The sequence below is a fragment of the Falco biarmicus genome, chromosome Z, assembly GCF_023638135.1.
Source record: "Falco biarmicus isolate bFalBia1 chromosome Z, bFalBia1.pri, whole genome shotgun sequence".
Taxonomy (NCBI): Eukaryota; Metazoa; Chordata; class Aves; order Falconiformes; family Falconidae; genus Falco; species Falco biarmicus.
In genome coordinates, this window is record NC_079311.1 from 30,758,138 (window position 1) to 30,863,948 (window position 105,811).

General features: G+C 41.3%; 1 protein-coding gene across 11 annotated transcripts; it reads right to left on the reverse strand.

The window, feature by feature from the left end:
• Positions 1–17,397: 17,397 nt before the first annotated feature.
• Positions 17,398–78,182, reverse strand: PCGF3 (polycomb group ring finger 3). 11 transcript variants are annotated; one of them, XM_056324462.1, is made up of 12 exons: positions 77,841–77,978; positions 72,711–72,765; positions 64,446–64,604; positions 44,336–44,378; positions 36,814–36,931; positions 30,681–30,777; positions 28,365–28,420; positions 27,292–27,402; positions 26,746–26,834; positions 25,352–25,489; positions 24,541–24,621; positions 17,398–22,781 (listed from the first exon to the last, which is right to left on the reverse strand). In XM_056324462.1, exons 5-12 carry the CDS (start codon positions 36,920–36,922, stop codon positions 22,734–22,736), a joined length of 729 nt encoding a protein of 242 aa, XP_056180437.1. In that variant the 5' UTR covers positions 36,923–36,931; positions 44,336–44,378; positions 64,446–64,604; positions 72,711–72,765; positions 77,841–77,978; the 3' UTR covers positions 17,398–22,733. The 11 variants fall into 11 exon arrangements, with proteins under 11 accessions (XP_056180437.1, XP_056180436.1, XP_056180438.1 ...); XM_056324461.1 differs by lacking the exon at positions 64,446–64,604; XM_056324463.1 differs by lacking the exon at positions 72,711–72,765 and having other exon boundaries at positions 77,841–77,947.
• Between the last annotated feature and the right edge of the window lie 27,629 nt (positions 78,183–105,811).

The following is a 105,811-nucleotide window of genomic DNA, read 5'->3' on the forward strand; positions in this document are numbered from 1 at the left end:
TGGTTACTTAAAAAAAGTGCTGCTGCAAGTGGCCTCAGAGTTACTAAGAAACATAGCAGATGACTCCAGAGTTCAAAAGCTGTATTATGAGCAACCTGCTGGTGCCTTCCCTCTAGCAGACACGTGTTAGCTGTTTACCATCAAGCTACAGGGAGAGATCAAACAGGCAGAGATGACCACAGAGATGCCTGTTTGGTGTTTGATTGGTTTGGGGAATACTAAAGCTTATCTCAGTGGCCCACAAAAGAAGAAGCTGTGAAATAAATGAGCCCTGGGTCTGAAGCAAAATTTCTTCCCTCTCTCAGACAGAATCTAAGTCAGTGTCTGATGTCTTGCAGATTTTGCAGTGCTTTGTTGCATCTCCCATGTAATAGTACTGGACAGTACCACCAGATCGCCATGAAAACCCTAAAATATATCTTTGATTTCGCAGGTGTCAGTACCTCATGAGCATTCCTGACAGTTCTGAAGACGGTTTTTGCAGAGAAGATGAGAAGGCTGTCCAGAAGCTGAGGCCTTAGAACAAAAACCTAGGATGTTCACATGCCATCTCTGTGTTGTAGCTTCTGAAACAGGAAAAGCTGTTCGAAGGTACTGCAGGAAGGGTTCTGAAAGATATGTGCTCTGGGAGAGGTTCTGGGGGGTAGGGAGTAGAAGAAACCAGTGATTCTTTCTGCCATTACATGTCCTTTGCTAAAGCTTGAACAGAAGTGACACCACCCGACCATTCTGGTTCAGAGTTCACTACACTAAAGGTAACAGCCTTGGTGATTAGAGCATATGCTCTATCCCACTGTCCTGTCAGATTATCTGTCTGTTTGTGTATTTATCTTACTGCAGAGCAGACCTGACGTCTCATTGCTTTCAGACAGTGCCACTTCCCGGTTCAATTGAATCACTGCACTTCTTCAACCACTGATTTGTAAGAAAAGCTAGAATGTGGACGAGACATTTTGTTCCAGGCAGGAATCAGTTCAGGAACCTGGCTTGCACTACTCTAATGAGCTAAAGCCCTAGGTCTGCAAGTGAGGGTGCTTGAACCAGGAGAACTCTCACAATCTGTTCATATCCTGAGGGAAGTTTCACTAACTGTTTTGGGAGCACCCCAGCCAGTTCTAAATCCTCCATTTGCCCTTCCTGACTAAAGCAGCTTAACAGCCACTAAGCTACAGCATGCTTCAAATGTCCCCAGCTAGCGCACCAGGACAGATGGGAGAGCCTCTACTCATTACAAAGCTAATGTATTACTAGATGAGCCTCCTAAATTTTACATCCTTCTACTATGTCCTCATCATTTGAGATGTTCCTCCAGAAAGTTAAATAAAATTCACAACAATAAAATTCCCAGAAATTGCTGCTGGCTTTCATAGCTGAGTGCATTGCATACATCTAAACTGAATGTTTCCTAGGGCCAAGAGTTAATTTACTTCAGGTATTAGCTGTGAAATCTCACAGAATCCTGCAGTCCTTCGATGTCTTTCTAAAGCAGGCAATGATCAGCTGCAGGTTTAAAAAATAAATATTTGAATGTGAAGGGACACCATGAACGTTTAATCACTTGCATGCGTTCTTGTTAGGGTACTACAGATATTTGGAGAACAATAATCTCTGTCTTTCTCCAAGTGTAAGATAGATGGTGGTAATGAAACTGCAGTGGGTGGGTATTAAAAATAACCTCCCTGCAGAGATTTTTAGAATGGTTTATGTGACTTTCACACAGCTTTCTCTAGTACTCTTTATAACCAGCCCAGCCACCTGAGGTGCCCTTGAAATATCTCATTATGTCAGCACGTAGCATTCTGCATTCACTGCTGGTGTCCTCAGGCACGAAGCAGTTAAAAGACATCTTCCTGCAAAGAGTAGTACTTTTGGCTTTAGGTTATGTTCCAGAAAGCCCAGGAAAGCCTGGAAGAGCTCCAAAATGATCCAAAGCTCCAGGACTAACCTGAGTTACACCCACAATCAGTTTCTGTGGCAGTTGGAAAAGCTCAGCTTCACTTAACTATGTCCAAGCTTACTGCCAAGCAGCAGATCATGAGAGCTCTGCTTGTTCTGTCCTCAGCCCCATTAATTCTGTCCAATACTGTAATCAGTGAGCCAAGCCCATTGAAATACCTTCATGCCCACAGACTGCACAAAAAAAACCATGGCTGGATGAAGGAAGTTTTACAAAATGTCAGGAATAATGCAAGGCTGACCAGGCTGAAGGGAAAACATCAAAATTCACATTAAACTGAGCTCAGCTTTTGTTGCACTACCTGGACTAGGATGCATTCCACTGAACCCACAGTTAGCTTAAGAAAATTGGCTTTTGAGGGTATGAGTAGAGACAGCCCCAGAGTGAAAATCCAGAGGAGGTATAGCATAAAAACAGCCATTAGTTTGAGTGCTCTATAAATGACAATCCTCCCTTCTGCCACACAACACAAACAATCCACCCCTGACTGTGACCTCACTTCCAGACCTCTAAAAAGCCTGGTGCTTTGAAAAGCCATCAGGTAGCTGCCAGGCTGCTGTTAGCGCACTCAAAGCCTGTGGGCAGCACAGCGTGTGCTTCCTTTCCCAGCTATAAGGAAAGCTTTCCATTATTCTTGCCCTGGAGAAATAGATTCCATCCCCAGCAAAGCTGAACACATGAGGAGAAGAATCTGTGCAAAGCAGTTATCAGACCTCAGGATGATCACCTATAGAGGCTTTCCAGAAAGTACTGCTCCTCATGCAGAAGTGAGCAGCACCACCACCACGTTTTAGAGAATTCAACCAGCATGGTATATGATGTCAGCACACCTGTGTCACCCTACTTCATCATATATCCTCCTGCAAGGTACTTGCCACCACCCCAGCAGCATTCAAGCTCTCTTCTTTTTCCCAGGAATCAAGGCACAGTCTTTTGTTTCTGTTTTGAGGAACACTCCTGTTGCTGGAGACCTGCAAGGTGTGGAGCTGAGGAGCACAGAAACCCTGAGCTCAGATACTTACAAGTGAGGAGGAAGGTGTCAGAAAGCTAAGGAACTTTCAGACAGCATCGCTTGGGGTTCGGTGATATGAGCAGATATCTAAAGTAATTTGATAGAAAAGCTGTGTGGGACAAACACAGCCAAAAGGCCAGTTGGCCCACCCAAGCCTATAGCTCTGCTTGAGACATTCATCTTAGATTGTGCCAGATTGTGCCCAATTTCTGAGCTCTCCATTGGAGTGTAAGACCTTAGACATATGAAAGACACCTCTGGCAGCAAGCCAACAAGCTTCAAATCATCTTGATTGGTATGCAACATTTAGATTTAGCTCCTCGGGAATTTGTAATTAAGTTTATTTCCACCTATGACAGACTAGTCAATGTTAAAGATTCTTTCCCTCAAACAAGTGATTGTTGTAATTAAAAGGTTTCCAAATAGCTGTGTAATGAGGCAAACAATGCTAGTTTGCCCAAAGACATTGAAAAACTTTTTTGTTGTTGGTGTTGTGTTGTGTTTTTTTGAAAGATAGTCATGGGATGAGTCAGAAAGCTCTTACAATGTGTTTCACTCCATCTCACCGATGGGACAGTTGTTGAAGCTGAAAACAAACACATGCAGTAAATACCACTTTCACTGCCCGTGCTGTGAACTCCACCTAGTGCCATCTACATCCCTACAGGATCCTGGGTATCACAGTCTGAAAAGATGAAACACTGATGGCCAGAGCTAGAAGAATGTAGATGACTTTACTGGCAGGGGATGGGGGCAGGGTGGGTTCTGAATGTAAAGTTTTTATGATCTGAATGAAAACCTGGTGGGGAAGCCAGTCTGGAAAACACTCTCCTGCAGTCAGTCTGGGTGTCTAAGGTGATCTTCACTTCACTTATCATGGAGATTACCTCTTCAGCAGAGGAATAAGTGAAAAAACAGCCAGCAGGAATGACATGTATGCCTTTATTCATGAGGGTTTAACACAGCTCCAGTGAACTGGAGAGATTATTACAGCAGAAGCAACAGTAAAGGTTGTAAAAAGCATCAAGAAAGTTCACATATATGTAATCTGGATTAAACCTGCTAAAAGACAGCTCACATCCAGAGGTCTTGGCCAAACCACTGCTATTTTTTCATGTGGTACAGCCCAGTAAAAGGATCTTTTCCTCATACCTTTCTCTCCTGTGTTGCCTTTTCAGTGTTAATGTAATAGAATATTGGAACTTGACCAGTAAAATATTGCTCTAGAGAGACCTGTGAACTGTAAATCCAAGAATCCTAGGTGTCAACCGCCCATATTCCCCTGCTCTCCTAGAGCTGTTGCCTCAAGCACTTTAAATACTACGTTGTATGCAATAGCATACAAAAACCCTCAGAACCTTCCTGTCTTTGTAAATCTCTGACTCATTACACATGAAACACGAAAGTTGAAATAGCAAAGGAACTGAAACAGAGATTTACAATATGATGCCAATAGCCATTTGACCCTCAAACTCAAGTGATTAACAGTGGCTATGCCCTCTGCATGACAGGCAAGCTAAGCTCTGGTGTGACACCAATACGTCTGCTTAAAAACATACTCTGGGAGCCCTTCAGCCAGCAACATGTCAAAGTATTGCTCCAGATAGTTGGTCTGGGCATCTGTGCTAAAGAGCAAGAACTCATGTCCCTCACAAAACACCTTCTTACCTAATGGTGGAGCAGCGTTACCCCCACCAATCTGCAGTGACAGCCTGGACCCCGTCGTCCTCAGCCGGCAGCATCAGCACCGTACTGTTGCGCTGCACCGCAGAGCGTTGCCCCAGTGCGTGACACCCATGTAAAAGAGCACAACAGGTCCTGTATTTATGTTTTCCAGTGTGTGCTGAGGATGACTCTGGTTACGACACATATGAAATACTACTCCAAGGACAGTTTCTTTGCACAGTAAAATGACACAGCATCCGAAAATTGCCCCAGCTGAGCTGAGGGAGAGCCCAGAACTCGGCAGTGGGCCAGGCAATGGGCCACTGTATGGCAGGCATGTCCAGGAAAGTTTTAAAAGTAAATTGCTTTCCCCTCCCTACAAAGTAGGTGGGGGCTTTAAAAAGTTTGTTCAAAATGCCTTGGAAATTTTGTAATGTAATTTAAAAAAAAAACAACAAACCCACACAAAATAACCCCCCCACACAAAAAAACCAAACAAACCAAACACCACCAAAACAAAAGACCACAACCTACCTGTTTTACGGATTAGTGATAAAAAACAATACTAAGGCTGAGGGAATTTGGTGGTGCTTGAGCCATAAGACAAAATATGCATCCCCATAGGGCTAGCAGCATGTTTGTGATGCAGCATCAGCCTGCCCATCCCTCGCTTCTCTGCATATTTCGTAAGCTTCAGGGTTACAGGTGCAAAAAAGAGACAGTAACTTACTCAAAATGGCATCAGGCAGCAAGAAAACCAGGTGGTGGTGTGTTACTAGCCCTATGAACGGTCACAGTAAGGTACTTGGGCCATCTAATGAAGGAAATGGGCTCCATCCCTGGTCTGGCACTTTCTTTCTGCCGTTACCTGGTTGATTCTCCCCAGATAAAAGCCAGGCAAGTGCTTTGTTCACAAAACACAAAAAGTGTGTGACAGATGGTTAATCCCCTGTTGGCAACCATCACCTCTGCAGCAGAATGACAGTCTGACTGCCATGCATGCAGCTGAGCTGAGAATGTGTTTCGTCATCCATGCAAGGATGACTTGCAGCAGTGAGAATCCTGTCCAGTCTTTCCAAACGAGATGTGGGAAAGGCCTGCAACCAACTATCCTCTGCTACCTCTCCCACTATTCTGCACATCCACAGCAGAAAAACTCATTTTTGCACCAGGAGGATTTTTTTTCATCTCTAATTCTGAACTGAGGCAAGTATACCACTGGAGGATATTTATTTGCGCTTCATGTCCATTTCTAAGGATGCTTGAGGGCAAAGGAACTTACTAGTAGCCATGTTATTTGCATTACTGAGTCTTAAAATAAATAGGCTGGTGGATGGCAGCAGGGGCAAAGGGGTAGGAGTGCAGAATTTATTTTGTACTGTAATTAAACGTTATAATTTAGCATTTGACACCATCACTTGACCATATCGCAGCTGTCCCAGGAAGCCTTGAGCAAGATAGCATCCTCTGAGCTAGGTCTAGTGGGACAAACAAGCAATCTGAGGGGCCAGAGGATCTCATGCAACTTTGCCATGTTTGTACATCACCTGTGAGACCTGTTGTTACAGCCCCCATCATACTCCAAAAGTGTTCTGCTCTGTCAGGAAGATGCCTCTCCTGTCAGATGCACGTACCCCAAGATGGGCATGACCCTGACACTGCCACATGGGTTGGACCTCATGTCTCAGTCTTTCCATGTCACTTCGCCTAATGCATAGTTGTTAGGTTATGTGCTCATCACTTCAGCTTATCTGCACACCTACAACAAAGCACAGAAAGGCAGAGGCAGAAGGCAAACAGTACCCTGCTGGGCTGCTCCCAGCCCCACCATAGGAGCCGCCAGCCCACAAAAGGCCATGTCACAAGCCCAGAGGAGCACAGGGGCACAATGGCAGGCAAGTTAAGGACTCCAGAGAAGCCTGGTCTGGCCCCTCCCGGGGCTGTCCCAGCAGAACCATCAGCCCAATGGCCAGATGTGTAACAACCATGATGAGTCATCAAAGCAGCTATCCAGATGAGGTATCTGAGGGGGCTTGCTGTTGTCCTGGTTTAACCCCAGCTGGTAATTAAGTACCACTGCCTAGGGCTGTAAGACATACTATGGGATTCAGGGGCAAAGCAGTTCTGGATTGCACAGGACTTATATGTGATGTTTAGGAGAAGAACCAAAGGCAGGAAAAAGTAGGAGTTTAGGTGGTTTGGGGAGGAAAAAACATGGGAAAAAATGAAGGGAAGGGGATTGAAATGGCCAGTTTTGCATAAATGTAGTCAGATGGCCCAGTATTAGATGAGATACATGCATATATGTGGTTAATAAAGGATGAATCTGTTATTTACCTTGAAGTTTAGACAAAATATGTAAATATCTATAATGAAAAACAAGAAGGAATTTGAAAAACGGAGGATGTTCCAAACAGTTAACAAAGCATGGCCTTGGGAGGAGGAATAGACTCCATAAATATGTCAAGCTGGGGCATAACAGGATAAGCTCTGGGAGGACCAAATGGTTAACAAGACCAAACAGAAAATTACTGGAACTATGTGTGAACCATCCCAACCAGCATACTAAAAGACTCCTCCAGTAATGAAAGGTCCCTGCTAACAAAGCCCCGTCCCCACAGAATGTGTGTGGTGAAGGAAAAAGAATGCTGTATCTTTAAATGGAGCCAAGGCTCTCAAGAACCAGTGGGAATTAATTTGTAAACAATTGTTCAAAGTGTATAAAATGTTTCACTTGGTGTTAAGAGGGGCCTAGCTTTGTGGATTACCACCTACTACCCATCTCTGAGCAGCCCTGCAGTAGATAACCTCTGGGCTCTGTGTGAGATTGGCTCTGCCTGCACTGGGTAACAACGGCATCTGTGAGACCACATAAACAGCTGCTGGTCAGTACCACCCGTAACCATGCCCTGGGCCGGATCAGCACCTGTCTTATCTCCACCGTGAATTCTATGTCCTTCCTGGGGGAGCGGCTCTGTTCTGTGTGTCTGGGGGTGCTGGGTGCCAGCCGCTCTGCGGGTGCAGAGTCAAGGCAGGTGAGACAGTGAATAGGTGAAGTGGCCTGTGAACAAGGCGTCAGGAGGGCATGCAAGGGCTCCAGATGTGAGAGTGCCTGTGCATCCAGGGGTGAGAGCACAAGGGGGGTATGTGTCGGGGAGCAGGGGAGTCCTGGCCAGCTGTGCGTGTGTCTGTACCAGCAGCTAGAGGGGACCAGTGGCCTTGAAGGCATGCATGCCCAAGTGACAGAACTGGGGAGACTACAATCCAGGGGCCAGCTGCTGGGCAGGCTGAGGGTCTGAGTCCAGCTGCTTGGAGGGTTCACCTTGTACCAGTTAAGTTTTCCCTGTGAATGACTACGTGTGAAGCTCAGGAGCCCCAGCACACACAGGCATACCGAAGCACACACAATCTGCATGTTTTGTTACTGGTGCCAGTTCTGAGCTTCTGTTTCATCTTTGACTTCCAAATAGAAGAGCCTGTGTTTCTCAGAACTTTGCTTTTCCGTAGATCCCTAAGGACCAATACCATCAATCTGTTCTTTGATTAACAATATCAACTAAAATCTGTAGTTCCCTCCATTTTCTGCTCTGTCAAGCACATACCTTACCTGGTGCTGTCAGAGCACAACCTTTTCCACATGGAACTGAGCTCCAGGAACTAAGCACAGCTTTGTATGCTGGGCTGCACTGATCAATTTATGGGCAGATTAAGAAAGATGAGGATAAACTGTGACTAACCCCAGCATCAGGACCATGTAAGGAAGTTAAAGAACAGCAGCTAAAGAGAGCTTTTCTCCAGTATTGACAGAGGAACCTAATGTATCCAACAAGCTTCACTGAGCCTGAAATGTGGCTGTGCTACATGGAAGCAACATTGGAAACAAAACAGCAGAGTGCTGTTCAGCATCTGGTTCTTCTGCTACATAGCCATCTTTTGCTGTTCTAAAGCAGGCTGCGAATGGATCACCAGCTGGTGATGAACACAATTTTGGAATAGAAACCCTTTGCACAGTAAGACAAAAACAGATGCACGCGCCTTAAGGAAATCCAGTAGCTCATACAGCTCAGCTCTCATGCCTGCTAAGCAAGAAGCCAGGCTTAAGCATGGTGGAGGACAAAACCAAGAGGCTTCCTGCATTACAATTCTTAGGGTGAAAAAGATGTATTAGCATACATCCCCGTGTACCTGTAACAAAATTAACTGTCACTAGTGTGCATCAGATTACCTGCAGCCACCACCTACCCCATCCACTTCTCTGCAGATGTATAGACCCTGTAGTTGTAATGAAATTCCTAACTGCTGCTGTGTTGCAGTTCAGAGTACAGATCCACTTTGCCTTCACCCAGCTGCTTGCTCTCATGGTGAATTTTTTTGTCAGCTGAGCAGTCCAACACTGTCCTGTTAGCATTAATAACACTTGAATAAACAAGACAAAAAAAAAAAAATAACCTTGGGAAGGAGCTGCTATTGTGTTAAACAAGATTCCTTAAAGGGAAACAAGATAAAAGGGAAAGCCAACCCGTGTTCTTTGATACTTAGAAAGAAAAATTGCAGCTAAGAAAGAAAAATGGCAGCTAAGACAAGAACATCTAGTTCTAAAATAAGCAGAACCATTTCTGCAGTCCAGGACTAGGACAACATAAAAAAAGCTGGGACAAGCAAGGAGCCTGAACATGCTATGAAACTATGAGCACTTTGAATGCAGGAGCTGAGCCTGCTTTCATGTTGAAATCTGGCAGCCCTGTGCTCCCAAGACTCCGTGAGTCCCTGCCAGAAGATGGGTGGGATCTAGCTGACAGTGGCTCTGGGTCAGTGCCAAGTTTAAAATAGTTGCATGCATCTCTGACAAAACGGATCTGTCTGGATAGATGGACCATTAACTTCTCAGTTAATGACTGCACCCTCGCTGTCACTTTTCTGGTGTGGCACACCCATTCTCTGAAAGATACAGCTTCTCTGCCCTGATGCTGCCTGGCCAGTGGCTATGTGTTGTCCCCATCTTTGGATGCCCTTCTTGTTACTTCCAGGGCTTGCCTCCCCCATTGGTTGTTTCATCACTGCAGAGGTGTTCCAACAACCCTGGGATACCCCAGGACATAGCTTCTTCCCCACCAGTTGTGACTGCCAACCTCAGAGTTTCTTAACGAGGATCAGACTCCCTTACAGCCACTCAGTACTGGACTTCTTGCATTACCTTCTGCATTGGGGCTGTTGGGTCACCAGGACATTTGCAGTGATGCATGCTCAGCAACCAGCAACATGCAGGGGAAAATTAAGAGGTATTCAACTCAAAATTCAAAGCGTTGTTATGTACTGCAGTAGGCATTTCCCTACTAGTCTCTCTTCCATTGTGCCCTTTTCCAATCAGCTAATAACTTCACACTCATACATAGATTTGTGAGTCATCCCAAGTACTCCCTGTGAAGTCTGTGCTCTTTATGTTGTCCAAGCATGGCCTTCAATGTTTCCAAGTCAGCTCACTCCTCCTGACAGCCTTCAAGATCTTCTGCAGAATTTCATTTTTTCTTTGACCATTAATAAACAGCCTTCAAATTCAGCCTATCATTAGTTACGTAACTGTGGCTGTACTTTCAAATCCACAGGCACAATAATTACATCTTTTATTTTCCAGGCATTTAGCGTGTTAGTCTACACACAGTTCCTACCTTTTTCCATGAATTGTATCTAGTAGTTCATTAGTGATAAAACCAGCCTCTTCTCCCAGTTCCAATCACAAAACCAGACAACTGTATGCAATTTGTACTATCATCAATACCTATGTATGCGTTTTGTACAAAAAAAACGGATCACGACTACCTTTCCTGCGCTTCACTGCCTCTTCTACCCTAACACCCCATCACTTATAATGGGCCATTGCACGGGCCATGCTCTGTCCCACAGCTACTTGGAACCCCTCAGGACATTTTAATGCAGCATTTGTTTTGCAGTGAGATGCTTATTCTGCACTGCCCTTGGGGAAATTGAGTGGGGCTGCTGTTTGGCTGCAAAAGCCTGAAGGTTGCACTCCAGTGTGTTGAGGGAGTTGTTTGATTTGAAGCTAGGCAGTGACTGAAGCAGACACACATTTCGATGCCTGACTCTGCTCTAACCAGGCATTGCATGACAGTGGCACCTATGCTAGGAAGGTCTCTGGTTTCTCTGGGACAGCCATAGCAGCAGATTAAACTGTACCCCTGGCACTTAAAATCTACAGGAACATGCCAGTGCTGCTCTGGCCAGTGAGGATCGATGCATCTCAGAGACCAGCCATGCACCGGGTGATCTCTGCACTGTACCAGAAACATAGGGCTGTGCTTAAGGTGCCTCTGCGTCTCACACCCACTCTGCAGGGCTGTGTTTCCCTGTCACAGCAGGGCACTAGCCCTTACTGTGCCACCAGGCACTGCGCCAAGCACCTCTGGCTCCTATTGCAAAGCACAAAGCTGAATTGTCATCTGCACCACTTGGCCATGCTTCATGGAGAAGTTCTCTATTTGCCTCTTTTTCTTTCAAAGCATGCTTACACAGCTCTGGCTTAACTCAGCCAAGGCACTGTTAAGCACTGAGCAGTCAAACTCTCCAGCAGCTGCCATTGATTCCTTGGCTTTGCCATTTTGCCTAGTATGACAACATTTAAAAGAGCCTGCCCTGCTCCTAGTTAATGCTCCGGTATGTCCTCAAGTTCAATGGTAAGCCAGGAACACACAGCAGCTTTGCTAATATTTGCAATGTGTTTTCCTGGGCACAGAAACACTTTGTTTACAGCTGTGCCTGTCTTCAGCCCATGCCAGTTCTAGGGCAGAGCACAGCTCTTATCGCTCCAAAGATAAAACAGAAAGCATACCAGCCAGAGATGTCCAGGTACGGAGTCACCAACTGTAAGAAAGATCAAGCCCATGTGCAAAACATGCTGTAGGACCTGTGTTCACCTGCTCTGTTACCCTCATTAGTAATTTCAGCTTAATTCATTCAACTGGATAACTAGCTCTTTTTCCTCTCACCCTGTCTCCTCCCTTCCCCTTTTCTTATTTCATGGTAGTATAATCATGATAGATGTCTGGCCAGGGCTGCTTTGCAGCCACCTCTCACATGCTCTCTCCCCAGTGCCATCCTGTGAATCGTAACCATCAAGGGGGCAGATCTGTATTTGCAAAACTGCATCACCACACCCAGTCCAGGGAGCACTGGACTAGCAATTTGTACAGCTTTCTTCACCCCAAAGCAGCATCAAAAGCTCAGGTACACATTTGGTTTGGTCTGGCAAGAAGAGCTTGCTGCTTTCAACCTCTAACCCTACCATTCTTTTGACAAAGAGGAGGGCAAATTCAGGTATGGTTAGCATCTTCCCTCCTTCCAAGCCTCACCAGGATGCACATGTCAGGTGCTCACACAAACAGCTTGTGAGATGCTTTGTCTTGTCCCAGGAGCAGAAAGCTGCTTTGTGGAGCAGATAGCATAAGAAAAATTTCCATTCCTCTTCCTCCAGGTAAAGTCAGAAAAGCATCAGGGAAGTTTGGCACAGGACCACTTAACAGTTCACTAGAGCTTCCTGCACAAGAAAGCCTCGAAGGCAAGTGCCCAGTCACAGGGAAGACCCTGCAGAAGCAGGAAGTGGGTCATACTTTTCCATCTCCCTGGCTGCAGCTTGCAACCAGGACACTGCCAAGGTGATGAGCTGAAGCTCAGCAGCTGCCTCAGCTGGCAGCAGGAGGTGGAGGGGCCGGTGGAACCAGCACAGAAAGAGGTTTCCCTACAGCTGTAGTGGATTTTTCACACCTCAGAGTCTGAACAAGCAGCTGCCTGAGGAAAAGAGCAGAGGGGCACATTGCTGTCACATTTCACAATAAGGGAGAAAGACTCTAGTTCCAAGATCGCCAACCCAAACTGGCTGCTTATGAGAGTTTCTCATGTGCTGCAACATTCAAGAAGCCTGAAAAAGACAGAGTGATTCACTTGGCAGTGTGCAGGAGAAACGCTAGTCACTCTGTCACCAGAGCAAGAACAGCTCTACCACAAGTGCCCCTTCTAACAAATGTGCTTGAGCTGAGACTACAGTATCAAATAGACCATGTACCAGGGTAAGTGAACAAGGAGAGATGACAGAAGTTGATGAAGCCTTCTCATCCAGCAAGAAGAGCTCCCTAACCACAGAGACAAAGCCAGTCAACACATCAAAGCCAAGGAAGCAAGAAGATGAGGCCCAAAGCAGTTGAAAGCATGCTTGGCTAAGGAGGACACCCAGAGATCAGATGAATGATACTGAGATGCCAGTCAGCTATGGAAAGTGCTGAAGAAGGGAGCCATCTAGTATCTCAGAACTGTGAGGTTTCTGCAACGCAATGTGAGGTATTACAACTGCCCATCACAGAACACAAACTCCCCTGCCAGCAACCCTTCGCATGTGTTTAGCCTCCAGCTATTCTGACTAAACTTTCTGCAAGACTTTGTGAACCAGAGTAGAGCAACATAAGCCTTGTCTGAATACAAGAATCCTGTAATCTCAAAAGTTCTTGAAGAGAGCAGTAGTGAAGCAGTCCTTGTCATATCAAAATACATGCAGAATTGAGACTGTTTTTGAGGGAGAGGAAAGAGGAGGCTCTTTTGCCTGAATAAGAAGCCAGTTGAGTCTCAAGTCAAGACACTCAAGATCTGTTGAGGTACTGTCCTACTTTCAGCTGGGATAGAGTTAATTTTCTTCTTAGTAGCTGGTGCAGTGCCTGCTGTAGGGGCTGGAGTAGCTGCAGCACCAATGGTAGAGGGTCCAGAAAGAATTACTCATTCTCTTTGTTTCAAACCAGCACTATCACCATTTTCAAGTAATTTCCACTGCTGCAGTAAAATTCAGAGTTAGCCCCAAAGCTGAGCAGAGGAAACAGTTGAAATCACCAGGTCTCAGGTGTTGCAGCTGTAGACCATAAGGCTGAAATGAAGCAGAGAAAGAAAACTTTTCAGGGGGATGTGAAAGCCACTCCAGAAGATACATTCTACTTGACATGCAGGTTCACCAGTATACTATCAGCCTCTTTCCAGTCACCCTCACAAATCAGCAGAACACATTTAAAACAATAATCCAAGAAATGCTGTCACAAGCCATTGTGATACAAGAATTATTTATTTTAAAGAAGAAAAACTAAATATGTGAATAGCTGTAATGAAAAACAAGAAGGAAAGTGAAAAACAAGAAGGAAAGTGAAAAACAGATAATGTCAGTTAATCATTGCAAATAGTTAACAAGACATGGCCTTGGGAGGAGGAATAGAAACCATAAACATGTAAAGCTGGGGCATAACAGGATAAGCTCAAAGAGAAACCAAGTGGTTAATGAGACCAAACAGAAAATTACTGGAACTATGTGTGAACCATCCCAACCAGCATACTAAAAGACTCCTCCAGTAATGAAAGGTCCCTGCTAACAAAGCCCCGTCCCCACAGAATGCGTGTGGTGAAGGAAAAAGAACGCTGTACCTTTAAATGGAGCCAAGGCTCTCAAGAACCAGTGGGAATTAATTTGTAAACAATTGTTCAAAGTGTATAAAATGTTTCACTACGTGTGGATTACCACCCAGCACCCATCTCTGAGCAGCCCTGCAATAAACACCTGTCCCAGCTCTGTGCGTGTATCAGCTCTTGCCCAGGGGGTGAAGAACCCAGATTGGGGGTAAGAATTGCAGCTGGTTACCAAGGCACTGCTTAAGTGGGAAAACAAAAGCATTTAGTGAATATATTGCATTATGAAATATACCAAAGCAGAAATTTTGCTCTGCAGCCTGTTGAGAACTAGCAGTACAGCCCAGAAGCAGCCATTATTTGCTGCATCAGCATTTTTCACAACAGCAATAGAGACTATCATGTGATGTGCCCTTAGAGCATCCAGGATCAAAGGCTTTGCTTTGTTTTGAATGAAGGAGTCAGAAATCAGGCAAGGAACAGTGATCTTCGCATCAAAGGAGAAATTAAATAAATAAATAGCCTTAAAGACTTTAATGAAAATCAATCTTCCCTCAGGTGTGCGAAGGAACAATGACATGCTACAGGCAGGGGCAGAAAACAAGAGGCAAGGCTGTAACGGCAGCATCCCCTCATGCAAACCACCCCATCAGTCTTTCTATTGAAGCCAGTTGCTTGGATTTTTGCTCTGTTTATTTTCACAGATATGGTGTATGTTTGGATACATCAACATAAAATCATTACACACAATACAGGAAGCACAGACTTGTCTAAATCACACCTATCAAGACAATATCTCTAGACAGTGACAGTACAAGGTCCAAGAATATCGTCATGTGAAAGACTAGACACGTTTGGATAGATGTGGCCCACATCTTACTCTTAGGGGGAATCTGTCTGAGTTGTCTTGTAAACTTTTTTCTCCACAAAGGCCAGGCCACTGCCTGAATTTCTCACAGAAAAGCTAAGCAGAAGGAAGCTTGGGGGGTTGAAGGGGGTGGGGAGGCAATCAAGAAAAGAAAAAGCTAAATGAATCCCATGTTAGAGGTTGAAGACATGCAGGGACTTTCTACATAAAGGTGCACAGAGAGTTGCATTGCATTGTAACTCCATTCAGACACTTACTCAAATGTTGTACTGGAGAAAGCTTAACTGAGCCGAGATCAATTTAATTCTGACTAAGTCTATACCTGGGTTTAAACGGCTGAATTTATCGATCTTAAGTTCACATATTCAATTGATATGGATTTTTTCTGACTGCACCAATCTCGAGGAAATCCCAAGGAAGCAATTTCATAAAAAGAGATATTCCACTTATAAGTATTGATTTTTATCGCAGAATACTCAATCAATGGAATATCAGTTACATATAAAATAAGAAATACCAGTTTTGTCATGTTGAATTACCCTCTGGGGAAAAAAATGCAGTTGGCTGCCATTAGCTGCAGGGCAGGTTTATGCTTTCAGGGCTAGCTAATGAGTATTAGTACAATTTCTAGTTGTGGGGCTTGGGAAATTCAGTCAAACTGGAATTGTTTTTACTCTTATTTATTACATTAGCACCATGTTCAGTGCTAATGAGGAGTTTGGATCCATCACGTATTTCTGTGGCTTAGGTTTTCCACAATGTTTTGCAGTCTAGTTTTAAATGACTCGAACACAAAGTAATGACAACAAGAGATAAAACTTTGAAGAAGTTATTTTTTCCTGTCCAAATCAAAGCCAGAGAACAGAACAGTCTGGATTTCTGGAAGTATATTTTACATGGGACAATACAAAGCACTGACTTACAAAACAATTTTTTGCCACAACTATTTCAAAGGTCACACTCATAACAGATGCTGATAGTGGTGCTTTAATCATTCCCCAAGTGAGGTATACATGTTGTTCCTCCTGCACATCTAAGCCATTTCTCCACAATAAATGTGCCAGAGAAATCACAACTTGTGTACAGCAAGAAGTGACTATGTACTTCTACTTGCATAGAGGAAAGCTTATGCCATCTCTTAACTACTTCAGCATTTACAGAGGTCAGAAAATCCATAATCACACTCCCACGAAACAGAACACCTCCGTTTGCAAACATCTTCTCTAGATTCTTGTAATAGCTCCTGAAAATGCAGGAAGGAGAGAAGCAGACTGAGCCAGGCCCACACTGCTTAGATCACAGGTGGAGGCAACCAGTAGTACCAAAGTTCAGGGAAGTGTTAGAACTACTAATAGAGAGCACCGAAGGGTTACAAAATGTAATGCTTGTTCAATTAGTGCTAACATGCACTCACTTTTAAGTGAGTATACATAGGCAAAGAGACCTTTCTGCATTAAGTCTCTCAGGCTGGTATTTAAATTAAGCCAGTAAGTGGCAAATGTCCAATTTCCTCAGGACAATTATACATCAGTACTATTACTGCAAGAAATATGTGTATGAATATAGCCCTGAATTCAAGCCATTCCACAGCTGTTGGAAAGTTCCTAACAAGCCAATAGCAGGAACAAAAGCCCTTCCTGCCCTTTGTATGTATAGAGCAGTTCACAAGCGCTAAGTATGCATTACTGCATGTAGATACTGCAAGAAATTCAACTACTGTAGCATCTGATTTGCAGCTTTACTCTATTGTCTTGACTAGGCATTTTCAATTAATTTTACCAAAAAATTCCCCCATGCCTTTGATCTGTTCAGGTATTGAAACTCACAGGTCTTGAAGCTAAAAAGATCTTAAGTTATAAACAGGGCAAGCACCAACATCTGCCAAATACCACAATAGGCCATTTTTTTCCAAAGGCAAAACATTTTCAGTTCATTAATCAAAGCTCCCTGTAAAAGAACTCTTTTTTTTTTTCCCTACCAGCACACTGAAGCAAAATAAAATACAACCAAAATGTGTGTGGATATGCTTTTTCATTTGGCGTTTGTCTAAGTGAATGTCTGTGTTCCAGAATACTGCAGTCTGCCCCTGAGCATCTCCACCAGGTAAGGGCAAGATCGAATGTAACACGTACAGGTCAGGTAACCTTCTATCCACATCCACAGATACATAAGGACATCAGGGAACCTGTGCTCTTCCTCTTCGTAGCTGAAGCAGTTTTGTTTCCTAACTGGCATGTGCTTACTCGCCACACACTTGCCACAGCCATACTGCCGTTCTGTGCAGTGCAGTAATACTGTGGCCATGGTTGCGTTTTGAGTAGAGTCAATCATGACAGTGGAATGCCACACCACCATTTTTGTCACACCGTGTTTGTTCGGAGCTATGATGATGGCTAGTTCCTTATGTTCTTGGGGGAAAATGGGGCAATAACTTTCAGCCTGACAGTATTTCAGTTAGTTTCTCTGCTTTTATTAACAAGCATATAATATTAATTGGCAAAACACTGGATACAAGCTTCACTATCATAAAATCAAAACATTAAGCAATAATCCCAAAAGGCTTATTCAGACAAAACTAGCCACCAATAGTACAAAAATTACACAGCAACACAAAGCATAAAAAATTGTAAACTTTCAAATGAAGCTAAGCCAAAAATATGGTTTTACACTGTGACAGTTCCAGAATCTTTATTATGCCACATATGAGGATAAAGGCTTAGTGGTTGCACTGGCTTATTGTCCCTTAACAATCAAATAATCTTGTTGCAGAAGGAAAGAACAAACTCTCCTTTTGTCCAGACAAGTCACTTGAATTCAAGATTCTGTTAAACCAATGCTTTGAGTTTCAAATAAAAATACTAAAAAAACATACTGGAACATCAGTATTCAAAAACCAGGGCTCCTTCCTTCAGCCACACCTAACCGTTTGCAAGAATGATCACACTGGCTTCTTCTAATAATCTGGATGGTTCCACAAAGTTACCAACATCAGTGTTCATAGAATTGGACATTTAGTTCCTACCTTACCACTAGGATCTGTACAGGTCATTGTGGCTTTGAAAAATTTCCAAGAATCCTGAAGGATGACCAAACATGGATCAAACAGCAGGACAACAGCTTTAATTTGTATATAAATAAACCATAACTCCCCAGTAAAACATTACTGTTGACTTGCCACAAGACACAAATTCCCAGAAAATGTTTGTACTGATTGCAAGTTTTGATTAAAGCAGAGATTGAAGTATTGTTCCATGTTGCCTAATGTTTTTCTTTCTGGAACTTTTTACTTCAGCAACAGATGTCAAGACCTTAGTTACAGTTAACTATATCTTACGTAGAGATTTTAGCGTGTGGAACAATTTTTTGCCTTGTTACCAACTGTAGGCAGACTAACTGAAGTATAGGTTGCATTAACATTTCCAGTGAAACATCCAAACTGAAGTGATTACCTGAGGAAATACAGAAACTTGATTTTTCTGTACAGTCAAGCCTTCTGTACAAAATGCATTTTAAGTACTTAAAGATTCATCTTGCTGATGTACAGAGTGGTTGGCTTTTTCCTATTATATTTAGCTCAATGGTAAGATGCTGTAAAATAGTCTAGTTGTATGGTTATATTTATCATCTAGTAGAAAAAACTCAAATGAATCTCCTAGGACTAACAATGTTGTTATAAAGACAATAAGAGCCAGATAAGCTTTCAAAGGCTTATAGCCTATTGGAAAAAAATAGCACCATCATAGCTGTAGTCTGATATTTTTTATGGTCCCATATCCCCAGAGGTGATAGTGTTGTGTATACTATTGCACAACCAATAAAAATAAATATTCCCAGGTTTGATGGTACACAAATATACCAGACATAACAATGGCACAAAACATTTTCAGATAGGCTGCAAGTCTTGCCGATTGCTTCCACAATTCACATTAAGGTTTCTTGCAAGATCATTTATTTTAAAATATTGCTGACAGATAAGTTCTTGTACTTACACAAATTTAAATCCCACACTTCACTCTTAAAATAAAAAAAGAAACAAATCAAAAAACACACCCCCAAATAATAGCCCCAAATAAACCCCCATTTGAACAAGTGAGAAAAGCCATCTACATTCCTTTCAAATTTAAGGGTAAGTAGATGTTACATTTACAATTTAAACATATGCCTAAGAAATACATGTTTCAAACCTATTGCACAAAAGCATAAGTAATGCTCTTTATCCACAGAAAACAAAATACAAATAAAAGCTACTCAAACTCAAGGTAAAAGGAAGAAGCTTGTAAAAACATCTTACAATTTCATTTTATATGCCCGTAAATAAAGCTGGACCACTGAAACCAAAAATACTTGGATGGTAAAATAAGACAGAAGGCTTAAAATAGAATAAATAATTTTATAAAGTTAAAATTTAAAACCCCAAATCTTATTTAAATTCAATATTATATATTCTATCTGAATTCTCTATTTTTAATGAAACTATATTTAATGAGACTCTGAGCCTGGGTGATTCATCAGCCTCACTGCTGCTAAGGATAATGCAACAAGATACTTCTTTACTGCAATTATTTACCAGCATAAGCAATTGTGAAAATTACTTCACAGTAATGGCATCTTCATGAGGCCAAAACAAACTAATGATCTCACTAGGACTAAGAGATATCTATGCTGAGTCCAACTTTTAGTCCAACTTTGAACAGTATCGGTGTTACTTTACCCAATATAATCTTGATATAAATTAACTGTCTCTTAAGCTTCACCGAAGTGAAACAAGGCTCTGACCCAAAGAAGGCCTCCCTCTGACCTCAATCCAATTGCAATGTAGTCTTTTAGTGAGGCTAAAGGAAATTAACACACGGTCCAGATACAGTCACATCCCTCCTGAGGGAAAGAATTTCTATAGAGAAGATGTGACAGGCGGTTTAGAAAAATAACTGAGTGGGTTTGGGTTTTTTTGTTTCTTTTTTTCTTTTCCCTGGTGAGGTTTTATCAGATTAAAACATTGCAAAATCGGTTACAGATAATTATGAGAAAAAAAGCCAAACGGCTGTAGGTATTAATACTGGCTTGAATGTATGTATTTCTGTAGGTATAAACAGAGTTTTCAATATATTGATAGCACCATAACAAATTTGAGTGATGCTAAAGATGGTTATAAACTTATAAATACATGTTCTGTACTGTCGATTGTTACAGCAAGAGATAAATTTAACAGGCTTCTCAATTCGCATGCTTGTAACTAATTTCTCAGTTGCACAAGTTCACAGGGAAGTACTAAAATCCCAATATACTTTAACAGCACTGCATCGGTATCTAGTCGTACAAAACATTTCTGCAGTATACATACTCTGAGGTAGACAGATCTCATATACATATATATATATATATATTTGTTCTTATGTGTGTATACATCTTGATGAAGGTGGTTAATCAGAATGCTGTCAGGCAGCTTTAATTTTGTGTCTACATCAGGTACAGCCAGTGCTTGTGTACTCAGGGTGCACAGAGGGTGGACAGTTACAGTCCTGTTCATATTCTCAGTGCCTCAGTGGCTACAGCCAGTCCCTTTACACTAGGACAGTAACAACTACATGAACAGCTCCAGAAAGGCCCAGTATGTCAGTTTGTGTACACATCCATACTACCTGCATTCACTGTTTTGAAAAGTTTATAAAAATGGTAGACCCATGATCTCATTTGTTCTTTTCTGCCAGTTCAAGTAATGTTAAAGACAGAAAAAAAAGCTAACATACATATATCTGAGTTCACAAACACTAAGACACAATCAGAGCCAAGTTTGATTCCATTGCTCATATGCATGCACACACACCCCCTACACAAACCCAGCCACCCAACCCAGATGTGGAGTTCTGCATAACCCAAACATTCAAATGCAGCTATCCTATACCCTTATCTTCAGGGACAACAGTACTTTTTTGGCCTTTGTGTGGCTCTCCGTCTCCACAGTTCAGTAGGCTTCCTTTCATTCTCTGCTTGCATACTTTTTGATTTCCTTCCTACTCATATCTGTGACTGTAATTAAAAATTAGGACCCCTTTTTTCAAAGGGAAACACAATTTGGAGCATCCCTTCTGCAGCAGCAGAGCTGAGAAAGGAGAACTGAAGACTCCAAAGAAGGAAATTACGGGACACACGCTGAGGAATTTGGTACTTTGAAAACTCAAGAAGAGGAAGAAGATTTAAAATGCTTGGATAAATCTCTTGCGGTACCAGCTTCCTATTATCGAGTAACAAGTAATACCTTCTAGCATACAAGGGGAAGGAGCACAGCTAGAGGAAATAGGGCAGTTACAGGCAAGCTCGTTTTCTTATTCCAAGACAATTTATCAAAAAAAATAGCAGGGTTTAGTATTAGGCATAGCAACTAGCATTTTAGCAGACTGGAAAACTCTCCCAAAAATTAGAAGGTTAACTATTTCCAGCTGCCAATAATACGGTATAGCCTGTTTTCAGTGACTTGACCCCTGTGTCAGACAAAAACTCTCACAATCATACTACATAAGCTATACTGTATACAGCTTGCAGAAATCACTTCCAATTACCATTTTCTAAAAGCTAACTATTCCAAAAAGCCTTAAAAAAAGTGCAGTGAACCCTGCTAAGTGCTATTCAGGGTGCATTCCATAACATATATCTGCGTATAGATGTATGCACACATACATACATGCATGTGTATTACCTTGCATCCATTAGGGCTGATGCAAGCAAAATTATCAGTTAAGGCCAGAAGGTGCTAAGATAATCTTGTTTGATCCCCACCTCCTCCACAAGACAGCTAGGAATTGTGCTAAAGAAAATTCTATGGTTTCATAAGAAAACAGGTAAAGAAAATAAAGCTGTTCATAATGGTCTGAGGAATTCTTTGATCAGTGAAATGAAAAATAAGCAGTATCGCCCGAAGTTGTCCAAGAGCCAGTGTTTCAATAGTTAGTGAGAGCAAATTCTCCCTAAATGAAAAACTGATTTCTGCAAGCCACAACTACATAAGAAATGTTTATCTTTTTAAAAGTTCACAAATCTAGCACTTTTGAGTATCTGTCATTACGTGGTGCAATTTATGCCACCGCAAAATGTCAGGGCACAGTAAAATCAACTGAAATTATTCATATTAATCTTACCAAATCAACATGCATAGGGAAGTATCAAAACTTTACTAAAACACAAAGTCAGGAAAAGCAGTAACTGGGAAAAAATGCAAACTTATTGGTTTCCCAGATTTTCAGAGGTTTTTGATGCAGCATAATAAGTTACCACCAGTCACTGTATCATTAGGTATGTTTAATGCTCTACAGAATAACTTTAATAAAATCAATGCAATCAGGCATACTGGATAAGACAATAACACTTTGCAAAAATATAGTTTTTAAAGATTCAGGATGTGAAAAGTAACTAAATGTAACCTGGTGTCAAAAGCAACATTTTTAAAACATCCCACAACATTCTAACTTATTTTTATGTAACTCTAAGAGATAAATCAGGCTGAGCTACATGGAACTGTGAAGTGTTTTCAGTATCTGTAAATTTAGTGCTGGTAGTGTCCTGTTGAGTTGAGACTTCTTTCTTCCATACAAAAAAAGTATAAATAGATTCTATCCAGAAATCTAGGTAACACATCGCTAGAAGAAATATTCAGGACAGTCCACTATGAAAGCGCTACAGTCTTCTAAAATTATTCGGCTGGTTTGTGTCATGTGATTAGTGATGCACTAAGAAGGTGCCAGATGATAGTCTCTGCAAAAAACTCTGTCCAGAAGGACAATAAAGTTCTCTCACAGCAAGTCCATTTTGGGTCTGTAATGCAGCAGTAGAGGTGCTTTCTGCAAGACAGAAATATCAGAGAAGTTAGGAAACAAAACCTGAACTGATCTGTTTAGTAGGCAAAACTTTTGTTTCTTAAACTAAAGCTTAAATGAATGATCAGAGTAGTCATCTGACCTGTCAAAATTTCACTTAGACAAAGACAAGATGCAATTTCATCTGTGGAGCTCAAACAAGAAGAAAAGAATCCTTTCTCTTTTGTCTCAGGAGCTGATCTGTTTAACTTGGAAAATCCATTCCCAGTAAGGGAGAAATGCAGATGTCTAGAAAGCAGCATAAGAGCATGTAGTACTTCGTATGTAACAGCTATCACTTGATTCCTCTTCTGTGAACATATCCATTACTTTTTCATGAATAGGTAAACTTCTAACATCAGTAAAACCCTGCACCAGGGAGCTCTGTGTCATGTGAACAATTGCTTCCTCTTGTTTGTTCTGGACCTCCCACCTACCAGTTTCATTTGACATCCCCCATCTGTTTCACTTGAGATGGAGTTTACAACTCCCTTTTCCATGTGACTCACATTTGCACAGATTTACATGACAAAGGTGAATAGCAGATTTGTACAGAGGCACATCAATTTGATGCTCTTCTTTGGTCGGTCATCCCCCCCAAATCCCTTTGTATCCTTTTATTTTTACCTACAGTGAACTTAAGGTGCTCAGTAATCAGAACAGTAAAGGCTTGCTCCAATCCTTTGTCAACAATCTGTCTTCACTATCCTAAATAACCAAAGTGTTCTCAGTGCACTGTTACTGCACTACTCAGATCCCTTTCCAGGTCATTCAGGAACACCATACCGAACAAATTCCAACAGAATTCCACTCATGACCTCTCCGCATTTCAAAGACTGACCACCATCCTGTGACTCTTAGGTAAATTATTTTTCTACACAAAGACAGAAAATACAGTTCCCTACTCCCACCTGCACCTCCTTTAGACACGCATCCAAAGACATGAAATGGTTCTACAACAGTGTGCACTGTAAGCTCAGACTGTGTTGCTTGCACACTGAATACTTACTCTTAGTTCAAATTATCCCCAAACACACATACACTGACTGTTGGCGTGACTTACCTCCAAAGTGTTAAATTCTGCAATTCATTCTTACACCCATTTCACTTGAGCTGCCATTATTAATGTGATAACTAAAACTCAGAATGAACGCCCCACTGTTTAGTATTCAGTTTTGAGGAAGTTGCTTGAAGAAACCACAATAAGAAAGGCAAAGCTGTACTCAAACAATTTAACCAGCTTTGTTTATGCCTACTAAACGCTGCTAGAAATTTCCTTAACTAAGGCAGACAAGACTGCAATTACTGCCTCTCCTTTAGAAGTAGAACAGCCTTCCTGAGCTACAGAAGAGAAATGTGTTGAAAATTTCTGCCTTTTCTCTGTCACAATCCATTTCCCCACCTTTGGATTAAAACTAGTTTTACCTGGAACAGTTAAAAAATAACACTTTTTTGGGGCTTCCGCTTCCACTGATAACAATTTGACAGTTGGTGCATGTTCCCTTTTCCCTTGCAATTAATATTTAATTCCCCTTTCCTTAATTTTCTTGGAAAGAAAATTAATTCTTGGTATTTAGGGATGCTGTATTAAAGTATCTTTAATATTAAGATACTTTAAAATTTAAGATATCAAAGTGTCTTTTTATTGGATTTGCAGCTACTACAATATAGTTCCAAATTATGCTTATTTTATAAACATTTTATTTGGCTGCTTCATGATTTACTTGGAACCACTGCATCATACCTTAAATCTCCATCTAGTAACAACTACAAACTTCAGCGTGTGGTCCTTGCCAAGAATCTCTTCGTTGCATAATATGTCCAGCTGACAACACAAAAGATGACAATTAATTGAGAGGCATACACAAAAAAATGTATTTCAGATAGCACAACAAATGTTTGAAATGATTTTTTTTTTTCTCTGAAGACACTGGAACTGTTCACCTTGCAGACAAAAATAGGACCAGGAAGGAAAAGAGAATGTCTTTTCTCAACATAAAGTGCTGAAAGATCATGTTGCTGCTTGTGCAGGAAATACTGTGTGAACTGGACCTAACTGTTTGATTTAGCTCCCCAAGCAGTACTAATGGCCCTTTACAGAAAGCTTTACATGCTTTTAAAAAGGCACAATAAAATGATCAAGGAGACACAATTCACAAATCTCAAAGGCAGCTCTGTTATTTAACATGCCATGAAATTTTTTTACCTAATACCAGCCAGGTGGCTTTCTGCTACAAGGATATATTATTTAAATAAACTTGTCTGCTACCTCCTTTATATTCTATATTTATTGGTTTTTTTCAGATACTCAATAGCTATTTTTACTTTTCTATCTCAATGCTGAAAAATCTTGATATTAGAAACAGTGGCAAGTCCTGTATAGACCCAAAAAAGGACAAGAAAACAACCATGTAACATATAATTCAAAAAATGAGGTATGCTTCTGTTTTCTGAAAACGGTCAGACTAAAAGACATTCCTTTGCCAAGGAAGAACCCTGCACTTTTTGTAAGGTTTTTATATCTACAAATCAATTTTAAAAAATTAAAATATTACCTCGTTAAAAGAAGACAGGTTAAGTTTTTTGGCAATGAACTTCTTTAGATGCAGGACTGTTGCTTGTGCTGAGCAACGAATCCATTTTCGTTTCAATCCACGCAATTTGCTGCTATTGCATTCCAAGCAGATGCTCACCTTCAGGAAAAACTACAAGTCAGGGTTGGCTGGAACAATTTTCTGCGATCATCATCATGTATTCCATATGCAGTTTTTATTAACACAATGAAGTGAAAAAGTACAGTACCAATATTCCTTAAGGCAAAATGCCTGTAGTCTGCTAAATTCCATTTTCTAACATCTCCTCAGTTTAGTGATAGCACTGCTGCAATCAAAAGAGATCTAGACAAAAAAGCTCAAGAATTTTTGATGGTGGAACAAGGCTGCTTCAATCTGAATTCATAGGCTGTCAACAGCTCAAGAGGAGCCTATGTCAAAAGCCCGAGGAAGATAAATAGTAACAACACCATTGCCAATTTTTAATTATTGCTTCTAATGTAGCTTCTTGCTCTTAATGCAACTCCTATATCCAGTTTAAAACAAGAAATTTAACTCATTTAAAAGAAAATTTAAAGTTTGAAGAGAACAGATACAAACCGCATAACAAATCTTTTAAATGCTAAAGATTATCCTCCAAAAAGTGTCTCTAAGTTCTCACTTCTTTTTTCATCCAGTTATTCAGTCTAAGCTCTTTGTGATAATTTACTTTAAGTGCTTAAGGATATACCACAAGGTACAAACCCTTTGAAAGTTCCATTACATTATAATTGAAAACAAAATTAATCCAAGCTTAGTTTACTCTGGACACACATAACAGGAAAACATAAAAGGGATGTTTTTTTTATCCCAAAATGAGATTTCACTTCCAAACATGCTTTGTGCTTAAAACTTAATGGTGAATTTCCCAACTTTCATGCTGGTTTTAGGCAATAGGGCTACTGCTGTCTTAGTATTAGAAGTTTAAAACAAAATATATAGTAAGTTAGTAATAAGTGCAAAAGATTTTATTCATAATTATTGATACACATTCAGCTCAATGTATCACAGGGCTACACTCCTTTAGAAGGGGAGCCAAATAACCTTTTACTTTTTTTTTTTTAATTAAAAAAAAAAAAAGTAAAATTTGCTTTCAAAACAAATTCAAATAAATACTTTGGGAACTCATAAGCAAACAGCCAGAACTATCAAATCTTAATGAAAATGTTTTAACTATATTCTTCATTCCTGTCAAAACTCAAAGATGGAACTCAGGCACACAAAAAAGCACTGGGTATCTTGTTTGTATCAGAGGACAGAAAAAGTAGCGTGAAACATTTACTTTTCTTCTCTGCTAGCTTACCAAAGCACTAAAGCTAAAACACAAGATAAAACTAAAATATGCCCTATGAGCTCACCTGTTCATCACTTCGGTGGTAGTCATTATCTTCTTCCTGTTTTTCCTCTGAAGTTTCTTTGTTTGAATTTTCATCTGTTTTAGCTTCACCTTAGATAAGAAACCAGATACATGGGATAACACTTAGCAGCAGCTTGTAATGCTAACATGATTACAATGGCACAGTTCAGGACTGCAATATAGAATAAACTTTGCTCTTCCCAAATTGTACTTAACTGCCTAGGCACCACTAGCTGCCAACAGTCCCACACATGATACACACCAACCACTAGCAGCCTAGAAGCTGGGTAATTTCAGAGTCCCCATGTAGGTGCTACTATGGAGATCTCATTTGCCAAGAGTAACATGCTACAAGCAGCTAAAAAGAAAGATATGCACAAATATGGGACAACGCAAAAATCCTACACTCGCTGTTTTCTGCAGTGATATAAACCAATTTTGATTGTAATAAACCAACTACGCACATACCTCCAACAGGCCTGTTTATCAGTTCAGCAATTTACTAGTCGCTACCCACACAAGAAAGAATAAATAAAGTACCATTTACCATTTCGATGGGAATCTAGGTGCTGTTTTGCAGAACATGTCTCCCCTTTGATGTCCCCAGGAACTTCCATGCCCAGTTTGTGATAAAACTCCCTTTGCTTTTTCACTTCCGCTGTTTAAAATTGTAAATATTAATCCCTGTAATAAAGTTCTAATGCAATATTTATGAAGTCATTCCAAATCCCTTCCCTCTTAAGTGAAACAGGCTTCCCAACAAGTAGTGGTATTGTCAGTATTTACTATATTCCATCTCTGCTATTGTATCAAGTCATGCCTCATCTTATTTTTCAGAGTTAGAATCCTATGAATTAATTTCTATAGCCACTATTATAGCATTCTTCTTAGAATAAGACAGTATTTAAAATACTATACCTTATTTTGAATCCTTCCCATGTTATTTCAGTCAAACTATTGTTTTTGAATTTTTATTTATAGTTCAGATTTTAAATATGATAGAAATAATTTTTAAATAATCCATCTAATCTTATTGATGTTTTGAGAATGTTCTGGTTATGCAGCTTCAATGGATTAAAATACTCTATTTAAATGAAAGTTGCAGCATACATTAAGACAAGAAATTACTAAGCAGTTACTATGAAGTACTTCTTAAGCTGAACAGATCCACTCTTAAAAAGGATTATGAAAAAACAAATTGAAAGTTACCTGCTACGGACAGACTGACAGTAGCAGAAACGGCACTGAAACTAAAAGCTGTTCTGCATTACATTCTACCTCTGAGAATTCTAAAAAGCTGGCACAACAGGTTAAGTACACAGTTTAACAAGTGAGAGTTACAGTATGCCAACATTTAAAAGTTGAACTACTATTCTGCTTTACTTAGTGCTACTTAGTATATTTCTTCCACCACCTCCATCTGCTGCTAGTATAGGTATGAAATTAAACTAATCCCTACAAATGAGAGAAATTAAGGAATATGGCTTTTCATTGTATTTTTTTCTCAGTTCCACCCCCCCCCACCCCCCTTTTCATCACCTAAGACTTTTTTTTTTTTTAAAAAGTGTTAAAGAAGTATGTGCAAAACAACCTCTAAAAAAAGGCCGTACCACAACTTACCTTCTTGGAGACCTGGCACAAGTTTGTAAACAATATCTTGCATTGTTCGGTCATGACTCGCAAGAAAAAAACAAAATTAAAAGATTAAGTCAACCATCTAGATTCAAAACATTTCTCTTAAAAAAAGTTCTATTATTAAATTGATGTGAAATCTCTAAATTCACATATGAAGAATTTAAATTTTCAAATCAGTATTTGTATCAAATGAGAGACCAGTAACAAGAAACAAATTATGAAAAAAGTACAAGCTAAAACAGAAGCCCAAGGGAAGTTTGAAGAAGAATACTCCTGGACATGTGGAAGACTATGCCCCATGGAACACAGCCTCCTGCATGAAGACAAGTATGTCATTAATAATTTCAAAATTAGGCACTGGTGAGGCTGCACCTTGAATCCCATGCTCAGTTTCAAGCCCCTCACTTCAAGAGGGATGTAGAGGTGCTTGTGCGTGTTCAGAGAAAGGTAACAAAGCTGGTGAAGGGTCTGGAGAACAACTCTTATGAGGAGCAACTGAGTTGTTCAGTCTGGAGAAAAGGAGGCTCAGGGGGGACCTTACTGCTCTCTACAGCTGCCTGAAAGGAGGATGTAGGCAGGTGGGGGTCGGTCTCTTCTCCCAGATAACAAATGACAGGACAAGAGAAAACAGCCTCAAGTTGTACCAAGGGAGGTTCAGATTGGATATTAGGAAAATTTTCTTCACTGAAAGGGTGTTGAAGCAGTGGAACAGGCTGCCCAGGGAGGCAGTGGAATCACCATCCCTGGAGGTGTTTAAAAAATGCATAGATGCAGTGCTTAGGCACATGGTTTAGGGGAGGATTCAGCAGCCCTGGGTTTATGGTTGGACTTGATGATCTTAAAGGTCTTTTCCAACCTAAAGGATTCTATGATTCTAATTCTCAACCCCATCCAGGAGGTCAAAACCACATTCAGTAGTACTAGCAACAGTATCAGGACTAGTGGCTATGCTGATTACAACATTCCAAAGACATTCAGAATTTCCAAAAAAGAAAAGCCAAAGGTATAATTATCAGCAGATAGATAGCACCCGAAGTACAGGGCTGACAGCAATTCCGAGTACACCGACCGGATGAGCTTCACAGCCACCAAATCCAGCATTTCATAAGCCAGCACTATACAGTACAACACAGAGATGACTTTAGCTTAGACCCCAAGGACAACAAGTGGCACAAAAGGGAATGAATACTGCAAGTAAAGTAAATAAAACAACCCTGAGATCATGGGCAACAACTTTAGAAGCAAAGAAATCTGCATTTTGGCTAGTGACCATTATAATCATACAATGAATATTTACAACAATTTGTTCTAACACACTGAGTCAGACCTGTCATTATATCAAAACTTTGAGCCCCACGCTGGGTGCCAAAAAAGAATGTCATGGTTTAACCCCAGCTGGTTAAAGTACCATGTATCTAAGTACCATGCGGCTGCTCAATCACTGCCCCCTAACCCACAGGGAGGGGAAAAAGGATCATGAAAAAGGTAAAACTTGAGGGCTGAGGTAAGAACAATTTAATAATTGGAATAAAATAAAAGCAATAAAAACAACAATTATAATGAAAAGGAGGGAGAAGGGGAGAAGAATAAAATTCAAAGGGAAGAGAGAAAAGAAAACAAGGGGGACACAGTACAATAGCTCACCACCCACAGTCCGATACCAAACCCGTCCCTGAGCTGCGAGCAGGGCCTGGCCAACACCCTCCAGTTTATATACTCAGCATGACGTTCTATGGTATGGAGTATCCCTTTTTCGTTTCCCTGAATGGTTAGTTCAGGTCAGCCATCCTGGCTGTGTCCCCTCCCAATTTCTTGTACCCCTCCAGCTTTCTTGCTGGCAAGACCCAAGAAACTGAAAAGTCCTTGCCTTAGTATAAACATTACCTAGCAACAACTAAAAACATCGGTGTTATCAACATTGTTCTCACACCAAATTCAAAACACAGCACTGCACCAGCTACTAATATGAAAATTAACTCTATCGCAGCTGAAATCAGGACAGTAACTTTAATGACCCAAGCATACAGAATGAGGAATGACTAAATCCCATTACAACACACACAGAAATTAAACAGTACACACTTTGCTTGCTTTTAAGTCTGCAAGAATCTAACAGATGTCAAGGACTTGCAAATTCATAGCAAAATTTGATCCCACATCTCCTAAATCAGCTTCAAACTTCCTTTTAAACATTTAATGTGCTGATAAGCAAGTAAGAAAATGCAGGAAAAAGCTGTGCTATATTAAAGAGGCTGGAACAGTCTAGAGTGAAGCTAGTTGCACTTCTGCTTTCATACTTACCCAATATACTGTAATGGGTGGCTCTGATGTATAACAATTCTGCAGGTGGGACAGGTGTTGTTTTCCTCCAAATATTTCACTAGGCAGCTTCTACAGACTGATAAAAAGGACATTCATAATTAAGAAAAGAAATAAAAGCAGCATAATGAAAAAAAGAGCTTGGTTTTATACAGTCACAGATACGCACCTTAGTTAAATTTACAAAAAGTCATGTCTAACATGCAGAACACTGTTTCCAATATCTTTCATTAATGTTCTTGATAGAGGGATGTGATGCACTAGAATTAAGGCATATGTACCTAGCCAGATTCTTCCTAAGAAAGTATGTAACACACAATCCCACTCCAGAATTTCCCTAGAATGGCAGTTTCTAGCCAGTCAATATCATAGTGCTTGCACCATTCAGCTTGCACAAATGATGTTACAGGAACTGTACGCCATTAAGATACTAAGCCTATTTGCTTTATCTGTGGCCACAAACAGAAGTAAAGTGTACAGTGGCAACGAACCCAACAGATAAAAATTATTCCAAAGTTGGATAAGTTTCAAAAAAGAACAGAAAATTTTCAAAAAGTGCTATTTTAACTGTCATACGAGTACACTACAGTTAAACTTCCACTGGAGAAAAAAAATTACATGGGCACAGACCTTCAGTATTTGTAAAATGTCCTGGCAGAAGTTGTTAAAGCAGTGCTCATTATAAAGCTGCATCTTTTGGAACTGTTTCCATATGCATAGACACAATCATCCATATCTCATTTAAAGTAAACTCTTTATACCTCCCTACCCTGTTTCTCCAGAAACAGTACTCATAATACACACTGCTATATGATATCCTGACTCACTTGAAGTTACAACTCAAAAATGTAAGGGAAAAGAAAAAAGCTGGCAGGAGGGAAATAGCTTTTCCTTTAACATCAGTAGTTCACGCAATCTTGGTATTAACGCACTCTTTCTTATCACCTAAAATGAAAGAATTTCTGTAACTATAGTGCCATCTACCTCTCAGACAAATGACAGCACAGTTAAATAAGCACTTGCTAATACAAAAACAACCTTACACAGCAGTGAACAAAGCATAGTAAGTTTGCATTCTGCATTCTATTTACAGAGTTAGGATGATAGTACTGATGTTGGCAGAGGTTAGACCTCCACCTCAAAGCTTTGCACACTAAGCACAGATGTTGCACAGCAGTCTTTCAGTGGAGCGTCTGAGCAGCAGATCCATTCACAAAAGTGAAGCCAAACCCCAGTCTTATCAAGTCAGTGAAAGCAGGACCTGACAGTGGAAGCAGGGACAGGTATTTTGGGAAGAGTGGGGTGTGGTTCAGCTGTGTAGGGATGGGGTCAGGAGGCCCATGGCACAGCTGAAGCTCAACTTGGTAAGGGACGCAAAGAACAATAAGGGCTTCTATAGGTATGTCCGCCAGAAAAGTAAGGTCAGAGAAGTGTACCCCCCCCAGTGAACACAACTGGCAAATTGGTAACAATGGACTGGGAGAAGGCTGAGGGACTCAACAACTTTTTTGCCTCACTCTTCACTGGCAACCTTTCTTCCCACACCTCTCTAGTGGACGGACCTCAAGCAGGGACTGGGGGAGCACAGTCCCTCCCACTGTAAAAGAAGACAAATTTCATGACCACACGAGGAACCTGCACATACTGAGTCTGTGCGATCTGACGAGACATATCCCAGAGTCCTGAGGGAATTGGTGGGTATCATTGCCAAGTCACTCTCCATGATGGCCATGACAGCCATGTGAAATCCCTGATGACTGGAAAAAGGGAAACACTGCACTCATTTTTATGAAGGGTAGAAAGGCAGGATCCTGGGGACTTACTGACCTGTCAGCCTCACTGCTGTGCTTGGGAAGATCATGGAACAGAGCCTCCTAGAAGCTATGCTAAGGCACATAGAGGACAGGGAGGTGATCTGAGACAGTCAGCATCGCTTTGCCAAGGGTAAGTCCTGTCTGACCAACCTACTGGCCTTCTATGATGGCTGTGTATGACTACGTAACCAGATAATGTTTCCCACAACATTTCCTCTCAGTTGGAGAGATACTGATTTGATGGATAGACTATACAGTGGATAAGGTATTGGCTGGATGGTTGCATCCAGAGAGCAGTGATCAACAGCTCAATGTCCAGGTGGAGATCAGGGACAGTACTGTTTACTATCTTCATCAATGGCATAGACAGAGGAACAAGTGCACCCTCAGCAAGTCTGCAGACAACATCAAGTGTGCAGGTGACACGCTTAAGGGACAGGATGCCACTCAGGGACCTGGACAAGCTCAAGAAGTGGGCCCATGTGAACCTCACGGCTTTCAACAAGGCCAAGTGCAAGGTCCTGCACCTGGGTTGAGGCAACTCCCAGTATCAATACAGGCTGGTGGATGAAGGGATTAAGAGCAGCCCTGAAGGGAATGACCTGGGGGTACTTGTGGATGAAAAACTGGACATGAGCCAGCAGCAGGTGCTCGCAGGCCAGAAAGCCAACCAAATCTTAGGCTGCATCAAACAAAACATGGCCAGCAGGATGAGGCAGGTGATTCTTCCTCCCCATTCTGCTCTCACGAGACCCCACCCTGCATATTGCATCAAGCTTTAGAGTCTTCAGCACAAGAAGTACATGGACTAGTTGGAGCAGGTCCAGAGGCGGCCCACTAAAATGATCAGAGGGATGGAACACCTCTCCTATGAGGAAAAGCTGACAGAATTGGGGTCGTTTAGCTTGGAGAAGACAAGGCTCTGGGGAGACCTTATTGTGGCCTTGCAATACTTAAAGGGGGCTTATGAGAAAGATGGGGACACACTCTTTAGCAGGGTCTGCAGAAATACCACAAGGGGTAATGGTTTTAAACTAAAAGAGGGTAGATTCAGACTAGATATAAGGGAGAATTATTTTTTTTTACCATGAGGGTGGTGAAACACTGGAACAGGTTGCCCAGAGATGTGGTAGGTGCCCCATCTCTGGAAAGATTCAAGGTCAGGTTGGACAGGGCTCTGAGCAACCAACCTATCTAGTTGAAGGTATCCCTGTTCATTGTAGGGGTGTTGGACTAGATGACCTTTAAAGGTCCCTTCCAACGCAAACCATTCCATGATATCTTTTAAAACAACAGCCCATTTGGGTACATCTTCCAGTTTGGACTGGGTAAATGTTAACTCCGTCTAAACTGAACTTGTCACAAGACAGCTCAGGTTCTGGAATGTTTATTTGTTTAAGCACAGCATCCAAATAAATGCAACTAGATAGCTTATGGAGGGTGCTGAAGCCTTCTAGATTGGTTCTTTATTCACAAGGCCTGTGAATTTTCAGGCATTAAAATCTCCTGAAACCACAAGTCCTAGAAGTATGGGCCAGCCAACATAGGAACTGTTCTAGGTTCTGAAAAAATAGTATTGCTACAGTTTTTCCATTACCTGTGATTTCCAAAGTCTCTAACCTCCATTTATTCAAACAATCGGGCACTGATTGTAGGCCTAAACTGAGCTGTACCTTTTCTGATTACTTTTACATTACACTTAAACTTATTAAAGAACTTCCATTAGAAAAGGAACAGACAAAGTTAATCCCCACTTTTTTTTTTTTTTAAATTTCATTCCTGTTGACTTTTTAAATTTCTGTTTCTAGTTCAAAAAATATGGTTGGTCTTTCATTGTCCTCATGAATTCACAAAACAATACCTTTCATAACACACAAGGACAGCTTTTACACATGAACAGTAATGAAACTCCTACTACAAATGTGTAAGTTTAACAAGACTTGCATATATCTGCTAACCTAGAATTCTCATCAGGAAACAGATGTAAACTGAGATACTACTAATGCAGCTTTTATCTACTGACTTATAGGCCTGCCTGTCACCAACAAACTAAAGCTATAGCAGAGAAACAAGTAAGAAAGGGAGCAAAAAAGCTTGGTTTCCCCTGAATTCTGTTACAAAAGAAGTTGGCCACGTCCCTCCAAAGGGCTGACCCTGGTCCTCCAAATTATTCTCAAAGGACTCATGATCTGTATTTACTACTAAAGTGAAGAGTCTCTGAACAACTGAAGGGCAGGAAATTAGAAAAAAAGTAATGACAAAGGTAAGACAACTGTGCAGTTCTGAGTAGAAACAGAACATTTCAAGGTAGTGTAATTCAGCAGAAAATTCACAATCTCAACAGACAGGGCAATTTCAGGATACATTTTGCAAGAATGTTTTTCCAGAAATGACTATTATTACCAATAATGTACATAATACAAACAATGTCAACATGTATAAAGTTTTTAAAAAAAGAGAGGGCTGTGTGGCTCTTCTCAGAAACTGCAATTCTACAGGACACACATGGAAGTAGTATTATGAAAGATAAACAGCCAAAATAAAGGAGGGACATGCCACAATGGAAGAAGAAAAGAAACCCAAAGGAAGCAGAAGCTAGCAAGGAGCATTCCATGGCTTTTGAAGCAAGAACTGTAGCACTATGGATTAATCTAAAAATTTTCACTATAAGCAAATTTAAGAAATGGTGTAGATTATGTCAGTTAAGGGATTGTTCTGGGGTTTTTTTAAGAAAAAAGAAAAATGACATGCCAGTTCTATGTCAGCCATGTCAACTTGTTATAATACTGCCTTTGTATATTATGTTGTTAATCACAGCAGTAAAGAATTGTGGGGCAAAGCTAAGTAGAAGTCAAGCTTAAGGATCCCTGCACTTCAAAAAGAACACTATGGAAATTTAGATGCAAAACAGACACAGAAGGGACATGAGAATAACCAAAATGACATGGAAAGTATGACAAGAAAAACAAAGTCATTAAAGCTGATGAATAGAACTTTTAACTTAAATACAATGGAAAACTTAGTATCTGACAAATCATGAGCATTGTATTTCCCCTTTGTAAGATATTTTAGGTGAAGAATAAGTATGCTAAAACTTTCATTTTGTGGAGATGGAGACACTGCCACCAAATAATTTCCCTCCAAGAAAGTTTAGAACTATGACTCATTGAGCTACTCAAACAACATACTAGCTTTATCAGAATAAGAATAAAATACTGTGACAGAAGCATTTTAAAACATGGGATGTTTGAAGTTGCACGGCAAATACCATTTCATAGATTAACAGAGGTCTGTATAAACCAAACAAGTGATATTCCAAGCTCTGAACAGACAAAACTGGAGAAATGGAAGCTGCTGGGTGACAAGGATGGACTGGTAGACTGCAGGGATTCTGAAGACACAGAAAAAATACTTTTGGCAAAACCCTGTAAGATAAGGTGTAAAAGCCATCAATGTGGCTGCTACAGAGGATATTTAAAGTCACTACAGCAGGCCTTCTGAACTGAAGGTTAATTCCTCAGCTGATACCTACCTTGGCAAAGGAAACTGAGGATTGGAACAGATCCAAGACAGAAAATAGTTTTGGAGTTACTACTCTGCACTATAAGGGTGCTTCTCCTCAGAAGGAATCTTTCCAGATCTTTAGTTGGAACTGTGCTAATATATAAAGTTTCCATCAGAATACTGCAAACCCCAGCACTCCTATATCCCATGATGTCAACAACAAAGATGCTGGAATGGACTTACACGTCCAGTTTTCTTGATGACCAAAGCTTTGCAAGATACTAGGGCGTACTTCACTGTTGTGAAACTAGAAATTCATAAAGAAACATAACAACAAACAACTACCTCATCACAGTATTTTGGAACAAATACTTATTTCTGGGGTACAATACAATATACTTATTCTTTATCGATAAACTAGGGCTGCTTTCTGCAGAGAAACAGGAGAGAGCAAGAGACATGTGGAAAGCTCCAGGTAGAGAAACATATGCTATGTCAACTAAAACAGAAGAGAGAACTACGCATTCCACACTCCGACAGAGTGCATGCTTGAATGCATACATTATCATTAATTGTATATGGCTTCAAGTTTGTGCAGTACAGTTTTAATGTTCTCTACCTTTGCTTTGCTAAAAAAGCAAATAATCTGTTAAAAAAACCCAAACATTGTGTAGTAAAGCACACATTATTTTGGCTGATGCACAATAGATGTTTTTATTTCAACTAAAACCCATTAAAATATGTTGCACATCAAGTTAAAAAAACAGTTTCTTTAACTTAATTAAACTTCTACTTACAAGTATGTAAGCATTCTGTTACAGTAGTAGCATCAATCAGGTATCCATTGCACAGACGACAGGTTATATGGGCATTAATGTCCCAAAGCTTAATCTTTCTCGTTAGCATCTTTGGTGTCTGCAGAAAAGACATATTATAAAATAACACAGCTGTAGTAATCAGGTAAAAGTCATCTGGGAATAAATGATTAATTAGAATTAACCCTAAAGATATTTCTATACAGCTTTAGGCTCTATATACTGCATATGCATGTGCATGCATACACGCAAAATGATAGCATTAACTTTTAAATGACTTAACGGAAGTGAAACTATGTAAAACACACACTATTTTGCAAGTCAAAATTTTAATAGCATAGAAAACAGTCTTTCCAGCATGCTATTAGGAAATTCCTTTACCAACTAAGGGACTTGGATTCAAGTTGAAACCCTACTATTCTATTGATCTAAGCCACCACATTCAGTGCAGTAACAGGGGAAAATTCACAAAAATTTGGAGAAAGAAAAGTTCTCAAAGCAATTTGATAAATGAAAGCACTTGATAACTGAAAAGTCGAAATAACCAAGTCTGATTTGGCACAGTAGGTTTGACCACATTTGTGTTTGCTTTGTGCCAGTATGGTTGAAGCATAATTTTGAAGCTGTGTCTCAACAATGGAGCTGAAAAAGAAACATCCTGGAATCCCACTTTACTTAAACTCAAGTTAATTAAAGAACACATTACAAACTAAAATAGTCTAATTGGCAGAGCTTAAGTTTGTTATACTAAGAAACTTGAACTAGAAAGTTTTCTCTCTTCAGAGCAAGGGATGGCATAACATCATTAAAAGGAAGAAAATTCAGAAATGAAAAGTGAAACAGCTCATTTAACTTTTTTGCAGCAACCCCAATTGCTTTTACAGAAATCACCACACAGAGCCCATGCCTTAACAATCAAACTGTTACCTTCTAGATATAGGTATATTTTATTTTTTAAAATATATCAAAAATAAAATTGTGCTGTTGCTGTAAGTTGACAGCATTTGAGTTAATTAACAGAGCAGGCTAAACTGCCTTAAAGCCTATTACATTTTGTTCCTGCACTGCAGAAGTCACTGAATTACACTGTTTTCCATTAAAGTGACTTTACTGTCCCTGGCTCACAAATACTGGTTTTCATCTAACTTAGATTGGAATACATTTCAGAATTTGAATGGTGGCACTTGCTCCTCAAATTTCACAGGAATACTCTAACAAGGTTGTCTGATTTTAATTTCATTTGTCATATTCTTTTTCTATGTTTAATGAAGTGATGCTAAGAAAAAGAACCATCAAAAGGCAAACTTTCAGACTGATCTGAACCATAACAGCACTGAAAAAGTACTTTATACTTCATTATAACCTATGGAAATGCACATCCGACACCCACCCATTAAAGTCTGCACTGTCCTATACAAAAATGACTAGGAAGACTTCCAGTTAAGAATTCACAGATAAGTCACTTCAAAAAAAATATCAAACTTACTTTATGGTATTTGAGATTTTATAATTAAGCTAGAGACTAGCCATTATCGAAGAATGAAAGCACAACTTGGTTTTGCAGTACACAAGATAGGTCAGAATCTCCACTAGAAAACTGAATTACTTTTCTAAATTGTGTTTGATACTTTTATTTCTAACTAATTGAAAACCAGCCACATATTAAAACCTTCAAATGTTAGCGCATGAGGTCTCCAGTTAAACAATCTACTGCATGAAGTACATATCTATAGCACTGGGGAAGAGCTATTCAACATCACTCTTTGAAAAGAGTTCAGGAGATGGCTTCAAACCACAAGTTAAATAGAAAGTCAGCACACCGGAAAACATTCATGATAGGCAAAAGAGAAATGAAGCTACAAGGGTACTTTAAAAGGCACTATCAATACAACTGTAGTTACCTGCCTAGGCAGTAATTCAGAAAAAGGTGTTCAGGATCACTACAGACTGAATCCAAGCACTAATAAGGTAGCAGAGCCAAAGATATTATGGTGAAAACTGAAGCAAAGAAATTATTTTCTAGAAAAAGTATGACAGTTTTCCCCCACTACAGCAGAGACAAGGATTGCCACTAGAAAAAAACCAACACCCTGCAACAATTAAAAAACCGTTCAGATGAGGTATAATATTATGACAACAATGAACGAACCATACAATGAACAAGGTGAAAATACTTCAAAATGTTAATAATGCCCATTGTGCCAGAAGAGGAGGATAGCAAAGATAATACACACTTCACTGACTGAATGGGAAACAAAATCACGTGCTTTTTGGCAATGGCAAATATATGTCTTCTAAAATATCCAGATCAAGCTTGTCAAATCAACCTTACGAAAATGTTATACACCTTTCAAGAATGACACAAAACCCCTCTCATTAGATGTTCAAAGAACAGAAACTGGGAACTACTGGAAGAAGCAGCAGAATGGCAACAGGTTTCTCCTGGGCAGTAGAAATCTCAGTTTCAAAACGAGACACAGTAACATGTATCTCCAGAAGACCTGGTCCACACTGTTATCTTAAAGCTGCTAAAACAAGAGAATGATATCTCCTCTGCATATGCAGAGGTCCAAGCAGGGTAGCTTCAATACAGCTTGGAACCTCCGATATACAATGCAACTTTTAAGGTCTGTAAGCAAACTGCCAGTGTCAAGACTCCACTTTAGCCTGCATTTTGTGCAGTTGAGACCTGTGTCCTCTAGTCTCAAGAAAAAGAGTAAAACTGTAATGCCTCTTATTTTTCAAAACAGTTTAACAGTAATAATAAGAAGCCTTATTAAAAAAGAACAAAAAGTCAGACCAGTTCATATCTGTTTAGAAAGGGAGAAGCCAGCAACAAAATGGCTGTTACCAACATGACAACATAATTAAAGACTCAGACTGAACAGCTTCAATTGCTTCCCAGAGTGAAAGAGGAAAACAAAAAAGTTTAGCAAAACTACTGACGTAGATAAAGAAGCAATAGGACTAATGTTACAGCCTCATAAGAAATTAAATAAATTACTAACAGCATCAAATCAAAAATACAAAATAATTCCACATTCACCACCTGTCTGTTCTGTATCACTTCAGAGGAAAGTAAATAACATAACTGCAAATTTCACCATCAACTACTTTTTTATTATTAATGTCTTTGAAAAGGATGCACAGTCATACTACAAAATATGAAGCTAAGCTACCTCTCACAATACTTAGTTCCACATTCCTGGCTACAAGGAACAGGGGTATTAGCCTATTCAAACCACTCATCTGTTCTTGGGAAGGAGTCCCAACATTCCCATGTTCCTACAGTCCACTGCCAAACAAAAGTTAAAAGCGATTTTCATCATATAAGACAGCCAATTTCTTATCAACCCATGATAATTTTTCAAGTAAAAGTTTTCAAGAAAAACATATTTTTCAAGTAACCGTATATATGTAAAGTACACTGCTGCAGGGGAAAAAAACTCCATGGATTAGATCTGAAGATTAGAAGCAAACAGAAGATACAAAAATTTCCAAGACATTAATGCTGACAAGCATATCATAAATAAATCCCCGAGCCCTATTTCTATGTCATCTTAGCTCCACCTTAATATTATAAAGACTACCTATTACTTCAACATTATGAGTAGGCACAACAGTAATGAATTAAAAATTTAATTTACTAAAAATTTAGGATTTTACATCACTCTAATCAGCTTGCAAATTTCAGTTGGAATACTATTTGAGTTTATCAACAAAGCAACTGAAAACCTAGCTAATGTTTTTTAATTGCTGGGCTCCTATAAAAGCAAGATGACATCTATCGATAAAATCTCAGCATCCTTCAGAAGCCTCAGTACCTGTTTTTACTCTCAGAGTACCTTTAGCGTATTAACATACAGCATCATCAATAAAGGAGGAAAAGCATGTTTACCAGCTGCTGGATTTCTCTGAACAATTCTGAATGAAGTGACATACTTCTGCTTAGACTGCTGGCACTTCCCGTACATACAATTAATCCATGTTAAAAATCGCATACAAACTGGAACTAAACAGCAAAACTACAGAATGCCCAAAACATGAAGTTTGACTAAGAAACATTAAGATTAGCCAGCTTGCTTTAACCAAACTATTTTTCTATTTTCTAGGTAAATCCAGGTTTCCTTTTAATATCTTCCTTTGAAAAAGGGAATGAGCTTTTTCCAGATCTGAACTCCAGGTGGTATCTTCCACAAATATCATCTTCCCATCTCTCAAACATTAAAACGAAAGCTAAAAGTGAATTCAGAAACTTCCAAAACATGTAATCTAACTTGAAGAAGAAAACCAAGAAAAGTCCAAAGCCACCTCCAAATATACATTGCCAAGTAAGCTCACAGCTTTAGAGCATGGAAATGTTCAAACTGGATAAAGCACTGAGCAACCTGGTCTGACCTCACAGTTTACACTCTGCTTTGAGCAAGCTGGATTACATTATCTCCTGATGTCTTTTCCAACCTGGATTATCCTATGATCCTGTGAACTTCCCACACTATTACACTACCTTTACCTACGCGTGCACTAGATAAGCTGGCTGAGCATGAGCCAACAGTGTGCCCAGGTGGCCAAGAAGGCCAAGAGCATCCTGGCTTGTATCTGAACCACTGTAGCCAGCAGGACAAGTGAAATGATGGTCCTGTACTTGGGCACTGGTGAGGCTGCACCTCAAATACTGTGGTCAGTTCTGGGCTCCTCACTTCAAGAGGGATGTAGAGGTGCTGGAGTATGCCCTGAGAAGGGCAACGAAGCTGGTGAAGGGTCTGAAGCACAAGTCTTTTGAGGAGCGGCTGAGGGAACTGGGTTTGTTCATTCTGGAGAAAAGGAGGCTTGGGTGTGGGGACACACACCTTATTGCTCTCTACAACTACCTGAGAGGAGGCTGTAGGCAGGTGGGGGTCAGTCTCTTCTCCCAGATAACAAGTGACAAGACAAGAGGAAATGGCCTCAAGTTGAACCAGGCAAGGTTTAGATTGGATATTACGAAAAATTTCTTCATGGAAAGGGTGGTCAATCACTGGAACAGGCTGCCAAAAGGACACATTGGAATCCCCGTCCCTGGAGGTATTTAAAAAATGCATAGATGCGGTGCTTAGGGACGTAGTTTAGGGGTGGACTCAGTAGTCCTGGGTTAATGGTTGGACCTGATGATCTTAAAGGTCTTTTCCAATATAAAGGATTCTATGATTAGTTGTTCTATGCAGTTACCTGCTACAGCAAGCAATCTCCAATAAACTGAAAGAACTATAGGTAACTTTCTGAGACTTTCAATCCACTGACTGAACAGGGATAAAAAAAATCTAAAAACTTTCTCACCCTTTATCTAGACAACAAGTGAAAGCTACAGGCAAAGCATGATCCTCCCTCTCAAAACCATGCTGCTGGGATAGGGATAAGTTACTCTAACTCCTTGGTTCTATAATCACAAAACGCTTCTCAGCTACAGATGCTTCTTTTTAAAGAAAGCCAAAGCAAAACACTCTGACCTGCACCTCACCTGTTTTTACAGGAAATGTAAAATGCAAAAAAAGTGAACCTGCAGCAGGCTACATAGATACATAGGATAACGTAGATTGAAAGTAACCTCCAGACTGCTCTAATCCATCCATGCACGTAAAGTACACCCACTAAAACTGAGTTGCTGTTGGCCTATCACTGCTGCCTTTAGAAAACCTTGAAGAATGGAGATTCCACAGCCCCTCTAGGCAACCTGTTCCAGGCCCTGACCACCCTCACTGGCAAAAAGTACTCTGACTTTCTCATAGGAATGTCCTGTGTTGCAATTTGTCTGAAATGCCTCTTATCCTACAAGTGTGCACCTCCAAGAATAGTGCAACACCATCTTCTTGATTTCTGTCCACAGATGCATTGGAAGTATCAGTATCTTCCTTTACTCTTAGCATCATTTTATTCGGGAGCTTTGTAAACACCGCATAAAAACCTGCAACACCAAAATCTCAGCCAATAGCACGAGGAGCCACTTTTAACTCAAGTTGTTAGTACTACTACATTGGGAATTATTTTTTAATCAGAACAAAACAAATCAGCACTGTACAGGAAACCTTCAGAAGCGCTGTTGTAGTTTAACCCTGGACAGCAACTAAGTACCATGCAGCCGCTCACTCACTGCCCCCTGCTCAGAGGGACGGGGCGGAGGATTAGGAAAAAGGTAAAACTCAAGGGTTGAGATAAGAAAAATTTAATAATGGAAATAAAATAAAATAAAATACCAACAACAGCAATGGCAAGGAGAGAGAATGGGAGGGGAATAAAATCCAAAAGGGAAAGGAAAAAAACCCAAGTGATGCACAATACAATTGCTCATCACCTGCTGATCAATGCCAAACCAGTCCCTGAGCAGTGATTGCAGGCCCTGGCCACCACCCCACCCCATTTATATACTCAGCATGATGTTCTATGGTATGAAACACCCCTTTGGCTAGTTCAGCTCAGGTGTCCTGGCTGTGTCTCCCCCCAACTTCTTGTGGCCCTCCAACCTTCTTGCTGGCAGGGCCTGAGAAGCTGAAAAGTCCTTGACTTAACATAAACATCACGTAGCAACAAATAAAAATCAATGTGTTACTAATATTGTTCTCACACCAAATCCAAAACACAGCACTGCACCAGCTCCTAAGAAGAAAATTAACTCTATCCCAGGCAAAACCAGCATGAGTGCCTAAAAAAGAATTAAGAGGTCCTGTTCAAAAAAAATGAAAACAACAAGAGCCCTGAAAAGACTGTTAGACCAATCTGTCTCTTCAGAAGACAAACAAAGCCTGCTTTTTCAAAATCTACCACTTATGATTCCTGAAATGGATGGCAGACATAATAGAAGAGTTATCAAATTTAATTTTGAAGAGCCGTAAAGCAACAAGTTATTCAGAAACAACATATCATCAATGGAGAGAGAAGAGGAAGTCCCCTTAAATGCGCAAACATGAAAATCCAGCACAAACACACACAAAATGTTCCAGACATCCAGATAATACACAAAAAAGGCGACTTGCACAAGGATTTGTATTTCTTCATCTTGTTTCCAACTGACATTACTTTATACCACACTGTTGGTATGTCAGCCGCTCACTGGCTGGTAAGTCTTATACCACCACCAGCAGGAAGCACGTGAAGACAATTACAAAGGCATCTGGACTACTACTCCCAATTAAAAAACAAAGAACAAATAAACCCCCACACACAGAGTCAGAACAATGTCAGCAGGGATATGCACATGTCAGATAGTCAACTGGTTTTGTTCACACTACCCTTCACCCACGAAGGCAGTCTTCTGTTAAGATGATCAAGCAAAAAGGTAAGCCGTATATCACAGATCTCTCTAATAAAACTGTGTCACCAATAAAACAGGCCTGATTTAAACCAATTTCAGCACTGAAAACTACCATTCATGCAAGCTGACAGCGAGGATCAGCAGAGGGACTCCTTAGAAGTATGGCCTTATCATTTATATACACACTAGTCCAGAGTATTAGGCCTACACGAGGCATACCTCTTAAAACAGCATTTCTTTTCAGAGTCTGCCATCCAGAGACCTGAAAAGACAGAAAAATATTCTGAAAGTTAACATCCAAAATTCCTCAAAGTCCAGCTGCCACAAAGAAATACTTAGCTAACTAAATTCACCTAGAAGTATCTAAGTATACCTATTAATTTGAGATAACAGTGGGGGCAGGGGCACTTCTGAGTAAGAAAAAGAAAGAAAAAGAATTAGATCCTTCGAGGACGAAAAAAGAAAAAAAGACATAATACAGTCTCCTATGAAAGGACACATACAGGCAAGGAAAATTACTCAAAAATCCCAGTAGTCCCGTCACCATGTGATGGTGAAATGAAAAGAAATTCATAGCCTTCACAAATGACATATGTGACATAACACAAAAATAACAAAATAAATAAGCAGAAACCTTGAACCATAAAACCTATGGACTAGATACTGATCAGTCTGCAGGAAAAGAAAAGATTTTTGGATTGAAGATCCACAGCCAAATAAGTATTATTCTGAGTTTTCAAGCTATATTTACTGTTAATCTGCTCTTTGTATCTTAAGTTTCAAAAAATACTTTCAAGGAAGTAATTCATATTTCTAGAAACTCTGGATATTTTTCCAATTAAAATTATATTATTTTTTTTAAAAAAAAAGATCTTCACATTGGCTTTAGCCAGAAGACAATATTACATGAATAGATTAGCTTGATAGAAGGCAGCAACTCTTACTGAGGCATACACAAAACACTCAGATGTTAGAGACAGGTGAAGAGTACTACTGCTTCCATCTTCCTGCTCAAAAAAAATTACAAAAAAATACCAAAAGCGCAGCCTATAGTTATTGATTTTACTGTTGTATTGCTAAAGGAATTATAAATACAATGATGCAACAAGATACTAATGATAGCACTAGGTGAGAACTTCAGAACAATGCAAATAAAAATCTCTTAGCAGTTCCACTGTGAATTGCTTTGACTGCATTCAAAGAAGAAATTACTACCAACCAAAAGCAATTCATGAGATGCTCTTTTGCTGGAACCCATTAAAAAAGTCCTCACTGAAGATGGAAAGTCCCTCATATGGACAGGAGAAAGTCCAGAAGGCACTTGCCACCAAAAAAGATCTTTCTGCAGCAAAATCTGAACTGAGCAGTCAATGACACTGCTTCTGAAGAGAATGAGTCAGAGGTTTATCAACATTCTTAGAGCACATCACAACATAAACTTCTGAGCAAAAGTCTTTCAAAAGAAATCATCATGCATTTTCCTTCAATGCTATTGGAAGAGGGCAAGGGGATCAGCTGGAAGCATAAAGGAGCACTCAACTTGGAAGGAAAAAGCCGACAACCAAGTTGGTCCTAAATCACTAACCATATTCTTCATGTTCTGGTTACAGGAATACAGTGATGCACTATAAAAGCTAAAAAATTTTTTAATTTTTTTAAAAAAACAGGGAAATTCAGTTCATTTTTATATCCAGACAGTTGTCGAAGACCAGACAAGTGGATCACTCTCCTGATCCTGCACACTGACAATTCAGACGCGAGTAACTAATATTCTAAAAGGATTTTCTTTATAAAGGACTGCTCAACTGCTATGACTGCTCTTAATAACTTGACCGATTATCAAACTGTAACTCTCACTGGTACCATCTAGCTTTGTAAAGCAAAACAGGAAGTTACTCTTACCAGGTACAAATCCAGAACTTAAGTCAATGCCTCAAGGATTTACAATTACAAATTTGCTCTATTTTAAAAGGATAAGCACATGTATCTTTCTTTTGCTGAAATATAGCATAATAACATTACTTCATCAAATAGCAGAAGTATAGTGCTCACAGTGGAGAGCCTGGGAAAAAAAGCTCCGTATGGCAGATGCCAGTATTTTTGCTGAGTATTTACTGCAAGGTACTATGGTCATACAGCACTAAAAGCTGAACAACAACAGTAATAGAAGCAGCAGATACACCTCAATTCACAAGGACAGTTGTCATCAAAGTCACAGCTCTAAGAACAAAACATTACAACAGTGGAACTTTGTTCAGATGCAGAACAGTGTGGAAAAGAAAATTTACAAATCTGATGCTTACGATGGCCTGGCTTTTGCCAGGCATAAGCCTCACACACTTTCGTTAGTGACTGCATGCAGATGAAACCCAGTAGACAAACCTAGGTCTACAACAAACTGAATTAAACTGTAGAAAAGATGACAGTCCTTGCTATATTGCTAAAGGAATTATAAATACAATGATACAAGATATTGATGATAGCACTAGGCAAGAATTTTGGTACAATGCAAATAAAAATCTCTTTAGCAACTCCACTGTGAATTTCTTTGATTGCATTCAGAGAAAAAAATTAGTATTACCTGAAAGCAATGCACAGTTGCATGTGATGCTCTTTTGCTGGAACCCATTTAAAAAATCTCAATTACTCTCAAGGATGTCCAATAAATAATGATAAATTAACTGTTTAAATATTAATTGAAATATCAATATTCAGTGCTTAAATACTATTAAATATTTTTTATTTTAGCAGCTGTTTCCATCTAATTCCACAACCTACATTAGCTGAACAGGCCTGCAAACACCTCATTCCACCAAGACAGGATCCACAAAAGGTTCCTGACATAGTGAACATAATCATGGAACTAGAGAACTAATGCCTGATTAGGTTAAGTCTTAATTCACACTTTTAGCATAATGCAACTGAAGGCAGTGTTGCATGGTCATGAAGTCAGAGATTACAAATACAAGCACAGAATTCTTCGTGCCTCTTCATCTAGCTGGATTAAAACAGAAAAATAGCCTGTTACGGTACTCAATTGCAAGAGAAAGTTGGAAGTTGTTAATGGCTGAACAGACTGACCTCTGTTCCACAAGGAAATGTATTTAGCAGTAACTTAGAATAACATCATGCTGACCTGCAACAGATCAAAAGACTTACAGCTAAGTCAAATGAATTTAAAAACTGTAGCATCTTTATATAAAGTACCCTGCACTTCTGCAGATCTTTCCATCACAGAACACGACATTTATGAGTCAGAAATTAATTTCAAGAAAACTGGAGAAGTAGTCATAGTTTTACTTTCATTGCTAACAAAGTCAATATAGCCTACACAGTATTCTAGAGAATGATGAGGGTATTGCCTCAGGTAAACAACTTAAGATGCAGGACACCTTTTTTAAAAGATGGAAGGATAAAGAAAACAATACTTGTGGTAGCACTGGCTTCAGATATCAAAACTGTTTATTTCAAATGTTGTCAGGTTTACCTTGTTGAATTTTTATTTTCAAACTTAATGTCTCAACCACTTAAAAAAGTAAAAAGAGAACAGCAACTTCAAACATACTAACAGTGAGAAAGTTGTGCTAGGTTCAACAAATCTATTAAAAAAAGAAAATTTTGCTTCCAAATTCCACTTTAAAATATTGTAAACGTCAAAATTCTTCATGTTATGTTTGCAAAGCACTATTTAATAAAAGAAATACTAGAAACAAACATTTTGTTGAGCAAAAAGAAATATGGTTCAAGATTTAAATTTGCTATTACCAGCCCATGTGCATCTTTTATGACTTCCTTCAACTGCATAATTATATGTTAAGGCACCAACTACATCCGTGTATTCTTGTTAGTATCATGCCAGCAATTTCTCACATCTCACTGGAATTCCTCACAAGCCGTTTGTTCCACCTCTGGGAATGCATTAACACCACCAGATGGCACCAGTGCCCTAACTTTAATAAAGCAGGTATCCATCTTAACACAGAAAAAGCAGCTCCTCCCCATCCCCAAACAGAAAAAGAAGTTTAAAACAACCTTTACACATTTGTTGTCACTGTCTTCTTAAAACAAAGATCTACTAAGCACAAACGCAGCATGCAGTTAATTTGAAACAGTACATAGTATTTTGACATTACTGTGAAACCAGCACTACCCCCAGAATGCAGAGTGCTGCATGCTTCCTGATGCATTTGTTCAGGGGGTTTTGTTGCTCTTTTAAGTTTACCTTCTGTTGAGTGGAATACTGCGTTTTAGTTCTGTACCCACTTCATGGGTGTGCTGAGTAATTCACAGTAATTCACATACATAAGAACTAACTGACAGGTCAGGTTTCTCCAGTTCCAGTGGAAATTCAGGTATTCATTTTTCATCAGCTCAGAAAAAATAAAGACGGCCTGCAAGAATAAGTACACTACTTCTTTTTTCACTCTTCTGAGCATTTGTCTCACAGTTACATGGCGAAAGCACTACTAAAATCCAATATGTAGTTGGTCCCAAAAAAGGAGACTGTAAATCATCTAATATTACTTATGGAAATGAGTGCCATACTCTTATTAAAATACTCCTGTAAGGAAAGCCACTTGCCTTCCAGCATACTTAAAAGCATTTGTGAGAAGACTCGAGTCATGAACAAGCTCTCCGCTTGTAGTGAACACTGTGGAGGTGAAAGGCCGGCACCAAAGGAGACTTAAAAGAAAAATCAGGCTGCACCTGGCAGCCCAAAAGAGGCAATACTTCAGCAGCTCCAAGCCCCCACATACAACTAGTAGTGAGGAGGTTGTAGACAGGTGGGATAGGTCTCTTCTCCCAAGGAACAAGCAATAGGACAAGAGGAAACAGCCTCAAGTTACGCTAAGGGAGGTTTAGATTTGATAATAGGAAAAACTTCCTTCACCAAAAGGGTGGTCAGGCATTGGAACAGGCTGCCCAGGGACATGGTGAAATCACCATCCCTGGAGGTGTTTAAAAAAAAAAAAAAAGTAGATGTGGTGCTTAGGGACACGGTTTAGTGGTGGACTTGGCAGTCCTGGGTTAATGGTTGGACTTGAACATAAAGGTCCTTTCCAACCTAAATGATTCTATGATTCCTACCAGGTGCGCGCGCACACACAAAGCACACGTATACAACAGATACACACCACAGCCAGTTACAACAGATCAACCAAGACACACAGCATGCACATGAACACAAATGGCACCAACAGCCTCACCCTGCTCCCTTCTCTGGCTGAGCAGAACAGAGGTCCATTAGTGAGAATACATACACATACGTGCAAGATGGGTCCCCCAGCAGCTGGACTTGGACGCCCAGCCTGCCCAGTAGCTGTCCCCTTGCAGTCTCGACAATTGCTGTCACCTGGACATACATGCCTTTGATGCCAATGCTCCACTCCAGCTGCAGGTACAGACTGGTGTCTGGTTGCTAGTACACATGCAAACACATAGGCATACACAGAGTTGACTGGGAATCTCCTGCTCCCCCAGTAGTTCCCCCCTCCATGCCCCACCATGGCCTCACACCCTGACACACAGACACCAGATGGCCGCAAGTCCACTGCTCTCGCAGTAGCCAGGTCCCCATGGTCTTGCCCTCAGAGCTACACATTCCCCAGAACCTATGGCATCACACTACGGACTCACTTAGTCACTGCAACAGCCAGCCTCTCCTCTGGTCTCTCCCTTAGAGAGGCACACACACCTGGCCACTTCACCTACATGCAGGCTAGCCTGGCTTGCTCTTCACATTTAATGCTCAGTCATTTACTCTAATTGCTGGCACTATGGACACAGGGACTTCGACCCTGGTCCTTCCCCACTGTCTGGCACTTTGTTTCACTCACTCCAGCCTCTGCAGCCGCTGGTGGTCAGGCACACTACCCCTCTGACCTGCAGTCACACTCCAGCTGCAGAGCGCAGAACCTCACTTGATCCAGCTCCTGGCACCACCGACGTATGGGCCCCACAGACCCAAGTTCCCACTCCTGTTGCTGGCACTCAAATCCACTCATGCCAGTCTCTCCAGCTGCTTGCACCCTTGGCTGACTTAAGGAGTTGCTGGCACTCAGGGCCCTCACAGACACACATGCACACAGAGAGGAGCTCCTCCAGGAAGAAGTTAGGAATTAACAGAGAAGGTAAGACAGACTGCACTGATCAGATACAGGGCATGGCTAGACACATGTACTGACCAGTCACGTAGTTACACATGCTTGGCCTTCTAAATCCCCTTGCCCCTCTCTTTTCCTATGTTTGCTCCTCCCCAAACCACCTAAATGCCTCCATTCCCCTGCATTTGGCTTCCCTCCAAAACAACCAAAGTCCTTTGTAATCCCAAAGTGCTCTTACCCTGCACCCTACATGTTCCATACTCTTGACAGTAACAACTCCAGCCCCCAGTTCAAAAGATGGTCCCACACTGACTCATGGGTATGGGTGTCATGTCTAGACAATGGGACTGATGGCTCCCCAGGGACAGCCCAGGTTACACACCTGATGGGCTGTGCCCTCCTTCAGGTCCTTAATTTGGGTTCCCTGCCTGTCACTGTGCCCGTGTGCTCCTCTAGGCTTGAGGAGGTGGGCCTTTGACAAGCTGATAAATCCTGCGATGGGCCTGAAAATCGTTCATTAGGCAGGGTATGATTATCCAGCATTGTTGCTCTGTGCTCCTGTGTGGGTGTGCAGATGAACTTTACCATGTAACCTAACAGATCTCTCTAAACATGTCTACAGAAGCATGTTTCAACTAAGGCAGGAGAGATGGGTTTGATGGGTCAGCTGTTAGATGTATAAGGAATTGGCTGGAGGGCACAACCAAAGAGTTACAGTTAATGGCTCAATGTCCAAGTGGAAACCAGTAATGAGTAGAGTTCCTCAAGGGTCTGTATCAGGAGAAGTACTACTTAGTATCTTCATCAATGACATAGTGGCATTGAGTTGCACTCTTACAACCTTCTGCAGGACACCCAAGGGCAGTGGTGTAGTTGATATACTTGAGGGGAGCAATTCATCCAGAGGGACCTTGATAGATTTGAGGACTAGGCAAGTGTTAACTTCAACAAGTTCAACAAGGCCAAGTGTAAAGTCCTGCACCTGGGTTGGTACAATTCCTGGTATCAGTAGTCTGGTGGATGAAAGGATTGAGAGCAGCCTTGGAGAGAAGGCCTTGGTGACAAGGATGAGCAAAAAATTGGACATGAGCCAGCAACGTGCACTTACATCTCAGAAAGCCAACCATACCCTGGGCTGCATAAAAAGAAGCTTGGCCAGCAGATCAAGTGAAGTGATTCTCCCTCCCTACTATGCTCTCATGAAACCCTACCCAGAATACTGCGTATGTTCACAGAGTACACCTCTGTGTCCCCCGCTACAAGACAGGTGTGGACCTGTCAGAACAGGTCCAGAGGAGGGCCACAAAAATCATCAGAGGGATGGAACACCTCCCCTATGAGGAAAGATTGACAGAATTGAGGTTGTTCAGACTGGAGAAGACAAGGCTCTGGGGAGACCTTATTGTGGCCTTGCAATACTTAAAGGGGGCTTTTGAGAAAGATGGGGACACACTCTTTAGCAGGGTCTGCAGAGATATCACAAGGGGTAATGGTTTTAAACTAAAAGAGGGTAGATTCAGACTAGATACAAGGAAGAACTTTTTTTTTTTTACCATGAGGGTGGTGAAACACTGGAACAGGTTGCCCAGAGATGTGGCAGGTGCCCCATCTCTGGAAAGATTCAAGGTCAGGTTGGACAGGGCTTTGAGCAACCTGATCTAGTGAAAGGTGTACCTGCCCATGGCAGGGGGATTGGACTAGATGATCATTAAGGGCCCTTCCAACCCAACCATTCTATGGTTCTATGATTCTAAGCAAAGTAAATGTAAACTGTTCTTCAGCCCTGCAAAAGGGAAATACTTAAACAGAGTGTGTAGAACACAGGAATCCTCAACAAGAACAGTTCTTCCAAGAAGTTTTTTCTCAGCTGGTCAGCTGGTCAGCAAGCAAGTCCTCCATACCAGACCTATCAAAATAGGGCAGTCTGCTGCATGCTTAGAAACTGTTATCCCTCTCTAGTCTCCCACAGTAATGCTTGCAGAGCATACGAATGAATGCCAAACCAGAGTAAACCGCTGACAATTAGATACATATTCTTGCTGCAGTTCAGTAAATAACAAACACATATGCATGACCAAGTAGCATAACTTTACTTCCATGTTCTCAGGTCTTAAGATAGTGCAGATGATCCCTTAAGGAAATCACTAGGAAAACTGTTAAATGAACATTTTGTGAAATCCCCTTAATATTTACAGTTTATCCCAATTAAAAAGCACAATAGTTACCAAGCCTGGAAGTCATAATGTATTACTTTCAAACCTAGTTAAAACTAGACCAAATGCTATTTCCCTCCACTTCCAAATCCAGAAGAGTCTACCAAATCTACTTAAGCATAAGGTGAATCTCCAGGGACTTTAACTCAGATATGATATCTATTACTCTATGTATTGAAAACTGGAAACATGTAGGAAGAATATAGCCTCTCAAAGTTCATGTTATCTTAAAATATGACATTTAAAGAGCCTTAATTTACCATCACATCTAAAATACTAGCTGTCTTTACAACTAGAAAAATGGGTTTAAGTACCTCACCATTCCAATTATATAGCACAGAGTGCACATAATTATTCAGATAAGCCACTACCCTAGTGTTTCTTTTTAGGGACTCAAATGCCTGCTACAACTAAGTGTGGGTTAACAGCTCGACTCTTGCAACCAAAATAACACTCCACTATTTGAGTTTCTAGCTGATTACAGCCCAGTTTCAGTTCATTTGTAATTGCTACTTCAAAATACAGGTATAAGTTAATTTCACTACATATCATGGAACCATAGATCCATTTAGTTTGGAAAAGATCTTTAAGATTATTGAGTCCAACCGTTAACCCAATACTGCCAAGTCCACCATGAAACCATGTCCCTAAGCACCACATCTACATGTCTTTAAATATTTCCAGGGATGGTGACTCAAATACCTCCCTGGGCAGCCTGGTCCAATGCTTCAACACCCTTTTGATGAAGAAATTTTTCCCAATATCACAACTAAACATCCCCTGGTACAACTTGAAGCCACTTCCTCTCATCCTATTGCTTGTTATCTGGGAGAAGAGACGGACATCCATCTCAGGTAGTTGTAGAGAGCATTAAAGTCTCCCCTGAGTCTCCTTTTCTGCAGAATAAACAACCCCAGTTCCCTCAGCCGCTCCTCAAAAGGCTTATGTTCCAGACCTTTCACCAGCTTCATCGCCCTTCTTGGAACACACTCCAGTACGTCTACATCCCTCTTGAAGTGAGGGGCCCAAAACTGAGCATGGTATTCAAGATGCAGCCTCACCAGTGCCGAGTGCAGGGGGACAATCACTTCCCTTGTCCTGCTGGCCACGCTCTTTTGGACACAAGCCAAGATGTTATTGGTCTTCTTGGCCACCTGGGCACACTGCTGGTTCTTCCACTTTTCATGGGGTGGTTGTGACTCAAGTGCAGGACACAGCACTTCTTGTTGAACCCTATAACAGCTGGCCTTGGGCCATTGATCTGGCCTGTCCATGATTGATGATCCCTCTGCAGAGCCTTCTTACCCTCAACATTCCAGCCCAACTTGTGTCATCTGCAAATTTACTAAGAGTGCACTTGATTATCAGTCATGTGTATGAGGGTTAAGATACTAAACAGGACTGGGCTCAATACTGAGCCTTGGGGAACACCACTTGCGACCAGCCACCAGCTGGATGTTAACTCCATTCCCGACAACTCTTTGGGCTTGGCCATCCAGACAGGTTTTTACCCAACAAAGTGTGTACCCATCCAAGCCATAAGCAGGGAAATGGTGTTAAAGGCTTTACTAAAGTCTAGGTAGACAACATCCACAGCCTATCCCTGGTTCACTAAGTGGGTCACCTTGCCATAGAGGGACATCAGGTTAGTCAAGGAAGATAAAACCTAGGATATTACAAGGCCTATATAAAAGTTATATTATCAGAATGTACTTATCTGTCATGAAGGGATTAGAAAGTAACCATGTCTTCCTGGAGCAAGCAATCATCAGTATCTATTTCATTTTTACATATTCCAATATTTTTGGTTTTTCTGGGGGGACGAGGAGTAGGGTGGGGGTGCTGAGCTATTTCACTGTTCCCTAATGAATCAGGAGCTTTCTTTAGAAATTATAACTTTATAAGCTGCAGGTGAGTTATTGATTTCTTCCAAGTATCTTGAATTATCAGAGGTTTGTGCCAGAGGTATTGCCTCCAAGCATCAAGAACACTTGCCTACAAAAGATATTCACAAAGCCAGTCACACAAATAAGCAAAAGGAGAAGTGAAAACAGGACAACTGCAACAGTACCTAAAGCTCTAGACTGCTATAACATTTTTCTCTCTCAAATATTCCCCAAGTCTATCTGTTTTAAGCACTGTTTTGAAGAACTAGCAAAAAAGAAATACCCACCTTTTTCTGTCGACTGCAAGTAAAAGCCTCTTCCAAGACAGACACCTAAATTTTTTTAATTAATACAGGAATACTACTGTCCTCACAGAATATAGGAAAAAATAAAAACAAACAAAAAAAAAACCCCGAAGCCCACGATCCCTGTTTTAAACTATGTGAACTGGTAACTGGGAAGGGTTTTTTCGGTTGTGCATTTTTGGTGTTTTGTTTGTTTGTTGTTGGGTTTGGGGTTTTTTAATTCCTACTGCTGGTTCCATAACTAGACAAATCAGTGAGATTTTTTTCTCTCCCTCCCTGCAACTACCTGGCAACCAAAGTAAGTTCACTAGTCACTACACATTACTCTTAAGGTTTTTACAATTTATTCATGATCAAAAGTCAAAGGTTAGTAGGTGACTAGACAAGCAATGTATAAGTAACGCAATCTTTAGCCAACTTGCTTGAAATAAAATCTGTCATGCTATTTTAGACGATTTAGATCATGATTAATGGTGATGTCAGTCATCAGGTAGCAAAAAACAAAGAGGAGACTAATACCACACCACTTTCATGAAAACATCCTCTGAAAATGACCATGTACTACTCATTTCGTTGATCTTTCATGCTCAAGAGTACTATGGTCTTTTTTGAGGAGACTTGACTAACAGCCAAAAGAGGAACTACCTGGGCTATAGTCACGCCATAACTAATAGTTGCACTAGGGTGGCTTACAGAATTTCCACTCCAAAGGAAAACACATTCACTTTTACACAGGTCTCATTCATTTAAATGTAAAATAAATGACGCCTTGCTAATAACATGTAAAAAGTGACACGAATGTTTGAGATAACTTAGAAGTAATAATCAGGGTACAGTAGAATTAAATCTACTCATTTACTCTTCATTCACCCCACATACTTACCTTTTATGGTATGATGAGAGTCTGATCTACCTAATACTCTTCCATAAAACACCTGTTTCTGTCTACACAAAATGAATTATGCCCGGCAGTAACTGTCAAAACATGACAGTTCAGAATTTCTGTCTTGCATGTTATTACTGAAAGACATTATGAGTGAAAAAAGGACTTCAGTAAGGCAGGAGAATATCAATGTAGTTGGGAGACAACTGAGTGACTCAAAACTGGGTCCTACATCCCTTCACACATGCTTTGGTAAATTATTTTCCATCATTTCTGTTTGCAGAGAGAAATGAGGAACAACAAACACCACCTCCTGTCAGCTGTTGCAGGAATTAACTTTCTTAGAAAATTCACAAAATATAAGTACTATCAAAATGTTAAATATATATATATATAAAAGACCCATTCAATCTCAGTTTGGCATCTAATCTTGAAAAACTCAAAATTATTAGACACATGTTTAATACCAGGGCTGGATACAAAGACATTATAATATAAGGGTTTATTTAAATATTTTCTCTAATACATTGCTTAGATTTGGAGTCTGTATTAAAAACAACTGTATTAGTGTCCTGAATAGCCAACTACTACCCGCTTGCTAAGTTTTACCTAAAAATTGTCACACAGGTGATCTCTCAAAGTATCTGCAGCCAAAGAGAAATCCCAAATTATGGAAGCTAGTTCTTTTCTTTAACTTTTCACCTGACAACAGATGCTTATAAAGCTCTAAATTAAGAAAGACACTTTGAAAATCAAGTAAATAATTAACTTATACTCCTTCAATAAAGTTAACTAAATACAGTAAATGCCACTTTGTCAGTAAAAAGGCAAAACACTAGAGTTGCAATACCCAGTATTTTACTGTACTTTAAAAAGTCATCTACATCTTTGTCTATCTGTTAACGTAATAGAATCCTACAAAGAAGATGGATGTTATGCCTATATTGAGACTCGTACTATTTTCTAGTGTGTGTTGAGTTTCATTAGATTCACAGTAGATCTGAATTCACAGTCACCATGACTTAGTAATATAAAATCCTCCATAAACAGTGACTTTAATCCAAAGACATGAAAGCACAAGTTTCAAACAGCAGCAGTATTTACTGCAGTCATAATCAGATATTAATCCAGATTGCGTCACGGGTCAAGTTCAATAGCCACAGTCTACTGTCAGTGCAATTTTGTAAGCCACTGATAAAACACCTTCTAGAATCATCTTCAATTCTAGTAGAACACATTAAGGAAGAATGGCATCAAACTGGATCAAGTACCAGGAAGAGTTATCAGAATTAGGAGAACACAGAGCATCCATGAAAAACACCTCTGTCTTTCCTGTATTCACCTATTATGTCCTGGTCTCAGAGGGTAGTATGACTGCTACTTACAAGGAGAAAGCAGAAAGAACACACATATATAAATTATCTAAGAGTTAAGTTCAGGAGGACTTTAGAAAAACACTCCCAAATACCTGTAGCAGTCTTAGACTTCAGTTAATGTAGGTAATCAAGAATCTTGCTTACTTACTTGAGGGAGACAGTGGAGACATAAGTTAACTAAATGATCCAAACATTTCAGGCTTTTATTGTTTCTCTAAGATGAAGCCCCTGATAACAGTAACTCACAGCAAACTCAGGAAGATGACAATAAATATGTGTTTTTCCTTCTCAGTATGCCAACTGCAGATCAATAAACACAAAGTATGTCACACCTTCAACTCTTCAGTTTGCAGTGCATCCATTCTTAATCCCCTCTTGTAAAGACTACCTGTAACCTCTTCAAATCTTTCTTACAGAAGCCCACTACAAAGTTTTGTGGCAGATGTATAGACAAGGAAAGAAAATGAAAGCGCACTGAAAATCTACAAATGGGAATTCAAAAAAGCACAGAAACTAAGCACCCTGCTTCTGTCAAGCTGGAGACAGATTTTGGCATTAGCTGCCTTCAGCTCTGAAGGTGAAAGCAAACACACTGCAAAGAAATGCATGTCTAAGGTTTTCCTGACTTCAGGCAATGATGATTGAAAATTGCCCTATATGAATATGCATAAAAGATCAATACTAAATCAGAGCTGGCATTTTAAAAGGTTCTGTTTAGGAAGAGGAGAAGTAAGAGTAAAAAGTAAGACTATGGCAGATTTTTAAAGTAAGGAAAATGTATATACACACTAAATGCAACCTGGCCTACTTACTTGATAGCCTGCCACCTATCACAACTGTCAGCCCCAGCGTATTATTCCCCATATCTTTCCTCCTCCACTCTTTCCACTGCCTCAGCTCCTCTTACAGAGTCAGGCAAGGGATAAATAATGTGTAACATCCATCCAAGACACATTGGCAAGTGTAATTATGGAAGAGATCACATTCTCATAATTCAGCAATAGGAGGCTTTTCAAGTTGTTGCATCAAAAGGCAACAGATGGCAGGCATCTCTTATCAGAAATAAAACATGATCAGGAAAAAAAAAGAATACATGATACGAGAATTTTTTAAAGGTACTTTTTGTTTTCTTTCAGTTAAGAGTATTAACTTAAAAAACTACCTTAAGTGCAGTAACCATGATCTAACTTGAGCTTAGAGATTTCAACACAGATTTCATTGTATAACAATGTATTATCTCAAAATCAATACTCAGAAGTCATTGGAACTATACGCTAACCATTGGCAAGGGCACTCACCCTAGAGAAAGAACCGTTAATTACAAAAATCATGCATTCATCTAACTAGTCAAAAATGTACAAAACACAAGATCAATAAAATTCTCTGAGTACTTTGAGTGGCTAAAAATATTCTCCTATTCTTTTACTGAAGTGTATTACAGTATTAGGGTGGGGGGGGTTGTTTATATGGTGGTTTGGCTTTTTTCCTTCAAATAAAGTAGCTGTCTCAAAAGCAGCATACTACAGCCAGGGTTCCTAAATTGTATTGGTCGTGTGTACTAATAACATGAAACTAGCCTGTAAACCTCAAAGAAAAAGAAATTGATTAAACTTTGCTGGGTTTCTTGAATGGACATTTAAAATGGCAGTGAACATACTACCACAAAAATACAGGGCCATTTAGTATTGCGAATTTATATAATTTAAGACAGCACAGATTAATAAACTTCTACATCAGCTGCTAGAACACACCTTAGCTAGCCAGTCAAATTTCAGACACTGAATCTCCATTAGCACCGGACTCCAACCACCAGGATCAAAACTTCCAACTTTAGAACCAGTAGTGAAGTTCTTCATCTGTGGAGGAGAGGTGTCTTCAGCAAAAGATCTGCAATGAGTACCAGTGCCTGTGGAGACCTGCAGACTGAGAGCATATGAGGTGGCCCTACTGCAACAGCACGCAAATTTTAAGTTCTGTTGTGCCTGCAGCGCCACCTGCTAAGGCAAACAGGATCCTCTCCTCTTCAACCCCAGCCTTCCCAATCACTCAACTCCTTTTAACCAAGTGTTGTAGTGGGCAGGGTAGGAGTCAGCAGCAGAAACGCAGAGGGAAGGGAAAGGGCAAGACAGGTTCTGGGAACATCAAAACTCTTTTACACTTGGTGTCTTGCACTGGTTTTGGTTGTTCTGCTTGTACTTAACATCACTGAAATTAAAGGTGTAGCACTTAACTACTATGCCAGTTACTACGATAACATTAATCCTATTTAAACAAAGTTAGGATGAAATTTTATTACTGAGAATGTTATGCTGTCCTTTGACACATCGCAACAGACTATCACCTCAGAATAAAATTTAAAAAAAAAGTTATTAGATAGAAAGAATCATAGGACAAGTAAATATCTCTCATAACATTTGCACTCATCTGTTAATCAGGAGGCGCAGTTTTTAAAACTTGACTGTCACGGACAAACCTCTATAGGATTGTATTTAAGCTCAGCCCATACCTTACCCTCCACTGAAACCATTTTCATGCAGTTCGCTTTCACTGATTTTGAGAGCTGCTGAGCTATGCAAACAGTGAGTAACTGCAAGCATTCAATGTATCTATCAATACTCTGACATTGTGTTATCGTGATGTAAGCCATTTCCATTTAATTCTCGTAGAGCTTAGGCAGCTGTGGCATAAGCAGAGAAGAACTAAGATGGAAAATGAGGAAATACATTGCCTCAAAGCAGATGTTTCATTTAATATTAGATAACCTAAAGAAATCTGTCCCATTTGTAATATAATCAATCAGAAAAGGTGATTTAATGATCTCAAAGCTCTAAAACATGAACACAATTCTTTTTAATTTTTATTTTGAGGGATCTTTTTTAATCAAATGTACGTACTACTGTATTTGTATTTTATTGTATACCTGTATGTGCACAAAGTTCTCTCACATAGACTAGTTTATAGATTACATCATTAGTAAACTTTCTAGCAAGAAAAAAAATTCTTCTGCATTTTGAAGCAGAATACATTTTTCCTTATCTGCCATCTAGCTGCCTTGATTAGAAGAACTTTAGAATACTGTCACTAAATTGCTCAAAGCAGGACTTTAAATAGCATTAAAACAGCATCTTCCACACAGGTAGTGCTCTCAAGGCTTAGGGATGCTTTGGGAATGACTCATAAATCTGTGGACAGTCTTCTGCTGGACTGATAAATTTACATATTCACAGGAAGGTTAAAAGAGAACTTGAGAATGCTCAGGGGAAGAAGATGCACTGTACAGTGCAAACTGGCAGCAGCAAGACATTAGCTTAGCTCCAGAGCCTGTGAAACCACATCCTTCAAAACACTTAAGCAAGGTGCACTCCAGACACCTCTTCCAATTAAAACATGCTTAGTTATACAGATCACAAGTTCTTCATGGTCGGGTCTTGACAGTCCTAAGAACAGACTAACAAATACTGGGATGCAGGAAAATATCCATGCAACAAAAGTTAAAATTTTCTGCAAAATAGCCTGCATAAAAACAATGTCTGACTGGCCAGATTTGATCCTACTACACAATTTTCTATTTCTGACAAAAATCACTAGTTTAATTACATTCAGATTACTCTTTCCATTTTGCTATTTCCTTTGTTTAGTGCTGAGGGTACAAGATAATTTCCAATTAACATGCATTACAAGCACTGATAAAACTGGGAAGATGATCTAAAGTGTCAAAAGTTCTTAAAAGTCTTTAAAAATACTATAAAAACACAGCATTATATCAGAAGTGACTTTCATTTCATTAATGACTACTACTACAACCTTCTCTGAATAGAATCGGGTTCCTTATCAGAAATTAAAATCACTGCTAGAGGTAGGAGCCTTTTGAAGGAAAGACTACTCTTAACCTGAGTACTATCCCAGCTTAAGTCTTGACAAAATGTTATAGACATACTTGTCATACACTGGAAGAGTATGTTTCACCATGCTCCTTACTGAGAAATGAGAGGCAGAAACTACAAGCCATTAAAAGGCACTATGTTTTAATTCAGTACACATCGATCAGAAAAAGATGAAGGGATCCTTGACTTCCACTGATCAAGTCAGTCAAGAATAGCCTTGAATCTCATGAAGAGCAAAGTCCTTTAAAATCAAATCTTCTGTGAGATTCTATTGTCTGAACCCACATCACTTTTTTGAATAATATCCGTGCACTTCAGAGAAAGTAATCTAGGACTTAACTACTGCTGAAACAGATTGTAATCTTGATTACTATGTCCTCTGCAGATGGCTGAGCAACTCAAAATACCATGTGACTTTCAGCTGTTATTTGAACTGATGGGTGTACATTTCCACTTATTGCTCTATGACTCCATGGAAATTAACAACAGCTTGAAAAGTTCACCATGGAGAAGCAAGAAGCCTTATGCACCTATGTCATCAGCTCCGAAAAAACTTGAGTTTTGGTGATTTTTCCCTTCCTCCTTCCCCTTATATAGGTATGTTTTAACTTCCATTGTTGAAAAATCCTAATCCTACAATGAAAACATCTAATTGCATAAAATGTTACATGTGATTCTACAACCCCAGAAACCAACCACTTATTAACAAAGACACAGAAAAGGCGTATCCCTAGTAAGTCATTGTATGGTAGCCTGAATACTAGGATTTTTGTACCTTTTATCTGAACTTGTTACAGATCTCTATCAGAAACAACAAATTTTCCCACTCTCATGCAAATACTGCCTATTTTTGAAAAAGAGAGGATAAAGAATATTCATGTAGGAACAAAAGACAATTCATTATGGTATTTAGTAAAAGGCCTTTAAAAATTAAGGTTTTCAGTCACTTGACTCCATTTACTGGTCCAGACACACTGGCAGCCCAATAAAACAGTAGCTGTCAAAATGGATATCTGTAGTGAGAGGCCAGAAGCTATCTGCAGGCAAGAAGTAGGAAGGTGCTTGCAGTAGTGGGCTGGAAATTAGGACCATGCGTGGCAATCAGTTAGCTGAGGGGAATGTGCTTGAGCTTGTAGGTCAACCCTGGGAGGACAAGGAGTGTGAATAAACACAACAATTAACATGATGAGTCATGCTGACAGAGCACAGGGGAGTGGGGGACGGATGGCGCCAAGGAGAGGTAACCACCAATCAGGGATTGCCTAGTATGCAATGCTTAGCTTCAAGAACCAATCTGTTTAAAACACGCAGCTTCTGAAAGTGTATATAAACTCGTGCTTCTGTACAATAAATTGACATTTGCTTGCATCAAGCTGCGTCCCGTCTCTTCATTCGCAGCAAATTGGTGACCCCAACGTGAGGGGTTTATGAACCGCCAGGCTGAGCGGCAGGCTGCGAGTCCCACAGAACGTTGAATGAGCTGCTGAAAGGAAGCAGGAACTGAAAAAAAGTCCCTCTGGAATTGAGAGGTGAGCTGTGTGAAACTTGGGAATCAAGTGTCTTCCCCTATGGGAGATGTATATGGACTCATGAAGGGTCTTCTGGTCAGATCCGGGACTCCGTGCCTCAGTCTCCTCAAATGGTGACCCCTATGGTGGTGTTTCGAAGCCTTGGAAGAATAAGGATGGAACTGGTCGATATAAACTCGTGCTTCTGTACAATAAATTGACATTTGCTTGCATCAAGCTGCGTCCCGTCTCTCCATCACAGCAGGTGCTACAATTAACTGAACGTATATTCCACCAACAATCACTTTTCTTTTTAACATCCCCACATAGCATAAACCCAGATTACAACACTTGATGGTTAATTAATACAAACAAAACAAAGATTTGAAAGAACCTGAAAAATTACATAACCATGACTCTGGTTAAAAAAATTCAGTCAAAGCCTTCAGCTTCACTCATATGTCCAATAATTGCCTCTGTGCTGTTATGACAGCAGATGAGCAAATGTTGCTAAAATTGACCCATACCTTGCAAATGCTTAGTAGGTATTCTGTATTCTTCCTGGATTCAAATATACACACACTAACTTACATAGAGTTAGCTACCCATGAAACATACAACTCAAATGAAAAGGAGCCTTGCAAAATATTTCTTCTTTTGTTCTTGAAACCCCAGGAGGGCTTTAAGATACACTCTGCTCACACTTCTATTGTATTTAACTTCAGCTCTTTCAGATATAAATTGAAGCAACAACGTAACTTAGTCTCCTTTGAACAATTGCTGCTGCAGCCTTCTTACCCCAGACAAAATCTAGCCTTTCAATTGGCTGCAAATATGAAAAGAAACCTGATGGTTAGCATTGTTTATTTAATATCAAACTATATAGCAGGATTTTAATCAATAGAGCAAAAAAGCTTTTCCAGTCCTCCACATTTTGCAGTATTTGGAAGTATTCGGAAGTTGTGCAACTTCAGTTTTGAAAACAGTTTCATTCTTTTTTTATTTTTTTCTTTCTCAAAACAAATACAATTTTTAAAGTAAAAACACTGGGGAGGAGACACGGGAATGCAATACAGAATCAGGACCATCTGAGCTAGAACTTGCAGGTGTTAAAATAGAGCAAAAGCACCAGAGGTTTGTATATGTTACTTCCAAAGACTGCAAAATTACCAAAGACTGGTAAATGCACTCTCAAAAGCTTCCTTTTTCTTAACAAATAAACATGTACATCATGTCAATAGTACATCAAACCATTAACAGCTGGAATAAAGCTATAGCTGGCAATCACTGCCAGAAGGGAAAATATTCATAACCCCTGAAGTTTTCCCAGTAGCATGTAATTCTTTGTCAATATACTTGCAAAGGGCTGGAAAAAAACCCAACAATGCTACCTCATTTCACTAGTGTGGCATATTTTTCAAGTATCCAAGCAACCTCCCCTTACTGTCTTCAAGAACATTTTACTTTGTTCAATATAAAGGAGCTTGCACAGCTAGACATTGTGAATTTTAAGAGAAACAAGTTAGCTTTGAGTCTTCACTAGTATAAATCCAAATGATTATAAAAATGAAAACTATATGGGCTTTAAGCCCTGCATCAAATTTAGATACCACTGATAATTTTACAGCAGACAGCATTCTTCAAGTACTTGATGTTTAGAAGATGCAAAGTACAGTTAGTATAAATAGCAGAAAGCTCTGGTTTCATAATGCAAGGCATACAACAACTTTCTTTTAACTAGCTGTTAATGCAAGTGAAACAGAATGTTTTCACAGGGACAATTTCCAAAGTTTTACAGGACAGACCTGTTGCAACTACTCATCATCACTTGAAGAACCCAAGTACAATAGGAAAGGAGAGAGGGAGATATTCAGATCACCTGCACTGACACCATTTATGACAAAGACTGAGCAACAGCAAATAGAACGGCACAGCAGAGCTAGTTTTCTTGACAAGTTGTTGTGGTTCAATCCCAATACCATGTAGCTGTTTGCTCACTCTCACCCCGCCCCAGTGGGATGTGGAGGAGAATCTGAAAGTAGGTAAAACCCACGGGTTGAGATAAGAACAGTTTAATTGAAAATAAACTATAATGATAACAAAGAAAAGGAGAAAGAGAGAGAGGAATAAACCCGAAGAAAAACAAGTGATGCACAGTACAATTGCTTACCACCTGCTGATCAATGCCCAGCCAGTCCCCGCGCAGCGATCCAGCCAGCCCCCCGTTTATATGCTAAGCATGATGTTCTATGGTATGGAATATCCCTTTGGCTAGCTTGGGTCAGCTGTCCTGGCTGTGTCCCCTCCCAGCTTCTTGTGCACCTGCTCACTGGCAAAGCATGAGAGACAGAAAAGTCCTTGACTTAGGGTAAGCACTACGTAACACCTAAAACATCAGTGTATTATCTACATTACTCTCCTGCTAAATCCAAACCACAGCACTGAACCAGCTGAAACTAGGACACAAGTACTCATTAGTTTCTGGATTTCCAACATTGCCCAGTTCAGTGTAATGTGAAGAATCTGAGGGTGCCAAAACAAGTTGTGAAGTCTAGCATACCCGCATCTTAAGCTCCACTAGCTTAACCAAGGACACGGACAACAGCCTTTGCCAATCTAGTTCTGGCCTCCTGTGTTTGTATTCTGCAATTCTTGCTCTACTATGCACATCTGCCTCTTCCCTTGAACAAATACACCAGTCTGAGCACACACTCAGCCAGTTCAAAGAGTTGATTCAGTCCAACACTAAGCTAAGATATAATTACTCAAATTACATTTGCTCAAAAGCTCCAAAGTACAGAAAACTTCATCAGGTGACAAAAACCTCCATCAGTACACTGTTAATCCTCATTGATAATACTACACTGTACAAGTCAAGCCAACCAAATCAAATTCAACACCATTTTACTTGCAAAAGGCTTGAGTATTTGTAATAAGCAGGAACCCAACAGTCCTAGACACAGTAAACATCTGACTTTTCTGTTATGAGGACTTGCAATTCTCTTCACTAAATACTTCGATCTTAGTCAAGTAAACTACTAAAATGTAATAGCCCTAGGCTGAACAGACTAAAGCCATAAGTTTCATGCTTTCAGTGAAACATGAGTTGTCATTTCCACTTCTTTGCCGAGTAGAATCTTTTGCATAAATGAAATATCGGGAGCCTAAGTATTTTTAAAACAAAATTAATCACCAGTTCAGTATGCTGATGACTAGAGAGTAATACCTGATGTAGCCAATTCTATCTTCTCAGGTGCCTTCAGGGAGAAATCTACAGTACTTTATATATTAATTTCAGTGTCAATGCCTTACAAGACAAACATACTGTGAAAACCTACTTTGACCACAACAGTAGCATGAAACCTTTCAAATCCTGCCATGAAGCTGTCAGCCCAAATCATATCACCTAACTTTAAGCCAAGCTACCCTGGTGCTTGTTTGCTATCTTCCTCCCTCCCCTTCCACCAGTGACAGACATACTAAAATACCAGGAGAAAATCATCACTTATTAGAGGATGCACTTACCACAAAGCTGCATCAACTCCTACTCTAGCAGACCCTCCTTTAGTGTCAGCCTTGTAGGCCCTGAGCAGCACACATATTTCTTGTAAGTCTTCTATTCAAGTATCATCCATTACACATGACAAACTTCCCTTGAAAGACAGTGGACAGCCAGCCACAATGCTGAAAGCACAAAGGGCATTTCAGCTGATCTGCAACAGAGCAGCTGAACTATCAAGACACTGTGAGGCCCTCTATTCCACAGCTGTGCAGAAAATGCTGAAGGCTATTTGCCCTCTGCAGAATCAAGGCCAATGAATAAGCACTTGTCAACCCTAAAAAGGCATGGAAAATCCAGCAACCTGGACAAAGGAAGTGTGCTCAGCAGAACTCTCCTTTTCTCCTGCTGTACCTGCATAAACTGCGCTCAAACCCACTGAGAAATAGGCTTCTATATAAACAGCAGTTAAAATGAAGACTGCCATAAGAGTGGCAAAAGCATATATACTTGTAGTAGAAGAATGAATACTTGAAAGGAATCAGGAAAGAAATGGCAACATTCAACAGGTAATAGAAAGGAAAATGAAAAACTGCAAATCATGCCCAACCTGGCAGCCTTCTGTGATGGAAAGACTGGCTGGGTAGATGAGAGTAGAGCAGTGTGCATTGTCTACCTTAATCTCAGCAACTCTTTTGAGACTGTCTCTCATAACATCTTCACAGGTGAGCTCAAGAAGTGTAGGTTAGGTGAGTGGACTGAGAACTGGCTGAATGGCAGAGCTCAGAGGGTTGTGATCAGTGGTGCAGAGTCTCACTGGAGGCCTGTAGATGGTGGTGTTACCAGGGGCCAGTACCGGGTCCAGCCCTGTCCAACTTACTCATCAATGACCTGGATGAAGGGACAGAGCATACCCTCATTAAGTTTGCTGATGATACAAAGCTGGGAGGAGTGGCTGACACACCAGAAAGCTGCGCTGCTATTCAGCAAGACCTGGACAGGCCAGAGAATTGGGCAGAGAGGAACCTCATGAAGTTTAGCAAAGGCGGGTGTAAGGTCCTGCACCTGGGGAGGAACAACCCCACACACCAGCACAAGCTGGGGGCTGACCTACTGGAAGGCAGCTCTGTGGGGAAGGATGTGGGAGTCCTGGTGGACAGCACGCTGCCCATGGGCCAAGAGTGGGCCACACATGCAGTGTGCCCAGGTGGCCAAGAAGGCCAATAGCATCCTGGCTTGTATCCAAAAAAGCGTGGCCAGCAGGACAAGGGAAGTGATTGTCCCCCTGCACTCGGCACTAGTGAGGCTGCATCTTGAATAGCATGCTCAGTTTTGGGCCCCTCACTTCAAGAGGGGTGTAGACATGCTGGAGCGTGTCCAGAGAAGGGCAACGAAGTTGGTGAAGGGTCTGGAGCACAAGTCTTCTGCGGAGTGGCTGAGGGAACTGGCGTTCTTTAGTTTGGAGAAAAGGAGACTCAGGGGGAACTTACTGCTCTCTATAACTATCTGAAAGGGTAGGCAGGTTGTAGGCAGGTGGGGGTTGGTCTCTTCTCCCAGGTAACAAGTGACAAGACAAGAGGAAATGGCCTATCAGGAAAAATTTCTCCATCAAAAGAGTGGTCAGTCTTTGGAACAGGCTGCGCAGGGAGGTGGTGGAATCGCTATCCCCCAAGGTGTTTCAAAATTGTGTAGAAGTGATGCTTAGGGACATGGTGTAGTGATAGAGCTGGCAGTCCTGGGTTAACAGTTGATGATCTTAAAGGTCTTTTCCAACCTAACTGATTCTATGATTCTTTTCAGTAGTGCCAAGCGACAGGACAAGGGGCAAAGGGCACAAACTGCAACACAGGAAGTTCCATCTGAGTATGAAGAAAAACATCTTTACTCTGAGGGTGACAAGAGCACTGGAACAGGCTGCTCAAACAGGTGGTGGAAGCTCCTTTTTTGAAGACATTCAAAACCTGCCTGGATGCAATTCTATGTAACTTGCTCTAGAAGAATCTGCTTTAGTAGGGGGTTGGACTAGATCATCTCCAGAGGTCCCTTCCAACCCTGACCATCCTGTGAAATAGTATTTTGAGCAAAGGAGGAAGAAAAGGAAGTTACTCTCTTGGAAGAAAGAAACACTGAAATGTAATCTAGCTTACTGTGGGAGGGTTTTAATTCTTTCCCATTTATAAACAAAATGGACTACAAATATAGGGGAAAAGCCTGTACTCATGCAGTAAGCACAGAAAACATTCCTCCAACACAGTAATTCTAGCTTTTTCAGCTCTTGGCTTATTTTGACATGCTGACCACACCATCTTCACCATACTAAAACATAACAAGAGCATAAAGAGCAGCACTGAACTACTAATGCAAACATCTTAACAAGTTTTTACCTTTTCGGCAAATGCAGTAACTTTATCCATCAGAAGCAGCAGACACTGCAAAGTTTTCGAAGTACCTTTTACCAAAACACAGAAGACATAACTACATTTCATCAGCCACGTTTCTTGTAGGTCATATGTTCTGAACTTGCCTTAAGGTGTTTGTATTTGGTATCAGTCATATTGCGTAAGGGAAAGATTCCACCTCATGCTTTTGGCAGGCTTAATGAATTGATTACAGTAACATGAGCCTAGTATCTCTGAAATTTCCTTAAACTTCTATGTGTGCTCATGTAAAACAAATACTATATTTTCAAGTCGGCATGCAGAAGCCAGCATTCTCAAGTACCTGTTTGACTACAAGTACATAGTTTTAACGGTTTTGTTTGGGTTTTGGGGTGGTTGTTTGTTTTGTTTTTTGGGTTGTTTTTTTTGGGGGGGGGGCAGGGATTGTCTTTTAAGAACTGAAATAGCCATCCTTTTCCAACCCAACCACATCACAAATGACTGAAGAACGCTCCAACTTTCCAGTTCAAAAATGTTCAAAACATTCTCAACAGAGTAAGTTTTTGAAAGCTTACACTTTTAAAAAGAATTATAAAGGCCTCACATTCCATTTATTTTCATTTCTACATCATCATTAGATCTAGTTTCTGCACGCATCTAGGAAGGGGGTGAAAAAGTTAAACATCTAGCAATATGAAACCATGTATTATCTTCCACTAAGAAACAGCACTTCACAGAAAAGGTATCTGCAGTTAATCAAACCATGTTGTTGTGTTTGGGGTTCGAGTTGGTTTGTTTGACTTTTTGATGTTTCACTGGCCATGCTGCAGCAAGGAAAGATTTCAAAATCTTCACTGTTAAGACATTTTTTCACTGCTGCAGCAGGTGCTGAATAAGCTGTGGTAAGGGACACTGGTAATTGTTTACTTTCTCTGAGATTTGGTTAAGCTGTTAGTGTTTGGCAATTTTGAGAAAGTTTGCATGGCTTATCATTAAAGTGTGTATCTTAGTGAACATAAAAAGGGAAATACAGATCATCATTTTGGGAGATCTTACTAATGTATGCCATAAGAACTGCACTCCAGAATTGTGGCTGACAGCAAGTTGGTGGATCTAGCTCTCACTTCACCTGCCTTTCTTCCTGAAGTTTCCCCTTGCTCTTCTGCTACGCTGAGTCTGTACTGGAATAAAGTCGCCTTCATTAGTGGTTTGTGCTAATATTCTGTACTGTTAAAATAAGCACCTGATATGCAAGGAATTTTTGAAATCTATAAGCTAAAACTTGTATCAATCTTTTATTCATTCTATATGAAAAAGTATCCATCATTAAAAATATCACTGAACTTATAGAATTATCAGAGATTTGATAATTAGCATTCAAAGAGATGGCCATTACCAACAAAACTCTTCAACCACACATTGATACAAACCATTAAAAACCTGTAGGAAGAAAATATTCTCTGAAAACATTTAGCCTAAATAGGGTCTGATAGTCCATGCAAGGAATAAACCAGTAAATAAATAAACACTACCTTTGTGATTTATCATAATAATCGCATTCCAGCTATACCTTAAGTCTCCACCCAAGAATTTTTAAAAGCAAAATCAATTTCATAGACCTTTATTGCTTCCCACAACAAATTTAAACACTAGATGGATGTGTGACACATACAGCAAAAAGGGTAGAAAACAGTACTTCAGTGCAGGATGTTAAATATTGCAGCCTGCTAGCAGTATCTATAGGCTTAAATTTGGTTCCTCTGCAATTCACCAAGAATTGCTTTTGGAGATTGAACTATGCCATAAGGGACAATCAAAATAACTTACAAGCATGAATAAAAAAGTAGTAATTGTTTAAATAGATGACATCTTCACTGACATTCTCTCCCTCCATTCTTTAGAACACAACTTAATAAAATACCTCACAAGAAATAACGTATTTTGAAAGTTTGGCTGACAAGGACTGAAAGGACGCTGCCTCACAGTGATCTCCACACAGCAAATCCTGAGCATCTGGAAGACTTTTTGTGTCAGGATGTACCATGTGTAGATCTCTGCATACGCTATGAACAGCAGAAAAAGTAATTTTAAGGAAAAAAAAGTTCATTCCTTTGGTTTTGAATTAAAGCTGGGAGAAGAGAGAGCTGGTTGTTTGGTTTTTTTCCATTTGCATGCTAAAATTGTCAATGTCTGCAGATGGTATAATGGATGACTAACTTGAAAAAAGGTTACTTATCATAGGAAGCAGTAAGTGTCTAAGGAATATAGCAGAGAAGTTAAAGCAGCTCATTTTTCCCTTGTCTTCACTCTTCCAGTGAATATATCATACAGTAATATCAGGGCTAATAATGGAGGCTACACAAGAGGAATCTTTCACTTATGTCTTTCCACATTCTAAAGATAAAACAAAACTCCACGACACGTTCCAATCATCTCCAGAAATCCAGTTCAGTCTTGACTCATGCTTGTGATTGAGGAATAAATGCCCTGCAGTGGCTTTGGAAACCTACCTCAAGTTTCACTTAGGCAAGTCATTTGACCCATTTGGTGGAGCGACTGAGGGAGCAACTGAAACATGGGGACAGAACGTACTTTCTCTTCCCAAAGAGAAGTAGCAAAAATACTTAATTTCAAGACCATAAACCATTTACATCCTTGCTCCCAAAATGAGTTATATAGTTAGACCTACACTTCTCTGTGTCCCCTTGCAGTGTTACAGTAAAAAAGAATAAAATAACTTTTTGTCAATAACAATAAGAACAATAATAAAAAAAAAGCAAGGCATTATCCTCTCTTTGTAACACTTGGTCCAAATTCAAGCCATTTTTAGTCATAAAATCACAATCACACAACCCATGAGCTATTATCATCTGGGCACAATAACCTTACATTATCTAAATAACTACTATAGATTAGAGCAAACATATTCCTGATAAACAACTTCTGGTGTCAGCATCTAAGATTATGCCTAAAAAAGTTGCATTAAAAGCGACTGCAACTAATACAGTACTTTCTACACCTACATATTTCAATGACCTTAATAAAATGAAACCTTCAAGTGCCAACATTCACTTAATACCACGTGGATCAATATACAGACTGCTTCTGATAACATCTGACAAATCTTGAAGAAGGTGAACTGAAGAAAATTAGCTCCACTAGCTACCCAGAGCCTTTTTATCTGCCCAGGTGCCATTAAGCTACTTCAGATATAAGCCTAGTTTTCTTGTGGATAATGGCCGTAATAAGAAGTACAAATGAAGCATTTTTTTTTAATATACACACAAGTTCTGAAATTATTACATAATGACCTGAGCTTGGGCGGGATTTCTATGTATTCTAGCCAGGCAAGAAATGGAAGTACAGGATTAGAAAACAAGATTAATAAATTGGTAGGCAAATAAACTGCTTATTCTGATGCCACCAAGCATAATGCTACTATTAACAAGGATAAATGTTATTAAAAAGCACCTTTCAATTAAACTACTCCTGCTCAATAATAGTTAGATTCAAACTTTTGGTAAATTGAGGTATTACCTCAGTATTTGAAATAGACTAGATTTTAGATTTCACTGCAGAAATAGACATAGACTGGAATTTAAAAATACAGATTCAAGGTAAGTTAGTGCCAATTTACTTGCAGAAGGAAAATGCATATATGGATTTTCCAGGGGGGAAAAAACAAACAAACAAACAAAAATACTGGGCACCTTGCTGTAATTTGTCTGGTAACAGCACGAGCATAGACCAGAGAATTTTTTTTTTTACCAAGATTTTAACCTGTGAAATAATCATCATTTTATGACAACGCAATACAAAACCCATGATCTTAAAGCATAAACTGATTTCAGATGCAAGGCTACTTTGCAATCAGTCTTAGGAAACTGCTATAGCAAAAGGCAGCTTAGTTACTTCTTCATTCAACAAATGAAATCAAACCATGTAACTGTTCATAAAAAACGTAAATGTTTGTTTCTAAACCTGATGGATTTCACTCAGAGAATATAACTTTTTACTATGTTGTTTCCACACCAACAGAAAAGAACTTTTCCACAAGCACTGACTTTTGCACAGGGCAAGAACAACTTGTACTTGTGGATAAGAAATTCTAAGTGAGCATTTAACAAGTGGTGGTGTTATGCTTACTTTTCCCTGAAAAAGATTCAGTACAGCTTGGAAAACAGACAGGAAACAACCAACTAGTATAAGAAAGTCTACGGGAATCGCTTGCTGTAGCACTGCAACTGAGGGGCTTCACAAATATAAACAGAACCAACCAGGCAAACACTGTACACTGGTTTGGGGTCCACACCTAGAAATGAATAATTCACAGGTGGAAAGAAAAGCATTTCAAGTATTAACAGGACTGATTTGATTACAGTGTCTTAGCACTCTCTTACAGTGCGGAAACAGTATCAGAAGTATCTTTAACTGATACAGGTTTAACAGAAGTTATGAGTTCGAAATATAAATTATTTGATTTAGAAACAGGGGCATATGTATCTTCAGCAGTGTGTATGCTTAAGTCCTTAAACAAGCACATAAAAAATTCTCTTACCTCTTGCCTATTTTGAATCCTCCAATCAGACTGGAGTCCTTGTGTTTAGAACATACTTTATATTTTAGGAAAAAAACAAACAATGAAACAAAACTCGGTTATTATCACAACAGAAGAGTATGAAATACAATCATCTGAAACACAGTTGTTACGAAAAGATCCCAGTCCATTTTGACCTCAGTCCCAAGACACAACTTTAACTTTCAAATATCTGTATGTCCAAATAATTTTTGGGAAAAGTTACTCTAAAGGAACAAGGCATGCCACTATGTTAAAAAAAAATAAACAAAACCAAACACTCCCATCCCTCGAATAAATTCTACTGATTGCCACTGCTCGGTACAACAATAAATTTGTTATAATAAATATTTTGTCTAGTTAAACTACATTTGGCAATCTTTTACCTAAGTAACCAAGTGACCCATGGCTTTTGTTACGGCAATCTGTGTACTAAAACTAAACATTCAGATACAAGAAATGTCAGAGATAATTATTTATACAAAAAGAATATAAAAGTTAGCTATCTGTATTGTACCTTTCAGCTTGTCCTTTCCGGTGAAAAATTTGAAAAAGCTGTACAGCACCACACATTACCTGGAAAATCAGCCAACACTGCACTGGCAATGCTTACATATTTTCATTAATAAATGAGATCTTTGGTTACAAACATGTTAATGTTTGCATGAACACTGCAAGAGAAGACAGCAGGGATGACCTGTTCTGGCATAGTATCAGGCATAATTCACGCAAGATTTGCATTATATCCAGTAACATCACAATGATTATTATATCATCAACTACAGATAGTGTTATACACTGACTGTCTGGTTATGCAGAGTGTGAAAAGAAAATTCTTAACTAAAAATGAAAAACTTGGCAAGACAGCCATTTGTAAGTCAACAAGTAACATGATAATCATTTTGGCAATCTGAAAAAATAACTTCCCTCTCTTAATTAAGCAAACACTGCACAGCACATTCTCACCCATACCTATCATACACAGAATGCTTCTGACCTTAAATGAAAATGAATTTACGCTGTTCACAAGGCATAGATATCCTCAGTTCCCAACAACTAGTATAGCCTCAGTTTCAAACAAGAAGGATCCTTATTGCCACCAAAACATGAGCCCTTTTAATGTAGACAAAGTTCTATGCTATCAGACACAAGGTTAGAATATGAAATAGCTATCTGTTAATGTCAACATAAATATATGTCAGTAGGGATAATAAGCCTCCTTCTTGCCATTTTGCAGAGAGATGGAAAATAATGGTAGAGCTAGGTTAAATAAGTTCTACTTGCAGCAAATCTTGCAAAAAAGCCTGGTTTTCTTCATAGTTGCGTATTTCCTCCTTACAGTCTTACCCTGCATTGTAGTAATGCCAACACACCTCGATTATCTCCAGTTTTCCCCTCAACCCCTTCAACAATTTCCCCCACTGGCTCTGTCAACTTAAAATTGTGATCTGAAAAAGAGGCAGTCATAACTGTGAGAGCAGTCATCTTTTGGCACAAAGAACAAGTAACTTGAGCTCACCATACTCAGTCATTCCCCCTACTTTCGAATGATCTGTACTACCCCCTACTTCTAAATAATACATGCTGCGTTTGACAAAGAAATAAAGAGACCCTTACGTCCTTACACATAGTGTGATGGGGGAGGGGGAGAGAAAAAAAAAGGGAAAATAGTATTAATGATCAACGTACTGCTGGTTTATTCCTTCCTAAAATGCTAGCTCTGCAATATGGCTGCAAGACTTCAGGTCCTTGCAGCAAACTTCAATCAAACTTTCAATAGCAAATAAGGCTTTCAATCTCACTAGTTCCCACCACACTGAGTATTTCATTTTCATAGTCTGCTGATTTAAATATAGATGCACTTATTCAGTAAAATTAACTTGAAAAAAAAATAATTCAGATAAGAGCAGCAAGGGTTTTTTTGGCTCCTTAGAGCAATTATAGAAAAACATAAAAAATATCTTTATAGTATGTCTTCAGTTAGCAACAAAGCTGTGTTACATATCACAATAGCAAAGATTGCTTTTAATACAGAATAACCCCTTTTGCTTTTCAGTTTTAGTGCATTTATGACTTCCACTTACTAGCTAAACTTACAGTCTAATACAGCAAGCTTGCATTTTAAAAAGGGAGGTGCAAAGAATACAAAACTGTGAGTTTACTTCAAGACAGAGCTTCAAAATAAGTCTTGTATAAGATCAAAATACACAGACAGCTTGTGCCTGGCTTTTAACCTACTCTAATCAAACTGCCCTAGGAAGGTTTCCTTTAAACATGACAGCATACCTAACCTAGCAAATCAGAGTAGTTTCAACCATTGTTAAACATCTTTAGTAGCAATAATGAAAAGAGAACAGAGTTTAAATTACTAAACTCTCAGGAATGCCAACAGTCTTAAATCCACTGCACCTGCAAATACCATTGTCAATACAAGCCTCCATTTAGTAATGCTTACTTCCACATGTGTACCAATTGGACAATAATTCCAAAACAACAACAAGAGAGAGAATGTTGTAACATACAAGATCTCATCAGACTTTCTTGTAAGCTGGTATCACCTCTTAAGACAGTAGCTGAAAAGTGAAACGCTATCAACATACATGTTTTTAAAACATCATGCCCACATTCTCTTTGTTGGTTGCATCTAGCTTAGAACTTCAAAGGAAATGCTTCTACTTCTTCTTACAGAGTTTCCCAGAGAGTATTTCAGTCCTGGGAGAACATTACTAAAGCTAAAAAGGCCACCTAGATTAAACAGTCACATGGGAAAAAGGAAACAGAAGCTACTAAAGCAGACATAAAATGGTTCTTGCTAAGAAAGCTTACCTGTATCACAAACACAAAGCTTAGAGACGACGTCCTCTAAATCAGGTAGGTAGTCAGGACAAGTAAGGGTAGGTTGGGCAGCTGCAGCAACTAGAAACTACACTTTAAAGTCTCTTAGTAGCAGAAGTATTTCATAGCATTGTAATTAATTTCTGCCTTTCTCGGCATTAGTATTAGGCTAGCATAGTTACAAACTCTTGTAAGTCGACTTCAATACAACATTTACAAGTGTTCAGTCTTGATTTTATATGGTGACAGCAGAGTAAGAAGATCAAGCTGGCTAGATCAGCCCACATAAAGAAACCAAATAGATTTTTCTCAAAAAGTGATTTACAGAATGCTTTAAAATTTATTTCCCAGCTTTCTGTGGCAGAACCCCTATGCACCTCTTTAGAAAACCACCTAACCCTTTTGTAGTGCATCCTACATGATCTCACCAAGTACCTTCAGTTCTGCACAAGTTCTGTATTCTTTTAAAGTCATTATAAAATATCAACAAGTACAACTTAAACTGAATTGAAATAGGGAAACTACTGCAAGTGTACAAGGTTTCCATTTCTGTGTCACCAACCAAGAATTTTTACAAATTGCGGAGCATCTTTATGAGACGCATGATAAATATCACAGTTCGGATTCTCACCTGACCTGCCATTATAAGAACAAACATAAAATTCACAAGTATCCTACCAAAAAATAATCAACAACAGATTTTTAAAAGCACACCACCTAGTACTAAAAAGACTCATAACAATGTATTTAGCATATGCCTAGTTGCTTGTGCTAAATAAAGGAAAGCAGTTTACAATGGAAGATAAATAGATGGGATGCTTCTTGAACATAAGGTTAATCTCAACTTTTTTCTTTCGAATTCAAACTTTTTTCATCCACAAACTTAGCTCTTCTGTGAAACTCTGGAAGACAATTATATAGGATTCTTTTGAAAAATACCAAAGTATCCCAGAAGAACGTTCCAGAACATACACAGATAATAAAACAGAGTATCTTGAACTGGTTTCTCAGAGGCACACATTTCATACAGAAATCAGGAAACAGCTAAACTGATTTGACACAAAGCATGCATAGGCCGACAGTTTTACAACTAGTAAAAAAAAAAAAACAACCAACCAAAAAAACCTCAAATGTGAAGTAACAAAGGAACATCTAAGTACTTAATAATCAAACCTCCTGTGAGTCTTACTAACTTTAGGACATGCTCAACTTTCAACACGGGACACTCCGAAGTAATACCCGCCAGTTGCAGTCTAAAACAGACCTACTGAAGAGACCAAATCTGACAGCATCACAACTCACTAAGGCTCTGAGGTTGAGAAAACAGTCAGAATTTTGTGGTATTAAATATGTGTGTGTCCTTAGACCTCAGAACAACTCACACCACAATCATTCTGTATTTCACGTACAAGTCCTACTTAATTTCCTCTTTCTCACAAGACCTGAAATCCCATATGCCACTACACAGACAGCACTGAAGCCAGGTCCCTGCATAGCTAGGGTCGCACAGGCATGGGACATGTCTCCTCCATTCCCCTGCTTTCGGGAAACGGTACCTCCACCGCTACCAGCCGCCATCCCCTCCCTCAGACCGACCCCTTCTCCCAAAGGCGCGGGGTTCCTGAGCCCCGCAAACCCAGCCCTGAAGGGAGGCGCGCACTCAGGGACAACTCGGGACAGCGCCATCCCCGCGGCCCCCGCAGGCTGCAGCACCGCCCTGGGGGCGGCCGAGCTGCCCCCCCCCCCCGCCCCCCGCCACGAGCGGCTCCGCGGCCGGCGGGAAGGGGCTGCCCGCGCGCCTTGCCCCCACAGGCCACGGGCCCCCGTCCCCGAGGCGGGCAGGAGCTGTCCAGTCGGGCTGGGAGACACCGGCGGACCTTTCCCCGGCCCACGCCAGACTCCCTGATCCGGGAGGGGCGTCAGGGGACGGAATCCCACGCAGACCCCGGCCTCCCCTACTAACGGGCACCCCCCGCCCCCGAGAACACACAGCGCTTGCTGCGGCACGGAAAGTTCAGGCGCAGCCGCGCCCGCCCCAGCCCCCGACACCGTGAGGCAGGAGGCCCGCTCCGCCGCAGACCGCTACCCCTGAGGCAGAGGCGACCCTCGCCCCGCGCCCCCCGCACGCCCTCGCCGGAGGCCCCCCGCGGCTCCCACGGCACACACCTCGGGCTGGGGGGGTGGGGGGGCAGCCCCGCCCCCAAAGCCCTCGCCCGGCCCCACACGGCCCGCGGCCCCACAGCCGACCCCCACACCACCCCACGGCCCCGCACTGACCTGGCGGGGGAGGGGCGGCGCCGTGTCCGTTGGCAGGGGAGGGGCGCGGTCGCCTCTCGGGGCCGGTGAGGGGTTTTGCTCCCCGCCACCGCCGCTGATCGCCTGCTCGCCGGCCCGTCCTTCCCCGGGCGCCGCCACGGACAGCGAGCGGAGGACGCGAGGGAGGTAACGCGAGACAGGGGGAAACACCGGCCCCTTTTCCTCTCCCCCGCCAAAAAAATTAAAAAATAAAAAAAAAAGGGGGGGGGGGGGGAGGGGGGGATAAAATTTAAAAGGCTCGGCCCGGAGTTTAAAACAAAGAGGCGGAAATAGCCGAGCGCGGCCCGAGCGGAGCCGAGCGGGGGCGCCACGCTCAGGGCGCATGCGCGCGGGGCGCTCACCCGGGCACGGCTCCGGCCGCCCCCTCCCCCGCCCCCCCCCCCCGCCCCCTCCCGGAGAGAACGGGGCTGGCCCGCGTGCGCGTGCCGGGGAAGGTCGGCGGCCGCGGGGCTGCGGGTGGCACCGGCCGCCCGGCGGGGGGCCTGGCCCGGGGAGGGGCTCGAGGGTCCGGCCCGGGAGAGCGGCCGACCCCGTGAGCGCGGGGCGGGTGGCGGAGGTGGCTCCCGTTGGGGCGGGGTACGGCCTGCCTGTCCTGCGTCTCAGGGCTCTCCCCAAAAGCCCGTAGGTGGCCTTCCAACTCGTGGATGCTGAAAGTTGGGATAGGAGCTGGGCACGCTGGTGGCCGGGTAGCACGGTTTGGTGACAAACTGCAGGTGACTCAAAACACCCCAGCTGACGAAATTAGATTTTGGCTTTCTCAAAGTTGAGTAGTGTGAGGTCTCAGGTCAAGGAGCACGCATAAAGCTTGGGAAGCCCATGCCAAGTTCAACTTCACATCGAGTGGCAGAATGCCAAGAGAAGTACTCTATAAATTGACCTGTCCCAACTCTTAAGCCACCAGGGCAAGCTTTGTGTTCCCAATTACAAGTACTTTTTTGAGTATAATGCTTTAAAGTGCCTGCTTTTCCCTCTTTCTTTCCTCCCAGCAAACAAAGAATGAGCCCGAAGGCAGTCTTCCGTCTAGGAATGCAACCAGCAATGGGCTGCCTGACATGGCACAGCCCTGGAAGATGTTTTCCTCCTTGTCCAACAAACTATTGAGCCTTTGTTGTGTACCAAGACTTCAGGGTCAGTCCTGGGCTCTAGTAGCACCATTACCCAGAAACTAAGCCTGTGTTAACAGAAAATATTGCAGCACTGCAGTTTTGCTCTGTTCAGCTTCAAGGGTTGTGTGGTTAAATGGGTGCATCTTGTCAGAAATTTAAATTATGTTTTCAGTTTAACAACAAATGACTTTGCATGGGCCTTTGCCTACAGAGATATATGCTAGAAAGTATTGGGGCTTCTTGCCTGGTTTCTGGAATTGGGGTTCAGGTAGCCAGAAGCAAAAGTAAGAAACTGTAAGAACGTGCATGAAATTATAAACTGGTTGAACTGGATGCCTGCTTCCCCCTGCACCCACCCCACCACCCCCCAGTATTTCCAGAGCCAAACATTGCAGCATAAGAAAACCGTTAAGGCCAGAGTCTATGGGGTTTGGTTTTCTCTTACTATAGGTATTTTTAGAAGATGATGCCTGAAGCAAGGTGATATGGCCATGTCTACTCAAACAATTAATCTGCTTTAATATACCCCTTGTGACAAGATTGTTGTGACCCTCAGAGTGCTAAGGCAATGGTTTACTTTCTTTTCAACCTCATTACCCTAACATCAGTTGTAATGCCTTTGGCAATGCCATTACAGAGTGTGTTAGCCTATAAGTGATATTTCTGAAAATAAGCTTAGCCAGTGACTAGAGTATCTACAATCACAACTGAGTAGATATGAGTGCCTTGTGTGAACTGTAACACTTGGTATTAGGAGAGAAGTGAAACTTTTTGTTAGCATTGCAGTCAGTGAGCTGTAATCAAACTACAGAATTTCAGAGAATGAGTCGGGCAGTGGAGGGGAGTGGGGAACTAGCAATAGCATTTAAAGGATTGTATCTGTTATCTTTACATGCATTAGTCCTCACAGTTTTCACACAAACAAAAGCATAACGTGAGCACAGGTAAACTGAAGCTCTAGCTTCTGGAAGCATGTATTTCCTAGCTAAAACAGTTATATAGGAGAATTTATCTGAGACAGAAAAAAACCCCACAATAACCAAACATTTCAGGTAAAAGAAGTTCATTGTCTCCTTTAGAACTTCGAACAGTGGAAAGGTACTGGTCATCATGAGCACTTTAATGGTAATGGTATAAACAGAGAAATGACTAGAAACTCAACAAAACAGGATATTCTCATGAAAGGTAGTAAAGCACAAAGTGGGCAAATATATGACAAAAAGATTCTGGTTTAAGACTGACATATACAGTGTTTACAACCAGTGAAGTTGAGAACTACTATTTCCAGTAGTTGCTCAGAGCAATAGAACTACAGTCAATCCTGTAGGTCTGTGAATTAGATAGGTTGCATCCAAGGGTGCTGAGAGAACCTGCTGATACCACTGCAGGGCTGCTCCCTCTATTACTGCTGCAAGATCATGATGCCCAGGGGACTCCCCCACTACTGGAGGATGGTAAATATTTCACCCAACTTTGAAAACAGCAAGAAAGATAATTCAGGGAACTACAACCTCTCTTTGGTCCCTGGAGAGAATCATGGAGCAAGTCCATCTGTGCCATTTCTGAACACCTGAAGGACAAGAACACGTCTTACCGAAGGTAAATCAGAGTGGACCAACCTAATTTTCTTCTATGATGAAATGACTGGTTTTGTGGATGCAAGGAATGTGGTGGATATTCCATACTTAGACTTTAGCAAGGCTTTTGATACAGTCTCCCACAATATTCTTGGCCCACATTAGGACATTATGGCCTGGATAGTTGAACTACTGGATGGGTGAAATACTGGCTGGATTGCTGGTCTGAGAGAGTACGGGTTAACAGGTGATATTCTGTCTGAAGGCTGGTGACCGCATGAAGTTCTTCAGCATTTTTCCCTGGTACCTGTTTAATATCTCTGTTAATGACTTGACATGCAGAAATGTCTGTGCACAGCACCAAAATGAGAGTGCAGTCTATATGTCTGCAGACAGGGCTGGCTGTTGTTAGGAGGGACCTAAACAGGCTGTAGGAATAAAATTCAACAATACAAAGTCCTGCACGTGGAACAGACAACTTGCTGCAGCAGTACAAGATGGGGTGTGACCAGCTAACTGGAAGGCAGGTCTGTTGAAAACACTTCATGAATTCTTGAGGACGATAGGCTAAACATGAGCCACCAGTGTGCAGTGGCACTGATGAGAACTAACAGCATCTTGGGATGTATTCACAGGCCCAGTACATTGGGGGACGTGATTGTTCCTCTTTATGTGGTACTTGTTAGAACAAGTCTGGCATAGTGCATCCAGTTTTGGGTGCACCCATATGAGAAAGATACTGATGAACTTGATCAAGTCCAGAAGAGGCTTTCAGGATGGTCATGGTCTGGAGAACATGCCCTTCAGGGAGAAGCTGAGGGAAGTGGAACAGTTCAGCCTGGAGAAGACGTCGCTTCAGGGGAACCTAATAGCAGCTTTCAACACTTACAAGAAGGTAATCTACAAAAAGTGGAGCCAGACTCTTTAGTGAGGCACATGGCAGGAGAATGAAAGACAGTGGCCATAAAGGGAATCAGGGAGATTCTGATGGGACAGAAAGGAAGAAAAAAAAAATATCAGTATGAAGATAGTTAAAATTTAGAAGAGGTTTCCCAGAGAGGCTGTACATTATGCGTCTTTAGGTTTCAAGACCAGGCTGGGCAAAGCCCTGATTTAAGGAAGAGGTTGTACTAGAGACCTCTGGATGTCCCTTCCTATCCAAATGTTACTGCAATTCTGGGATTAATTGTCAAGCAGAGAAATCAAAATTGTCCAGGAGAATGTAGATTAACAGACGGAAAAGTATCTAAAATGGTTGAATCTTCTAGGGAAGACAGAGCAACTTTCTCAAACCACTCAAGAGCAGCATTGCCTTTTAGGTGATGTGTGAGTAGGCTGATCAAAGTGACTACACTTTGTCAGTGAACTGTTGGCTGCTTTTTCCATGTTTCACCTTTCACCTTGGCTGCTATTAGCTCCCAACAGGCCCTCATCAATAACTACCACTCTTGAGTGCAAGCACTTACCTTTTAGTTGTGACTGAGAACTCGGGAGCATTTCTAATCACCACCTTTCACACTCTGTCTTTCTCAGTCTTTCGCAGTTGTAAATACTGAGTCAGCACTGGATTTACTCAGATTGCTTCATTCAAGTTCCAACGGCAGGCAGCAAGCAAAACACTGTAGTAGTAACCATAGATCTCAGAGCTGGGCTTCAAACATCTTGCAGCCAAAAGCCAAAGAACCCAAACATTCATCAGCTTTTGTCTTCTAGATGAATGTACCATGCAATGATTATCTGAGTAACACATTCTTAGAGGAAGTATCTAGAAGATTTGGGCATTAGCTGCATAACTTGGTCACTTCAGAACACACACATACACACTATATACATTTATATAAGTATACATATAGATATATATGTAAAATCCTGCATTGTAACATCTTTTTTTTCAGATGTTTTCCTTCTACACTGTTAGGTTTCTTTTGTGGATATCTGCACACATGTACCATATTCCACTCAAATGCATTTACGTTACAGGCCTGCATTGTGTTGCATTAGCCTGCACTAAACCTTTACATCAAAAGTATAGAATATTCCTCATCACCAACTTTTGCAAAGTTAGCATGGATTTAATTTAAAGTTTCAGTTAGTGCCCGGAGATGCAAGATGCAAGTTCTTGTTCCTGCAAGAATATCGAGATACATGTTACAAACTTGTAGATCATGCAGGTTTAAAGAAAGCTTAGACAATGTGGCTACGCTTCAAGTGTTCTAATAGCAACAGAATTATATACAAGTGCACTTCTAGCATTGGGGATGGAATCATGATTTTTAAAGTCTCAGGGAGACACCACTTTCATTTCTGACTGACTTTGTGGTGTTTCCAGCCATATAAGCCTCCATTCTCTTGCTAATGACTGGAGAAGTCTCTTAACAATAAAGAGATGTTGTGCAGCATTTTATAATAGTGTTGGAGAATGGATGAGGTTGGAATGGACCTTTGGAGATTGCCCTGGACAGCCTCCCTGCTCAAAGGAGGGTCAGGTAGAGCAGGCTCTCTTGCTTACTCTATCACAAGATCAAACACTGCCATTCTTACATTGTAGGTTCTGCATGAACATCGTAATGACTGAATGATAACTTCATTCTTGCTCAGGAACCACTTGAGAACCAATCCTCTGAATGTCACCTTTATGGCAAGTAAATTCTGGCTTCAGAGATTTAGTCTATTAATCTTCTCATTTAAAAATGAAGACCTGTAGAGGTCCTTTACAGGAGGAGATATGATTTAGCTCCCATATGCACACAGCTGCATAGGTGACAGGCCAATCAACTGGAGAAACTGATGAAAGAGCATCTGTTGCTTCAGCAATAAAACAGCTGAAGCAGATGAATGGTATGTTTCATGTAGGTAGTGCACACCATTTGCTAGGACAATGAGGTAGGACCTTGAAAGGGCATTTGATCTACCAAGGGATACAATCAGTGGTATCTGTACTGTGTAAGCTTCTGACAGGTGAGTCATGAAGACATAGTGTCAGTACTCTGTCGGATACGTTTGACAGCCTTGGTCTGACTGTTAGAAGGTATTTCCCAGTTTCTGATAATGCTCTTCCTGCTATGATTTTAGTAGACAAAGCAGTTCATACCCTTTGTCTTTGCAGATAGTTGTGATATATCTGACATAACCTCCAGTCAGTCTTCTTTTGACTAACTACTTAGTTTCCCTCATTTTGCATTCTAGGTTTTGGGCTTGCATACTGCTGTGTTTCTTTATCACAGCTTTCCCAGTTATCTGCCCCAATAGACCTTCCTTCCTCTTCAAAAGACTAGCTGAAATTTCCAAGACAGACACCTTGCCTTCCCTCAGGAGAGCACCTTTGACAAGATCTGCTTTCACCCTCCAGTTGCTTTGCTCTAATATGTACAAACCCAGAGATGCAGTCTGTTGACATAAATCTGACTTGGGATCCACACTTTCCCAGAAACACTATGGCAAACAGGGAAGTACACTTTGTCATATAAATCTAGGGAGCTGTAAATCAGAGGCGAATTGGAGGTTCACTGCCCCATAAATTCAGACACATTCTGAAGTATTAATCAATAATTTGTATAGACTTATTTTATATTAAGCGTAAACCTAAACAGTTTTTAAGTCCCTAAATATTATGCAACCTTAATCTGTAAAGCAGTAAGGTACTTCTGTTTCTTTTAGTAATGTTAAATCTTTGGGGTTTGGGGAGTTGATATCTTTGTCCCTGTAGTCCCTGCTATAGAATTGACAACGCATGCTGTCTCAGCCTCTAGATGAACAGGTTTATCCCTGTTCTCATCCACAGCAGTTTTCTACTATTGAAGAGTACCACACAGGTGGTATCCATCAATCACACAGTGTCATGGTTTAAACGCAGCCGGTAACTAAGTACCATGCAGCCACTCACTCACTCCCTCCTTACCCAGAGGGATGGGAAGAGAATTGGAAAGGAATGTAAAACTCAAGGGTTGAGATAAGACCAATTTAATGGTTGAAATAAAATTAAAAAATGAAAGAACAGTAATAATAATAACAATAACAGTTATAATGAAAAGGAGGGAGAGGAATGAAATCTAAAAGGGAAGGAGGAAAGAAAACAAGTGATGCACAGTATAGTTGCTCACCACCCACTGACCGATGCCCAGCCAGTCCCTAAGCAGCGACCAGCAGCCCCAGCCAACTGACCCCCCACCCCGCCCAGTTTATATACTGAGCATGACGTCCCGTGGTATGGAATATCCCTTTGGCTAGTTCAGGTCAGCCGTCCTGGCTGTGTCCCCTCCCAGTTTCCTGTGCCTCTCCAGCCCTTTCACTGGCAAGGCCTGAGAAACTGAAAAGTCCTTGACTTAGCATCAGCAACAACCAGGAACATCAGTGTGCTGTCAGCATTGCTCCCACACCAAATCCAAAACACAGCTGCTAATAAAAAAAATTAACTTTATCCCAGCTGAAACCAGGACACACAGACATGCAGAAGTCTATGGGGCCAGATGGGATCCACCTGAGGGTACTGAGGGAGCTGGCAAAAGAGCTCACCAAGCCACTTTCCGTCATTTGTCAACAGTCCTGGCTAACTGAGGAGGTCCCAGAAGCCTGGAGGTTACCCAGTGTGATGCCCATATGTGAAGAGGGCAGGAGAAGGATCCAGGGAGCTACAGGCCTGTCTGCCTGTCCTTGGTGCCAGGGAAGGTTATGGGGCAGATCATCCTGAGTGTCATCATGCAGCATGTGCAGGACAGCTGAGGAATCAGGCCCAGCCAGCAGGGATTCATGAAAAGCAGGTCCTGCTTGACAATCCTGATCTCCTTCTATGGCAAGATAACCTGCCTAGTGGATGAGGGAAAGGCTGTGGATGTTGTCTGCCTAGACTTCAGTAAAACCTTTGACATTCTTTCCTACAGCATTCTCCTGGAGAAACTGGCTGCTCACGGCTTGGATGGATGTGTTCTACACTCGATAAAAAGCTGCCTGGATGGCCAACCCTGCAGAGTGGTGATGAATGGAGTTAGATCCAGCTGGTGGAGGCTCACAAGTGGTGTTTCACAGAGCACAGTATTGAGGCCAGTCCTCTTTATCAGCAATCTGGTTGAGGGGATCGAGTGCACCGTCAGTCATTTTGCAGGCAACACCAAGCTGGGGTGAGTGTTGATCTGCTGGAGGGCAGGAAGGCTCTACAGAGGGATCTGGACAGTCTGGACCTATGGACCAAGGCCAATTGTATGAGCTTCAACAAGGAGAAGTGCTGTGTCCTGTACCTGGGTCACAACAACCCCACACAGCACTACAGGCTTTGGGAAGCGTGGCTGGAAAGCTGCCTGGTGGGAAAGGACCTGGTGGTGCTGGTTGATGTCTGTCTGAACACAAGCCAGCAGTGTGCCCAGGTGGCTAAGAAGGCCAACAGCATCCTAGCTTGTATCTGAGTGTGGCCAGCAGGGTAAGGGAAGTGATTGTCCCCCTGCACTCCGCACTGGTGAGGCTGCACCTCAAGTACCATGTTCACCTCACTTCAAGAGGGTCATTGAGGTGCTGGAGCATGTCCAGAGAAGGGCAACGCAGCTGGTGAAGTGTCTGGAGCACAAGTCTTGTGCAGAGTGGCTGAGGGAACTGGGGTTGTTTAGTCTGGAGAAAAAGAGACTCGGGAGGGACCTTAATGCTCTCTACAACTACCTGGAAGGGTAGGCAGGTGGAGGTAGGTCTCTTCTCCCAGATAACAAGTGACAGGACAAGAGGAAGTGGCCTCAAGTTTCACTAGGGGAGGTTTAGATTGGATATTGGGAAAAAATTTCTTCACCGAAAGGGTGTCAGTCATTGGAACAGACTGCCCAGGGAGGTGGTGGAGTCACTGTCCCTGGAGGTATTTAAAAGCAGATGTGGTGCTTAGGGACATGGTTTAGTGATGGACTTGGCAGTCCTGCATTAACAGTTGGATGTGATGACCTTGAAGCTCTTTTCCAGCCTAAATGATTCTATGATTCTATAATATCTAGAGAATTCTAAGGCCAATAGACAGGTATTTAACTACACCCTAGGTCATTCTAACCCCCCTGAGATCTTCATGCCTCCCTCTTACTTGGCTTTCAAATTCCTCCATATCCCTTGGCAAAAATGGTTTTCTTTCTAGTGTCAAGCTTAAATAAATGAGGTTCATTAAGCCCTTTGGCCAAATCCACTCAACTATACAAACCAACTGGTTCAGCAATCATTTGGAAAAGATGAAACACACTGTTTTAGCAAATATCAGTCACTTAATTTAACTCTGGGCTTACAAATACTCCCTCCCACTGGTAAGTGAAAGACTAAGGCTATTGGCAGAGCATGTCAGCAACTGTTTGCTAGCAATTAGAAACTTCTGGTTATGTATTCTTCCTCACCAGAAGACCTCTTAGTACTTCAAAGATGAGCATTAGGTAGAAAAGTGGAAATAGAGGGGGATTTATGACTCAAGAAATAAGTATCTGTTTGTTACCACTAACTACTTGCATAAACACAGCTGACTTTCAAGGGTTTGTCTTCTAAATACAAAAAGCTTCGGGCATATCCTTACTGTTAAATGATAAGATTTACACTGGGAGCAGGGGGCAGCAAGGGAAGCAAAACAAAGCACCACGCTTAGTTCCCAGGAACTGAGGATGAGATGTTTCATTTTCAGAACTTGGATCTTGCTCCAGTAAGAGGAAATTTGTCAGCAACCTACTGCACTGTGCAATTCAATGCGTTGTCCCTTTGACTGTCAGCTGTATTTACTGCATTTACCTGAGGAGGAGGTTACCTTTCTGACTGGTACAGTTCTTTATGACATCAGTTATAATTTGTCTGCTAACATACCGATTACATGTATATGGAACGCTGGTGAGATTTTTAATTGCCTATGCATGTAGAAACTACTAACCACCACTTAAATTCCAACAGTTCAGTTTCAGATACACTCCCACACAACAGGTACAAAATCAAAACCAGAGATGTAAAATCAGAAGTAAATACTGGGAAGAGGAGCAGGCTCAAGGAGGAGGTGGTGGACATTTGGAGAAAGGGCTCAAAAATTTTCTTCTTAAATTACCAGCATGTGCTGCTACTAAGTTGCAGTGGTAAGGGTGTTTTAAGCAGATAGGTTCCAGGCTATTAGAATGCAGTATATTATGTCCTTTCCCTCGGGGATTTTTTTCCTTTTAATCTGAGTTGCAGCTTTGATGTGAAACTGAGGTGCAAGACGCACAATGAGACTTGGCAGAATGCTGCCTATCCGTTGTGATGAGCCAAGGCACACTTTGCACAAGGCATGCTTGACTCACATCTCTTCAGGTTCCTGACTTCTTTTTCCAACAGACTGCTGCTAGACCAGTGCATAAAGAAATTGTTAACCAAATGGACAAAGCTGTATGCATCCACTCTGCTCACATTTAGCTGCTGCTGTGTTGTCCCATGCATACATTCAACCTTCCACATGTTTTGCAAGTTACACTACTGGTTATAGGACAGTGTGGAATTCACGGTCCACCTGCTACTTGGTTTTCTGGTTATGATCAGTTCTGGCTTGCATTCCTCTTCAAAGAGGAAGAAAGTAGCGACTCTGACTTGGATGTTGGTCATCCACTGCTGACCAAAACCAGCTTATGATAGAATTTTGCTGATTTCTATTATTTGCTTTTGTTGTTGTTGTTGTTTTTTGTTTAATCTGGGGTAAAATCTGTCCTTCAGCAGACAGACTTTATTAGTTAAAATCATGCAGGAAAAGAAGGAGGTTTGTCTTCCAGCTGAAGCGTATCACCTTCATATATATTTAAAGTTTGGAATTTTTTTTCACCATATACATGTTGTGATAGACAAATAGTCCTCTACACAAACTGTGCCAAGTGCACTATATACAGTCAGGTACAGTTAGCAGTCACTGCTTGTTCACAGTTCACTAATGTTTCGGTGGATCCTGACTGAAATTTCAGGTGTCAATTCTTGAAAGAGTTTCATTATATGAGCAAGGTATGAGTTAAGAGATGAGAGGCATATTCAAATATCTGGTTTTCCCCTTTAAAATACTTGCTTATCGAAATAGAATACCAGGAATCCTGATCAGGTCTCCCTTGAGAGAAAGCAGGTGAAATGCAGAGTCATGCAGTGTATAGTATGTGTCACCAGGGTCATGTAGGCAAGAGGACACCTCAGACAACACTCTTGAGCTGGAATTAACAGTGGTAAATGAAGGAATAAACAGAACATCAGCTGTAATGTCATCTGGGAATCTCCTGAGTGACTGAATACATGTCTTTTTTCGGTCAGCAAAGTTCTTTTTACTACATCAGACGAGAGGGAGGGAGGGAGGGAAGGAAGGAGGAAAGGAAGGAGAAGAGGTCCATGCAAATAACCAATACGGGAGCATTGTTTCTGCCTGTTTGCATTTCTGGCTGGGCATCCCCTCAGGAGCTCTGATGAGCCTCTGGAACTGTCTGGAAAGCAAATGAGCGTCTCAGCTGCATGCAGTGAAGGAAGTCAGCACCCGTAGTGTACCTCAGTCTGTGAGAAGACTGACTCTGAAAGTAGAACTGATGCAGTGGGGTCAACAAAAAGGTCTGGGGCCCAGGAAAGGGAACTGAAAGGACTACAGCTTCCTATAAGCATTTTATCTTGTGCAAAAAAAAAGTAAACCTAACTTCACGGCATGTAAAAACAGTATGATGTCTAAGTCAGTGGTATGTTTTTTCCATATTGTTGGTACTACTGGCCAAGTATCATGCTCGAAAGAAAGGAATGAGAGAAAGTGCATGAGGATAAAACAGGCATAGAAAATACAAGAGGAAAGACTAGTGAATCGTGGTTTTAGTCTAAATGTGTTTGAGGGAGACATATCAAAGATAGCTGAAAGTTTTGAGGTATTAGGGGGGATATTTTTTCAGCATTGAACTATGAAGATGCAGTGAAGGTGTGCAGCCTCTGTCCTAGGAGGTTAAACAAGCATCTGCCAGGCTGATAACAAACAAGTCTGTAAATTCAGTTGATCTTACCTCGGGGTGGGGGGCCAATTTTTTACTTGTGGGAGTCTAACTTCCAGCGCATCCTCCCTTCATCAGCACTTCAGCTTAAGTGAACTTAGTATAATCACCAGTTGCTTCTATGTAGATTTCCCAGACAGTTTAGTGATCATACAGAACTGTATTTTGTAGGGTGACAGCAGCCCTCATTTCTGGGATTAAAGTAATTTCAGTGAACAATTCAGAGCTGTTAGCCCACAGAGATCATCTCTGACAGCTCCCAGTTGAGTTTTCCATCTCTTCCTGCATATACAGCAGCCCTGTTGATGCTTGCATCCTGACTTGCTTTTGCAAGCACGTAATTTTAGCTTCACGTTTGCTCTGATCAGGTCCCACTGGAATTTTCCTTGCTTTAGGGTAAATCACTGCAATGTAAAGGGATTAATGTGTACAGTGTCCCCCTACTTCTCTCCTACATTTTTGTCTCGCTCTTTCTGAATTCCCCTGATTATATAATTCCAGTTACATCTTCTAATTTTTACATTTTTAATCTGCTAGGTGGTTATCTATTTCTAAAGGCAAACTTGCCTCAGGTTTCTGGATAATGTTTTTAAAAACACAACTTTAAAATTAAAACAGACAATTTTCTTTTATTACATTGGATCAATCAGCACAAACCATTTTTTCTGCTTACTAGAATAGTCTCACTAATACAGGAGCTCTATCCCCAGGTTTCAGTTAATTAGAGATCTGTATCACCTGTTGTCTTGTTGGCTAAAGTGGCACGTCCTTCCTTCCATGGGAAGACACATATAGCCCATGTTGTAATCTCCAGCACGGCTGGGTGATTCCTGTGGCCTTTGATGGCCTTTTTAGTTTTTTCCTGAGCCTCCTTGGACTTTCCCCCTAAGCTTTCCATTTCTCTGCAAGGTTCCCATACAGCATTGTACACAATGGTATTACAAGAGATGTGTAAATTGTCTTGGAAATATTTGGGCAATGTCTACTATGCTATCAGAAAACTTATCCCCAGTAAGTGTACTCACCTGGTAAGTCATCCACATGGATTTGGACAGGTCATCAGGAAAGACCACCACAAGATTTATAGATTTGGGATCAGATTTCTCGTGGAAAAAAAAAATATGGGGACATGCTGATGATATGCTAAAGCTTGTGAGATCAATGTCAATAGCAGAGCAGATTCAGCTGATGTACTAGAAGGCAAGTGTTTCAAGATGCTGCTGCAGCCTTTGAGGTGAAGCGTACTAATGATCTACGAATCAGGAGGGAGACAGGGATAAAAGAAAGCTCAAGAAGACTCATTGACGACCATCAAGACTTCAGGAATTCATATGTTCAACTTGTAATCATACCTGTTTGTGAGACTAACATATTCCTAAGTGCACCAGGCACGACAAGCAGCCACCTCACTCTGAAGAAATTTTCATAGGCCGTTACAAAAAGGGCTATTATGATAAACTGCATCAGATGGCGGGACTGGAGTAGACAAGAACAGGCTGCACCTGCAGACATCGGGACCCATGTCCTGAAATGGAGAAGCTCCAGGTGGGGTGAGCTGTGACTTCCTGTCCTGGTTTAACCCCAGTTGGCAACTAAGCACCACGAAGCCCCTTTCTCACTCCCCTCCCCCCCACCAGAGGAATGGGGAGGAGGATTGGGAAAAAGGTAAAACTGAAGGATTGAGATAAGAACAATTTAATAATTTAAATAATAACAACAATAATAATAATAATAAAACAACAGTTGTAATGAAAAGGAGGGAGAAGGGCAGAGGAATAAAATCCAAAAGGAAGGGAAAAAACCCAAGTGATGCACAATACAATTACTCACTGCCCACTGACTGATGCTCAGTCAATTCCTGAGCAGTGATAGACCGGCCCCGGCCAACTGCCCCACTTCCCGCCCTCCCCCCCCCCCCCAGTTTATATACTGAGTATGATGTCCTGTGGTATGGAATATCCCTTTGGCTAATTCAGGCCAGCTGTCCTGGCTGTGTCCCCTCCTGATTTCCCGTGCCCCTCCATCCTTCTTGCTGGCAGGGCCAGGGAAAATTAAAAGTTCTTGACTTGGTAGAAACAATACCTAGAAACAACTGAAAACATAAGTTTGTTATCAGCATTATTCTCCCACTAAATCCAAAACACACAGCACTGCACTAGCTGCTAATAAAAAAATTAACCCTATCCGAGCTGAAAACAAGGCACTTTCCATTGTGACTGTGTCCAAAGGGGTACAGGGATTCTGCATGAGACCTTCTGTGCTAAGTGACACAGAAGATACAGTCTGAGCCATCCTGTGCAATAGCTGGGTCTGCCTCACATAGGTGATTCTCACAGCCTTTCTCAAAGCAGGGATGCTTACACCACCACCTAATTATCACGACGCTCCCAAGGAGCATGTGAGACACACAGCTTCAGGTAGAGGCTCTCAGGACTGGAAAGGATTCAGGTGTTTATATGTGAAAGGGAAACAGGATGTCTTAAACTGCTCTAATAGTGACCAGGACTTACCAAGAGCTGTACCCACACCTGGGAAGCACTTTTTATAATTTCACATCCAGTTAACTTATGTGGCCCAGTGAAAAATAGCTCCACCTTCCCCCAGTAAAGACAAGACACTTAGTTTATTGTAAATCAATTTCTTTGTAGTTGATCTTTATGGTGCTGTCTCACAGAGGAACCAAAGCACTGTGCTTTTATGGTGTTTACTTAGAATACTTGATACTTAATATATTACCCAGGAAGGAGGAAGACATACAGATGGAAGACAAAAATGTTTAATGGTGAGTGTAAGTCCCCAAAGCAAATATTTCTTTGGGATGGGATACTGATGCCTTGAAGCCAATACTTTTGTGGGATAATTGTCCAAAGGCAGTCTTGGACATCTGAAGTCGCAACAACTCTCTTGTAGATGTTAACACCAGAACATACTGCTCTTTATTACCACAGAACCTCATCATTAATCTTTACCTGGTTCCTCCACCCTCCCTATCATCTGCTACTGTGTAGTATTTCTCCTTTAAGAAAAATGTTACTCAAAAACACAGGGGCAAGTGAGGAGTAATTAAGGACAACATCCCGTTGTCCCATTAACATATTTGCACCATAAGGTCCTGTGGAATTTGAGTATTTGTCAATCCTTGTGGCTCCAGGGACATGGCCAGGAAGGCAGGGAGCAAGAGGGAATTTTCACCCCCAGCATAACCAGGGGGAAGTCTGCAGGTTTTTTGCAGAGACAACACAGCTGTCATGCATGGGAACTTGAGTTTAAGGTTCTCTGGTTGCTGAGTCAAGTAGAGCCCTGCTACCGTGTACCCAACAGGGAAAGGATAGTCTCACCCAACGAAAGAAACAGTAGATCAGCAATTGAAGCACACCCAAACCGAAATTGTAGAGTTTCCACAGATCTCTATCATTCTGGCTCTATTACTTCTTCTGTGCTTCCACCTTTAAGCTAGATGAGGAGGAATGTGAGACCACATTGGTCTGAGCAAAGCTTTCCAAGCTTTTCTGAGGTACTACTAAGCCAGCATGAGGAAGAAGGCTGCAATTTGTTGGGGCAGAATACCACTCTGAAATTATTTGCATACCCATACCACTTCTAGGACATATAATTTGGAACCCCCTGAACCACAGAAAGAGGAAGATAGAGGGATTCTGTATTCTTACGTCTAATAGTTAAATGGACAAATATATTGCCTCCCCCTTGAATCCTACCAGTGAAGTTGGCATCACTCCCTGGCATGCCACTTTTTTCCTAGGTGACATTTTGAAATTACTTCAGTTTTTAGGACTCAGCAAGATTAAAAAATATGGGCCACAGAGTCAGAGCATCCTTGGAATTTTGGAGAGTTGGTGGGCAGGTAAGCAGGAATCAGGATTCTGGCAATGGCTTCAAAACATTACAATGAATAATTGCCCTGTGTAAGAGGAAGAATGGTTTGCCAGAGCATCAGCAGTTATATTTTTTTCTGAGCTCAGGCAATAGGTAGAAATCACAACAGCTTAATATTTCACAGACAAGAAAGTGGCTCCCAATTTTCTTGTAAGTCAGAAAATGCTTCATTCTATGAAGCATGAAGAGAAAACAGTTGACTACCAGAAAGGAATGCTGTGTACCGAATATCCCATCTACTACCTAATCCACCAAGAAAACTAAGCAAAACTGAAGGATGAAAAGAGAAAAGTTGCTTTTGAAAGTGTTAAATGCAGTTACTATAATCTAATTTTCAAACTGGTACCATTTTGCCTCATTTTTATGTCTGCCCAACTCTAACTATTACTTCAGACATTTAAATACGTAACAAAAAATAACAGTTCTGACTGTATCTAGGAGACAAGGCTAGCTCAAGGTAATGCATAACCATGCAAAAGCTTTAAAGAATTGTTCTCCTAACAAAGGGCTTTAATTGTACTAAACCTTGGTACTTACCACTTGTGGGAATAGTACACATTGCCCACTTTCTGAATGACTTCTAGTATAGGTCAGTACAGTTAGCAACTGGAGACCAGAAGCAAATGAGCATGTCAATTGGCCATCCCTAGTAAGGGGGAAATCACCTCCAGTGCAGAAGTATGGTTGACAGCTGGAAAGCAGAGGTGGCCACCATTTCATCTGCATACACCCACAACCAGATGTCTCTATATTTGCCATCCCTTGCAGAATCTTGCCCTAGGCAGAACCATCTGTTCTGTCTGCTTGCTCATGTCTGCCCTGCAAGGAGATATATTACTCAAGGCAATAAAAAAATCATTAAATTGTGAAGTAATGTACATTTTCTGTCTGCACGACTGGAAAAATAAGGTCCCACACCAAAGTCATGGACAAGTTTCCTACAGCCCAGTGCCTGAACTCAGACAAAACTCAGACCAAGCACCTTGTTATGTACACCTCAAAACTAATGCCACACTTATATTTCCTCAAGAAGCTTGTTTCAAACATTTCTCTTCTCTTCCTGGCTCTTTATTTTCCTCATGCTTAAATTCTGCTTTGGAGCAGGTTTGTACAGCACTCTTATTTTTCCATCAAGACATGTACAATAACTTGGAACCAAGGAAAATTTACCTTTATTTAATGCTTTGGTTGCAGCCAGAGCTTCATAAGTTCTGCTAACCACTGCACCAACATACAGTATATCCAACAATTCCTCCAGGATGCTTCAGCTTCGGCCTTAGAAGCTGTTGAGCGGAGTTGGCACTTGCTGTTCTTTCTGAATGGGAGCACAATTGTCAGTGGACATGTTAGGTCACAGGTCAGATGCTAGATACGTTATCTGTTTTAACGTAAAATGCTTTTGGAATATTCTTGGCCAGAATACAAGCTGAAGGTTTTCAGCCTCCTTGTCTTTTAAGGACAGCTCTGTTTCAATGTTTCAAGTTGAAAGAACAGGTCTGCTTTTGTAAGTTTATGTGCTCCAAGACCCAAGATCAGGGTTTGTAGTTCTGTAAATAGAAAAGGGTTTGAGGAAAAAAAGGATTGTCTTTGTAGGCTGCAGGTGGGCTTCCCTCAGTTTCCTAGGGTTTATTCCCCTTAGGACAAGGAGACAAATTAAAATCATTTGTAAGGACTCAACTGTTAAGTGAGATTGTAGATAAAGTAGGGGAACAAAGAATGCTTCTCCAAATGGTACAGAGACTTAGGGATGATCAGCAAGAGGTATACCTACTAATGCATGTCTTCCCAAACCTTCAAGCTACTGAAGAAATTTAGCCAGAACCATCCACTGCACACCACAGGCAACCTAGACATGCTGCCACAAGCAGAAAACTTCCTGACAATTCATTACTGGCTATGGAAACAAGCATTAGTGTTTCCATTGACAGCTGTAAGGACTTCTCTGGGAAAATAACAAATCAGTAAGACCACAGACAGACAGACCTAGCTAGAAGCCATTGGGGGATGGCTGAAGTCCAGCAGAACCAGCTGCTAAACCAAGCAGAAGGTCGAGAGGGAATAGAAACTATATCCTAAAGTGAGTTCTGAGCCACTGGTAGGCTCCACTGACAAGCCCGTGTCTCCAGTGACAGATCTGAAAACTGGAGTTCTGGAAGCTTGTATGGAAACTTCAGCCTAAGAACAGACATTCAGTCTCCTTCATAAGGTGGAAGATGGTCATATGGCCAAGACATTTGGAAAAGTCTCACAGGTTATTACATATCAAGGGGTTGGCAACTCCCAAATAAAATACAGAGTTTTGTAGCAGAAACTTGTCATCTCCTATAGGCTAGGAGAGATCTCAAGTGATGTCTTTTCCAAACAAGACAATCTCCCAGTTCTCCACTGTATCAATGTCCCTCCCTTCTCCAAAAAAGAGTCTCAGTTGCCGCTTTTTCTGATGGCAACATCATATTGCTTGAAAAGATGATATGAGGAGTCCTCCATCCCCCCAGCAGGACAAACTAGTTTATGCACTGTTTCATTCCAGCATAGATCAGTCTTGATGCATCCTTATTTATGTCCTGCATTGGCCTGAAAGGACTAGCTAGGCTAACACGTTTGTAGTACTCACTAGACAGGAGTTTAAAGCAGCAAGCTCATTTTCAGGGATGAGCAAACCGAATTTCTCTTTGCCTGGGAGAATTACTGCCCTTATTTCTAGTGTGGATGTGCTAGGATCATTCTTTTGCCCAGGAGGCTGAGGTAAAGCTAGGTATTTTGCCTCCCTGATGCTAAAGAACTCTTGAATGTATGTGGTATGGGAAAGGCAGAAGGTGGTTAGCACTTTCATCCATTTCCCTAAGGTAGTCCAGCCCAGTCATGACTAGAATGAGATTGTCTTCACAGCATGGTGTCAGCTTGCACATTATTGCTTTCTCCAGACAAAGCAGTCAGCATCAAGCAGGATTGCCCATAGATGTTGCTTCTTGTAGGGGCCAGGAGAAGCTGCTGTGATGCCTTTTCCTCTGTGCTTGGCTGTTAGCGTCTAAGAGCACAGTGAGGCAGCCACTGCCCCGGGAAGCACGAGGAAGCTAAGCAATATGTGGGGATAGTGTAGGAGAAGTTTGTTACATCAAGGAGGTAAGAGTAGATGCCAAGGTGAAGTTCAAGCCAGATTTCAGAAGGCAACTGGTTCCTGGATGTACTAGGGCAGGGAACTAAACAGTGAGAGAGGGGGTGGGCACATATCCACATGGTTGGAGTTGCCATATCAGAGTGGGACAGTGATGGGGTCCCACAGCAACAGGCAAATCAGCAGTCAAGCAGTGAAGTACCAGAAAGTGCTGGGGACAAAGAAGACAAGGGTGCTGAGGCAAGTGTGGAGGACGGCTGTGGTGGAGAAAAAAAAAGAGGATTCCTTGGGCCTGACAGTACAGTTAAAGGAACTGGACAAGGGAATATGCTCAATGAAGAGTGATGTGTGGGTTTGACCTCGGCTGGCTGCCAGGCTCCCACCCAGCTGCTGCTTTTCTCCCCTTCACCAACAGGACAGGCTGAGAAAATAAGGTAGAAAAGTTCATGGGTCCAGATAAGGACAGGGAATTTGCTTGCCAGTTACTGTCGCAGGCAAAACAGACCAAACTGGGTGTTTAGTTTGTTTTAGGCAACAAAATATATACTTTTGCCAATTAGAAATAGAGTAGGATGGTGAGAAACAAAGACAAGACTAAATCACTTTCCCCTCATCCTACCCCTTATTCTCAGGCTTAACTTCACTCCTTCAGTCCCAACTCCTTTACCTCCTCTCACCCTAGACATGGAGGGGAATTGGGAATGGGGGTTGTGGTCAGTCCATAATGGTTCCGCTCTGCCACTCCTTCCTCTGCACACTGTTCCCCCACTGCAGCGTGGAGTGCCTCCCATGGCATAAAGTCTTTCACAAACTGCTCCAGCGTGGGTCCTTTCTACAAGGTACAGGCCTTCAGGACCAAACTGCTCCCATTGGCCACAGCTTCTGCTGGAAAACCTGGTCCTGCATGGGGTCCTCTCCATGGGCCACAGCTCCTGCCAGAAGCCTGCTCCAGCATAGGCTCTTCACAGGGTGCAGCAGCTTCTTTCAGGGTGTCTCCACCTGCTGCAATGTGGGGTCCTTCATGGACTTCAGGGTGGGTATCTGCTCCACTGTAGTCCTTGGGCTGCTGGAAGACAACCTGCTCCACCAGAATTTTCTCCATAAGCTCTTTTTACCCTTTCTAAAGTACTTCCTCCCCAAGGTGGCACCATCTTGGATGAGAGGCTCAGCTGTGTCCTGTCTGGTACAGAACAGCCCCGGCATCTCCTCACAAAGGCCCCTCTACAGCCCCTCCACTACCAAAACTTTGTCACATAAGCCCAATACAAGTGAAAAATTCTACAGGCTGGGTCTAGGTCTCTCTGTGGGGAGATGAGGAGCACTTGCTAACGAGAAAGAAGGGAGGAAAGGTGGAGAGAGATCAGGAGTGCATGGGAGCCTCAGTCACTGATGGAGAACAAGACAGAATGAAAGAAGTGGCAAAACCGCAGATGACTAAGTAGGAGGGGCAAAAGGAGCAAATTATAAGGACTGCAAGGAGGCAGAGACACAGGGGAGTGGCAAATTAATGGGCCCGTGGTTGCAGGGAATGAGGAGGAACAGTCATGAGCAAAGCTATGGGCTGTGCGAGACGAGCAAAGGGAGGCTAGAAGACACACACCGAGATCTGCTAGGAAAGCTAAGCAGGGGAAAATTAAGCACAAATTAATACTAAGGGAGAGAAGAATACTGCAGAGGGGAAAGACTGTTGTGAAAGCCTGTAGGAGGGGAGGAAGAGAGAAAGCGGAGGAGACAGTGTATGAGGCTTGGATTTGTTTTTTTCTTAAGTTTTTACAGGAAATATAGTACCTATACATAAAAGCTGATTCCCTGTTTATCACTTTCAGGTATCCGTACTACAAACACACCCCTTTCTTGCACACAGCTTGAAAGCATTGGTAGGCAAAATGAAATAGTTGGTCCCCCTTCTTTTTGGTGTGTGAACTGTGACTGAGCCCAGGAGGTTAAGTGGCAGTAGCACAAGGCTATGTACCCTGACATAAAGCCACCTGGCTTGTTGGATTTGGATTGTGTTTCCAATTTCACATTAGTGCATTGCTTTCTCTTTTACTTTCCAACCAAGGTACACTGCACTAAGGTACAGCTGAAGCTGTGAACTTACACCTAGTTTTGAAAGGACATTTGAGCATGTGGACCTTCTTCTAAAAGCCAGCCACTATAAAGCCCGGGGATTTCTGCATTGAGCTTTTCCAGATTTCTTTTAAACAGCTTTAGTTAAGGAACTGCCAGGCTGGGGCACTGAGCTAGTCTTTGTCCAGTTCTGGGTACAAAGCTCTGCAGTACTTTCAGGCTTTTGACTAAGATAGCTTTTTAACAGTAGTTTATACTGGAGAATCCTAAGACTTGGGTAAAGTCTACTAACTGCCTCCTCTTAGTCCCCTTCACACCTGCAATATCTGTCCTGTTCTGTAAATGCATACTGGGATGTGGAAGAACTGTTCATCTCAAACCCAAAAATACAAATAAATCAACCGTCTGAGTGGAAAAAATGCAAGTAATTCCTCTGGAGATCTGTAATTGCCTATCAAAACCCCCTTCTGTAGTGGCCACCAAGGTGCACAGGAAGGAGAACCTTCCTCCTGCTGCCATGCAGTCACTGGATGTAACGGGCAGTGAAGCCCTGGCTCCTATACCTCTTCTTCCACCCAGGTTTAGTAAGGACTACAACTCTTTCTTTCAAGAGGGCTATAGTAATGTGGTGTCTCTTGACCGAGCTACCTGCTGTCACAAACCTGGTGACAGCTAGAGACTGAGGTCACTACTTTATTGATGATTTTGTTGGAGACTGGCAAAGGAAAGCAAAGATTTTGGGAAGGCAGAGAAATATTTTCTTACGAAAACAGGAATCAAAATGAGAAGACCACAGCTTAATATAAGACATGCAATTTATTTCAATCAGGCATTCCCATAAAGGAGCAAATCTGAATCATGGCTTTGTGGCAAACATAGCAGCATAGCAGTCATCCACTGATTAACAGTCCCCTCCCCAGGGTTAATGAGTCAGCCAAATCACCCACACATTATGAAAACTACAGATAAAATTTAGAAGTGCTGTCATTTTCCTTGAGGAAAAGGCAGTGCTGATTAATGAATCTTAGTCTGTTGATGGTCCCCAGTCATGGACAGGAACATATTTATCCCTTCTGTGAACTCTAAAGATGATGTTACTCACCAGTGACTAATCATTGGGGTGTTTTGAAGAGGTGCAGTGCAGGGAGTATTGTGTGCTCATGCTGAAAACCAGGCATCTAGCATCTGGTTTCGGTTTGTTAAATTGATACCTTTAGTCCCTTTTGAAATATTTTGGTCTCTCTCTCTTCTTTTTTTTTTTTTTTTCTTTCTTTCTTTCTTACTTTTTTTTTTTTTTTTTAAGAGAAGTGAAATTAAGTTAGCAACGTACTTCCATTCCTAAACCCAGTTTTAGGTTCCCTAAAGTTTTTGGCTTGAGTGGAAAAGTGCCATGTTCCTCTGAGAACAGAGAATATTGCTTAGGCCACTCAACAGAACTGCAAGCAGTTCTGAAGTACCAGCTGTTGTACTAACCTGCTTTGAAACCCTGGATTTTTCCCTAACATTTTTCTGACTTCTTTATACCTCAAATGCTAGCTTATTAGCATTTTTTAATTGTTTTGGAGAGTTAGTCCTCATTGTTAACCTGGGAGATAAACAAGCTAACAGTGAAGGAGTTCAGAGCAGGTGAGCAGTGAACAGGGCTAACAGCAATTAAGTGGCTCCTTTAGCCAGCAGTCTGTGAAATTGGGTTCAGCGACCAATGTCAACCTAAACAGGTTTGTGAATACAAAGGTTTGTTCTTAAATCTATGCTCGAGGCATTTAAGTGAAATTTTCATTATATGTAAAGAGAAAGTCAATTCTTCACATTTACTTCTGATCTACAGAAGCGGGCAATCTGCTCAGTGGGCTGCTGCATGGACCGAGGACAGTGTTGCAGCTCCCCAAGCACAGGACTGCAGCTGTACTATCCTCCTCCTTTAGGAATGGGCATCCCAGCAAATTCCTGCAGGAGGACCCTTCACTTCAGTGGGGTGTGGGTAAGGGTGGGAACAGGTCTCTGGCAAAAAGAATTGAGTGCTGCAGATTAGAATTGAACCGATTACTGAAGATAAATTTCTAATGGTTAATCAATACGCATTTATTTAAAGATTCAACTTGGCTCATGTAACATTGGGTAACTCATCATTTTCATGCTACATTATACCCTGTATAGGTGCTGTTCTTTTTTCAGAGTTCGCTGTTGTCATAGCATTTGCATACTGAGCAGCCATCCAGCACTTTGTCAAAATAGCCTATTTGGCCAATAATACCAGCTCTATTACCATAGTATCTGAAATAAATATAATGCTCAACTATAGTTAAAAAAAATATAGATAAAAAAAATCTGCAAGAGCTAAGAGACCTACACTTCAGTAAGTGACCTTGAAAATAATTCTCCTCGTTAGCCCCACATCTAACACCAGACGGACACTGAACACCCTAAAACTTTTCTGAATACAAATTAGTGTACGATTCTCCTTTGAGGAGAAGGAATTCTCTCAGAAAGATTTTCAGCACATCCTGATTTGGCAGCATGTGTAGCCTTTAAGTGGTGCAGTATGCAGGGGTTACTGTGCCCTGAAAATAGGAGCCATGAAGAAACAGCATTGCGGGGAACAGTAGGGAATGGCAGAAGTTACCTCCATTTGACCTGAGATGATCCTTTTGGGTCCCTGCCTTGTAACTTGCACTCTGTGCAGGCAGAAAACAGCCATGGTTAGACTTCTTATCCTAACTGTCTTTCCCTCATTAAAAACCTACATTTCAGCCCCACTTATGGCCTTCCTAGAGGTGCTAAGAAATCCATTTCCACTGTGGGTTTCCAGAGGTACTCCTCTGTCTGTGGTCAGGAGACAGCCTCTCAAGCTGCACTTCCCTGTCTGGGACTGGACCATCCCAGAGCTGAGATATCACAGCTCTTCCCCGTGTTCTTTTCCTCCCACTAACCCCATGAGCCTCCAGCGAGTGGGTTTAAATGCTGACAGGGTTCTTGTACGTAGCCACTCTCCCCAAGTATGTAATCTTCACCAACAGTACAGCTCCATCTGTGCCACATTTCCAAGCACATGGGGGAGGATCTGCAGGCTGCAGAATTATTTCAGTGGCATATGACTTCCACAAGCTTTTGCAGCCCTGAGTGGGCAAGAGTTTGTGGGCAGGGAAGGTGCTGTCCTACCTTTCTCTCTTCCTGCCTCCCAAGTTAGCCTCAGGATCAAGGTTAAGAATGCAAACACAGGATAAACTGAGGCGCCAGGCTCCCACAAAGCAATGACAGCGATTAGTAGTGTAATCATGCCAAGACATTTGTGGGTTAGCTTACTGCAGTTCAAATTTAAAAAAGAAAATTCAGGAATGTTTTTGCATGATGAGAAATGCATGAAAGACTCACAGTGGCAGGGTATTTCTATGGTGACCAGTGCGGCATCATATTTAGACTGTAGTGGTAAGACATGTCGATGACAGAGTCCTGGCTTCTGAAGCAGCCAGATCTTTAGGGAAGCTGAGTATACTTTAAAAGGAGCAAGAAGATGTTTCAAATAGATAACAAAACAAAAACGCAGAAAGACTGTCCCATCCATGTAGAAATTTGTAGCTGAGGTATGAGGTCTCTTGGATTCCCAAGTACAGCTCTGCAACTACAACACTTTTTTCAGTATTACTGAAGCATTTCAGTACTTCAACAGGCAGAAAACAAGCAGACACAATAGGCACATTTATAAGCTGGATACCAGAGGAATACAAAGGCTGTATTTTCAGCTTCTCATTATTTTTAGCTTCTCATCACAGCTCATTTATTTGAGCATGCGCATTGATGTTTTGTTACTAAGGAAGCCAAGGCAAATCATGGGACACAAGACTCAGACCCAGGAAATAGAAACTAATTCCAAAGTCCGTATCTAGATATAAACCACATAGCATTTCTTAGAGGAGCTACCTGTAAAAGGGAAGCACATTATCCCTTAGCTCTGTGCTCATTTCCACTGCTGAACCCTCACATTCGGACCAAGCCAAGCTGACACTATTCCCTTTTCTTGACAAACTGAAACCATGTACCCTTGTTAGATTTCAGCTCTGCCCCTTTCCTTGCTAAGCTGTTTTTTTCTAAGTAACACCTTCATAAACATCTCGTACTACTTCTCTCCCTAAAGGAGGCCATTAGCCCTTTCCACCTGCTTGTACCTGGGGCTGCTACTATAGTTTCTGCCATCAACTTTTCTTACCCCTCTCCAGTGGCCAAAGCATCATCTAGGTTTACTTATGGAGGCCCCCAGACTCCCTTTCTCCCTGTAAGGCTTTCTTAAAGCTTTATACCTGGATGGATCCCACCTTATTTGCCTGGCTGTAACACGACACATTAAAAGTCTCTTTTTTAAAAACACTCCTAACTTCTGAAATCAGGATAGATTTGGGGATCCTAGTTTGATGAAGAACAGGCAGAATAAATATGTTTGGTGACCTGAGGCCAGGACGGTTGTCACCAATCCTACAGCTTCAGGGCAAAGAAGCCTCACAACAAATTATCTCCTCTGGCCTATTATTTGTCCCCCAAGGCAAGAATTCAACCAACACACCGAGTACTAACACTGTTAGCTCTGGAATGCCAATGCTGCAGAGGATATTTCAGGAAAATGAGTGGAGTTAAAGCAATGTTCAGGAAGCTGTGAGATAGTATTGTAAAATAATTTTGTTCACAATGGACCTCTGGAGGTCTGTGATCCACCACTTGCCCCATCACCACCCATGGAGCTTAAAGGAGTGCCAGCTGAGTCAGGCTGCTGCAGGCCTTGTCCAGTGGAGCTGCGAAGACCCACGGGAGTGGGGATCCTATAGCTTCTCTTGGTCTCTCTTCCTGGGTCAAGCATCCTCCTGGGGAAGAAGGGGCTCCTTTGGTCTCTGGCCAGTGTCTTTGTTGCTGTCCCTCTGCACCTCTGGGAAAAGCCTGGCTTTTTCCTTTTTGTTCCCTCCCCCCAGAGAAGACATCCCAAAGATTCCTCCTTTCTCTTCCTGTCTCCAGATTGAACAAAGGCCTTTCTTTCCACCTCCTTCCAGATGTGCTGTGCTCCAGCACCCTCATAGTCTCTGTGGCATCTACCAAACTTCCCATGGAGTAAACGGCAGCCCTGACCCCAAACTGGACACAGGTCCCTATATGCAGTCAGGGTCAGTGGTGCTGATGCAAGGGAAAGATGCCAAGGACTGGGATGAAGTGGCACAGAAGCAAGTTTAGGTATCTCAGTCTACTGGAGTTATCCAAAGCAGTGGCCTTGGTGCTTGCCTGGGTTTGAGAGGGGAATTACTGTGTCAGAAGTTGATGCACAAGATACCGTTTTTTCCAGGAGGAGACCGCAAAGTGTGAATGACACCAAATAAGGTGTATAGAATATTTCCTTAACACTGTGCCAGTCCTGCAGGGGAACATGGTTTAAAACTCAAGGCATGTCCCTTGTCCTCAAGGGATGCTGGACTAGATGTGTTTCTTTCTGCTGTCTCGTACCTGAAGTTCAGTCTGATTTTCTTTGGCCTCATAAGAGAAAAAAAAGTGACAGGTTTAAGCTTGTCATATATTTTTTTGCCATGAAACCCCCTAAATAATTGCACTTATTAATTTTGGTTTTCATTACTGGCAGATGCTGATGTGTGAAACAGTGATCCGAAGTCTTGCGTAATAAAATATATGCTGTTCCACTGCTTGTCTGTCCAGGACACAGAGTTTTCTTGTCCAACAGAAAACAACTGAAAGACTGCCTAACACTGCCACCTTGGGACTTCTACACACGCCATACTAATTCTTAAACGTCACTAGAAGTTTTTTAGTTCAAATTTTTATAAGTACCTTCTAGAAATTACACAGAGGCTTGTCTTTGTATGAGATGATCTCATACGAGATCTCTCTCCAGTGATCTAAAAGCTATGCATTTCCATTCAAACAAATTATTTTCAGGACTAATTAATTATCTAAAAGTGTCTTAAAAACTTCTCTCTCAAAACCACAGATTAAATTTGAGACATAAAAATGTCTAGAAATTATCTTAGGTTCTTTATATAAGCTATTGATTTTGGAGCTTGACTTCAAAGGTGATCAGTTACAACTGCACTCTAAGCAGCTTAAGTAAGATCTAAATTTGAAAAACTAAAATGAATGGTTTTAGCAGAGTAAACCCCATGGTTCAAACTCAGCCCTACTGTAGTCATTTTAGTACTTGCAAACCACTCTAGAGGAGGAGAAAACATGATCAATCCTTTCCTTTGAGTGGAAGGAGCTTGTTGTTCCCAAACCTATAGTCTCAGTGCCTGTATGATGGGGAAGTGAAAACCACATATAATTACTGTATGCAAGATGCTTAACAGTGGTCTGGGAGCCACCAGCTGCTTTTAATTGCAGAGAGCGCAGACCCTGTCTATATAAATGCAGCCATTAATTCCAGCTTACTCTCCTATCTCACCTGAGCAACTGGCTCTTGGTGGCCCCGCTGAAGCAGGGTGGTTGGACTAGATGACCTCCAGAGGTCCCTGCCAACCTCAGCCCTTCTGTGCCTCTGTGATTCCATGATCCCTACCATAGCAATAAGGAGATGCTATCAGCACCCACCTTGAGACAGTCCTGTCTGAGGCCCTAGTCAAACCCCAGGTCAGGAGGTCTCCGCTCTTTACTCCTGCCTTTGCTCTAACCAGAGCCCAGCAAGACCCTTACCAGCTGCAATGGCAGGCTGAGGGGAAAGAAGACAAAGCATTTCCTGCTGGCCTGAAGTCACTTGGTAGGAGCTTGCACTGAGAAGAAAGCTGAAGAGGGTGTGAAGATGGTGAGGCGCTCACCTCAGCACAGTGTGCAGAACTGCAAAGCAGAACCACAGCACCAGAGCTGAAGCCCCATGCATTCCCCGGCCTCACCTGGGGGATCGAGGAGACCCCAAACCTCAGAAGTCCATAAAACACAGGTTCCCACATGAGGTCGGATAGAAGTGTCTTTCAGGTGACAGGCTGCTTCTCTGGAGGCCTGTGCTGGTGATGAGGGTAGCTTTACATTGTTGTGGAAGAAGAGAGACTGGTGCTGAAGAAGCAGTTCTTTAGGAACTCACTGCTGGCTGTCATTGCATATGGGAGGAAGCCCTTTGTACAGATTATGCCTTCAGCTGGCCTTAATGGAATAGCTGTGGTCAGTACATGGGACATGTCAGCGAGGCAGGCAATACAAAAGTCCACAGGCTCACAGGCAGCATGACGCAAGGCAC

What these genes read in the sequence shown, in the direction of transcription:
- PCGF3 (XM_056324456.1), bottom strand. Translation starts at nt 36,946, where the DNA reads ATGTCTTTTCTGCAGACACCAAAGATGCTAACGAGAAAGATTAAGCTT. An exon ending in CACCCATTACAGTATATTGG is followed by an intron (nt 28,421 to 30,680) that starts GTAAGTATGAAA and finishes TTTTCTTGCGAG; the next exon opens with TCATGACCGAACAATGCAAG. An exon ending in ACCTGTCTTCTTTTAACGAG is followed by an intron (nt 24,622 to 25,351) that starts GTAATATTTTAA and finishes TTGTGTTGTCAG; the next exon opens with CTGGACATATTATGCAACGA.